Source organism: Erigeron canadensis, chromosome 6 (genome assembly GCF_010389155.1).
Source record: "Erigeron canadensis isolate Cc75 chromosome 6, C_canadensis_v1, whole genome shotgun sequence".
NCBI lineage: Eukaryota > Viridiplantae > Streptophyta > Magnoliopsida > Asterales > Asteraceae > Erigeron > Erigeron canadensis.
Window position 1 is genome coordinate 22921596 of NC_057766.1, and position 144179 is coordinate 23065774.

Below are 144179 nucleotides of genomic sequence, written 5' to 3' on the forward strand. Positions count from 1 at the left end.
TTTAAATACTCTACTTTCATACTTATTATCTTTTGAAATCTATATAATATATTAATCTGTTATAAAGTTATACTGTCGATTTTTTCTAATTTATAATTGCTTAATCATTAAAAAATCAATATCAACTTAGGTTTTGAGCTATATAATATTTTTAAAAACATGTAATAATTTACGGAACACAATAAATATAATGTCTCCCGGGAGCAACGTCCGGGTAACGTATCTCGTTAATAACTATTACTAAAGTGGTCTAATGTACCTTCTAATGTGTTCATACAAGGTCGCGTATTCCAAATTTTCAAGGTAACATATTCTGGACATGGTCAAAGAAAGAACTCAAAAGTGATCACGTTTGCACTCTAAATAGCCGCTTATATTAAAGTTAAAAGATTTATATTTTCAAGATAACCTGAAAGAACCTTTCTATTTACATGATTAATATCCAATGTGATGGTTTTGTGGCAGCATACGTTATGGAGTTTCTCGTGTAAGACGTTAATGGTCAAAGTAATATATTATAGATTATACGTCATCACTGTAAGTATATCGTGTCATGATGTCACTATTATATACGGGGTAATAACAATTAAGGTTTTAGATAAAATAAAACAAGTATTAAAGTAAAACAAATAAAACAATAGGTTTTCCTTCACTGAAAATCACCGTGCATCATGAAAATCATTGTGTATCAATTGTTTTGTGAATTTTCGTGTATCAATTTAACCATGATCCAAGGGTCAAGATCTTGTGCGTTTTACTTTAATATTTCTTTTACAATACTCAATCCCTAACAATTTAACCAAAGCCTGAAGCTAAAAAGAATATAATTTTAAGTTTCTTGTAAAATTGTTGAAATCAAACATGAAATAGAACAAGATAATAAAGAAATTATATTATCTAGGTTTATAGATACAAGGGTTTGTTTTTTCTAAATTGAAAGATTTTTTTTTTTTTCGAAATTTTTAGCTGGGGTATGACATTAAGAAAAACCGCACCGTATATTGGTGCGGTTTACAAATATTCTGAGAGAAAAACCTTAAGGTATGTCATTCTTTAAGATCGAACTCAAGATTTTGGGCTAAAACGAGAATGACTCTGACCCGCTGAATTCTTAATATATGCAATAATTACACAAACATTGTGTTTTTGAATAAAAGATTTCAAATAATACATTTGAATTGTGGATTTAGTATAATCATACTTTGCATTTAATACATAAAACTTAATGATAAATCCTCCTAATAATAAGATGAAGACACATGGAAAAATCAAAGGGGGGGGACCAGGGGTGATGTATGTAAGATAATAAATGAATTACACATGTCAAAATGTTGTGGTATTAAAAGGATTATTATGCTAAAGTTTTAGAAGTTATTAGTTAAAATTCTTTTTATAAAAAGAAAGTTTAAGTACAATATACTTAGCAAATCTTTTATTAAGGTTACATTGGCAAATCTTTATTTATAATGTCTTTCAAGATTCAATTTTTCCACTAGAATAAAAGTTAACCATCCAATATTAATGAGATACGGATGTCGATTTTTATAACACTCTTCTCTCTCTCTCTTTATATAACTAAGAGAGGATATATTTTTGCTTAGGATTTTTTATAAGTTGTCATTTTTTCATTAATTTCCTAATTTTAAGGTATCATCTGTTTATCCATATCATTTAAATTATTCATAATCATTAATCCTAATCATCATTATAATTATTAAAAATAACTTCTTCCGTTATTTGTTATTCACGTGAAGTCGGCTACATTATATCATAAACCTACACAATTAATATATAATAAGTTGCACAAATTTTGAATCAGTAAATTAGTATATAATAAGTCGGTTGCAAACCTATATCATCTTGAATCAAGTTAATGCTATCATATAAGTTCTCTTAAATCTGTCCTAATGATATATTAAATTTTAGTAATCATTTAAATTTAATTCTTTATATATAACTAAAAAAATTATGTATTTTTAGGTGTCATCTTTGCATATGATTTATAAATATTTACGTTTCATTAATCATGTTTTAACATATTTGATATATATCATATAATCATAAATTATAATCTTATTATTTGCATCAGTTGTAATCTAACTAATTATTTATATTATCATAAATCATGAATAAAAATGTATTTATCTGTTACCTTTAAATTACACTTTTAGTCAGCCTTACACAACGTGCGAGTTTAATCTAGTTTTTAGATATCTATTTAAAAGATTATATTTATTTAACTCTTAACCACTGGCTTAAACCCCGTGGCCAGGGGTATCTTCCAAATCCACTATGTGGGCCTCGAGGGTGAGTTTACCCAAGGTATCAAGTTCGAGTCTTAGGGTTCTCATCTCAAAGAAATTTTCCATGAGTAGGGGGTTGGAGATCCAGAAAATCTTTGATTAAAATTGTCTGCAACACGTCTGAATCGAAACTCACTTTATAAAAAAAAATAAAATTTATTTGACTCTTACTAGATAAAATCCAATAGAATAAAATCTAATGAATAAAAAAGAGCACATAATCTTTTTAATATGCTTAACCAAACTATATAGAACTTATATTATATTCGTTCCAGTTAATATTTTTTAAATTTTATAGGCAAAAATAGTGATTTTCATGACATGTTATAACAAGTATACACTCAAATAAATAACTAAGGAGACAATTGTAAGTTTGTAAAGCCTATGCCGATATTTCCATGACTTGTATAGTAATTTTCTCGATTTGATCAAATGGTATTTTCAAAAACTTTATAAAATCATGAAATATGATTCATATATTTTAATTTTCTCATGAGTCATATTTTTACATTCTTTAAAAGTGAAACAAAATTTTAATGTATCGTCAAATATCATATGTTTCCTGACGTGACATACAAATTTAATGTCGTGGTGTTATGATTAGCAATGCTGCACATTTCTATTTCTAAGCTCAAATATATTATTAACTATTTTTTTTTAACTTCCTTTAGTTTAAGGTCGTATGTTTCTTAAATGTAAACAAATTTTCCTTACCTACTCTCCTAAACTCTCTATGACATGATGATGATCTAAAAGTAATATAAAAAACCAATCATCCAAAGGAGACAAAATTCAAGGAATGACGATTCTTTATAAAACATTAAATCAAATATATATATATATATATATATATGGATAATGATAAATCAACCTAATTAATGTGCTTAAAGATAGACCTAATAGTGAGATGATGACATGTGGAAATCAGAGGGCAAGATTATGAAAGAGAATTAGTGGAGTCCACATGTCAAATTTTTTAGATTGATTTTTAAGCATATGAGGTAGGTTGATTAATCATTTTCCTATATATATAAATGAAATCTTTATGCCCTCACTTTATTTATTTAATTAATAATATATTCCCTCATTCATTCATCTAATTCATTTATTTATTATTTATTATACAAGTGATGTAACACCCTTTTTCTCTCTCTTTTTTCTTTACCTCTCTCAAGAGAAAAAACAAAACAAAAAATCAATCAAATCTTTTTTTCCTTGAGTGTTATTATAAGTAAACAAATAATAAATAAATTCACTTCGTTGAATATAGCAAACTCTCACTTTCTATTTTCTTGATTATTATTATTATTTTTTTTACTGTCACACTTCCTTTATCATTTTTTTACTTGAATAAATAACCTTCCTTTTATTATATAACTAACACAACAAAAGTCAAATCTTGATTTCCCTTTTTTCTCTTCTGTTAAATCATCTGAAAAAAAAAAAAACAAACACAAAAACAAACAACATAAAAAGTGTTTTGTGTTTCTGTGTGTGTGTGTGTGTCAGTCGGTGAGCTGATCATCATCATCATCATCAAAAACAACAACATAGTACAATAAATATGACTCTTGTTGAATCAAACAATAAAGATATTATTGATCAAACAAAAGATACTATGAATAATAATAATAATAATAATAATAATGATGACAAAAAAAATGGTGATCATAAAGAAGAAGAAGAAGAAGAAGAAGAAGAGGGGTTTAAAAAAGAAATGAGGGATTTGGCTGAAATGTTGTCAAAATTGAATCCAATGGCTGAAGAATTCATTCCACCTTCACTTTCCAATCATAATTATGTTAATAATAATAATCACTTGTTTCACGTGGCACCGCCGCCGTTGCTTTATCCGCCGCCGGCTGCCGGAGGTGGAGGTGGAGGTCCACCACCTTTTGGGTACTCCGATTTCATGCTTCAAAGTAATCAAACACAATTTTCTAATATTAATGGTGGTGGTGTTGGTCTCCCCTCTAGAAGGGTAACTTTTTTCTTTTCTTTTCTTGTGTTTTATATAATTCTATTTATGTTATATGTATATGTGTATCTATTGGTAGGGTGGACTTAGAATTTTCTTGTCGAATGCCGAATGGGTTCATAATCAAAATGATAGATAAAATATGGGGGTTCATATACAAAATTGTTAAAACCAACCGGGTTGGATCAAGTCGTCTGAGCCTTTGCCTCTGGAGACAGAGGTCAGTGGTTTGATCCTCATGCCCGGCAGGCCGGAGCTCCTATTTTTACCTTTAGTTGAAACTAGAAGCAGTATCTCTACGTTAGGTAGGGTAAGCCTCTCTAAATCCCAACCTCCCTATACACCGTCGAAGGAAGTATTGGGACCCATCATCCATGATAGACTGCATTGGGTGTCACTTATTTTATTTTTTTTGTATACAAGTTTATATTAAATTTAAGCTAAATTAGTTTAGGAGTTTAAATTTTATTTCTTTTTGTTAGTATTATCATTATTATGATATGTATATGTATATAGTGGTTCGATGTACGGATGTCCTCGTAAGAGTTATCAAGTTTGAACCTTTGTAAACATCTTGCGGGGTTTAGCATAAAGGGTTTGGAAACGGTCTTGGGATATCCCGATTAGGGCGTGTGTGTTTGAGTGAAAGACTTGACCTTCCTAGATAACCTTATTGGGGAAGACCTCCTATGTTTTGTATTATATGTCTATGTATGAGTATGTGTTTTTGGTGCTGATTTTTTGAGTATGTAAAATGATTATCGTTCGAAGAAGGGGAACTTTAATCAGGGGAAACGTAGGATGAATAACCGAACGAACATGGCTCAAAGAGAAGATGTCATTAGGAGAACTGTTCATGTGTCTGATATTGATCAGCAGGTCCGTTTTGTTTCACGTTTTTTAGTTTTTTCTTTTTCAAGTATGTGTGATCTTTTTTATTATAAATATATTGGATGGGGTGAATTTAGGTAACTGAAGAACAGCTGGCAGCACTCTTTATCAACTGTGGACAGGTGAATATGTTAATCAAATCATAATATTGTTCCATTTTGGTTTTTTGTTGGTTTACATTTTATTAACCCTTCATGATTATGATTGCTTTATTGATATTTTTAGGTTGTTGATTGTCGTATATGTGGTGACCCTAATTCTGTTCTTCGTTTTGCATTTATTGAGTTTACGGATGAGGGTATGTCGACATCACATTTGATGATTTATTAAGTTTTTGTAATTTGTTCTTGGTGTTACATTATGCTGGTTATATGATCTTGCAGAAGGTGCAAGGAATGCACTCAGCTTAGCTGGAACAATGCTTGGGTACTACCCTGTTAGGGTTCTTCCTTCAAAAACTGCAATCGCACCAGTAAATCCAACTTTTTTGCCACGCGTGAGTTTCTTTTATTTTTCTCAGTTTCTAAAATTGGAAACTTAATAAAAGTATGGCTGTGCTAACAAGATCATTTATTTGTGTTTAGTCTGAAGATGAAAGAGAAATGTGTGCAAGAACTATCTATTGTACTAATATTGATAAAAAGGTAGCCTAAACGCATTAATTAATGTTATTTAGTATGGGAGCATGTATGTGATTTTTGTTTTGTTTGATTCAGGTTACTCAGGCAGATGTAAAACTCTTCTTCGAGTCATTTTGTGGAGAGGTTTGTGGGTTATCCATATGTGATATCTGAAAGCAAAATTTGCTACTCTAGTTGTTAATGTTTATATGGTTGAACTTGTTATTTCATAGGTTTACCGCTTGAGGTTGCTAGGAGATTATCACCATTCAACTCGTATTGCATTTGTCGAGTTTGTGATGGTAATTTTTCTCTTATATTTTTGGCTGGTTTTGTTGCTTTAAATTATTGGTGCATTGCGTTATTATAACTAAAGTATCTTGCAACTTGAAAAGGAAACTTATCTTTATGTTCCAAAAGAGCTATGTAATCTATATAGTAAGATTTGTAGTGATAAATGCAAATTTTTGGTAGATTCATTATTCATATGTGCTATAATATATTAGTTAGATGGTTTGCTGAAGATATATAATTCATTTTTACCCTTAGGCTACCCATTGTAAAACACTTGTTTGAAGTGTCATCCGACACGTAATACTACATTCATATTCATCCATGTATGTTAATCGGACAACACTTGGGTAACTTGATGAAGTTTCATGACAAAATCTTATTTATGAAAATGAGAACTAGAATGGATAAGAAGTTGTAAATATGTAGCTTAACACAGTTGCCTGAAACATAATATGTTAATCTTGATGCATGTATGTTAATACATATAATACTCTGTAACACTTGGGTGACTTGCAGAAGTTTAATACCATGCTCTTATCTATGAAAATGGAAATTAGGATGGATAAGAAGTTGTAACATTTGACTTATCATGTAGTTTAGCACATGGCTTACTATTTTTATATGCTTGAACATTTACAATAGTAAGATATGCCTCATTTATGACCCAGATCCATCAAGTTATCCTGGAGGTGGGTCAATCCATCGTCAGCGTCCCACCTAGGTGTTTTTTGTCAACATCAAGTCTCTAGTTTCAAGGATTTTTCCATTTTTATGTTTTTAACGACGATAAACTGCAATACCCAGTTACACCTGGTGTTCCTGTACACATGTTTGTCCAAATCATTATTTATAACCGCCTTTACCCTTTTTATGACTGGTCACATTACGTGACACGGTGTTCAAGTCAACAAGTTTGTCCACGTCATTATTTGAGCCAGTTTCGACTATTTTTTTCACATAAATGGACCAATCAATGAAACTTGAGTAACTTAATGCATACATAAAATACTTTAGTGATCTAGGTGGAACATTGATGAAACTTGGTTGCTATATATTCGATGCCTCTTATTACATACAGTATATAGAATCGGGGTTTCCAAGTGGGGGCCATTTTATTCATTCAGGATTGCTTCAGAAGGATATTGTTGCATTTATTTTGGGATATAGGGAGTATGAGTAATATAATGACAGATGGCAGGCATTTACTATGTTTTACTCGTATATTGGAACCAGTAATAGTGAAGATACTGATACCGGTTCGTTAGTTTAGCCCCAGATGTATGAAGTTTCTAATGAAAAAGAATAATGTTTTGCTATTACTTGTCTTTCTAAGATTTTCTAAGCTGTGCCATAAATTATATGGTGCTGTCCATGTGTCAATTTGGAGCGCCACTCGTTAGAATGTATTAGTCGTCGGGGATATCGAATTAGGGCTAACAAAATTTGCTGAATTATTTAGATTTTCTAATTTGATGTTTGGGTAACCTACTTCCCTAATTATATTAGTAGTTTGGATCCCACTTAGCCACAGAGGATCACACACCTTCACTCTTCACTCTAATCCCATGATTATATGGCATGGTCACACACTCTTTACATCAAGTTTTGGATCCCACTTATCACACATTTCCACTCAAACCCACTATGTAATAAATAATTAAAAAATGAAGGGAACCCATCCTCACGCCCATCTTTGCCCACCACCGGACTTACATCATGTCTCGTGTCGTGACCTTCACGCTGTCTAAGGGGTGGTTTTCGCTGCTATTCTGCTTGTGGGGCTCACATCCTCTCTCAAGTTCCGTACTGGTGACGCTTAGATCCTTCATGTGGATATCTTTCTTTCTATATATAACCCATTACGTTAATTTCCTCTGACATGCCGTTGGGCGTTGGTAATAGATCAGGATCTTGTGACGGCTATACCACTACCTTTCTATTATATCTACACGTCACTTCGTACTTAAGTTAAATTCGAACTGCATTAATTTTCTTTCTACCACTTCAATTTTTTCTTTGTCTGAAACCAGCTAGTTTGCGACAAATATCTTTTATAAGCTGACTTCACCCCCTCTATCTACATTTTTTTATCCACATTATCATCTTCATTTTAATATCTTTTTCCTGCTATATGCATTTTAACAGTCACTAATTCTATAACTGTCATTCTACTTTTCATATAAGTTCTACCATGTCATCTAAATTGGCTTGTATTGAATATTGCAGGCAGAGAGTGCAATTTCAGCTTTGAACTGTAGTGGTGCGGTATTGGGATCATTGCCCATAAGGTGATTGTTGCTCTATTGTTTTCCCTTTGTCAAGGTCCGAGCTGTTTTTTGGACATAACTTGTGGATTATGATGTTGCAGGGTAAGCCCTTCTAAGACCCCAGTTCGTCCACGTGCACCCCGCCCTACCATGCACTAATCGAATACTAATCCATCTCCTCAGCAATATCTAAATATACACACAACCCTGTTATGTTTCTGGAGTTTGTTGAATGCATTCGAGGTCCTAGTACCTGTTTGAAATGTAGAGTTAGGATGGAAGTTTGAGGCTGAACTCTGAGTCTTCTTAGGTACTGGTTTGTCACTAAGAACTGAGACGGTTTCTATGTTTTCATTATGAAAAATTGTTATTTAACAAGTGAAATTTGCTACTGTTTGTGTTTCTTTGATCATGGTAATCTTAAAAGACATGAATCGCCAGTAACAAAGCTAAGATTAAAATTCATTAAATAGTAATTCCAACAGGTTTTATCAAGAAAATAGATACTCGAGTCAAAGGTGTAATCTGGTCAATATTTTGTTGCTCTGTGCTTGAAACATACAGAAATTCAATGATAACTATTTTTGAGCAAGCAAGTATTTTAGTTGACTAGATATATTAAGGAAGTATCAATATCTTGGGCTGGGTTTTGGTAGTTGGTACTGTTGTTTCAAAAAGCCTTTGTATAGTTGTACTTGCATCCTTTCACGAGTTTTTTCTTAACAATGTAAATTAGTATTTTACAAGTCTGACGATTGAATTTGAAATTAAATAAAACTTGAGATAAAAGTTGGAAGTAAAGAGTAAATTTTCATTAATTTATGCTTCTTTTTTATTTTTTTTATTTCTTGGATGAATGTATACTTACCAAATACGTACCAAATATCTAGATAAAAAAGTTGCTAAAAAACTATTATAGCGACAAAAGATCAAAATCATAAATTTCATTTTAAGTTCAATCATTAGAAGGAATCACATAATATGCATAGAAATAAAATAAAACAAAATTTTATTTTACTTTATAATTTACTTGTATCCTTAAATTTTCTTTCTCAAATTTAAATCTAACTTCTTTTTATATATTTTAATTTTAGTCACAAAAATAAAATAAAACTAGACTTCGTAATATGCAAATAATTAGGTTGAACTTACAGTGAAGATGATTTTTGATCTTTTGTTGTTATACTATATTCTTTTAACAAGGCATTTATTTAGATATTTGGCTTTAGTTTGAGAAAACAACCCGTCATTTATGTTTTATGTTACTCAAAAAGCATAATTTTGAAAATTAATTTTAAGAGTACAGAGGTTTATCCATGAAATGAAAAAGACGCATATTTTGGGAAACAGTAATAATAGTTATGTATAACAAATATGTCTAAAGTACCTATTCAATTTGTGACATACGGATTCACAATTTTTCTTTTTTCATCTTTATCATTAATTTTTCTTTCGACATACAAAATGCTTAAACAAATCGATTTAATGATCAAATACAGAAAAAGCCAACATAGATTTCCTACATGCCAATGAAACACATCCATGAGATTGATGAGAATCCAACAGGACATTGCAAAAAAATTACATATAACGGATCCATTGAGAATACAAAATGCTATCTAGTAGTAATAACCAACAACTAGAAACTACGGAGTAATAGACTAATAACCAAGAAACAGTTTAGATCCTAATGAAAAGAAGTAAAGAACCATCAAACTCAATTATTTACTGAAATCCATACAATTTGTAGTGTCACCATTTGTGAAAAACTAAATTGTTAGTTTACTGTCTTTTGAGCGGGTGAGACAAATATCTAGCATCAACATATTCAATCATCTTTGCAAGTGAACTCTTTTGATCAAATAATCTCATATCTCATGTATCGAAGTATATCTTTTGTTTTATCCAGCGATAGCTTGTTGATTCGGAGCCATTTAATGCTAACACATTTATAAAATGATGTAATATCGGGGATATGTAGTAGTATCATTAGTACTGATAAAATACATCAACAACCCATTTGCGGTTCGAAAAACCGATAATAGCTTAATGAATAAGCCTTGCCAATATTGAAGCTTTTTGACCTATAGTAAATATATTTTCATAAATGGACAATATTCTTATTCAATTTATGCTTGATTTTTCGAGATAATACAACACTAAGTTTGTGCTATATCCATCTTTTCATGAGATTCAATTATATTAATTTTGACATCCACTCATTAATTATTTATAAATTTCCCCCTTGGATGTCTAATTTGCAATTGATGATATTGCATGTAAATAATTGTGTCATACACATATTTTGTTTGGTCATTAAATGACACATAATAATCTCAATACCAATGTTGTTCATAAGAACCATTCATATATATATTGATCATCAGAAATATGATTCATGCTCCAAGCATTTTATATCTATGTGAAACTTTAAGCCATTTGCGGGCTCTAATGATAGCAAGAAGATACAAATAACTATTTGTATATCACAGTATATAAATCTACCAATAATATGATCAACCATGGGAGAAATATATTAATACTCCGCGAAAATTCATTGTAGCATCCATTGCGTCATATACATTAACATATCTGTGTCTCCGTTGGGGATATTTGTATTGGGATATATGCAATTCTCTCTAAATTGTATTTAGTTGGCTTTGTTATTGACTATGGAAGTGTACATGTCTGTTTCTTTTTCATACATTACACGTGTAAATCCACTATCAAATTTTAAGTGATTCTAAAATTAACTTTCAGTTATATCTCCCTTTTCTTCTTATCATCACCAACAACTAAACTACTTCATCTCTTCCAAAATATTACTTCTAGACAAAATTTAAGTAGGTCTTCAAAAAAACTATTTTATGAGGTATTATTAATCTGTCTTTTAATAATATCATTTTTTTTGTTTCAATATATTTGGTTATTAGCGAATCATACTAAAAGGATTAGTGACCAATCTTGTGGAAGATTTATACATATAGACATAGTCCAAATACGAATAAATCCTAATTTATATAATAGCAAAATAAATGGAAATTATAGCAAAATAACAGTATCAAGAAGTTGGTTACTTTTTTCATTTTTGATATCCTCACTAGTTGATCACGTACAGTATGACGTTTACGAAAAAAAAACAAATGACGTATGTGTTTGGTATCAAAAATGAAAAAAAATAATAACCAACTTCTTGATAATATTCTTAATTTCCTCACTTAAAGAGTATAAATGGAAATTTTGACAACTTCAAGCATTAGAAATGTAATTTTCTTTATTTTTTTTACTTATATTTTCATTTTCATTTTTGAATTTGAATGGCTGACCTACTAGACAAAAGAGTATACTTTAAATGAAAACGAGAGCAATCTTTTTATATGCTGGATTAATTACTAGTTTTAATTCATTATCAGAATATCAGATTTGTAAAACAAAAGCCGATATATCTACAAGATAGTGAGTACTGTTGTACTCTTTATATCTTTAAATATATAATTGTTGTTCATGTTGTTACTTCTGTTTATTACAAAATACTTGTTCTTTTGACAAAAACACATTAATATTTTATTTATTTATCTAGTAAACCTTTGATTAATTCCAATATTTTTAAACCCTTCTAAGTTAAGTGTGTGTTAAATATAAGTATAGAAATGAATTTTTTTTTTTAGGTAAAAGCTTCATTGATTATAGACTTATAGCTGGTAGTCAATTTATCCATTCATTTATTAATGGAACGCACGAAGTATCAAAAGATGTTCAACAAAAGAAACATTTTTAGGTTGCAAAACTTGTTGCAGCAACAAACAAATGCAATAGAACAATGCAATCAAAAAAATGTAGCTCAGATGGATCATATTTCACTGGTGTATAATTGCAATGATCGCAATGCGAAGTAGGTGACATATCGCCTGTGCAATCTTTGCAATCTGAGCAATCGAGTGTCTTTATAAGTAGATGACGATTATGCCTCTGATGTCGAAGAGTATGAGCCTTAACAAACTTGTTGCTATCCATCACAGGCTTCCATGCTTTTGACACCGATCGGCACCGAATCAACGATTTTGTATCTGGGATTCTTAGAATGATTTCCGTTTGGACTTCAAAAGGGATGTTTAAGTCTGACATTTTTTTGGTTCGGTGGTTTGGGGAGGAGCCGAGTTTGGGGTTCTTTTGTTGGATTATTTGTTCTTAAAAATAAGAAAATACATTGGATTGGGTTGGGGTGGGTGATTTTTTCTTTTTAACTAGTTATGTATCCGGCCGTTGTCCCGGGTTCCGGGAGACATGACATTGCTTTTAGAAATTTTACACAAGCGGGAGATACATTCGTTTGTTGCTTATTAAAACGTACGTCTGAAAAAAAATATGTCTTGTAAAAATCTTATCATTTACATGATTAGTTATTTGAATAGTTCGAGGGAATAAAATAAAAGAATATTAATCATATAGCAACTCTATAATTAATCGAAAAAAATGTGACAAAACAGAGAAAAAAAATAATGAAAACGCATTAGTATTATATTATTATATGTGAATTACAAAAAAAAATGAGAAGTACCATGTAAATCATTGTAGAAGTTAGGGACATCATACTAAATTTGTACAATAATTTGTAAGAAGGCAAAATATAGTTAAAAGTACAAGGTAAAAATAAAAAATGGAAAACAAACTCATTTTTTTTGTTAAACTAGGCGACCGATTGACAACATCAATTTGACACAAATACTATATACACTGACGCCCGATAGAGAAATGGACTTGATTTGCAGCAATTTTTGTAACTCTCGTTACATACTAAAATAACATCTACCGATCATCAACAACCGTTAGAGAAAAGGAACTAACTTTTTGTCAAAAAAAGGACCTGCTTTGTAGTCGTATTGTTACTCCTATTAAACATTCAAACAAAACTTAACGACTATTAGTGATTGTCAGAGTTTTCTAGAATTTAATAACGTTACGGACTATTATTGCAAAGAAAGTTAGCGACATTGATCATTTTTTTTCTGAAAAAGAAATAACGTTAAGGACTATTATGGAAAGAAAGTTAACGACAGGGACTATTTATGATGAAAAACATGTGCGCACAGAAATCGTGCGACTCTATTTATATTGTATAGAATATTTGAGTCATATTGTTTGAATCTGCCACTGGAAAAATGCGAGAAACTTTTTTTTTTAGAATTGAATCTACAATAAATGAAGAGGGTTCCTGATAAAACTGTTAATGGGTTCAGGTTAGCATGCCGAATATCTCTGACTCTAACCCACAAAAAATTTCAGGTCAAAAATTTAACCTTGAAGCACAACCGGTCAACACGAACCCAACCAACTAACCTGAAAAAAATCGGGTTGGCATGTTGATTTTAAGTCAAACAGGTCATATGGGTTGTGAGTTGGTGGGTTGGCGGGTAGATATCAGGTCAATTGGGGCATGGGTTCACGGTTTAGCGGTCAAATAGGTTGGTGTGTGGACCTATTAAATAAATTATATAAAACTTACAATATTTTCAGGTTAGCGGGTCAACCTGTTAACCCAAAAGGATCCGAATACAATCCAAATAAAATCAGGCTAGTGGGTTGGCGGATTAACAGATCAAGATTTCACAACCCAAACCTATTTTTTCGAGTTAGGTTAAAATTGAGTTTCGAGTTGGATTGATATTAACAACATTGGTTCTTAGTCACAGAGCTAAGAAAACTGTCAAAGATTTTTCCAAAACAAACTCAATTATACTATTTATCAATAAACTAAAACAGAATTAAAACATTTGTTAATCGATATGTGTCATATTATTTAGGTGACATGTGTAATTTTTAATCTAAATTAAATAATTAAATCCATATTTTTCATTACGATATCTATCCAATATGAATTAGAGTTATTATAGGATTGTTAGTTTATCATTAATCTATTTAAATTACCTTCGCATCATTGGGATTTTTAGTACTCCAACCCTGGGTTTTTTAGTCGGCCTTCCTTATAAATAATTGCATTCGAAACATTACAGGTGGTATGTTCCGTTTATTATTCAATTATGTGAAAATTTGATTTCTTATAAGTTATTATATTTATTCTTATTATGATTTTTATTCTGTAGGAACTAGCAATTTTTCAATTATGTGCATGTAGACTGTGGTTATATAATGGCATCAAACACTAAGCTATGTTCATATGTATTTGTTGTTTTTATGTATTCAAATCATATGTTATTTAGAAGAAATTTTATAGAGATTAGGTATTTTTTTAATCTAAATACACAATGCCAATTTCTAACTGTTTTGGGATAGAATATTAATACCAAAGCAATTAACCATATTATTTATGTTCACATAATCGGAATATGGAAATCACTTTCTTGCATATACCAAGCTTTAACTTTCCGATAAAAATATTAATTTTTTTTAAGGAAAATTACCTTATTAAGCATGAAATTTTATGTAAAAGGTATAGTTTTTATTCAATGTATTTTAGATTTTATACTCAATTCTTTAATATAAGAGAAATAGTAAAATAATATATATATATATATATATATAATCATGGACGGAGCTACTTTGGGGGCAGTGGGGTCAGCTACCCCCACTTCAATTTTGATACAATGTAATTTTTCAAAATTTAAATGACATGTTTATAATTTTTTTTTTCTAAAAATAAAAAAATTAAATAGTAGGATATACATACAAATGTTACATCCGTTGTTATAAGCCTATTCTTTGAAAGTCATAGGTCATTGAAGCATTAATGTTGAGATAAATCTCTCCATAGACAGAATAAAAAACTTGAATTGTTTTGATTTTTAATCGAAAGAATGAAAAAAGGTTAAAGAAAAAGTTTTCTTTGTTTGATTACGTAAATGTGTAGTACGTCGATTGTGAATAAAATATTTTCTTTCCAATTATTATATATATTTATTACGAACAACTAATTATAACAATGATACTATATAGTCATGTAGGAAAGATGTATACACAAACTAATTATTAAATATTAGATATATTTTTGACTTTTTGCATTATGATAGAATATGTTTAATTTCATTCAACAAGACCTCGTCCGACGCGTGCGGCCTTTTTTTCCAAAATAAACTTGCATTTTAAAATATGAGTGTTACACCCGGTGCGAGAACGAAATTCTTTTGAGAGTTTAATGTAACATTTGTGATTTTTGACTTAGCTGACTTGTAATTTAATGTAATCGAGAATGAACGAATTTGTTAACTTATATGGATTACCGAACGTTTTGTTGTATAGTAACGTAACGTGAAGTCAAATTGTGTTAACGGTCCCGTTTTAGCGTTTAAATGGTTAACGTTTAGCTATTTGTCGGAATTAGCGGAGCGGGAGCCCAATAATGGACTCCCTAGGCCAGCCCCCATCCTTTACACACACACACCCACCACATTCATTTCCCCCTTACCCTCTTTTCCTTCATCTCATTACTCTTCCTTTCTTTCTTTCAACCACCACCCAAATCCATCATAAATTCTCCATAAATTCCCTTAAATCTTGTGTTAGTAGTGGTAAATTAACACAATCAAGTAACCTTAATAGTAATAATAATCATCTTCCAAGAAAAATTAAGGATTTAAAGGTGTTCATCCAAGTCTTTGCCCTAAAACCGAATTTGGAAGATTTCGACTCTTTTGATAAGTTAAACTCATCTTAAATCTCCATTTTTATGTTTAGAACTTCATTACTAGTCATGTCTAAGAAACCCTTGGTCGAAATCGGGTTGAAACTTGAATTGGGTCAAATTAGGGTTTCATTAGGGTTGATTTGGGTCAAGAACGATTTGGACATGTAATTGTGTTATGGGTTTGGATTTGATTGATGAAACATGTTTAGTTATACTTAATGATGTTTATTTGAGCCTAAAAACAAGTCTTGAAACACCACAAGTCGATTTGGATGTCAAAAATTGGGTTTGGGTTCGTTCTTGTTGCTGTTCTGCTGCTGTTTGGCTTCAGATATTGGCCACTGCGACGCAGTGGAGTGGGATAGCCACCACTGCGGCGCAGTGGCATTCTCCTGATCATTTTTGGTGTTTTGGGTCTCACTGCGGCGCAGTGAAAACTTGCTGCCCGAACGATTTCTTTTGCCAACTTCAAACGCTTATAACTTTTGAACCGTAAGTCCGTTTTAGGCGTATGACCTATCGTTAGAATTGTATGAGAGTCTAGTTTCTTGTAGTAACATCCTTTTTATGAGAATCTATCACCATTATTCCCGAGTCCCTCGTTTCTCCAATCGTGTATTCATCGTCCGACCTTGGGGTGTCTTGGAATGGCCTAGGGTGACGTATATGGTAACGTAAGCTATAATGTGATGATGAAATGTTGTTATAATAGGGTTGTGACCGTTGTGCTCCCCGCTTAGTCACCTTCTACCAACGTTCAAGGTCAAGGTGAGTTTCGTAGCCCCTACGTTTACGTTATTTGGGGTGGAAAGTGTACTCGTTTGTTAAATGCTTGTTAGTGGATATGATTGATTATGATATTGAACGAGATGATGATTACTTACTTGTTTTGCTTGTTCACGTGATTGCATGTGTTATGATTACGCATTGTTCATCATGTAAGTCGTGCCGGTTTATTACGCATTATTTATTATGTAAGTCGTGCCAGGAACGTATTTTTAAGCATTGTTTATCATGTAAGTCGTGCCGGTTACTACGCATTATTCATTATGTAAGTCGTGTCAGGAAATGTATTTTATGCATTGTTTATCATGTAAGTCGTGCCGGTTATCAATATTATAAAACGTTGACTTGTGTTGATTTGTGTGGACATGATTAGGTATACTAATCCTCGTGTAACGTTAACAGTTGCTATCCCGACACATTTGATCTCTTTATCTAAACCTACGAACTCACCAACTTTATGTTGACACGTTTTAGTACACTTTTTAGGTGATTAGGTAATTGGAAGACGTGTCGGTTGATGATTGATGGTTTGCATGCTAGGATTGGACTTGGACTTACTCTGGATTTGTGATTCATTATCCCCCGCTTATGGGTTATGCTTAGGATCATATGCCATCTTTTGTACTCTCTTTTGTAAACGTTTGATGACCGTGCTCCTTATGCATTTTTGAATGGTCATGGACTTGTATTTGATTAAATTGTATGGATTACCAATCCTTTTAATGCATCTAGATTTGTCTCTACTTAATTTTCATGTCATGCTGTGCTTTTCTTGTGATATCCCATTATTCCGCCTTGTTGGGGTGCTACATTTAAGGTTTTTTACATTCTTAAATACGACTCTTATAAGTATGATAAATAACTTTTAAAATTGCCCCTTCACAAAAAATTTTCTGGCTCCGTCACTATATATAATATTCTAAATAATAATCTTCACCTATTACACACCGCTCATGAGTTTTTTTCTATTCGGAGTCGTAAAGCAAAATTGGCCGGAAATGAATTTTGAGAAGTTTGGTGGTGGTTTCGTGGTCTAATTCGAAGAAACGAGTGAGATATCGACATTCCAAGTTTTCTGGCGAATTTTCCGGCCACTCAGCCGGAGAAGATGAAGTTTTCCGATAACAGAAAAGTAATTTTCATTTTTCGTCCCTGAACTTGTAATTTTTTGCACTTTCAGTCCCTCACATGTTTTGCACGTGACCTACTTAATGGCTGAAACTTAACGACGTTTGGTGAGGGACGGTTATTGAAAAAATTGGCCAACTTTAGAGTCAAAATTGTAATTTTTAAACTTTAGGGATGAAAAGTGAAAAATGTGCCAACTTCAGGGACAAAAAGTGTAATTTACTCTAAAATTTATATTATATTTGAACTAAATTTGGAAAGAAATATTTTTTCTTTAGAATATATTACATTTACGAGATATGATTAATGTTCTGTTTTTTTTTTTTTACTTAATAAATAAAATTTAATTGATTTAGTCAAACTTTATGTTTTTTCTGAGTTAATAAATAAAAATAACCGTCAAATATCTAATTTTTAATAATAAATAAAACATTTAATTATAGAAACACTTAATACATTCAATATTTAATTAGTAAAAAAAACAAGCCCTAACTTATTTACTGTATTAAGTGAGTTGGATTTATAGTTTTATTTTTCGACACAATTATATTGTGTTTTTTAATCCATCCCCAACCTTTGTTAACCTTTTTTACCTTTAAAACACACACCCTAACAACCGTGTTTTTACAAACACAAAAATAAATACTCGTTTTTAGAATCACCTCGTTTTTACAAATATACATACGAGTAATTTGCATCCTTATTTCTTCGGTAAAACATTCCTTTTACAAATAATAATTACACCGACCTTATATTCACTAATCAGACCATATATATATTTACCGCCGAAAATTTACCGTCTGCGAAATACATTGATCATCTTGCTCAAGAATTATCAAGATCGCCACCACCATGGAGGATTTAACCCACATTGCAGATTCCAGTATTGTGATCAAGAAAAAGAAAACTAAAGGTCGTCAAAAAATCGACCCTACTAAGAAAATCGTAAACCCCAGCAGTCTTCAAGTCGCATTCTCTAAACGACGAACCGGGTTGTTCAAGAAAGCCGCCGAATTGTGTGTTTTGACCGGCGCCCAGATTGCGATTCTGACCCAATCTCCCGGTGGCAGAATCTTTTCATTCGGTCACCCCAATGTTGATGTTGTCATTGACCGTTTTCTTGATATTAAAGACAGCAACTTTAAATATGAAGAAGAAATCAAGAACCCTAAAGAGACGAGTAATTTAATGTGGTTCGATGAGCCGATTGATGGTATGAACCTTGAAGAGTTGGAAGAGTATCTGCATTCTTTGGTTGAGTTGAAGAACAACGTCGACAGAAGGGCTGATGAACTTATGATGATCAACACAAATCCAAGAATCTTGGGCCCGGATTTCGTTCATTTTGGGTTGAATAACGGTTTTCCAATGATGAGTGTTCACTGATTCTTTTGATGTCCCCAGAAATTCAGAAAATTTATCTTCTAGTTAGGTAAAATATTGAGTTGTTAGTATTGATGTTCATAAAAATTTTGTTAGTATGTAACAGGAATGCTATCTCATATATATGACTGACTGATTGGTGTTTATATCTTTTGAATATAATTGAATTTTGATTAATATGATTGATTGGTGTTTTTATGCTTTGAATATAATTGGATTAGATTAATATATTAATTGATTGGTATGTTATGAACTTGTAGTATCCAGTATGTGGTCCATTGTTGCCATAATTAGTTTTTTTCAGTACTGAAGTTTAAACACGCACAAAAGATTTGAACTACTAGTAAACCCAACGCAGCCCGACCCGTTTGACCTCTGCCAAAAGATATACTCGTATGTTTTTAACCGAATTTTATTTGATATCAAAGCCCGCTTTGTTTGAAGATTGAGATGATCTTTGTAACCATCTGCGTAAATATTTGTCTGAGATAATATATTCTAGGACTCGAGTCTTTTTAGGTTTGCTGAATGACATATGTTTGCAATATTGACCCAATTAGGTACTTACTATGAACAGATTAGTTGAGGTTGTGGTTTAGTTAAAACGGGCCAAATACCGAATAGGTATATGAGGAACGGGTCAATTGGTTCAAACTTCAAAGAGGTTGAAAGTCACTAAAATTTTTAATAAGACAACCACTTATGCTGATTTGTTTGATAATTAAGACTATTACCAAAGAAAGATGTTTTTGTATTCATAACCTATTTCTAAAGACAGAAAAAAAAAATCCACAAGATACTTGTAAGAAAATTGTCATAAGGAACCTGCGCCAAACCAACCTGAGCCTGTCCGGCTCAACTTTGACTCTAAAATATCAAACTTCATCACTAAATATGTTTGACCAGTTATCTGACTCACAGGCATTTGCAGGTTTACATATGATCAATACTCGATAGTTTACCTATTAAGAATAAACAGAACAACTTTATATGTAACCTGATTCTTCCAACAGGCGGGTTATCTGGGAACATCCTTGTTAAACAGGTCCTTAATTAAGATACAAAATGATAAATGGGATCTGTCGTATGAGTTCACATGAAACTTATTTAACTATATACCAAGAACAACCCATGCATATATATGTTAACAATTTTGACCCAATTACCAATGAACGGATCAAGTTAGGTGTAGTTTAACTGAAACGGGCCATATACAAAAAAGGTAAAGAGAGACAGGTCAATTGGTTTGATGCCAATAAAACCCTGCTTTTGTTTAATATCTATGAAGATTTTCTACTAAAAAGAAGTGTTCTTGTATGCAGTACCTATTTTCAAAGGCAATAAAAACTGTTTAAAAATCTACTTTTAAGAAAACTGTCATAGTGAACAAGAAGCTGTTAGTGGGACAACCCAACTTAAGCCTGCCAGGTTCAACTTGTATTCCAAAATAGCTGGCTTCAAACCGAACTCTTTTTGACCCACTATCTAACTCGCTCGCACTTTCATGTATAAGTAGTACTAACAGTCGTCGACATCAAAGAAAATTCCAAGTTACATGTAACCTAATTCTAAAATTTTAAAAAATGGCAAACCCTATGTGGGCGACAAAGCTTATCAGTGACAAGTTATGAGAACTAAGATGTTACCAAAAATCTTACAAATAAAATGTAGCTCAGATGGATCAGATTCAAATGATGTAGGATGGACATCTGCAATTTAAACCCAGACCAAAGCATAGAAGATCGAAGAGAAAAAAACATGATGGTGTAGCGTATCTTTGTCCAACGTCAAGTGCCGGGTTCGGTTAATTCCATACCGAACTAAGCTTTGATGCTAGTTTTGCACTTCTATAGTCGTCTCTGAGTTGAACGAACCTAAAATTTGGATATATAGATATGAGATTAAACTTTGACTGAACAGATTCGGATAAAACCAGCCCAACACATTTGCCCATTTGGATAAATATAAAGAAATAGTTGTTACCTTTGGGCATCTTTACGGATGCTTGGTGTGCCTTCAATCAGACTTGACAAGCTTTCAGGGGCAACAATGAAGATATTGGCCATACTGATTATGAAGATTTATTACATGTTATATTAGTGACTTAAGAAAACTGTGATATAGACCATATGCAAAAAAAAGTGTAACTTACATGCTTAATGATTCAAGTTTCTCGTCAACTGTAGGAGTGTTGAAGTTTCGTAGGAAATCCCCATATTCGGTGATGTCACGTTTTAGCTTCAGTCCTCCACTGCGTAAAAAGAAAGTAAAGATCGATGATCAGGACCATAGATGAGTGAGGAGAAGATGCAAGTTAAAATGATAAAAAGATAGCCGGATCTTCGTTATAAGCTATGATGCTACCTGGCATTATAAGAGAATTTCAACCAGTGATTAGTCAGAGCTTTGTGCAAGCGATTTCCCTGATATTGACACATATATCTACATTATTGGATAGCAAAGAATGTCCAAAGGAATTAACTGTGGTATTATCACATGTAAGAAATGACTTAAGCTGCATCAACAACACAATTTCAGAGAAGATAAGGAAAATGATATTCATACCAATTCAGTTAGGAAAGATTGTTTGTTTAGACCTTCGAGTGCGGTGAATGCTGACTCAAGCACGCGGGAGAGATATGCTACAACTCTGGCAAATATAAGAATAAAAACAGGCCTTCCTTTACAAGGATTTTATCCCATCAAAGTAAACAACTTTTGTAGAATTAACACACTGCACTAACCTTGTACATGCAACTGTAGGCCGAGGATCTGCAAGGAGACTATCATCTGGTGACTTATAGTCGGCCGCCTTTTGCTCAGCTGAAAGCAACCTCTCTACCTGCAGAATGCAAGGAAATCATTTCAGAGGCAGAGAATAGTAGAGATAAGAATCTAACTGCATACAAATTATCATACATAATCGAATATTCAGACCTCAGCAATAACTATCTCAATGCACTGGTGGAGTCCTCTACATGCAGAATTTTCTGAACTGGACATAGCTGTTGCCATTTCCTCGCAGGAAGCAGCATGCGCACCATCCACGGGTAACAGAAGCCTTGAAACAGTATTAACAAAGTACTGACACAGAAAATAACAATTGATTATATTTTCAATTATGAAGCTTATGAATTGTCACATTAGTAATAAGAAATCCAAGTGTATGAGCGGATGCAACTCGACATACTTGCTGAATTATAGCCACACTGCTTCCGCAGCCTTGTAGGGCAATCATGAAAGATCTAAAATTGCTTTCACCAGCAGCACCTGCAGCTTCTGCCTACATGTCGAATATGGTTTGTCATAACGATCTGATCCAAAACAGTGCTCGCCTTTATTTTAATGAAGCTAATTGTAAGATAGAGCGACATAGTGTGTATGACTAAGGTATGAATAGAGAAGAATTACAGCAGAAGCAGCACCGGAAGCCATTTTTCGACCTAGCACAAACCTCTCCCTCTGAGAAGCGGCTTCCCTTAGGCCATCTCTGGATTTTTCAAGCCCTTCTGTTGTATATTGCCTGACCTGAATCATGAAAATGATAAACAACCATCTAGTGACATGATACAATGATGCATAAAGTGGCTACTTATTCACAACTTACTTGGTCTAGAAGACAAGTAAACACAGCTTTGGCATTGGCTGCAAGAATAGCAGGCTGTATAAATACAAAGAAACAGTTAGATGTGCTAAAATCCGCAAATTGTGTCATCTTTATTCACATGTGTCTACTTCTCTCATTATGTCATGCCATGTAATTTAATAATTTCCGAGAAGTCCAAAAGAGATTGATGATAACTGTAACATGCATGGTCTGCATCGATCAATTATGAATTACCTGAGGTGAAAACAATTTGCATCTTGATATTGCTTCTTCATTCCAATTCACAAACTCTGTTACCACTGTAACAGATATTAAAGCCCCTTTGGATGATAGCTGGCCCTCGGCATGCAGTTCCTCTATCTGTACGGCAAAATTCCATGATGTAATGGTGTAAAGAGACAAAGAAAGATCAATAAAAATATAGACAGACTGAGATAATCATTGTTAAAAACCTTTGCTTTGTAGAGTTGTCTCAAAGAGGCTCGTTCACACTCGAGGTATATATCTTTGTGCTCAAGAAACAGGGCTTCTGTTAGGCCTGTACCAACAGTAGCAGATATTTCAGGACAAGATACCCGGACTACCAGTTGCAAGTTATTAAAATAATGTCTTATTTAATGAATTCACATTATTGTCTGCTTTGATATGTACAGCTACTGATACTCACTCCTTTTGTAAGATCACTAAAAGTAAGGTTTACATTAGATTCTGTAATTTATAAGCATTGAAGGCACTTTTCTTGAACAATGATTATTATGTAATTTAGAGAATGCGGCATGAATCTAAGGACTGGCACACAACAAATAGACTGCTCATTGCTAAACCACATGTCAGAAACCATTGATATCGGAGACTGATCATTGTGCAACTCAATTCAGATAATGGATCATTGGGCTTGTTTAAGTTTGAGCTAAGAGTCTATTTTATAAAACTAAAGATAATTGATCAAGCCACAAGATTTCCATCCAGATTTGATTGACAGCACCGCCTCAATGGTTCACAAGGTAAATCTGATTCTATTATCGAACAGTGCTTATTTTTCATCTAACACAAATTGTTTATCATGTAAAGCCTGATATTAGGTGATGAGTGTGTTTAAGCAAAGGTTGTACCTTCAACATCCAAGTCCCCACATCCCACACTGCGGAGATCTCTGGCAAGTTCCTGCGTTCTTTCATATCCCACAGCTAGCTTTCTAAGATACTGAAAACAGATAAAAAAAAAGTTGTAGAAGCAAATTTGATCATTTGGGCCTGAGTATTAATCCACTCTAGAAAGGTGAACATGACCGGACACTGTACTTACTAGCAATAAGCCACCTTGTTTCATCATTGGTGGATTTACTATGGATGGTTTTACTAATAGCTTCTCTAGAAGATTAGGAACTCGGTCCTCCATTACTCTCTGTCACGGCAACAACATGAGGTAAACTGCATATATAATACCCTTCACAGACATCTACAAGGAGAATTTATGGGTTTACTTTAAACATACCTGAACCAATATTGACATGACATCGTTGGGACAAGGGAATACAACCCTGATGGTGGCAGATTCTTTTCGAACAGTGTCTGTAAGGTATTCATAAAACATTTAGTTTCTATATATCAGGCATGCATCCCATTTTATCTTAAGCAATTGCCTTTCCATAAATTTGAAAACTTTCATACCTGTTATTTGTTTGTACAGTTCTGATAGTGCAAGATTGACATTAACTGGATCAGGTGTAGAATCCTGGTCGCCAAGAACCAACCTAGAGTCTTCGTTCATGACCTCTAAATCAAACATCGGCCGTAAACCCACATAATGTTGCATGGCACTGGTACCTCTGTTAAACTGGGCACACACACATATGTTAAGCCAAACTATTCTATTGGATACAAGTACCCGAGTTCTCTTTAAAGTTGTGTGTGATGATCACATCATATATATACTACCTGAGGGTCTGTGACGGATACATCGAATTAAGAATATATAAGATCGTTATCAAGTAAAAGTAACTGCAAACTGGACAAACATACAAAGTGCAGAATATATATGTACCTGTGAAAGGATTTTTGCACACTCTGCCATATTATTCAATTCTCTTCTCTGAGATGCAGAATCAAATCTAGACAACAACTTGTTCTCCAATTCTACATAGATGTTAGCCACAAACATTTCTCTTGTTAGTAATGCAAATAAATAAACTAATTCAATTCACGACCTCCGCTTTACCAAAATAAGTGCACTTATTTTCCCGGACATTTTTCTTTTTAAAAAAAAAATGTGACCTTCTAGATTATGTTCCTAAGATTTCACCATTTAGTATTCATGTAGATAGATTGATACAGTAGAATTGGTCTGGAAACTTTTGAGTGCAGCGGACGTTGAAACTTCAGTTGATCTTTTTTTCTACAGAACAGCAAAGCAGTCTGGAGCAAAACATATGGCCTCAACACGCCACCAATTCTTTTTATCCTTGCCGACAGAGAAAACAAAGAAGAGAAGTTTGGAACTTATTAACAACATACCATTGCAGTAGTCTTGCAGGTTGGTAACCGCAACCTCCAATCCTTTACTAGCACTTACATTTCCTGGAACAGAATGCATTGTTGCACCATGTCTTCCAATATCTTCCTCTATAAGGGAACCTAAAATGGGCAGAAATTATAACATTCAACTTCCCAAAGACTTTACTCGATAAACGATTAAAGGTTTAAAAAATAAAATAAAGGGTTCTTAAGACATATGTGAAGGACATTATCATACGCAATTTTTGTGCAATTGATGCAGCCTCGGCTACACGCTTGTCATCTGAAAACAGCGAGGAAAGTTGCATCAGGTCGCCTGGATTACTGTTGAATTCCATGAGGTACTGCAGGAACAAAACAAATATGTGAATTAGAACTTTGCAATGAAAGGACAATCAATATCAGTTGCTTCAACTAAAAATACCTTTATGAGCTCCATGGTCTGGCTAGCAGTCTCCCGCTGTGAATCTGCACTCTGGTCATAAACAACACAGAGTTTAAGTACATTTAGGAAGTCAAAAAGTTATTGACCAAAAGTATTAATCGCAGGCACTTGTGAAACTCCACCTGCAAATGATCCCCGATCTTAGCAGCTGTCTGTCCAACGCTGGAGATACGTGTATCCAATCTTGCAAAACTTTTAAATATTCCGTCTACACCCTTTTCTATCTGATAGTTGAGATATAATTCACATCTTAATATATAAATAAGATCAGAAAACGGCAGAAAATTCTATGAGTATGTTGAAACCCATATCAGACAACTACTGAATGTGTCGATAGTACATTGAAAAACTCGAGGAGTTACAGTGATCGGATCTCTAAAGTCTAAAACCTCCAAATTCCACAGAGTTATTGGATACTAGTAAATATGTTAACCTTTATTAGTATTACAATAATTCTAGGATATAAAATGAATGATTTACCTCAACAAGTGTCTTCTTATGTTTTGAGTCTTGTGAAATAACATCCTTTTTAAGTGTTTGTAGTCTTCCGTCAATCTTTTATAGATAATTGCATATCGGCGCGTAGATAAAAATCATCAGTAAAGAAGAAAAAGGTAATTAACATAGATTCAAGTCAGTAGTTATAATCTGAGATATCTACCTGTTTCCGCAGTTGAAGTAACTGGGTACAAGAATCCTTAAAGATTAAGACTAAAGTGTCTACTTGAGGAAATAAGGGACTTGATAGCCCGTGTGCAGACTTCCCGCTAGGCAAATCATTAGTTGTATTATTATTAACAACCCCGTCGGTATCTTCTTCTTCTATAAAAGATGGCAACAGCCCATTTACAGTATTTGCAAATAAAGCATCGTATGAGAAGTCCCCCTTAATCAATCAAAATACAACATTAATTAACTAGAATTAGAATCATCGTTATCATATATTTTTAGTGAAAAATATATATGCAGAACGTACACCAAAGGCGGGCAACCTATGAAATTATAATATCTGTACCTTGAAGTTTTCGATATCTAAATCAAGTAATTCAGAGCTTGATTTCGGCCCCCCATCACTGTTGCTTTCATCTTGAGCACTCTCTGTCATCTAAACACCAGAAATCAAGTTATATTTGCCATTAATTTGATCATCGGCCCTTTTGTAACTAACTTAATTGCAAGAAACCATACAAGTTACTAAAAGGTGATGTCATCTCAAATTACTTGATATTCAACACCGATCGAAAGTACAACACCGGCCGGGTTGTAATATAAATGAAGCATATATATTATTTTGATTTGCATATATTCGAAACTAAAATGTCCAATATTTATCACACTAAATGTAACTATTATAAATGTAACTACTATGTACATTTTGTTCTTCCCGGCCCGCATTCATCATCAAATTTGTCCTATATATATATAATCTGCCAAATCTCATTACCTATAAAAAATGCTGATACTGATACCGTTGTGTTTAAATATATAGTTGCTTGATGATCAGTTTTATTTATTAATTAGAGTTATTGGTACAAAGATATATAAAAAAAATATGTAAATCTAACGGATGGCAAATTAAGTAATATAGATATAGATTGATGTATGATTATAACCTGGATCGATCAATCTCAGGGCATGCACCAGATATATATGATGATGGTACTGTTCTTACAAAAGTCCTTGTAATTTTCATGCATTGTTTCCTAACATTGTATGTATTTTTTAGTATTTTACAAAAAGACGAGGGTCAAATAGAAATTAAATAAAACTTGAGATAAAAATTGCAAGCAAAATGAGTGTATGATTTACTAAAGTAGATGATAAAAATACCTGATGAGAAATCAATGCTTAAATTTAATTTGATCGGGGAACTCCCAAGTTGACAGGGTATGGGAACGGATATGGGAATGTCACTTTATTCTCCCACAGGATGAGAAATCATAAATCTTCAATCCCCATACTCGAATCTGAAAACACTTATATATGTTCATTAGTATCACTTAAGGTTTTTTCTATATACTAGAATCATTTAAGTTTTATTTAATACTTTTTATGTGCTATCTTTACTTATCACTATTAGTTTATACATAAAAAGAGAAGACCGAACTACACTTTCGCCTAGTTATTTTCTACTATGATGAATTTATGTTTATTCAAAAAAATTTCCCTGATACCCAATGGGGACGGACTTGAGAATGTAATTTAATTCCCTGATTGGGATGGAGATTATAATTGGAAAATGGATATGGAGATAGAAGATTGAGATCACGACAATACCATTAGCTTGCATTTAACACGTGGCATTAAAGTGAATACTTTATACAATCAAATACCAATTTGGAAAGACATTTTCATTACATGTATATATTGTTTTTTGTTTTTCTTGTTGTAAAAATAAGAATTATATTTCTACGTAAGATAACTAGCAAATGTGTTATGTTGATGCAAATGTAGTGAGGTTGATCCTAGACTTGTGGTGTTTTAAAACTGCAACTGGTGTAGCTATAAACTATTATGTCTTGACCATGAAGATTTGCTGACCTTAATTAAGATTTAGGATATGCTAGCAGCCTATAACCTGTTTCAAACCAACTAAATGACTTGAAACCAACATGTCAATGGGTAAACATACTACATACGAGGTTTTTCTTGCTCAGGCTACCTAGCTTTGTATCCCATTAGGGTTTCCAAATGGTTTCCCCAGCCATTCCAATATGTTTACCTAATAAGTTTGAACCTGCGACCATTTGTAAGAACATCATGACACCTTACCACTAGCCACCTTGGTGATAGTTTGTCGGCATACCAATCTAACCTGTATGACACACTTGTTAACAGTTGAATTTGAGTTTATAGAATGAAGTTCTCCACCATGTTTGGTAGAGCTTGAATCGATAATGCTTTAATGAGCATAGCTTTTATACATACACACACACACACACACACATAATTACATAATGTGTGTCTCACATATATATCTTTGAGCTATTTGAGCTTCTAAATCTAACTAGAGAATAGAATTGATGAATACAGAAGATGATATATTATCTGTCTCACAAGACAGATGATGGTGCAAGATGTGTTTGATCATGAAAGAAAGCAGACCGTCGCATTTGTTGTATTGCTCTTTCATGTTACGCATAACAAAGTAAAACGAGTAGCTAGAAATCAAATCAAATAATTATATAAAATCGGGTTAACTGTCTAACAAGTTAACAATGAGGTCAGGTAAACCTTACAACAAAATTTAAGCGAATTTCATCACATTACCCTTAATACATAAGTATAAAGCAGTGATCAACTCTTGTATCTGATACTTCGGCTAATGGTACTGATTCCAGTACTTTCCCCACCATAGGGACCGGCAGGCAGTGTATGTTTACGTACCTGTCCATTCCTAGAAACTTCTTTTTTCTTGTGTTTCAACTGCACAATAAGTAATGCAGGTTCAGAAGACATTATCACCACTAGAAGAATACTTTACAAAAACCAAGTTTTGAAGCAGGCATAATGCTTTCCTTGTCAACAACTTAAGGAAAGAGAAACCAGAAGACCACAAAAATAAGAGGGCTCAATTAGGCCCGTTTCCATATACTGGGTGGATTCAGGTTATGGTTTATGTATAATGGGTAAACTATTATGAGTAAAAGTAAACAAAAAATATAAAAACAAATAGACCAAACATGCTGACACCCAATGCATATTTTTACAGATTAAACTAAATTATTTTTTACATGTAGTTAGACCATTGCTAGAATACTCTAATGGTTGTAATCGTTTTCAACAAACTAGTTATTTATAGACAGAAAGTGTTTCCTGTCAGCCCAACCCAAGCAAAAAAAAAACCTATTTTTACAATTTAAACGGCTGGCCTGTTTTAGACACCCCTTTATAAGAGTTTGTCACCAATGCAATGTACCTTGTAGTTCTTTCTTGGATTCTTTTTATCCTTGTTGCGCTGGCGGGTCAATCCACGATTCTTATCCATCTGTCGGAGGTCCAAAAGCAATTAAGTAGTTAGAAGATTTAGAATAATTATAAGCACAGTTATGCACACAACCGAGTAAATACCGTATGCAAACCAATAAAAATCACGAAAGCCATTACCTCATAATTTATGTGACGTTTCCCATCAACAGTTTCTGGTGCAGCAACAACGGAAGGAGCAGTTCTACAAAACCAAAAACCCTATTATACCTGGGTACTTTGACAATTCCACAAAAAAGTGACTTTCATTATATTTGACTCTCCAAAAGGCTGATATATTAACAATCTGCACCAGGCCATGCCACACAGCCTTGTGCCCATCAGTAAAATTTGGCTCTCTAAGTCATGAAGATAATAAGAATATAAGTTACCTAGAGTATTTCCGTGCTTTAGCAGCTAACTTGGCGTCACGTTTTATTTTTGTCTCTTTCAAAAGGTCATTATCTGAGGCTATTTCACTATCTTCATTCGTGTCACTAGTTCCATCACCCCCAATGGTGCCAGTCTCATTCTCTTGAAAATCATCATCAGACTGGATTCCAGCAGTTGCCAGAACACGCATTTCATGTTTTCTTCGCCTTTCTCCAATGTCATCTCGCTTGGGTAAATCATCATCTCCAGATATAACCTTCAATGCAATCAATTAACTTAGGCATAATGAAATAGCAATAACAGTTAAACTAGAAAGCAGTTTGTATTCCTTACCCTCGGTTTCTTCTTCTGCGTTACAAGCTGAGATAATTTATTTGAAGATTTATTTTGGCTTCCTTCGACATCGAAAGCATCATCATCGAAATCATCCCGTGCCTCTAGCTTTCTGCTCAATTAACAATACCACCAAGAATTAAATTGATAGCTTAAAGAGATATGTTGAAACAAAAAAAGTCAGATATAGATACCCGTTGAATAGTTTTGCAGTCCTCTTAACCCCATTGGTTTTTGAGGCTTCCAAGTTAAAGACACCTTTCTGCTTCAGTTTCTCCTCGAGGGCAGCTCTTAGTTTCAACATTTCCACACTTTGCACACCTAGTTGCTCATTTTGACGCTTACGTTTACCTCTATTATCTTGTTCCATAGTTAAATTCGCTTTTGAGATCTTCGGTTCCACGTGAGGCTAGGTAGGGAAAATTTCAAAATCTTTAGAAAACAAACTAATAACATGTTTAAGCCGTATTGAAACTTGCAGATGGTATCAAGAAACTAACTTCTTTTTGTGTATCTGCATCCTCGATATTTTTAATTACAGAAACAGATTCAATAGCTGCTATCTCCTTGGGAGATACCACCATTGATGTAGGAGATTCTTTTTTAAGAAATTCGTCAACTTCAGACCATAGATTCTCATCAAGCGGTTTCATCTATCAATAGATAACACTTCAGATGTTCAGGCTAGCAACTTTACTATAATTGTAAATAGAGCTTCTGAGAGCATTAAGTTAACTAAGAAAATGGTGATTAGGTACACTAACCTTGTCTAACAAGTTTTTAATCTCAACAAGGCGACCAAGAACCGGGTGATCATGAACTGCATGACCTTCTGACTTGAGAAGAAGGTGAAAGGTAATAGCTTGACAATATGCCAGTAAAAGTTGTTTCTTCAGCTCCATATATTGTATGCCACTTTTATTTAAGTTCTTCTCTTCTTTAAGCTACACAAGATATTTACAATTCAATTTCTTCAAACATGGAAAACCATATCATCGCAAGCTAAGTTGAAGAAAGAGACAAACTAAGAGTCTAAATATCAATTAAAAAAATCTTAACAGAGAATGTTTAACATTTAAATTTACATACAGAATAGAAATAGGTTTTCGTTTCTTAATTCTGGCTTTTGAGCTACAGTACTAAGTGCCCTAAGGTTTATAAGTCCTACCATAGTAGACTCTTATTCCTATACAATCTCCATTAATATAGTCCCACTTTCACGGCAAAATACATGGTTCGGGATTTGGAACACTACTTTCTGGTCTTAGCAAGTTCTGTATAAGAGTGCATGCACTGTTTGATAATCCCAAATTAATACAACCGACGGTTATTATAAATTAAGCCGATTTCACTCGCTTTTCTATGATGATAGTCAGTAATAGCCGATGATCTGCACAGGGCTATGCCAGTGATCAAAGGCCAAAAAGGAAGTCAACTAACTCAATGATAATGAACACCAAATTTGATAAATATATAATTTTAATCAATTTTTGGGATAGCATAGACCCAGGCAGTGGTATAAGGCTAAACAAGGCCTAGTCCAGAAACTCTAAATTATCTGGGAAGTGGAAACTGGTAACTATTTGGACCTATAGAAGCCTTGAGCGTATAAACTTTCAGGCACCTCTAGTTCTCCAAAATCTGATTCCGATCTATTCTCTCACTATAAAATAAATAACTGGAACGCCTCATAAAACTCCAATCAATCCAACAGTTGGATTCCAACTATGATCATATAACGGCTACTGAAATAAAAATGAGAATAGAGTAGAACACAAATCACCTTAAGCGCCAAACCGCTAAGATGATACATTTCCTTTCCATTTGAGAGTAGTTGACATAAACTTTAGTTTCAATTTATTGTATTTAAGTAATACTTGATCATGTGACATGTAATATTATCAACAAAGTTATGGATGCACTCATGTTATTTTGTATTTCTGTTGCATTCATTGGCTGGAGGTGATATACCCACAATTTAGTTAACTTAATTAAAAGTTTAAAATTCCTTTTGTTAATAACGGTTAATATTTATAAATCATACACTAAATTTATCAAATCATGGTATGGTGTTATTGAAAAAGTCATAGAACAAAGAATTCATAGTAGTTCTACATTTTCGATTGTTTTCTTGTAACCAGTCTTAAGTACACTTCTTACTACAGAAGTGACTTTCACATGTACTGAACCAAAAGCTTGTGATCGCTAAGGGATTTAATACTAAGATGCATGCACAACAACAGGGTTAACCTGCTAACTGCTGTCATGGCAGTGTAGTTGGTGGGAATTAAATCATTCACCTAAAAAAAACGAATTTTCAATTTAGACGCGACCTCATTCCCAAAAGGCAATATGATTATGGAGCTTTTTACATTGTCAAAAGTCAAAACACAATAAACCTAAACAAAAAACTTTTACAAAGAGTGCTTATTAGCTTTTTAAAGGGTAAAAACTAGGTTTTTCCAAACACACCTTGAACGTGTCTTTCTGCAAAAGCTAACAAGCCTATAAGCTACCTTTGAATAAGCTACCCCAACACCCCTTTAGTAATAACATTGATGGTAAGGCCTAAATAACCATGGTTATTATTAAGAACAATACCTTAATTGCCTATAAAGTTTTCATTAGAGTTAAAGCATTGACACTGATCTTATTAGCTTATCACCATCATGAAACTTTATACTAGCACTAAATTGTTTTTGAAATAATATATGGCTAAGCTAATCATTGAGCATCTTATTTTTACTTTGAATTTTTTTTATCTTTTCATTAATTTGATGTTCCCTAACTCTCTCGATCTGAATTATGATCTAACTATATCTATATAGTTGTGATCCCCATTAATTAGTGAGTATTTCCATAGACAAATTTTGCGTCGAGGAGTAATAAAAATGTCCATACCAACTATCTAATATCATTGTTCCAAAGACAACAAGCTACAAGAACCACTTAAAGTTTAAACATACCTTGCTTAATACTGGATCAACTTTAGTCTCAAGCTGTTCAACTGATTCATTTAGCTCTGACAACAAACCAACTAATTCTGGAGCTGAACTGTATTATAACCAACAAAATTTCAGAACAACATTCATTAAATAAAAATATGAAAAACCATTGATACTAAACTGACTTTAATCAAAAGTACTCACTTGTATACAATGTCCATTTGCTCTTCTTTTGACAAAGCGCTTGGATCCTTCCTAACTACCTCGTAACCAGTGTCAGGTTCATCTTGGACATCATTTCCCTCATTAGCTTTTGATCGGGGCTTTCTCTTCTTACTCAAATTCTGATTACATGACCATTCGTTACAACTTTTTAGAGATAAGATAAGACGAGTTATTAATAGATACCTCCAGAGTAGGTTCATCATCAGTATCACTATCATCATCATCAAGACCATGGTCGGCATTTGAATACTTCTTCATTTTTTCATTTTGGAGTCTCAAAACCTCCTCCTCTTCCTCGTCCTCACTTGATTCCCCCTTTTCAAAATGTAAAGATAACATAACTTTAAGTGGTTAATATACTTGCTGTAACACTATCTGACATTATCAATGATGTTTACCGAAACTCTTCAAAGCATTTCAAAAGCATTTTTGTAGTACCTTATTGTTATCATAATAATTGCTTTTGGCCCTCCCCCACGCAACTGTTTTCTCTTCTTCTTCGGCATCATCTTGTGTTTCATCCGCAGCTCCACCAATCTTGGCCTTTAGACTTTTTTGCTGCTTCGCGACTATGGAAGTGAGCAACAACATGCTAGTTAAGTATATGATAAAAAGAAACACAGTTACTTGAATCAATTAAGAGCCACTATAACGTTTCATATTAGCTAACCAAAAATGTTTGCATAAATACAAAACATAAACAGCATGATTTACCAAAATATAGATACATTTATTGCATGATACCACTGGGTTAAGTATACGAAAAGCCAGATACGTGTACAACACACTAAACAGGATGCAAACTGACTGAATACAAAATAGAGAAACCTATACACCAAAACTACATTAATACTCGAGAAGCTCTTTGAAGTCTCAAGTCTCAAGTCTCACATATTCATAGAACTGATTGGGGCGAAGCTCTTAGGAACAAAATATGTACAGCAGTCACTCCTAGCAAAGACTTTCTTAAATTCCTTATATTGCCGTTTGTTTAAGTGATTGGCAAAATAGAAAGTCTAAAAAAGCATATGGTTTAAGAATGGAGCTAGTAAAAGTATCATGAAAAGTAACAAATAAACGATGATTGTGCAGCTAGAAATTAAATCATTTTTCTTAACCAACTGGGTTGAATCAAGTGGTTGGATCCTTTGCCTCAGGTTCGATCCTCATGCCCAGTAAGGCTGGAGGTCCCTTTCGAACCTGAAAACAGTTTCTCTACCTTAGGTAGGGAAAGATTGTCTACATGTCAACCTCCCCCATACACCGTCAAAGACGGTATTGGGACCCAAAACCCATAGAAGATGGCATTGGGTGTTACTTACTCTTTTTCTAGGGGGAAATAAAATCATTCTTATCATTCATGTATTTCATGATATTCTCTTCCTTTTGTTCAATATACCATATAATTATCACTCGCTAGTCCAATTCTATTCGACACAAACAAAGAAACTAGAAGAACCACAGAACAATGAAATCTGAAATCAAGAAACAGATCTTACTTTTCGCAGCAAATCCGGTATCGTCCTCAAAGTCATCTTCATCCTCGTCACTATCACTACCATTCTACAAGCAGCAACATCATAAAATTAAATTAAATTCAGTCCTAACTCCACACAACTATATAACAGCGTTCTCTTATAAGAACAATAGCTATACATATAAACCTAAAAAAAATCTTCACTGCAGAGCTGTTTCAACCTCAACCCGGCAAAACCATTTTCCTATGCAGTCTGTTTCAGTCCGAACCCATTTCAACGTGTGATCCAACATGACCCAACTCGCCCATTTTACAGTCTCTAACCTTAACATTCCTTAACATTATAAAAAAAAGACACATTTCAACCCATTACCCACCCAGACCCAGCTCACCCATTTTACAGCCAAAAAAGCACCAATTTAAACAAGTTACCCAGCCCGACCCAACTCTTCCATTTTACTGCCTATCACCTACACTGTATTCTCGAGTTTTTTTTTAAAGGATAAGAAAGGAAAAGATTGGATAAGGAAAGAAAAGAAAAAACTTATATATCAAAAAATTCATTCTCGAGTCACATGAAAAACTAAGGAAAATAAAAGAAAATACAAAGTTAATAGTGTTCTTGAGTTAGAAAGAAAAGACAAGAAAGAGAAAAAAGTTATAACTTTACAATTATGTCCCTTTTCTCATAAAGTTGTTATTAGTTAATAAAGGGTAAACTGATAATTATGCACATAACTTAAAAGTTTTCCATCCAAATCCTCCCAAAAATGGGAGGAAAGTTTTTACATCAAAATCACCTTTGTTTTCTTTTCTTCCTCTTTCTTTTCTTTAAAAAAAAACTCAAGAATGCAAAATAGAGAAACTTTCTAATCCTTTCTTTTCTTATCCTTTAAAAAAAAAATAACCCGTTTCAACCCGTTACCCAAACTCGACCCAAGTATCCTAATTTACCACTTCTAACCTAAACTTTATTTAAATATAAGAAAAACCTCGATATCGAAAACGTGTTGATCATTATCTTGATCAGAATCAGCAGCATCATTATCTAAGTCCAATGGCACTATATCTCTCTGCTTATGAACTGAAAATAAACAAAATCATCAATATATACTTCAATATATATATACTATATATATAAAGATGGAAATACTTACAGACATCAATTTCGTCATCCATATCAGAATCATCAAAAACATATTCTGGTTTTTGTGGGGTTTTCTTGTTGCTCTTTCGAGGCATAATTTTATTATTATTATTATAATTATTACACAATAGAATTAGAAAGATTGATTGTTATTAAAAAGAGATAATTTGGTGAAGGAAGGGCGGCCGAGCAGAAAGATTGTGTTTTGAGGGTTTTACTTCACAGACAGACAAAAGGGTTCAACTCAAAAACCCAGGCCAACAGGGTTTATTACTTGTCTTTGACTTGTACATAAATTGCCCCTTAGCAATTTGTTGTTTTCTTTTTTGTCCTTGTAGTTTTTAATTATAGTAAATAAAATATATTTTCACATACACATCCACGTATTTTGGAAGCATAATTGTAGTCTCGTAGTTTATTAGGATTTAGGGCTCTCCTAATAGTGGTGTTTTTACCATGTTCTCATCAAACGTTGGGGGCGGTATTCTCATCAAGTTCTGAAAGTGGTGTTTTCATGAGAACTTGAAAAACAATAGGAAAAGTGGGTAGTGTGCAAGGTAAAAAAAATTTTTATGTTTAAAATAGATGGTAAATGAAAATGCGGTGAGAACTTATATAGGCTGTTTGGTTCACAGAATATTTTTGAAGTAATTGGAACCTGTTAAAGCAGTTGGAATTTGAAGAAAATTAGAATCTGAAAGTTTTAAAATATATCATGTGTTTGGTTGATGGAATTCATCAGAATCTAGTTAAAGGAACTTGATTGTAAACTATAAGAAATGACAAAATTACCCACTATTAATCTTTTATACAGAGTAATTCATTTTCATTTTCATAACAACAAATATCATGCATCATCTTCTATTTTAATGACAGGGTCATCGCCCTTGACACAGACGGGTTTGGTTGACTTTTTGTCTGGCCGTGTGGTGATTGAGGTTGCACAATATAAACATGTCAAATATGAGGCTAAGTGTACGGATATTGAATATGGGTTTCTCCCCTTCAATTCTCATTCTCTTCCTTTGGGGAACTCGAGAAGGATGTGGTGACCTTACTAAAGCGAATCCGAAGGTTCTCTGTAACTCAAGACATTGGTGCACGTGCTGCTACTCATATATTTAATAGGATTAGTTTTGTTATTGCTAGAGGGGTGGGGGTCAGATAGTATCTCGGCTTCCCATTAGTTTCTTGTAAATCCTACAATTTCTAATGAAAATGATTTTTATAAAATAATAATAACAATTTTTATTGATGTTTTAGAGGTTCTCAATATAACCTTTCATATAGAAGTATAAAAGTATAAATATCGATGATTAAAATTGTATTTGAAAATTTCTATAGGAGGTTTTGACATTTTAGAGGTTCTCAATATAACTTTTCACTATAATAGAATTTTTTAGTGTTGCAATATGAGTATAAACGGATTGGCTAAAGACTAAATGAGAGCAAAAAACATGTCACTTGATTCATGAATGAGATCCATCATTATTTAGTGATGCTTGTTAATAAAAGGAAATGTCATTGTGAATTGAAGGCATAGCGTATCATTTTAGCTCTAGAACAACCCATGTGGGTGGATGGTATGTAAATGTCATAGTAAAAATATACATTCCAATTTTCTATACAATGTACGTTTTTTTTCCATTCTCAGATGACAAGTTGTACAAGAGGTTGTTCTTTCGACAACTGATCCAATGCTAGACATCATCTATGCTTATTCCGTTTTTTAGCGAGAAGTCTTAGTATGGTTGTTCGTTATCTTTTCTTATCTTTAATTTAATTTGTTTTGGTAAAAGCGCAAGTGTTACCCGGATAAATATGTACGTTGTTTGTTTTTTTAAATACTATTAGAAATCAAATAACATTCTAAAGTTTGATATGTATATATCATTGAAATGAAAAAGAAAATACATTGTGTTTGTAATTTATATTTATGTACATTCATGAAAGTGCGATTACATCTTTTTTTTCGAACAGTTAGTCGATATTCGACATCAGGAAACACCTCACCATATAATGGTAAAGCCCTGCACGTACTCTAGATTACGAGATGCAGACATAAGCCGTTATAGGTGATTCAGGAAAAAAACCCACAAACTTGTCACTCTTAAGAGTCGAACCCAAGACCTGTGGGAAAAACCAGGGATACATCTGCCAGTTGAGCTAGCTTCATTTGCGCGATTACATCTTTTGGTCCAACTCCTTTTATAATATCCAGTTGAGTCAGCTTAGAAAGTTTTTATTTCCCTTAAAGTGTCATGGTGAAAGTCTCTTAGAAATTTAATTTTCAGAACTTAAGGGACTGTTTTTTTCAATTTTGAAAACCTTGGTTTAATTGCCGTCTAGGCCGTTAATGTGCTTGACTTTATATGCTTGTGATTATCATTCTGGTTGCCACATTCGTTCAGTTTCAAACGTTCTCAAACAACAATACACAGAAGATTCTAAATCTCTAGATAGCATCCGGTTGAATAATTTGGGTATACCGTTAAATTTATTCAATCTAAAAGTGATGTCTTTCAGAGATTATGAGCATCCGGTTATTGTTTGTTCAGAAAACATGGTTAGAGTGAAATTTATTCCGATAGTTTTGGATTAGCATCATGTTGCTTCTATATGTTAGTTTATTTAGATTCTCATGTTCATTTACGTTCTTAAATAATACCTTACTTGATATAATTAAGAGAATAAAAAGTAAAGAATTCAAATTTTCTGGATGTTCATAATATTCATATGTATATAACAAAAAAGTAAATGAACAAGCAAAAACAAACCAGCACTCGTCGATGATCGATGAAATACTAGCTTAGGATAAGTATTTATTTTCGATTATCTTGATTTCCTAATTGATTCCAATATTTTCACTACAAAATTTTGATGTAAAGGTCCTGTACTCTTGATTCAAAATTTCCAAGGTCGGTTTGAAAACAAATGAATTGCTGGTCGTAGAATATTATTCTCATTATTAGTAGAGAAGCTTCAAACTTATGATCATCTATGTATTCTCATTGGATCATTATAATTATCTTTTTGGTTTTGTTTGGCGCTATATACAGTATTTAATTATATATATTTTTGTCTCTTTCAAACCTATTTATTTCTTTCTATTGACCAACTGTACCCTTTAAATTTATGTTAGAAAAACTTGTTTTGTAACTTTATTTGCTAAAAAAATATGAGACAACGTGTTAACGTGATTCCTATATGTCTCTATTTACCCTTTTTTATATATATGAAAGTATGAAACCCCCAAGCTAATAAATACATGACCCATAACCTAACATCCCTCTTTTTCTTACATTTACTATTAAACGCGTTAAAAATTTACTTTCTGTAACATTTTGAACATATATACTAAATCTCATACTTCCCTTTTGTTCATTTGCCAAGCAGAACTAAAAAAAACTTGTCACAATGAAATCATCAAAATTTCTTCATCTCTTACTTATGTTGTTGTTGTTGATCGAGTTACGTGCAGACGACGACGACCTTCCCGGCACGTGGGAACTACTAGTAGCCAATGCCGGGATAGCCTCCATGCACACGGTGGTCACACGTTTCAACACCGTAGTCCTTCTTGATCGGACCGATCTTGGTCCAAACGAGGAGAGGTACCAAAAATACCATTGCCTAAAAAACGCACAAAATGTGCTACATAATGATAGAAGACCCGACTGCTATGCCTACTCCGCTATTTACAACTATAGTAACAATGTTTTACAACCTTTGACGATCTTAACCGACACTTGGTGCTCGTCGGGACAAGTTCTACCCGACGGCACGCTTCTCCAAACGGGCGGTGACAATGACGGGATAAAAAAAATACGTATGTTCACTCCATGTGAAAGTACAAGGTTTTGTGATTGGCAACAGCTTGAAAATATTGAGTTAGTAGAAGGTAGATGGTATTCTACCAATCAAATATTACCCAATGGGTCAGTGATCATTGTTGGTGGTCGCGGCGCTTTTAGCGTCGAGCTTTTTCCTCCTAAACAAGGTGGCGGTGTCGTAAATTTCCTCTTTCTTGCAGAAACAAAAGACGCCCAAATGGACAATCTTTATCCGTACGTTCATCTTCTCCCAAACGGTCACTTATTCGTGTTTGCAAACAAGAAGTCTGTGTTATATGACTATACAAATAACATGGTATTGAGAAATTACCCGGATTTGGAAGGCGGGCCACGTAACTACCCTTCTGCAGGGTCGTCTGTGATGCTCGCCTTAGAAGGGGATTATGACTCCGCCACAGTGCTAATATGTGGCGGAGCACAATATGGAGCGTTCAACGAGCTGAACATATCTGCTCCAGCTCAAAGTAGTTGTGGCCGCATTGAGGCCACAACCACAGACCCGGTTTGGGAAATGGAGTACATGCCTTTTGGTCGGATTATGGGCGATATGGTGATGTTACCAACAGGTGATGTGTTGATTATAAATGGTGCACAAGCCGGTAGTCAAGGGTTTGGACAGGCGTCCAAACCCTGTTTGAATCCGGTTTTGTACAAACCAGATGAGCTAAGGGGTTTGCGTTTTAGAACGCAAACCCCTGCATCAACTCCTAGAATGTATCATTCCACGGCTAATTTGCTTCCCGACGGAAGAGTTTTGGTCGCGGGAAGCAACTCACATAATTACTACACCTTTAGTGGTGAGTTTCCAACAGAACTAAAAATAGAAGCTTTTTCTCCAGACTATCTGTCTACATGGAATGAGATTACAAGGCCAAATATAATTGAAATAGCAGAAAAGGTAAATTATGGAGGTGGTGTTGATATAGTAGTGGCAACGGGGGAGATTCCGTTGGTTGAGTTTCTCGAGGTGAATATTGCGAGTGCACCTTTTGCTACACATTCGTTCTCTCAGGGACAGAGGCTGGTAAAGCTGGAGGTGTTAGGTGTTGCGCCAGTCAGATTAGGTGTGGTCAGAGTGGCGTGTTTGGCACCTCCAGACGGACGGGTTGCACCACCGGGGTATTATATGGTGTTTGTCGTAAAGATGGGTGTACCAAGTGTCGCGAAATGGGTGCAGTTGCTTTGACAGTAGTAGTACTATAACTTACTCGTATAAATTTAAAGGTCGAAAACAAATTCACTTATTGTTTATTTATTTCAGTTAAAACATTGGATTGCTTTCAAATTAAAAGCTTTCTTTTATAGTAATTGACATAATTACATTGTTTGTAGATCAAGTGACCGATATATATCAGTATTTTTCAGTTTTATGTTTGTTAGAGTTGAAAATTCAATCAAGGTTAACAATTGTATAAATTAATTAATTCAATCAGTTTTATGTTTTTATTGTAATTGACATAATTACATTCTTTTTCTTTCTATTTGTAGGCAATAAAAAATTATTATGATGATATGAGTAATGGTAAATTACAAGTATCCAAATGATATTTACAGATTATATATGGGTTCTTTTTTTCACTTGGTGATATACATAGGCTGAGATAATATGTAGGTAAGAAAATATATACATATAATGAACTAGGGATGAGCATGTATACCGAAATCTCAAAACCGAACCGATACCGTACCGGTACCGGTACCGGTACCAAATAACCGTTCCGATAGGTATTCGGTACGGTACTCGGTATTGAGTATTTAGCTTAATCGGGTTCAGGATTAATCGGTACGGTACCGGTACGAAACCGAGAAACCGAATTCCTGTACCGAATAAGAGTTTTATAATAAAAGGGGAATATGGATCGACCATGCAAACTTGCAAAGAGATCTGTATCTCATCATATCAATAAAAAAAATGTCATTTTTTTGCTACGTAGTTTGTTGCAACCATTTTCTCCAACATCGTTTGTTCTTTTGTTCACCATCTCATGATTTATCATGTTTCATTTGTTGCATAAAACCTCCTTTTATTTTGTATAATCTTTTAATATATTATAAAATATATATGTACAAGCTTTGTAGTACAGCTTATCTCTTGCTGTTAAACTATTTATGCATTCTTAAAGTGTTGAAGGTAAAAGGACCCATTACTTCTACTGAAACTTCGGTACTTAATCGGTCCCTTCCCAAAATACCGATCCCGGTCCCGGTACCGGTATCCATATAATCGGTACGGTATTCGGTTCTCGCTTTGAGTCTTTTTCGGTATCGGGATTAATCGGGACGGTACCAGTTCGGTACGGTTCCTGTACCGAGCTCATCCCTATAATGAACATTAAAGATAAATGCTAGCAAATTGGGTATGAGATGAAAAGCTGGAATCTTGATAACCCAAATGAGAATTGACTCATATTATAGTACTATGGCCAACAGAGGAAATTTTTTTTGAAACGGGTATATTTTGAGGGTGTTTTGTCAAACGAGTTTTCGAAAAAAAAATCATAAAACCAGTTAATCCGGTATTTGAAATACCGGATTCAAAAAGCAACGTTGAATCCGGTATTTCAAATACCGGATTCGGACCATGTGTCAGTGTGATGTGACAGGAGCTACAGTGGTGAAATACCGGATCCTTTTTTGGAGCTGACTTTTATCATCTTTTTGGACCATGCTATTTATTGTCACATCAAGTCTGTACCATGGTTCTGTACCAGGACCCTATGGACCTATCTCTACTAATTTCCTAAGGTAAATGCTAGGTTCTCAAAAATGAATAGAATAATGTATGTGATTTTCATATACTAAATCAAGCTATATATGGTTTCAGGCACGTAGGTAGGCTCCTGTCACATCACACTGACACATGGTCTGAATCCGGATTCAAAGTTGCTTTTTTGAATCCAGTATTTCAGATACCGGATTCGAGGTCGAAAAGTGAATCCGGTATTTCCAAAACCAGATTCACTGGTTTTGTAATTTTTTTTTTTTAAAAACTTGTTTGACAAAACACCCTTGAAATATGCCCGTTTTAAAAAAAATTTCCAACATGAGAGAATGCATGTATCCTGTAACTAGACTATTGGAACCAAGAAATGAATTTGGATTATATTATATAGGCCTTACATGGCAAAATGATGGAATGAGACCCTTGATTAAAATTTAAAGGCTAAGATTCAATAATTATCATTGAATCTTGGCCCTTGATTTTTATCCAAGAGTCAAGATCCTCCCAACTTAACTAGTCAAGTTGGAGGAACTTGAGGGAATCTTATCGGTCATGAAGTGCATACATGAAGTACGAAGAGGTGGCAAAATGGGTGGGTAAGGTAAGGTAATAGGTCAGAACGGATCACTTTTAAAACCGGGTGAAAATGATATGAAATGGGTATGTATGAGTACTATCTCCAGAGTTTGAGAAATTGACAAGTCAGGACTCAGGATGGGTAATGGGTTAGATACTTGTCAAATCTTATTTGGTTTAAAATGAGCAAACATTTGAAAAGGGTTGCAAAGTTTAAAAAAAAGCATTGTAAGTTCAATTGAATTTAGATCATTTAACGGAATATATTAAAACGGATTTTTAACATTAAAGGTAAAACAATTAGTAACATACTCATTGTGTTAATTAGGCCACAAACTATACGCTAAATATGCCGCCTATGGTTACAGTTATCCAGTGTTGTCGATGAGATATAAACAGTGTTTTGTTTACCTAAAGAAAAAATAACCACTTCTATAGAGGACCAAGGTTGCATCGAGACGGGTATGGCGAAGGGGTACGGGGACGATACGGGTACGGGAAATGGCAAAAAAAAAAGATACGGAGACGGCAAGGATACGACAATAAAAAAAATATATTAAAGAAAACTCAAAATAGATAGATATTGATGTAAAGTGTATGATATTAATTGAGATTTTTTAGTTGTCTATATACATATATACGTCCCAATCCACAGGTCGGTTAGAGGTTTTTTATGAGCCGGTTCTAATTTGAAGGGTATAGAAACACTAAACCCTAAATAGGCTAGGAAACGTCCCCAAATTCCCCCGAAACGTCCGCAAAACCCTTCCCCAGCCGTCCCCCAAATCTGAAACGTCCCCATGCCGAATCCTAGCCGTCCCCGTCCCCCAAACGTCCCCGGGACGGGTACCCTGACCAATCAGGCATCCCCGTGCATCATAGAAGAGGACCCCCGCCCAATAAAAGTTATCAGCTCTACATTTTAATGTATGATTGTTAACCATTAAGTATTGAACACTTAGAAGCTGAGGAGGACTAGTCCTAATCAGCGCCACATCAGCAAAAAGTCATCCAATGACTAATCCCCCTTAATACAACCATTTGGGCCAACCTTTTATTTAATTCTACACTTTATTCAACTTTACACTTTCTATCCCCCAATATTTAACAAAAACTAAATAAAACACACAATTCATTAAAATTAAAACATAAAAACAAACATTCCTAAATAAAATCGAAAATAAAATAAAATAATTTTTTTTCCTAAATACTTAAAAATAAAAACAACATTAAGAAATACTAAAAAACATGAATTTCAACTGCAAAGCTCATGGGAGACGCCATATATGCTCCGTAAGATCATTATGAAAAGCGTGATGCAAATGTTGGTACGTTGGTTAACCGTCATCCTCTCCTGGAAAGTACGTTGAGTTATAGAAGGTGGTTGGAACATACCGTCCTTCTCAAGTGAGCTTATGGCGTATCCCGAGTCATCAACTATCATGTTATGCAATATAACACATGCATACATGGTTCGACAAATCCGGTTAAGGCTTCTAGCTCCAGCCGGTTGGCTTAGAATATGCCATTGATTTTGAAGACATCCAAATGTACGCTCAACATTCTTTCTTGCACTTTCTTGATACTTTTTAAGCGAGGTTTAAAGTCAAAATGGGTCATTCGAGTAAAAGACAAACACATATGACCCATATGGCCCATCTATACAATTAATGAACCTAGTTTGGCCCAATAAGGCCAAATGATTAGACATATATACAACTTGCCCTGTTAGGCCGAAACGAATGAGTGAGAAAACATATTGGGCTTATTAGGCCCACATGAGATGAGAAGTGAGGTTTAAACCCCAATTGGTGCATTCGAGTGAAAGACAAACACATACGACCCATATGGCCCATTTATACAATTAATGAACCTATTTTTGCCAATAGCCCAAATGATTAGACATACATACTTGCCTATTATGTCCAAACGAATAATTGAGAAACATATTAGGCTTGTTAGGCCCCCATAAGATAAGAAGTGAAGTATAAAGCCCAATTGGGCCACTAGAGTGAAAGACAAACACATGTGACCCATATGGCCCGTTTATACAACTATTGAACCTATTTTGGCCCAAATGATTAGACATGTATATTGCCCTGTTAGGCTCAAACGAATGATTGAGAAACATATTGGGCTTATTAGGCCCACATGAGATAAGAAATGAGGTTTAAGCCCAATCGGGCCATTTGAGTAAAAGACAAACACATACGACCCATATGGCACATTTTATACAATTGATGAACCTATTTTGGCCCAAATAGGACGAAATGATTAGACATATATACATACTTGACTGTTAGGCCAAAACGAATGATTGAGAAACATATTGGGCTTGTTAGGCTCACATGAGATAACAAGCGATAGATTATTTATATAGTATATACACTAAACAAAATGATATATTATTTGAATTTCTCACAAATTAACATAGATTACTCTTGAAATATAATAATCCATGGGAAATCTGTAGAAAACCTTCCCATGGATTTCTCACGTATAAACCAAAACATTTTTTTCAAAAAACTTCATGGATTTCCCATGGATTTCCTTCAAGTTTATGAATCTGTGGGTAATATATGGTAAATATTTCTCACAATTTACCCACGAATAACACATCACCATTTTTCAAGGTATTTATTACGGATTATCCACGAAATTGATTAATCTGTATGTAATCCGTGGGAAGTGTTTCCCACGGTTAAGATTTGTCTGTGCCCACGAAATATACAGAATATTTCCTATGGATTTCCCACATATTCCCGCGGGTACATGTTTTGTAGGAAATCCATGGGAAATTGTTATTTATTTTTTTTAGATTTCTCACGGTTTTTCCACAAAAATAATTTCGTAGGTATTCCGTGGGAAATCTATGCTAAAAATATGAAGATTTTTTACTCTTTAATTTTAACCTCAAATGGTGGTAATTTGTGGGAAATTTTCCCACGGATTTTTCGTCATTGGAAAATCCGTGGGTATATCCAGATTTTCCAGTAGTGTACGACTTTACAAACGTTGATTACTCCGGATAAATGTCACCGACGAGGTAGTAGCCTTTTCTGTAGTGTGTTCCGTTAACCGTAAACGAAGTATCCGGAGCACGATCCTCGATGATTTCCCTAAATATAACAAAGTTAGAACACACGCAATGTTTTTAGAGGCAACACAAAATGGATGTGAAATTTAAAATACCTAAACAAAGGCGAATTATTTAGCACATTTATGTCTTTATTCAATCCTGTTTGTGCCAAAATACGCATGCTAAAATCCATAAATCGTATGAGGCAACCGCTTCAAGCATGATTGTTGGATGGTCGTAATCACCACACGTGTATTGCCCTTGCCATGCCTTAGGACAATTTTTCCAAGGCCAATACATACAATCGATGCTCCCAAGCATCCTCGGGAAACCATGAAGCTCTTCGTGCTTAGCACACAATTGTTGTATATCTTCTGGTGTTGGTTTGCGCAAGTATTCATCTTTGTAGAGCTGAAACACACATTTGCAATAGTGGTATAGGAATACTCTACTTGTTTCCTCTCCAATCTGAAGATACTCGTCAAGCGAGTCAGGGTTGTATCCATACGCCAATTGACGTATGGCGATCGTACTAAAACCAACCCGGTTTCGCCCATCAACAAGCTTGTCTTGCATTCTTCTAAAATAGTAGTATATAAAAGATTTCGGAACATAAATAGCCGTTTAGGGACCAAAAGTGTCAAAAGTTGAAACTTGAATTTAAATATACTAGCCATTTGGGGACCAAAGGTGTCAAAAACACAAACTTGTAATATATCCGTTGGATTTTAAAAAAAAAAACTACGAACATTCGTGCGTGGAGGGACGAAAGACCACAGGAGGAGTGGGGGACGAGTCCAACACCGTGGTGTTGACTCGTTCCCAAGCGAGGGACGAACACATGGACGAGTACGTAAGACAACCTCTTACTATCTATTTGATTGATAAATACAAAGACATTTGTTGGAATTACATATACGAAACCCCCTTATAATTAATAGAGATCCATCAATTATTATCTTTTTGCATATATGCATTTATTTCAAAAACTAATCGGATCAAAAGTCGATGGGTTAACCCGTTTTTCCCGGCCAGTGGAGTTCATATCATCGAAAAATAAAGGGAACAAAAAAACTTCTTGTTTCAAGGATTTGAACCAATGCACGCAAGAAGGAAAATTCGCGTCGAAACATTATCATTTTTAACAAGCTTTTATCAATTTAGATAATTATGAAATATAATTATTAATTTTTAATTAAGAAACATAATAATAAACTTTTTAATTTATTGGAACACTTTTAATGTATTAACTATATATATATATATATATATATATATATATTTACACAACTGTTTGGTTTGAAATTGACATTTTTAAGAACCATGTAACGCTGTGTATTATAGGCGTTCTATCTTAATTTTCTTTTATTTATATAAGAGATTATATTTTAGATGTGAGAAATGATATATCTTTTTAAAACTTAGCCTAATAATCCTCCTAACAATCTTAAAACATGATAAGTGTTATCTTTTAATTTTATCACTTGTCACTACTTTATAATTAGGAAAATTATCAAGCTATTTAGTTGGGAATGATATTACTACAACATTAATTAGTCATCTACAACAAAATGTATAAATTTTATTGTACAGTATACAACTGTATAATGCAGGTATTGTTGTAGATAATTAAATATTATCTTAGTTAAGAGGATCAAATATTTTTCATTTTTGACATACTAGTATCAAATTTTGATCGGTACCCCCAAAGTAATCCGACTACTATTTTCAAACTCGAACATATTGACCCGAACCCGACCCATTATTTTTGCCACCTCTCTGAATGGAAAATAGAGAAGAAAGAAAAAGGCAAAAGGAGAGACAATAAACCCTAAAACGGATCAATCTTCCCCCATTTCACATTTCCAATCAATTTTCCTTCTGTTTTCAAGCAAATCAAAATCATGACGACAATTTGTAGGCGCCTTCTTCTTGTTAACAACGGATCATCATCATCATCATCAGCAGCATCTTCTCTGATTATATCAAAGTTTCAGACCAGATCCAAGCACACTATCCCCCGTAAGTCTATTGTCTTCTTAACAATATATATATATATATATAAAATGCTGTTAATTATTATCATTTTGTGTAAATATATTCTATCCCCTGCCACATTGAATTTATAAAGATATATATATATATATATGTATATATTGTTACAATATCATTGTGTTTTACTCCAGTGATAGATAAAAAATTAGTTATGTTGGCTGGACAGGTGCTCCTAAAACTGTTATCAGTTCGGAGAGGCCACTTAGACAATTTGTCTCTGGGAAGAGGAGGTGTGCTGGAAGAAATTCGGCAGGTCGTATAACGATTTTCCACCGAGGGGGTGGAGCGAAACGATCACAACGAACAGTTGACCTCAAACGCAACACTTCGTCTGTCGGTGTTGTTGAAAGGATAGAGTATGACCCGAATCGTACTGCCAGAATTGCTGTTGTTCGATGGGATGAGGTTGACCGCCATAAAAGAGTCAATATCGTGGGTGAGACTTCTCTGCCCCGGAAGGTGTTGCCTGCTATGGATATTAAAGGTCAAGGTCGGTTTGCGTTCAGTTCTTTACCTGGGATGCCGGAAGATAGAAAGACGGTTTCTTCTGTGCCTAAAAGGGATTATGTAGTGGTTGGTCTTCCTAAAGGTGTAATGCACGGGTCAAAAAGCCCGTTTAGTAGTGAAGCGGTAACCCAAATGGCGAATGTGAAGGACGTTTTCTTGTCTGCGTTTTCGTCTTCAAAAGGTAAGGGAAATAATGTACCCTATTCTTTTGTTAGCTCTTTGGGTTTGCCGAGAATGGCTATAGCGGGTGCAAAGCCTGATTTTTTCGTTCCAAGGATGAAAAACGTTGCTGAAGAAAATGAAAGTTTGTCTTCTGATGAGATTAAGAAATGGGACAAAGATAGCATCGTTTGGGACCATAAGATGAAACGAAAAGCGGCAGTTACTTGGCAGAGTTTAAGGCACCAAGAGATGTTGGGACTTGCTGGAGTAGCTGGTCAAACCGAGTCAAAGTTGAAGATGAAAGCAAAGGAAAAAGAAAAAAGAGATGGGAAGTTTAATGTAGACCGTGCTCGTGTAACTTATATATTAGCCACACAACAAATGGAACCGGGCAGATTGGTGATGAATTGTGATTCATCTAGCAATGAGTTATTGCGTAGACGCTGATAGTGAAGATGGCCGGCCGGCTTCTTAGATTCAAGCTGGTGACTCTTGCTTTTATTGTTTTGTAGCTCTTTTTTTAGTACTGTATTTTTCTTTAGTTTCTGAAAAACTCCTGGGTGTTCTGTTCTCGGGTATAATGCACAACATGATGTAATCTGTTGACAAAAACTTTGTTGAATTATAAACTTCAGCGCTTTTACTTACATAATGCTCAACAGTGATGATCCATTTATAGTTAAATGTGTTGAAACCCGTTAAATTACTGATGGTCTATCACACTGTTATGTTTCTATCATATTGTTTTTAATTCGTCCCAAGTTGTATGGTATTTCATCCAGATAAGTAGATTCGTTTATGATGGTTTTGTATCCTTAATTCCTATATACATACAACGGGTCTGAATCTCCTGATGAAGATATAATGGCAAATACCGCAATGGCAAAGATAGTAACAGCCAAGCTAATGAAGGTGATTCTCTTGACAAGGTAATATACTGCTCTTAACTAACTCTCATTCCGTCATTCAGGTAATATACCCATCTACATGATATATATTTTCTGTATGTTAACTTGCTTCTTTGTGATAGTGTGTGTTTGTATATGTGTACTTAAGGCTCGTCATTCTTGTCACTGATGTTATTTCAAAAATTACTCTACATAAAGTCGTTGTGCTCCATTGATTACATGATGTTTTGTTTGACTTGTAGTTTAGTTTATTCATGTGAGGTATTTGATATGATCCCACATCAGCCAAGTATGGGATTGGTTGGTGGTTTATAAGCCTAGGTGTCCCCTCCTCTTTTGAGCTAGCTTTTGGTAGTGAGCTCTACACCTAGCTTATGACATGATACGAGCCTATTATGGGATGGGTTTGTATCAATTGGTATCAGAGCTAGCCCTACCTTTCGAGGTTCTAACGCTCGGAGTGGTGGCCTATGGAGTGGTGGCTTGGACCCAAGGAGAAGGGTGCCAACCGTGACCAACGAGGACGTTGGCTCTTCAAAGGGTGGGGTATTGATATGATCCCACATGGGCCAAGTATGGGATTGGTTGGTGGTTTATAAGCCTAGGTGTCCCCTCCTCCTTTGAGCTAGCTTTTGGGAGTGAGTTCTACACCTAGCTTATAACATGATACGAGCCTATTATGGGATGGGTTCGTATTAGTATTTTACAAATATCTTGTAGATATCGCACTACAAATAGTATAAGACCGCCCGGAACTTGCTACAAATAGAAATGCACTTGGGGATTTGGCTAGGAAGCCCGATGTCTTTGTTTATATAATTGACATTACATTGTTTGTAGAGATCAAGTGATATATCAGTATCTTCAGTTTTATGTTTGAGTTGAAAAGCATTCAATCAAGTTGAACAATTATATAAATTAAAGCTTTTCTTTTTCTTTCTGTAACATTGTGATGATACTAGTCATGGTAAATTATAAGTATTCAAGTGATATTTACAGATTATTATATGTGCTTATGTGGATTACTTTTTTCACTTATGTGGATTACTTCTTTCACTTGTTGCTATATATGACTTCCAGGCTGAGAAATTATATATGTAAGAAATATATATACATATAATGGACATAGAAGATAAATGTAGCAACTTGGGTCTGAGATGAGATGCTGGAATCTGGATAACAATTGAGAATTGGGCTAGTGAGAACGGATTAGATACTTGTGAAATCTGATTTGGTTAAAATTGGGCAACATTTGAAAAGGGCTGAACTAATAAAAAAAAAAGCATTGTAGGTTCCATATAGTTTAGATCATTTAACGGACTTTTAACATGAAAGGTAAAAAAATTAGTAAAGTGTCTCGATTGTGTTGATTAGACCACATAGTTACCTAATCTTGTCTTCCACGAGATATGGAGGAAGAAATGTGAAATGTACATGGTCTTATTCTTACCCAAAGGTAGAAATTTTGTTTCCAAAGAACCTCCGGCCATTATGCTGTCGTAAGTATTGGACAATTACAAAACGAAACTGTACCATTATGTATGAGTGAAAACAACCCGCGTGCTAACTTTTCAAACACTCCATATTCAGGCCTTCTGTTTTGTCTAAATGAATGCCCATAACTAGACAATGTTCCTTACAAAAAGATGGTAAGTTGTACACTCTATCTTCGACTTCATTCAATATTGTCTCTTGATACAACTATGAAACCATCAAGCTACTACTGGAAAACGCCGGTATTGCTTCCATGCACACAGCTGTTACACGTTTCAACACCGTCATCCTTCTTGGCCAACACTATTCTAGCCTATTCGACCTTGATACCAAAAAAGTACGAACCTTGACAGTTGTTCACGACACATGGTGTTCATCTGCACAATTTCTCCCCAACGGGACACTTCTTCATACTGGTGGCAGCTTTGATGGTTACAAGAAAATACGCATGTTTACCCCGTGTGAAACCACCTTGTCTTGTGATTGGGAAGAGCTTGAATACATTGAATTAGCACAAGGTAGATGGTATGCAACTAATCAAATACTACCCAACGGATCGGTGATCATGGTTGGTGGTAACGCCACTTTTAGCGTTGAATTATTTCCTCCAACAAAGGGTATTCGGGCTGTGAACTTTCCATTTCTTGCTGAAACAAATGATGTGCAGATGGACAATCTTTATCCATACGTTCATCTTCTCCCAAACGGTCACTTATTTGTGTTTGCAAACAATAATTGTGTATTATATGACTATACGAAAAACATTGTATTGAAAAGATACCCGGAATTAGAAGGCGGCCCACGTAACTATCCTTCTGCAGGTTCGTCTGTGATGCTGACGTTAACAAGAGATTATTCCTCTGCCACAATTGTTGTTTGTGGTGGAGCACAATATGGGGCATTTAGTGAGCGGAACACAAGTGCCCCTGCTCGTAGTAGTTGTGGTCGGATTGTTGCAACTAAAAAAAACCCGGTCTGGGAAATGGAAAATATGCCATTTGGTCGGATTATGGGTGATATGGTGATGCTTCCCACTGGTGATGTTTTGATTATAAGTGGAGCACAAGTTGGCACCCAAGGGTTTGATATGGCATCCAAACCCTGTTTAAATCCGGTTTTGTACAAACCAAATGAACCAGTAGGTTCACGTTTTATAACGCAAACCCCTGGTTCAGTGCCTAGAATGTATCATTCACGTTTTAGTTGCAGGAAGTAACCCACATTATTACTATAACTTTAGTGGTGAATTCCCAACACAACTAAAGATTGAAGCTTTTTCACCCGAATATTTGTCACCTGATAAAGAGATCATGAGACCGAAAATCATTGAGCTGCCTGTAAAGATTCACTATGGAGGTGGTTTCAACATAGTAGTAGCAGGGGAGATTCCCGTAAGGGGTTTTCCAGAGGTAAATATTATGAGTGCACCATTTGCTACACATTCTTTCTCACAGGGACAGAGGCTGGTCAAGCTTGCAGTTCTAAGTGTAGCAGCAAATAGGCCCGGGACAATCAGATTCGCGTGTATGGCACCACTGGACAGTAACGTAGCACCCCCGGGTTATTATATGGCGTTTGTGTTAGAGAAGGGCGTAATGGATGCAGCTGCTATAACATATGGCAACTTCTTTTCTGTAAATGTGAAAGTTGAATAGAGTTTCAGACTTATGTTTATTGCAGTTATTAATAATGGTATTCAAGTTGGCTAATTGAATTCAAGCAGTGTAATTGCTTTTGCAATTAGCATTCCGTTGTATGTAGAAAGCAACAGAATTAAGAAACGTTTAATGCTAAGTTTCGGTTGTATTTATATCCAGTTACAGTGTTTATACCAATTTGATGCCAGTCAGGATTGGTACTTACCAAGATAGTCGCAATGTATATGGTTCGTTTTTTAACAAGAAAACGATGCCTCTTGGTGTCACAAGTTCAGTTGGGAAAGTTAAGCACAGGTCAGTTTTGTTTGGGTTTTGGTTTCTTAGTTCCACTCTGTTTGAGCTCATAATGGGTTTATTCTTCAGTAAAGGCTTCTAAAGTTCCAGGTTTGGGGTGTCTTTAACTTCCACATATGTTTCTGCGGGTTTTGTTTCCATGTTCCTATATTCAATTTGAGTATTCCCACATTCAGATCATGAAGATAAACGTGCCCCAAGAAAGGATAACATAAAATGTGAGAAGATGAGGAGGTGGAAGACTTTGACTCACACAAGGTTTCGGGTTCAAAACTTCAAATCCGTGCGTTGTTCTTGAATCACTAATTCGGGGAAAACTAACTACTAACAAGCAGGTAAAAAAAGAATAACATAAACCAATCACATATGGACTATGTCTTTCAAAAGTCAACACACAAAAAAACACAGTAGATCACACATGAACTATTGATTTCAAAAGTCAACGCACAGGAAACACAAATGATCACCAAATTTAGACATCTAGATCTGCAAATCCAAAACAGAACATGCATGCATAATACATATGTTAAACAACATTAATCAAGATACAAAACAATCTACCACTTAAACTTGCCAAAATGATCACTATTATAACTCTTTGGAGCAGAATTCATTTGATACTCATCCTCATCATCTTCATAACTATTACCAACTTTTCTGACATCTCCTTCTGTTGGAGTCTTGACATATTCATATTCAGTTACATCATTGTATTCAGACTTTCCTCTTTCACCAGCAAAATCTCCAACCGAAAGCGGTCTATGATCATTGTCTTGACTCGTATCACGGATACTGTTTTCATAATACGAATGGCCTTTGTTTGGGGCCACATCTGTGAGGCCTGGTGCTGTTGTTATATCGACCGGAGGTTCAATAGTTTTCGGATCATGGGGTTGGGTTTCAGACCTTGAAACGAATCGGTCTCCAATGACAGCTGAGAATGAGTGTGCGTCGGATTCTTGGTGATAGTAATCAGCATCGTCTGTGATGAAAGAATCGGCTTTTGGGCGTGTTGGTGAAGGGGGTGAATATGAATCCATTGGTTCAAAAGTGTGGAAAACTCAAGGAGAGAGGTCTATTTATATGAAAGGGAATATATCCTCCTAATGGTCTTTAAAGTCTTTGCCCATCACTTACTCATCAGTCATCACCAATGATGTCTTTGGCACACCATCTCATGGGTGATCGTGATGAAGATATATGGATTTTTTTTATATACTTTATGTATGTGTGTGTATATACATGTATATTAATTAAAAAAATTGAAGTAATGAAGAAAGTGACGAGGTCCATTGGGAGTGTGCCCGTTATGTGTCGATAGAGATAGTGAGTGAAGTGATGCGGTAACTTATGAGCCCCGTTCGGAGTGCTTAAAATAGTATGTTGTGCACAAAATTTAAAATAGTACCTTGTGGCATGAATATGAAAGATGAAGTTTGAACCCTTTTCTAAAATTTTAAAAATGCCTCTCTGTACAACAATTTATAGAAATTTAATTACACTTATTCGAAAAAAAAAGAAACTTCATTACAAAGAGAAAATATATGGTAAAAACTTACATAATATATAACTCCATTGTATGTTACGTGCTATTTTCGTAAAATGAATGAATGACCCGATTAACGAGCCTTCGACAAAATCATATATACAAAAAGAGGATATATCTCGTATGTAAAGAAACAAAAGACTAGGAAAGCAAATACAGCAACCGATATTGGTGCACCTAGTGACTTGTTCTGGTATAACATAAAGAAGCTAATAACAAAAGTTAACATCATGGCCACCAAAGCATAGGAAAGTGTTTCGAGGCATCCCATCAACTTGGTAGGCAACTTCACCACCAAGTCGCGTTCAGCAAACGAGTAGTAAGGATGGATATGACGTAAAGAAGTGATGTTGAAGCGAACATCAAAGATAGTGCATCTGATGTGATAAAAGTTGTAAAAAGACTTCTGTTAATAAAGATAGGAGTACCGGTATCCTGATGGAATCCGCCAGGAACTGTGAAAGGTACTGCAAATGCTACAGTGGCTATAAGTGTTGAGACCACCATTAATTGGGCGGCTACTTCTTTCATCCATTTCTCACCTTTGGTTACTAGATCTTTGTGATTCTTTGTGAATACTTCACGGGGTGTTAGACCCGATGCATTCTTCTTTACTCGTAAAGAATAAGGGAGAATTGTCTCTACTTCCTAAGCAGGAACGAACACGCAGATTACATGATTATCATCAAGTTAAAATATAAAAAACTAGATCTACCATTTCAAAATCAACAAGGCAACTGATTTATATTAGTTACAACCTAGGTTTAGACGAGCCACCATCATTACCTGTTAGTTTATATTAGGATTGTCATCGTTGACATTTAATGACCTAAAAGATCACACACTAAGATTCATGAGTCGTAAACTTCATTCTCGAGACATATAATTACCTTGAACCACAATAGCTCTTGTTGCATTTGCATAACTACTCCACGCACGTCCTGAAGTTGGTTACTCTTTGCTCTCTCCCCGGCTAAATGCAAAGTGTTATTCCCATTTTCATCTTCAAGATGTATTACTGAATCCTTAATTGAGCCTATTTCATTTAACAAATCAAAGATACCCTTGCGACGATCTGAAACAGCTACATGAAATATACTTTGGTTATTATCATTAACCTTCCTTATTAGATCTGGATATCGACGAATGAGCTCAACTATAAATGTCTTGTTGCCATTCTTTGCAGCAACAAATAGCATTTGAGAAGAGTATTTTGGCTTTTGATCTTTCATAGTTGTTGATTTTTCATCTTCTTTCGTTTGGGTTGTACTAGCTGTTGGGTTTGTAGGGTCAGCAGGTCCTCTAAGTATGTCACTTATCTCATCCTTGTGCAATTTTAAAATACTGCTCGATAAGATTTTTAACAGCTTCAGCGCCGAATGAGCTACAGTATGTGGCTCTGTCGCATAAATAACTGCAAGAATAACATATAGCAAACAGGCAATGATTTTGGAAACTTCAAGATGCCATAATGATAACATATATTAGATAGAGTGTGTTAACAACTGAAAAAGGGAGAAGAGATATTTACCTAAATTGAGTATACTCCTGACCCGGTCTAGTAGTGTGACGTCTGCAAAATACTTGAACATCACTTGATAAAAGGATAGTTATGCAAAAAACAATAATAAATAAATCGATGAAGCATGATTATTTCATGAGGAACCAATGCAGGGGGGAAACTCCAGAGAAAAGACTGACTAAGCAAAATAAGGAATACAAGGAGTGAATTTAGTGCAGGTCAGAAAGCTTAAAAGAAGTCAAACACTGCCAGAGGTGGAAAAAATGTACATGTTGGGTAACGGGTCAAAACGAGTGAATTTAGTTAATGTCAGAAAGAGGCAGCTGAAGTCAAGCTGGGCCGACTGACGAACACTTTCGACCTGTATTTGTGAATTTCAAGAAATTTTAGAGAGTCTATGCTCTAACTTTCGTATAAAAGGAGTTAAGAGATTTTTTTCATCTAGAACCCTTAGCCGGCATTTGGGTAGTCCTTTGGAAATACTATGGTTATGGGTTTATCAGAGAGAGAAGAAAATGGGTTTATAAACCCCTATTTGGGTTTTATCAAGCATAGTCAAGGGTAACACTCAACCCAAACACACCCTTAATTAGAACGACTTCACCCTGTTTCCGTTTTAGTTACATCAGTTAAATTCAGCTCATTTGAGTTAGTAGTAGATATAAAATATAACCCATATCCAACCATTTTTATGTAATTGGGTAGAAACTGTCACCTCTAAGCCCCATCATTTATCATATCTAAAGATACCTGCCCTATGTTACAATCTCAATGCTCAAAAAAAAGAATGTGATTGGATTGTTTCTTCTAACCATAATTTTAAAGGCTTCACAATGCACCTTTCAAACTCCAAAGATAAAAAAAATATGTGCAAGACATGCATAGTAGACAAGTAAGGATCATTACTTGGGTGTGTGATTCTCCAGATACTGCTATATTGTTCTCTTCCAAAGGCATCAGGCTTTCTAGCCAAAACCCCGGGTGCATTTCCATTTGTAGCAAGTTCTGGGTAGTCTTCTACTATTCGTAGTGCGATATCTACAAGATTTTTTTAAATCACTTCACGTGGGTAAATTTTACTACAAGTACAACAACAAAGTAATATATTACTATAAACCACTAGCCAAGTAATGACAAACAATAAAAGTCAGGACTTTTGGGCAGATTCCAGTATCCGACCCATCTCTTTCTGCCGATTCCCCGGGTTGTCGGAATCTCTGGTTCAATCAAGACCAGGAGTCCCATTCATTCGTTTATGGGAGCGACTCTCTGTTCCCATTCTCCACCGGGTCATCAAGTGATTAGCCAACTCAATCCATTTTTCCATCCGATGATCTTCACCCTAGGACTGACTCTATTCGACCTGCCTTGATTGCCTAGCTAATGCTACCGTCGCAAGCAACCTTTACTAACGCTATAGTTGCAGCAAAGCAAGCTCTAGAGGGGTTTTAATGGTCCCATTTCATTTTCATGTATGGAACTTCTGATACCTGCAACAGAGTAAAAGCTGCGGTAATGCTTGCTCTCCTGGTCAATAGGCTATTCAAACCAATCCCCTAAGCTGTTACTACAAGAGCTACAAATCTGATCCTAGAATAGAAGCTCAACCAGTTTCCGGTACTCTTTCATCAGCTGTGGGATGCTTAGACGGTACTAGTGCTTGAGTAAGCGGTGCTCCCTTTCTGTTTGCAATTACCGCTGCAAAATAGTCATCCCTAAAGTTGTTTTCAAATTCAAATAGGTTGTAGAATAGGTTGTTCTCGAATAAGCTCTTTGAAAGATAACTGAATGCATTTAGTCCTTTGGGGATGGGTCTGCGCGCAGGTAGCATTTTTGAGGAAGTGAAGACGAATAGTCGAGTTGCCTGCTTGACTGCTTTCATCTCCTGATGTCAGAAAAGGTGTTCTATCGCATTCGTTTAGCTGCAAGGGCAAGGGAACCGTCAGGTTGTAGTGGTTGAAGTAGAGCCAAACAGCGATGGACTAAGCGAGTCAAATAACGCTGGTGCGAACCATGTTGGATGACGGGTGAGGGTGATAAAATAAATAAGTCCTGCTTTGCTGCCCTGCGTTAAGCAAAGTGAGTTGACTTCGTTTCAGGCCATGTTATTCAGTCTCATGGAACTAAACTCTTAGATGCAGCATGCAACCGCCTCCATCCATCGGCACACCCGCGCCAGATACACGCTTAGCCGCATTGTTCATCTTGAAAGGGAGTCGCGAGGTGCTGTCATGTCAAGCCCTATATATACTGGAAAAGAAATAAAATGAAAGCGGGAGGAATGAATCTTGGATCAAGTGGGCAACCCTTCCTTCTACTTCGGACCCCTTATTCCAGTTTCGAAAGATCCGGAAGAGAACCCGCAAGGGGGCTCACACCCACTTTCGAGAGCTAGACCAGACTTCCTTATCTGGCTTCCATTCTACTAAGGACAGCTGGCTCAGACACTGGCTTTGAGTTCGGACTTCCTTCTTTCTATGACCAGATCAGGAGCTGCATGATCCGATGAGCTATCAGCTGAGAGACTGGCTTCTTGGTTGTTAGTAACGACTCATACAGAGCAGCTTACCTTGCTATGGTGAGTTATAGAATCAATTGAGCGAAGCTACCTACTTAGCTGATCTAGTTAGAGGACTTCTTTAAAGAAGGGCTTTAATCCACAGAATTTAGTTTCCATTATAATGGTGAAAATACTAATGGTGAGATTGATTACAGGAGCTAGTTTTAAAAGAATCAATCAATCAAGCTTGGACCCGTGCAATTTATAGGCCTCCCTCAAAAGAACCAGTCCAGCAACCCGACCGGTAGGACAAGAAGAGCATCCCTGGGAGAAAGACAGCTTATTAGAGCATTGGCAGTCGATGAATTCGTCTATCAGACAATCTATCCTTAGCCTAAAGGCCCGTTAAATTAAGGGTGGTGCAGTGTGACCGGAGCAGTTGTAGAGTTTATAAATGGGATTTGAGGCGACATCCGAGTATGAGGAGATCGCACTGGATATGGCTACTCTTTACGGCAAAGGGAGCATTGCCCATAAGATAAGGCAGCCTTGGACTTCCTATTATTACTTCTAAGTGAAAGGTAGCCAGCAACAATAAAGGCATTCAGACTCATTACCTTTCTTAGCTCTCATTGAGACTCCCTTTTAGAAAGAGAAATGAACAAGAACTTCACTCATCCGGAAACGTGATTCTATGTCCTGTAAGCATCAGACTAGATCAAAAACCTGCCCTTTCTCCTCTCGACGAGTGTCATCTCCTTTCCATGTACGCTGGTTGGCTAGTGTTATGAAATAGAGAAGTCAAAGTAGAGCAAGTCCCACCTACCAGGTTAGCGGAGAGTGACTCACCTACCAGGTTACCTGATCTTATGAAGGAAGGTGCGCATGAAAGTCTTTACGGAAGACCATCAAATTACTGATTAGGAAGGTATTTAAGGAATGAACTTCTATTACAGGGATTCTTTTTATTAAGACCTTTCGGATAGATAGCCCTATTGAATGAAGGTTGAACACCAACCCGCCTGGAAAGCTAAGAGTCGGCAAAGACCTAGCTGTTGAGGAACGAAAGAAGTTGCTTTCTAGGAGAAAGAGTACGAGGAAGTCAAGTCACAGGCAAGCAACCAACAGGCTAAGAGCTATCTCCCAACCTCTCCCTTATTGACAAAATGAGAGGGATTTCTGGCAATTAGCATATAAGAATTCCTGCCGTAGAAGATCGCATTTCTGACTTGAGCACCGTCTTTAGGCATTTCAGTTCTCAGGATCTTACGAAGAAAGGCTAAAGATCGTACTGAACACAACCCTATGATATGAGTTCAGGCGAGCCAGGAAAGCACCCTGAACTCATAGGGTGAAGGCGAGGAAGCTTGAAAAAGGGGCTCCTAAACAAGAGTTTTGACTAGGTAGATTTACCCTTCTACGCCGTTTTAGGTGAGTTCGGACTCAATCATTGACCGGAGATTGGGACAGAGCGGATGGCAACTAGCTGACTTCTTCCTGCCTCTCTTTCTTTGCTGCAATAGATGAGATTGACATTGGCCTAGTTCCAATCCTTTTAGAAAAGCCCTGTTTTTGTCCATTCGGTCTTTCCATTCCTGAATCCATTCTCAATCCCGACATTTGACCTCGGCCTACTAAAGTAAAAGGCTCTTTCTATTCCGAGTTGGCCTGCACCTTTACTCTGACAAATCTCCTTAAGAATAACCAACCATGGCATTGGACGAGAGAACGTCAAGAGGCCTTTGAGGACTTAAAGGGAGCCGGATCTGGTGCCGGCCTTGCCGTCATGTTCACTGCTACTGACATATGAGAAATCGCTAGTCATCCGTTTTATCTCATTCAAGCCTTGTATGTATGTCCTGGATTTCCCTACCAGGATGAAATGACTGGACAAAAAAGGGTTATTCACTGATTATTCACCGAAGAAAGGAGAGATTGGCTTCATGCCTATTCCCAAGAAGGCCATCAATGAAACTCTTCTTTCATAGCTTGGCGAATTGCTTTCCTTTCCATGCTACTTCTTTCTTTTCCACTTCATGACTAGGAATTATAGGTCGGCATTTTTTTCATTCCATCAAGAAAGGCACCTCTGGACGTCTGCTTCAGCTTCAAGCCCTTCTAGGGTAGGGATAGGGACCATGGATCAAGGTTTCTGGTTCCCCTTCGATTTTCAACTTCGCAGTCTGGTTGAACAGCCTCCCAACGAGAGTGAGTCCAGTCCATCTTCCTTCCCTGGATATGTTGTGTCCTCTACATTCGCTTCGTCCTCCGCTTTTGACTCCTCTACTGCGCAAAGATTTTGATCCCCGTTTAGTGAGTCGTGAAAGCGCCTACCTTATGTTTAGACGTATTGGTTTCAGTGAAAAGCCAAATAGAGAGTTTTGCATGTGCCTGCTTTAGTAAGAGTAAGGAAAAAGCTTGAAAAGCGTACTTGCTTTAACAACGGAAAGAGGTTCCTTCAGTGGTTCAACTTTAGGTCTCGTTTCAGCTGCTTTTCATGATTGTGGTCTTTGATTGGGCACGGGCGTTCCTGTCCTTACTTAGAGGTCAAGTTGCCACCTGTCTATCGAAGGGGAATTTCCCAGCCTATCTCGTGTTACCGAAAGAAGGAAGAAGAATCTAATGATTTCCTTAATTCTGTGAGAAAGAAAAACCAGTTTGTTAAGAGCTGGCGCAGAGAAGCAATCAACAGAATGGGTCCCTGTTGTTCACAAGTGAAGGCACTAAACGGATCAAGATCTCGTAAATTCATTGTCTTGATTCAAATCAGAAAGAACTTCTTTCGCTATTGAAACCATGCCTGAGCTGTCAGCTTATTAGCATCCCCCTTCTGCGTTAGGAATTGTCCGAAAAGGTTCGATTGAATCCCATGCTTTCATGGTCCCTATCTCTGCCCCGGCACTGGCCGACACGCAGGTCTATTCCGCGCTTTCCTAGGTGCGCATCTCCATCTTCTAAAAGTAGGGGTGGTTGCCATAGATAGATTGGGTCATTCGTAACCAGAGCAATAACCGATGCTACAGCATAAACTAAAGCTATACGTGGCGGCCCCTAAAGGCGTAACTGACAGCAACTGTTTTATCTGCCCATCCGAGTCATCCCGGACTCCAAAAAAGCAGAGGTGAGGTCCGGAGAGTGGGACGGATCTACCTAGCCAAGGTGCCAATGTCAAGTGGTTATCCGAAGTGTTGGAATATGCTCTACCTACGGTACCTAACTAGTCTTTCTTTTCGGTAAGTAAGAATACATTGACGGATGGGAGGAACCCCTGAAGTAAACATAAATGAAGGGGCATACCCCAACCCAGGCAACCAAACAAAGAACTCAAGACACTCCCCGAGCTCTAAAATAAAGAAACTAACCTATGGAAAAAATTATTGAAATTAGATTACGATTACAAAGGCTAAAAAGAATCCAAGTTTCTACATAATCAAAAAGAGCCTAAAGATTAACCGAAACTAAGCACATACTAAGCCCAATAAGACACATTGGCCTAGATATACATGAGGCCAACTGAAAAACAGGTATACACATCAAATAAACTAGGATGAAACATAGGATTCGGTGGATGATTCGGCATCCTTTATTAATTGCGTATATAATAGTAGCCCTTCCTAAATAGTTTTTGAGTAGGCTAGGAAAGAAAGAAGAAATGATAGAGCGAAATGGGTTGGTTGCCCAAATATCTGATCTGATCATGGGGGATAGCACAAGGGCTTAAGGCATTGGTTTGCTAAATCGACATACAAGAAGATTGATTGCATCATGCATGGGTTCGAATCCCATTTCTTCCGGTCTTTTCCTACTGAACACTTTCCTGCTCAAGATAGGGTACTAGAAAGGGATCATACGAAGGCTATGTTCTTTTTTTAGATCTAGCCTGAATGACTCCTAAACTAAAGGTTTTCATTATATCTAAAGTGTGCAGTGAGGGATCTTTATATTATAGGTAGCCAGTCTTTACTCACTCGACCCAAGAAATGCCCAAAAAGTCCCATGCCTTTCTTGGTCGGACCAAGCCAACTGGCGATTTCCGACAAGTCTTTCCTAATTTTTAGAGCAAGAAGCGGAACTACAAGAAAGCTTTCTTTATCTTTATGGATAACCAATTCATTTTCAAATATAGTTGGGAGACTTTACCCAAGAAATGGGTAAAAAAATGGAAAGATCGGAACATGGGAATAGCTCTGATACCAATACGGACTGCCCATTTCAATTGTTGTGCTTTCTTAAATTGCATACCTATACAAGGGTTCAAGTTTCGATGGATATTTGCGGAGTTGATCATCCCTCTCGAAAACGAAGATTTGAAGTGGTCTATAATTTACTGAGTACTCGGTATAACTCACACATTCGTGTACAAACCAGTGCAGACGAAGTAACACGAATATCCCCGGTAGTCAGTCCATTTCCATCAGCCGGCCGGTGGGAGCGAGAAGTTTGGGATATGTTTGGTGTTTCTTTCATCAATCATCCAGATCTACGCCGTATATCAACAGATTATGGTTTCGAGGGTCATCCATTACGAAAAGACCTTCCTCTGAGTGGATATGTGGAAGTACGCTATGATGATCCAGAGAAACGTGTGGTTTCTGAACCCATTGAGATGACCCAAGAATTTCGCTATTTCGATTCTGCTAGTCCTTGGGAACAGCGTAGCGATGGATAATTCAGAATCAGAATAGGTCCAGGGGACAAATCAATAGGAAATGTAATTTGCTTCGTAAGAATAAGAATTCACTTCTATGAAAGACTTTCACGGGAATTGTCTTGGTCGTCGGATATCATTGAGAAATAAATAGAAAGAAGTGTTATCGCCTGCAATTATTCCCAGTATGGAATGAGTAAAGAATCAAGCTACAAGTCTCGATCTATACGAAAGGCACTGGTTTTTTCTTTCTTTCGATTTCATTGATAGCAGAATATCCTGACTCTATAGGGGCGTTAGCGCTTTACTAATAGAAAGAATAAAAAAGGGGCCTGAAAAACGTAATAGGCTGTGCTGCTACTCTAGGCTCGCTTCTTCAAGCTCCGCCCCTTATTGAAAACGAAACTAACGAGCAATCAAACAAACTAAAGCGCTAACGTTATATTACTTAGTAAAGCAACCTTTCGCGTTAGGCGCTCACTTTTTTTTGTCTGGGTGGAAGCTGGCGACGGGGCTTGCTTAACCGGATACACAGAATTGGGATCTCTGTCACATTCAAATCTTTTTATCAGGAAAGCCTCGCTTATTCAATTCAAAGGGCTGATTATTTAGAACCCTTTTTGCTCATAAGATAAGTAAGAAAGCGTTGGTGGGATCGGCGGGATGATGATGAGTATATAAATCAATAAAGAAGAAATGGCAAGATAAATTGAATATCGATGGAGGTGCATTGCCGATGTGGAAAACAAGGATTCTCTACAATGACACTGTAGACCAATTGAAAGGGATGTAGCGCAGCTTGGTAGTGCCTTTGTTTTGGGTCAAAAATATCACGGGTTCCAATCCTGTCATCCCTACCTATTCTTCTTCTCTGGGCAGTCACAAGGGATCCATTGAGATCGATTCGGACATACATCATTTTCATTCTATGAGACTATATGCATGTTTAGTATTGGGGGTACAAAAAGAATCCTTTTCTTTTTAGTCGTATCTACTGTGATAAGAAAGCGTTCTTAGTTCAGTTCGGTAGAACGTGGGTCTCCAAAACCTGATGTCGTAGGTTCAAATCCTACAGAGCGTGATTTTGTTCTTGTTAGGTCTAATTAGAATTCAATAACTTCACTCACTTGAACAGCAACCTGAATTGAACCTCCTGCGGATAAAAAAAAGGAGGAAGTCAATAAAAAAAAGATGTTAATGAATCAAAGGTCCAACTGATCGCCGCGTCTGTATTGTAAATATGCAGTTACAAACAATCCAGCCAAAAAGTAATAGGAATTAGACCTAACACGATTCCAAATAGAAAAACTTCAAGCATTTCGATTTATTTGAAAGGGGAAAAATATAGGGTTCCAAACCTAAAGAAACATCCGAATCGCCCAAGAATCCAATGGAACTAGATGCCAGAAGTGTCTCGACAGGTAAGGTATGAAAACTTCCCTTGGTGAAAGAACTTTCTATACATATCTAAATGGGCATATCACACTGGATGACTAGGAACGAAGGAAGGATAAAAGAGTGGTGTAAGGAAAGCGAAAGACACACGACAGAAAGGTACATAGTTGCTTTACCGATAGCGAGAGAATTAAGAAAAGCTACAGCGCTGGAAGAGCGTAGGGAGAGGATGAAGGCTTAGTTAGAACTTCTGAGGTACGATAGCTAGAAAACTCCTGCGCTTGCTATTCCAATAGGAATGGAGAATGACATCGGGACGAGCCGCATCCAATTAAGATTTAGATGTTTGAATATTAGCTCTGTAACTCAATTCTCTTATGCCTGCTTTACCTCAAATTCCCTTTCTTTAGAATGATACCTTTGTCTATTGAATCCTCTGTCCTATCTTTCCTGTTTCAGATCCAAAGCTTGTACTTGTGAACTGTTGCTGAGTCTGGTTTAGGTATAATCATGAGGGTTGCTAAACTGTGTTTTTTAAGGCCTGGTCATAGAATTAGTTTGATAGACTGTGTTCATGGATGCTATGTAAAAACAAAGGTTTGGAATAACAACCTGCGCTCAATTGGTTAAGTTCTTTCGTTAGGTTCATGAGGAGTTAGAGGCGGACATGTTCCCATGCAGTATGTAAATCACAAATAAGTTGTTGGGGCTCTTTGAATAAAAGTTGTTGCTCTTGTTGGTATACAGGCCGGCTAATAGAATAGTATGGGAAATCTGGAAAAGAGGAGTAGACAATCTGGGATGTACAGGCCCGGCCCGACGCACGAAGCAGGAGGAAATCGGTACCCCGCGAGTCTGTCAAAGAGCTTGGGTAAGCATTCAAAGCAAAAGCAGTCTCCTTTCACTCCCACTTTCAGACAATGAATTCACTACCCTCCTCCCCATGGGTCGCTCACTCCTATGAATAGATATTCGTTGTGTATGTATTTATATAGAATAAAATTGAAAAGAAAGGAGAAGCTACTGGCGAAAAACACGCTGAAGCCTTATGTGTCAGTAACACTATCTCACGCGGGATCTTTCTTAGGAGGAAGTTTGTAAAAGATTGGTAGCTACTTTCAGGTGTAAAACCGTAGTGGTTTCAAGGGAAATGCATGAGAACGGCAAAATTAATATATTACTATAAACCACTAGCAAGACACCAGAGGTCAAGATACAACATCTAGAAATACAACAAAGTACAAATAGGTTTACTTGACTATGCTATGCTATGCTATGAAACCGTAAACCAAAAACTAAGCATCAACATTTGGCGTCGCATTTTCTCGAAAGAGAAGTAGACAAAGATCGCCACATAGAAACGTACATAAAAGAAAATTCTAAATAATATGGGAATGTAAACATGCAGAAACATAAGTCTGTTAACAGAATAAACCAAATGAAGGTAGAGATTAGACAAATAACCGAGGACTATAAATCTTGGTTTTCTTTCTTCATCTTTCAGCAGGGTAAAGGTTACAACATATTTTCAACATAAATAGAAGGCAAAACAACATGTGGCAACTTGAACAACTTAACTATAGGCTCGCCATCCGTAAGTGCACAAAATGTTGCTACTAAAAACATCCCAAAAAATATCACTTTACACTAAAAATCCCATATAATCCTGTCAATAAAATTTAAGATTGTACTAACATTTAAACAACAATTGTAATAAACAACAATTGTAATGATGCTACTATTACCATCTAGCCAGAACTAACTGGAGATGGGTGAAAAATTATCAAGCCTGAGTGCCGGCCATGGCCTTCATCTGAATGTGATTCGTATCAGTAGTGACACCAGTTGATGTTGGTAAAGCTTCATAAGAACCAAATCTCCTTATCCCAACAACTTTACCAGTCACAGCATAGACCACGATTAGGATAAGGAGCACAAAAAAGACATAAACCACAAACATGAGATCTAAAATGGCGATAGCCCTCAACTTAGAATCTTCAAGATCACACTTAGTTGATCCCTCAACACCACGCACAACATCTAGCAGCTTATGGCAACCATCGGGTACAAAAGCATCAACATAAAGAGACAAACCCGTCTGAAGAGACCAGAGTCCCTGAAGACAGATTGAGGCCCCAAGACCAACATCAGCTACAAACAGCCTCGGATTGCAGGCTAGTATAATACATAATACAGCAGATAAAGCTGAAACTGTGGCAGAGACGGAATCACATTTTGCCTCGAGGTCAGACGTTTGTAAGGAAGCTGCAGAAGAAGAAATCATGTATTGAAGAAAGAATATAGCGGATGCCGTCCCAAAGAAGAGATCAGGTGGGAACGGGAGGAGATTGGTGGTTTCAGAGATAAGGTGGGACACTGCAAGGATAAGAAAAAGGATAACGACACCTGCAGATTGAAGGGATGTGAAGTAGTGGACAGGGGTTCGGCCTTTTACTAGGGGGTCAGAGTCGAAAGAGATTGCGGTTTGGTGGATGAAGGCAATAAGTAGACATGTGATGATAAGGTAGAGTTGAAGGTGTTTGGTGAATTGTTGATTATTAAATGTGAATGGATGGTAGGGTTTCGCAATGTAATCTCGAGGGGACCTAAGGTGGTTCCTGGTTGTGCAGATGAGGTGGTATAGCCCTAATGATACCAATGCTGAGGAAGTGAATAAATGATACAGCAAACCCGACATTTTTTATGAACTATTAATCACCCTTTTTTCTTTAAAACTAGAATATGTAACAGAGGCACAAACTGAAATAACATCCACCTTTCAATAAGTCGAGCCTGCAAGTAAGAAAGTTTAATTAGTTCATTAATTCTACACTGAAGACCCCAAAATCAACTCTACAGCGTTGCTATGTAAAACATATATAAGTCTTATATCGGTATTATAACCATCACAATCATGGCTTAATCCTACAAAGAAATCAAGTATGGCCCTAAATGAATTATAATAATGATTAATGACAAGGTAATGACTACATTATCACAATCAAAAGAGACGTTTCTATCATCCAAAATCGACCAAGCTTAAGATTTTTTGTTTTAAGATGGAAAAATAACAAATGTAAGTTGGTGCAGAAATCAGATATAATCATAAAAAGTCTTTCAAAATTCGAATAACCAACAAGCAGCATGATGTAAACTATAATTGACAGCATCTAAACTATAGCGTACATCGGTACTTCTTGCATACAACAACTGACATTAAACTAACTTCACAACGCCTAATGTCACGGATACACGACTTGGATACACGATCTCAATACTACTACTAGTACTATCACTACATATTAACAAAAAACAATATGTACAATTTTTCATGAATCGGATAATCAACGAGCATCGATAGGCCTAAAATTGCGTCTAAAGTGTTGACAACATCATGAGGGACCAAGTCAAAGTGATCAAAACAGATGATCAAATATAACATAGGCACCAGATCGTTGGGCGATATCAATTATTAACAAATATGGTCACAGACAAACAAAGGAACATTATACATAGATCCGATGTTACAATAATAATCACATAAATAAATTATTACAAATTACAATAATTATAATAACAATATTAATAAGCATATGATTTTAAAAAATGGAAATAACAAAAAAGAATGGGGGTAAGATTTGGTACCTGATCGAGAATCTGGTTGGGTTGAATTGGTACGCAGCAGCTGGTGTGAATACTGAATATGTATTTTTTTTGTGATATAAACAAGGAAGGAAATGATGGGGTTTTTTTATTATTTATTATTTCTTTTAGGTTTTCGGGAAACCAAAAAAATTTGAATTTAGGGAGCGAGTGAAGTGGGTGGACTGGTGGAGTGGTTGGGTAGGGTATTCTTGGTTCCGAGTTCGGACCAAGGTTCAGGGCAGGTTGTTGTCTGAACTGGGTCTCTAGCTTCTTCTTTTTTTTACCGTAAATTTGGGTTCAGTAACATGTTTTTTTATATACTCGACTCCAATTTCATAGGAAACTCATTATGATAAAATCATTGTCTTTATTCCTAAGAACATTTTCCACACGTCAGGATTTGAACCCAAGATTTTTAATCTTAGACTCCAACTTATACTAATCGATCCATTAATGATTGGCAACTGGGTCAATATCTAGCTAACAAAGTCATGGACTACCGGTTCTAAATGCCAACATGTTGTATACTCGAGAGTTGATCAATTAATATTTATACATCTTCACTACCTTATAAAATTTATAGTCGTGTGTTTAAAAGTCTAGGAAAAAAAAACATGAGAAATCATCTAATTGTCTTTATATATTTAATTTACAAGTTTTATATTTTTTAAAATATCTATACTGTCACTTTTATATCAATTACCACTACCAATGGTCATTACCCCATCAACAGATCAACAATATACCTTTGCATTTAGGCATCCCCAGTAGCATTAAACTATCAATGACTTTTTATTATTTCCACACTACTAGTTTATAATATTAAATTGAAAATATTAGATAAAGTCATATTAATATAATATATTTATAAGTTGGTGTGAGTGCACTTGAGAAAAAGTCTTTCATCAAATAGGTTGAGGATTCTCAACCTTTTAAAGTTATTTTTCCCAATGGTAAAAAGCTTTATAATGACTTATTAGTATAAAAAAACCTTTTACTCAACCTACCGTTGTGGATATTCACCCTTCTACTGTTTTAATTACTCAAATGTCAGATTGTCAAAATACTAATATACTCACCCCAACACAATGGGCTCCAATATCGTGACTATTGAATTGGAATCCAATTGGGCTTCGACCTTCTGTACAAGGGGAATTAGGATTTGGGCTTTCAGGTTTTGCATGAACTTTGATAAAAAAAAAAACTTAGGGCTCGGAATGAAAATGGGAAAGGCAAATATAATGCTATGAAATGCAATGGGTATTTCATTACCTTTGATGTTGCTTGGTTGTGTTGGTTTATTTTACCAACATATATATTGTATAAAAGTTAATTTAATAAGTATACAAATTATTATTAATTTTAAAAAGTCTTCTACTTATATCTATATATTTTTTGGTATATCAACATTAATTAAGTATAGTATTATTAAAATTAAAACAATGCGTAAATTAATATTACATATATTATTAATATATATATATTTAAACAATGTGTATAATGTAGACTATAATTGCATGATCGAGAATAATGGGACATGGAGGAGGCGCATAAATGACAATAATGGTATTTGTTTTTTTGTTTTTTTTATGAAACATGGGTAATGATAGTTATTACCCACAATTTAGTATAATGACTCATTGCCTAATTTTAGTATTCATTAACCACCTTTTCTTAAACCAAGCATAATTATTCATTATGTTAGTTATTCCTTACCCCTAAATACCCCCAACCAAGCACCTCCTTATTGTTTTCATGTACTATTGAACATGTTCCAAATTACATTGTACTACATAATCCTCAAACACGATTGTGTTTTAATGTATTACCTACCAACATTTGTTATTCTCTTGTTTCATTACTAAGTCTTCTTATGGAATTTCATTCTATAATCATAAACTTAAGCTAAAATATATATCCTTCAACTCAGCAGTTTTGGATAATAGAAGTTTACTCCTTTGAGGGAGTAGTAGGGGTCCCCCCCCCCCCACCCCCCACAAAATCAGGTATTTAAAATAGGCATTTCTAATTCGAGTGAGCTCTTTAGCGCATACCCGGTTAAAATAACGTATGCTAGACCTCTCGCTGTCGAATCGCGACATGAAGTTTCCAACAAAATTTACTTAAAAAAAAAGAAGTTTATTCCTTCATAACGGGCATATAAAACCTTACGTTTGATAACTTTAATTAGTTAATAATGAGATAAACCTTGAAGAGGACCCACTTAACTACTAGACAACAAATTAAATTTTGATTGAACATTCTCTAAGGGTGATGATAACCGATCCATACACTCATTACTCACTTTCAACTTATCACCTTATGCCACCTCAAATCTATCTCTTACTCACCACTCACTCAAATTTTGTTAGCATTGTCACTACTCATCCACTCACTACAATTTTATTTTTATTTCTAAAACTAAAATTCCATTAAACATAAAAAAACGTTACATAATTCATTAAAACCATAAAATACCTTACATAATACCAAAAAAAACATAAAATACCTTACATAATACCAAAAATAAACATAAAAAAAAACTTACACAATACTAAGAAAAAACATAAAACAAACCGTACATAGTAAGAACTATAAAAAAAAATTATATATTTTGGTTGTTGTTTCCCATTTTAAGAAGTATAGAAAGTGTGTTAATTGTGTGTTTACTGTGTAGTATGTTTGTGTGTAGTATATTTATAAAAAAACAAAAGGGTAGCTTTGAACGGTCAAAGTAACCGTTCGCTCGTAGATTGATGGACCACTCACTTCCCTCATCGCGTCGTCCCACCACTCAAAACGCTCCATCACGCGTGTTCCAGTGTCGACGGCGGTATTTAGGGGTGTTGAAAATAACCAAACCCAAATAACCCGACCCAACCCGAATGGGTTTGGGTTATTCAGTTTACGGGTCGTCATTTGGGTTAACCCGAATAACCTAAAACTTAATCAGTTTGGGTTACGGGTGAAAATTCAATAATTTGGGTCAACCCAAATAACCCGAATAAGATGTTTTTTTCTTTTATATATACATATATATAACACATCAAATATGTTTAAAGTATATATTCTTGAATATTAACGATAAAACAACTATCTTTTCATTCAAGAATTCAAAAACGCAAAATTATATGTGTTTCAATCGTTTTGGATATAAAAGTTTGTTAATCTAAATAAATATCAATATTATTTAAGTTTTTGAAGTAGAAATTACATTGTTGCAATGTTGCATAACTAACAAATTTTTTTAAGTTGCACGTAAATTCATCAATCACGTTTATTTGGGTCACCCAAAACCCGAACCCGAATAACCTAAACCCATATAACCCAAAGCTTATTTAGTTTGGGTCACGGGTTGATTTATAATTTTTCAAAACCCGAATAACCCGATCCAAATAATCTGAAACCCAAATAACCCGACCCATCAACACCCCTAACGGTATTCATGCGAGTGGTCGTACACTGCCTTCTCCACGCCTTAGTGCCAACACTCTCATGTGTGCATATGATGTCACATTAAGATTAAGTGATTGTGGGTTAATAACGACCGTCATTTATTTAATTTTGTGGTTATCAAAAAGAAATTGACTCAACAACTATTATTATTAGATGGTAAACAGTATCTATTAGATGTACTGGTTATAATGGGCCTTTTTCTACAGAATTTGGATGCCCATACAAGTAAAAACTTGGGTCTTATAATTTAGATGTACTAGTTGTAATGGGCCTTTTAGATCTTATATAATTAAAAAGTTTTCTTACATTGAATGGCAGAAAGTTTTGCACATTCTTTTCATTCTCATCCTCACTAAAAAGTGACATGTCGGTTTCGAAAAGTTGGATTTATTTTTCTTGTTTTTGTGCGGTCTTTAAACGTTCAGTTCATTTACAGACTTGTGTTTATGACCTATGTTTAGCGATATGTTAATGACCTCTTTTCCATGATCCGGAGTAATAATAACATTCACGTTAGCTTAAACATTACGTTGATGAAACGCTTAGTTGGATAAAAATGACCATTTGTATTTGTCTTTGTCGCAATTAAAACCCATTTATTGCCTTGCTATTCTCAGTTTAATTGCCGATCATTTCTTCAAATTCACTACAAAAGAAACGTGTTGATGGTCTTGAAATTATGTTGGCTAAACTAGCTAGAGACTTGAATTTTTTTGATGTGACTCTTCCATTTGGTCCTTGTTATGTAAAATAATTTAGTGTGCCATGGAGACTTAAAATAAGTGTTACTATACCAAAAAAAAATAATGATGTAATACTTTTTAACTATATCAAATAAAATATACATATTTAAAACTTAAATTGATAATATGGTTCTTATAATATATATACTTTATTTGTTGTAGATTTAGTTACTATATATTAGAGACAAATATGTGTATAATCGTATATGCTATGTAGATAATGGACTTGTAAATAACTTTTAAATAAATCAATCTCTTGAGTTTTTGAATACATAAAAGTTACTAATGCAAACAAGCATGAATAATGAGACCACTCATTCTAAGTCTCTAATTATTTCATCCAATCAAAACCTAACATACATCTAAAATTCGTAAGATCTCTACCCAACAAATAAATTCTAAAACTCGATGTACTCAATAACATCAAGCCTTCATAGAGATCGAACAAAAAAAATCTTCTACTACAAATCCTCAAATCTTTTTATATACACAACATATATATATAACTCTAACAATCACAAGCATATATATATAGTTGCACCCCAAAATGCATACTCAAAACTAATTCGACGACGTAATAGATAAAGTCGTGGCAGAGGACGTTCGTGGTGAGGACGATGTAGTTGTCTGCCTTAGCACGACGGTAGGCAATATATTAGTTTTCCGCCTTTCAGTTTCTTTAATAATTTCTGTCGCGAAAAATTGTATCTTGTCCAAATTAGTATCATTATATTTTTTCCCTTGAAACAACACCGATTCCACATTTCTTTGTTTCAACATCTCTTCGGCCATCTTCGACTTATCTACTTCATTTCCATAACTATGATTCTCGCTTTTTACATAACGTTCGTTCGCTTGGATACGAGCATAGTTACTAGTTCGACTTTGCCCAAATGCCATTGATACGGCTTGATCAACCTATAAACATCATACATTAATCATCATTAGAATAATAATCTTTGTCTGGTACAAAGGGTAAATTAGTCTTTTACTCACTTCGAATATATCATCTATATTTTGTAGCTTTTAAATACTATAGCGACCATAATAAGTTAATACTAGTAACCCCCACCGACGGTATCAACAATAGTTGTCTTGGTCCCATTTGAGTGGTTGCAATAATAGTGTATCACCTAAAATCTATTAAATTCTAAAGCAATAATATCTGATTTTATTTACTCGTCCTGTCGTCCAAACTTATTTACTTCTTTGTAGTAGAGATATTAATAATTCTTACAAAAAATTTCACTTGCAACGATGCTTTTTACATCTCAATATTATAAGGTGAGTATCTATTTTTATCTTCTTTTTTTTCTTATATACATTTAAGTATATAAACAGTTGTAAATTGTAACTTATGGACCTTAGTTAAAGACTAAAATGGAAAAACAGACAATAATATAGAAACAGAGCTAAAAAAAAAAGGTAATGTAGACAATAATCTTACCGTATCCGAAACTGTATCACCAAAGATCTTAACGTACGTAGATCGCGACGGCGTTTGATTCCCGGCAACGCCGCAAAACGGTTCTCCATTGCCTAAAGACACAACAAGCAAGTCCTCAAGCCCGTTACAAAACGGGAATTCTTGCTTATTGTTAAGAATGTGAGTAATTGCCATAGCCGTTGGATTATTCATCGCCAGCTCACCACTAATCGCGGAAATTTTTGTCCTCTTATCCACCGACAGCGTGGCAAAGGGCCCATTAACCGCCGTGGTGGCAGCACACACATCCCTCATCTTAAAATCACAACCATCCATTTCAACCGCGTCAGCACGCGAAAAAACAAAGGGCCCACCAGTAGTAAAATCATAACATGGTATCAGAACAGGTTTTACAGTATCTTTTAAAGACAAATCCCCAAATATTTTGTGAAAAACTTTCCCATTTTTCGCAGAAGATCCTAAAAGCCTTTTAAAAACCCCTTGTTTTGAAAATTTAGAAAGTTTGTGTCCATTTTCTGACACAAACTTTACCGCGTCATTCGCGGTAAACAAGGGTTCACCATCTTTTCCTTTAGTAAACAACAAAGCAGCCAGGACACCCCCGATGCCCGAACCGGATACAACATCAAAGAAATCCGAAATGCGGGCATCAGGGATTCCAGACTTGAGACGTAGAGACGTCTCAAGGTATAGAATCGATTTAGCAGCTAATAAACCGTCCGTAGCGCCACTGCCATCAATCGAAAGAACACGAACTCTCCCGGTAACATGTCTTCCGGGTGTCATTTCTTTAGTTGGAGTAGAATTTGAAGAAACATTGTTTCCAAACAAGAATTTGTTTTCAAGAATTGAGAAAATATCAGAAGTGAGTTGGTCCATTTTTAAGAATTATGAGTTTGTGTGAGATTATTATTAATATATATTGGAGTGAATGAGAAGTGTTGTGGTGGAGAGGTTATATATATAGAGAGAGTATGGTACGGTAATGGGGTGTTCGTGCGTGTGTATGTGGTATATTAATTTGTATAATTTATAAATGTATATTTTTAAGTATAGAAAGAGACAAAAGAATGTACATTTGTGAATGTGGTGATTAAGAATAAGTTTTGTAAAATAAGGGCGGGTGGAAATTGATGAATCGGTTACCCGCCGGTGTGGTTTGAATAGTAGTAGGACAATATATGGTCTTTTACTTTCTGTTCTTATAAAGAAAAAGGCAACATGATCTTTAAATTATATTAATATATTTCAATTCAAGATTCTATGGTAATTCATAAAGTGTAGCTATGAGTTTAAATATAAGAGTTTTGGTTTTTGAAACCATTAAGTGTTAGCACATAATCATCGATATGAAAGAATTGAAATTATAAGTGGCTAAGTTTATATTTGATTCAAGATAGGTTTTATCGTTTTGAGCCTTTGGGCGCCGAGAATTCTCAAAACCGGTGATTTTGGTGGACTTTGGTTACCTGGTGATGTCTGTCATTTGCGGACCAGCCGTCGAGCATTAAATCATTAATGTTAAATTATGTTAATATTTTATATATTAAGTCAAATCATATTGTATAGTTATGAGTTATATATGAGTTGAATGCCAATGAATTTTAGCCCAATTGGTATACATAAATTAAACGATGAATTTATAACAGAGGTCTCAAGTTCAAATTTGACTCAAAATGAGTTTTACCATTAGAGACTTTTAGTGACGAGTTTTTTTCTTTCTTTCAAACTAGTGGTTTTGATGAGTTTTGCTTCTCAACGTTGTATGTCGTTTGTGGCCATTGGTAGCCGAACATTAATTTTTGTTGGACATTAAACAAAAAATGAGTTGAAAAAGAATAACTTTTTTCTAAATGAATTTGGTTTTTAAAAGAAAAAATTAATCCCGATAATTTTTTATTTTTTTTGAACAATAAAATAATTTTATTAATAAGGAACTTCGGCAGGATGCCGAAATAAACAAGTATTACATCAAGTAACTAGGACTACTACGCCATAATGACCATAACAACTTGACTTTTTTGCAACGAGATGATACCCATAAAAACGACAAAAAAACAATCCCGATAATTTAATAAACTCATTGAGGACTCTTAAAACCCATACCAAATGTGCACATCGACTTCTTCAAACGATGGCTTAGAAGTTTACACTTTTTATGTTATTTTCCAAGCAAATTTTGATTAGCTTAAAGAAAGTTCTTAAAGTTACAATGCTTCCAGGTTTAAGTGGCTATCTATACTTCTATACTACTATATAAAAATTAAACTCATATGTTGAAAAGTTAAGATTTTTAGGACATGTAAAATTAACATTTTACCCTTAATGAATTAAGTTACACAATCATTTCATTATCTTCTAAAAGATATCAACTACTCTTTTGAATCAAATATCATTATATCAAATACTCACACCACTTGACCGCATCTGCCCCCATCAACGATCGTCGGTGCCGTCACCATCCGTCGATACCACCACATCAGAGTCACTGTTATCGTTGTTGCATTGTGCGGGTACCATGCTCGTTACAGTAGATAGTTAATGATCAAAGATTGGTCTTTCTTTTTTGTAAAATTTTTCACAAATCTACTCGATATCGAACATAACTAATTAACTTTTCTGATACGAGACCCCATCCAAGTAGTAGGGGCCGACAAACACCTCCATACACCATCTCAGTGCCACCAGTTATGGTGATCGAAAACTTATCGCCGGATGCCTAGTGTACTAGAGTCAAAAATTGAACTTAAGACCACAAAGTACCCTAGTCCATCATTCTTTGTATCATTTGATCTAAGACCAAAGACTTTTTTTTTTTTTAACAGCATATATTTTATTATATTACAAATATAAAAAAACAATTCAACCAAACATATAAAACTATTCGTTACATGAAAAGGAGAAGGTTTCTAATCCACTCGTCCCATGGGATCTTACGACTTTTGTTCATGTTCTAGTCTCTAATTACTTACTATATAAAAATAATAATCATCGTAATGATGAAGAAAATTAGACTAATTAATCTTCCGTCCTTTCAAAATTTAAAGCAAACATGTTTATGAAAACTTAAATTGGTGGCGAAATATGGAGTAATTGGCAAGGAAATTCGCTAATTAAGTTTTTAAAATGGTATGGATTATCACTATATATAACCATACGAGACTTTAAGCTAAGTTATGCTTCCACTAAAACGCCATATGAGGGACTCAAATTAAAGGTGGCGCATAATCATTTTTAACTAAACATAATTATTATGGATTAAGTTTTATGTTTAATCACCAAAAAAGCAGTGATGTGTCATATTTTATACCATTTCCCACGTGACTTTAGGACCAATTATTCGTTATATTTATAGTTTTATATCCAACTTTCGATGCTTTGAAGGTGTGTTAAGTGTTTTCAGGTTGGAAATTGATTAGAATAATGAATTGGTTGAATTCGATGATATATGGAAGAAATGGGAGGAAGATTCGGTTGAAATCGAGCGAAAGACGAAGGAAACGAATCTTGGAGTTTGTAACTCCCGTTACTGGAGTAATGGCCATTACAAAGAAAAATCATGAAACTCCTGTAACTTGCAGTTACTCCACTAACGGCAGTTAGTTTTTCAAAGGAGTGTAATGGCAGTTACTGGAGTAACGGCAGTTACAAGGGAAGTTCAAAGGTAACGGCCATTACTCCACTAACAGCCGTTACACGCGAATTTTGTATATATAGATGATTAGGGTTCTGCTTTGAGGGACGAATTTGGCATAAAAGTTCTTTAGTTTTCTCATAATTCTAGGCTTTTGGAGCAAACAAGTTGTTAGGGTTTTACATCTTTTCAGCTTTGGATTATAATCATCATTGCTACCGGATTATCTTCAATCATTTGGTATAATATGATTTCTTCTCTATTCGTTTGTTCTTGTGTTTTTAATATGAGTAGCTAAATCCTTAGCACCCGCTTGGGTAGTAAGCATGTCATGGGGTCGAATTAATATTGCTTGTAAGTGTTGGACAAGGTTTATATGTTTAATCGAAGATCCACATTTATTTGGATTTAAATATTGTTTTCAACTTTTATATTAGTTGATTGATAATTGTAATTAGAAGTTCGGGAGAAATCTATGTCATTGTCAATTGATTTATGAAATGGTTAATCGGTCTATATTTAACCTAAAATCGTTGGAGTTCGGGAGAAATCAACGATAAAGATTTTAAACAATTAAATTCATTTTGAGTGTATAAACGCTTATGATAGAGGGATCTGATTAGGCGAATAAGCAGTTCGGGAGAAAGCTTTCAAAAGATTAAATCATAAAATCAACTCAGGTATTTAATGCTTAACTGTTTAGAGTAGAAATTAAGTGCGGGAGCAATAATTATGTTTTGAGCAGTTAAAGTTTCAAGTATAACGGGAGTTCATCTTGTCTACCTTTTGAGTTGTTCAACAAATGCAAGTAATATTTACACCCGATGATTGGCATGTGAGCTGATCCAAGTAGGTGTTCCTTTTAAATCTTTGCTAAGATTCAACAACAAATATTCTCTTGCGATTAATCCTACGGGATTACTGACTTTTCTTAATAACTCTTGCAAAGTGTCAATTCGACCACAAAACCCCCCTTTTAATCTGAATCACTTTATTGTAACAATTGCTTATTAAGTCCTTGTGTTCAACCTCGGTTTACCAAGTCAACTATACTGCATATGAACGGCTCCACTGCCCGCAAGTGTGTAGTAGTAAGTAGCTAGGTATTTCGTGTTTATAAATTTAAGACTAGAAAATACACATCACAGCTTATCAAAGTATGATTTACTAAATTGCTATTAGATCATAGCACATCATGGAGAAGTAAACAACAAAATATATAGAAGCAATCAAACGATTGTTGTTATTATCATCTTGATATCACTAAAACGAATTATAGTCCCTTTATGAGTATTTGGCTTGGGTATACTCAGGTTCAAGTCTGAAAGGGCAGGGTCTATCCCTATTAATCGTCGTGTCTTCGGGGGATTAGTAGGGGTCCGGGGTCCCCGGACTCCCCCCTCCACCATCGGGTATTTAAATTAGACATTTTTACTTTGAGAAAGCTCTCTGACGCATACCCGGTTAAGACAATATATGTTAAACTCTCCGCTATCGAATTGCGATACGAATTTTCAAGCGAAATTCGCCTTTTAAAAAAAAAAACTAAAACGAATTTATAAATTAAAGAAAATATACCATGCATGCATCAACAGGGACAAAAGAAATAAATATAGGGCATATCTATGGGGTGTTTGGTATTGTGATTCTAAAACGAAAGCTGCATTTTGAAAAAGCATGTAGCTACATGCTTCTCCACAACTGCGTTTTCATAGCCAATAATCACTTTTTCATACAAAGACTTTTTTAGATTATTTGCGTTTTACAAACGTAATAATCAGATAATCACTTTATAACGCAATCTCAAACACCCTCCTAGTTATCTACATTTTAATTACATACAAAGTAAAGTAAAGTAACTCCCAATGCCGTCTTCCACGGGTTTTGGGTCCCAATACCGTCTTCGACGGTGTATGGGGGAGGTTGATATGTAGACAGCCTTACCCCTACCAAAGGTAGAGAGGCTGCTTCCAGGTTCTACCATAGGTAGAAAAGGACCTCCAGCCTTACGGGGCATAAGGATCGAACCCATGACCTCTGTTTCCAGCACTGATCCAACCCAGTTACATACGCCCAGTTACATACGTCCCATGGAAAAGGCTATTAATATAAGGTCATATATTTTTAACCCAAAATATTCACATATGTTTTAATAGTGTGCATTACATTTATATGTGGCTTCCGTATTTTTGACCCGAAAAAGAAAATAAACTGCAATTAATCTTGCTTTATGTTTAAGTATCATTAAAGATAGATACCAAATTAAATTGGAGTTAAATACATGTCAAATCTAAAATGTAGCCTACTATGCAAATAATCGGCCAATAGGTATCTAATAGTAAACATGTATCATAAACATACTAGCATAGTATTCGTGCATTGCGGTAGATACAATTGACACCACGTCATGATGGTTACCGTCAACAGTAGTATGTGTTGTGTTTTTTTTGGAAAAAACAATACTATGTGTTTTGTGCGTGTTTTTGTGGGTGTTTTCGTTTCTAAGTGGTGGGTTGTGTGTGCTCATAGGGTAACAAATAAGGAGAGTATAAGTGTAATTTCGACATGTGTAACTTTCAAAATTTAAGATAGAGAGTGCAATCTACCAATATATATATAACAAGGTCCTAAATTTTTTTATAGAGAAACAATGACCGTTAGATGAGTTCAAACTTTTGATTATAACCCTTAGATCTAAATAATAGTACCATTACTAAATCTAATATTAAGTAAACACAACATTAGTCCATCTACTTTAGATAATTTACACTTTTTTGTTTTCCATAATTAATTTATACTTTACACCATTAATATTCAATCACTAATATTTAATAAACACAATATTAGTCCTTGTATTTTAAATAATTAAAAAAGTAAGTAAGTAAGTAACTCCCAACGCCGTCTTCCACGGGTTTTGGGTCCTAATACCGTCTTCGACAGTGTATGGGGGAGGTTGATATGTAGACAGCCTTACCCCTACCAAAGATAGAGAGGCTGCTTCCAGGTTCTACCATAGGTAGAAAAGGACCTCCAGCCTTGCTGGGCATGAGGATCGAACCAATGACCTTTGTTTCCAGAGGCATGAGCTCCAACCCAGTTGGTTATATATACCTAAGAAGCCATAAATCGATCGATCCGTGTAATGTGTAAACATAATGAATTAATATATATATATATATATATATATTCATGCATGTATGAGTTCATATTGTAACTGTATTATTAGGTTATCAAATCATTTATAATTATATTATACAAGGTTGCAGAAGTCGTTAATCGTTCCCAGGGCGGCCGATAAGCGAGTTGGGATTACTCGGGTGCATACGGTGAGTACTCGGGGGTCAAAGTGGCCAAGTCGGAGAGTACTCGGAGTAATCGGTCGACTCGACACCCTACCTTGTAGCGGGTACTCGGAGATTACTCGGATCGACTCGGTGAGTTTTTACAACAGTGATATTATATACATTAAAGTCTTTTAGATTATCTGATTATTATTTAACTAATATGGTTTTATTTTAATTTATTAATAAAAGAAAAAGCATGCCATTCACTATATATACTAGATACTAGATTAAACTCGTACGTTGTGCGGGATAATTGAGAACATAAATATAAAAACAATAATTGATAGTTATATTATTATTAATAGTTTTAGTAATATAAAGAACTGTTAGATTGTGACCGATAAAAACAATAAAATTATAGTTTATGAAATATGATATACGCCAAGTATATATAAAAGCAAGACTAATGAAATATAAATATTTATAAATCATAAAAGTCTTTCTCATGATATATAATTATTAAATCTAATATAATAAATACTTTTAAAAAAATAAACATAATATGATAAACAATCTTTATTGATAGAAAATAGTTATCATTGAATTAATAAAAAAAAGTAGTATAATGTATATAATCGTTGTACCTATATAGAAAATTGAAAATTAAATATTAATGATTAGGATTATGATTAATGATTATGATCAAATTTGATGGTAAAGATCATACATGACAACGTAGATATATCAATTTAAATGAAAAAATGGCACCTCATTAAAAATCCAATGTGACAAAAAACTAAAAATGTCACCTATGAAAATATCATCTCTTAGTTATATAGAGATCTTGAATACTTGATATATATAATTATAGAAACACATAATGAGTTTGAATTTTTAATTACAACCCTTAAATATTTATGTTAACTTAGTTAAATTTCATACGCATATTTAAATTTGAATGCAATAACAATTACCTTTTATATTTTGACAAAGTATTACAAGAAAAAAGAAGAAAAAATTGAATGCAAGAACAATTACCTTTTATATTTTGACAAAATATTACAAGAAAAAAGAAAAAAAAAGAGTGATAAAATACGGAAAAATACTATAACAAAACACATAAATATGGAAGTTAGATTATCTAATTTATTATTGGAAGTTAGATTATTCGAACAAAACACATAAAATAAATATGTTATTTTGTTAAAGAAAATGCTAAACAAATCCCTTAGAACTTTATTTAACGTGCATAAAAGATTGTACATTTTCATATTAAACGCTCATCTCCTGAATTTTATGATAGATGTACAACTAATTAATGCACCTTAACGAAAGTCCTTAGGGCTTTGTTTAGCAAAACCCGTTAAGGAAAATGCTAAACAAAGCCTATTTATAATTGCGTATTTGATTTTATATAAATAAGAAGATAATATGTTTTTTAAAATTTCATTTAAATCACATGGTAGATCGATATGAAACCTTTGATCCCGTGTGCCGAATTGATACCTACGAAACCTCAATGCTGAGTTTTTTTGCATCGATGATTAGCTAACATTATCAGTCTTATTCATGGGAAGAATTGAACATGCATCCCTTAAGATAACAGACTCTCAATGATGTCATGGTGGCCAACCCACCTAAATGAGTTGGTTTGAAATTTAATCATTATAGTAAATGAAGTTTTTCTGTTTATATTTACTTTTATATCGTCATTATACAAATATATAACAACCATATTATAAAACCGACTACACTAAAGGAAATTTTGAATATTACTATCTTCACCAGTATTAGATGTATTTAACATTACATTGTCATTATACAAAAATTTATATATCTTACTAACCATTTTTGATGCAAATAAAATTTTAAATAACAATACAATTGTATTTTAACATATCTTATCTATAATTAATAATTGTGTTATTCTTAAAACTTATTATATCTATCTCGCGTATTTATATTGTCTCTCTTAATATGCGGGAAAATATAAATTTACTATTATATATACAAAAATACGATTTTCTTAAATAATTATTAACCAATTGAAATGTTTTATTTCACTCAATCAACATTTGCATATGTTGTTGATCCTATCAAATTGAAAACCTTATTACTTGACACTTTTTAATAAGTTATTTATTATATGTTTTTCTTAATAAATCTAGATGTTGAAATTTAGGGTCTCTTATAAGATTATATATATTATGAATTTTCAAATCTTGATTATTGTATTATAATTTGCTAGATTTTAGTTTCCTAAATATTTTAGTTTTTTAAGTTTGTTACATAAACCTAATATATGTTTCAAATACTATTAATATTACTAACAAAATTCAACCATGATTTTCAGAAAATACTTTGAAAAATTCTAAAAAATTAACTATAAGTACATAATTTGAAACTCTCAGTATATTGATGTAAAATTAACTTTAAAAATTTTAAATGGTTAACTATAAACTCAAAATGTAAACTTTCAAAAGGTGAGCTATTGGCAAGGTCTTAAACCTTAGGGAAATACATCAAGGTATAAATCACACTTCCGACATTTGTAGGAGTGATTAAGAGGGTTTTTGAAATTACTGGGTTTCATCCCAAATATGCGTGGTTCAAATGCTAACTACTTTTGTTTTGTTACATTTTCTTTATGTGTGTATTTATATAAACATTAAACTACGTAAAAATTGTAAAAAATGACTAATATAGTTACACTAATTAAAAAGAAGTCAAATCCATATAGAGCTCTTATTTATATTCCGCTAAACAAATCCGTTTATATTGGATTTCAAACTATCACTTGATACAATAATTTGAAGTTTTATATTTGTTTATAGAAACATAAAATCATGAAATTTTTTTTTTCTATATAAAGACATACATTAACTTTGATCGTAAATGCGATAGTTTTCAATGAAAATTTGCTTATATGCATATTAACTCATTACAGCAAGATAGTAATTAATTTACATATTTGGCATCATGATACTAATTAATCTATTTTCAACATCTTTTATTTATGGTTGTCAATGTATGATATTGTGAAACTTGTCACTAATTAAATATGTTATCTCGCGTATTACGCGAGACAATAATCTAGTTTTTTTTAAAAAGAGTATAGATATATAAAGAGTTAATATTGAATATAGTATCATTTAATATGGTAAAAAATATTCTTTCGTTTAAAATTTTTCAACCATTTTTCAATCAATAAATTAAGTAATTAAAAATATTCATATGTAAGTTATAAATCTTGATATATTATTGTTCTTTACTAATTAGTTTAATATCTTTTATAGCTTAAAATAAGAATGTTTATAATATCTTTATGATAATAATAATAATAATAAATATAATATAAGATTTTTAGTTATCTTATCTATATCATCTATGTATTAATTAATTAGAATTTTTAATTATTTATCATAACTATAAAATAAAAATAATAAATTTAAATAAAATGTCATATATCGATCAAATAAATCTAAAATTTTGGTTTAATTTATTAGTCGATAAGATATATATATATATATACATATATATTCACTTCTTTTTTTTTAACAACTGATTTTCGAATAAAAACAAACCCCTCACCATTAAATGAAGAGGTCCTAACTTGACAATGGATAATCGATTGTCTAAACCGGATCCGATTACGAGCCGAACAACGATGTCAAAAGGAAAACCCCATTAGGCTCCTCCAACAACTCGGGATTAATAGAGTATAAATTTATGCTTAGCAAGATTTGAATCTCCACCTCATAAACCATTAATCATTGTTTTTTCTTTCCTTATTCTCCTAACTTAAAACTTTTAAATTTTAGGTCAAAAATCAATCTAAAACTTTTCATTTTTTAGAGTTAACCTACACCATTAATTTTACCAAAAAATCGATTCAATTCATTTATCATTTTTGAATATATTTTTCCAATCTTTAAAAAAATACCATTTGTTTTCGCATATGCTTACGGACTCACAAAAGCTCATCGTTATTAATTCTTAAAAACATGCTAGTATATATTTATTTATATTGTTTATATATATATTTAATTAAAAATGGAAAGTAATATTCGTATCATAGAGTTAAAAATGTGATAAATTTATTAATTCTTAAAAACATGCTAGTATATATTTATTTATATTGTTTATATATATTGTTTATATATACATTTTATTAAAAATGTGATAAATTTATTAAATATTGTGATACACTTATCATTTCACAATATAAATAGAATGAAAGGGAATAATAAATAAAAGTAGCCCCACTAAACGTGGTGAGGGCTGTCAATATGGTACAATTAGAAGTACACACTAGAATTGCGAATGTATACTACTCGAAAGATGAACGGCAGCATTTGACCAAAGTCAAAACTTGCTTTCTAGGCAGCTTCTACACGGATCACCGACGCAATATATGCTTTTCGAAATCTCTTTGTCGGAAGGGCCCTTCACCCGGAAACATTTAAATCTTCACCAACTACTCAAAATAATTAGGTCTATGTACTTATCTCCTAATCCCATTCTTAAATGTATTTGAGTTTTGATGGGGTTTTGAGTTTGAGGGTGGAAAATGAGTAAGATAATAATTAATGATGCTTGGTTAAGAAAAAAAATAGATAATCAATACTATAAGTAGGTAATGACTCATTACAGAATAACTTGAGGGGAATGACTATCAATACCCCACTTCTTCTCTCACATCCCATTATTATTATTATTAATTATTATAATATAATATATTTTATAATGATAGTATTCCTTATCCATTACCTTTCTCTTACCCTTTCCCCTTTTTGAACTAAGCACCCCCTAAATCATGATATGACAGGAATGAATATATTAGTTTTCTCAATCAACATGGGTTTTTTTCTGAAATTGCATTTGAAGGCATATTGCTGGAATCAAATTTAACGTTAAGAAAAAAAAATAAGGACTTATCTCTAACTTACGTTATATTTTTCTTCACTATAAATCACTGAAATATTAATCATATTATACTACATTTACACATATAATAATAACTTGGTAGCCATACAATTTGTCGTCATCAAACCCCGAACTTATGTAGTTAACTAATGAAGTATGGCTTTTTTTTATTTTTTATTTTTATCAGAATATGAAGTATGGCTTGTAACTTTTGATTGGAATTTTATGTAAGATATGTTTAAGCATGAGTTAAAACATGAGATAACATTTTTTTTTTACTTATTATCTGTATCAATTTTTATAAAACTAAATATTTTAAAAGCTATATAGCGATACTACAAATAATGATACATTTATTTACTATGAAATTTGAATATGTAACTTTTTTTTTTTACCAACCTAAACTGGTAAACTAATAAGCAACATTCACATAGTATAATTCTTAGTTTTATTGCTTTAGTAATTTTCTATTTAAAAATGTTTTAGTATCATAACTAAAAACGCAAAATACAATTCATATGGGTATAGAGTATTTATCTAGGGGAGGTGATAAATTTAACTTAAGTTTTGATTCATTTATCATTTTATCAAAATATAACAAATCGATATATTGTTTATGTGTAATTGTGATATTTATATTTAAATAAAAATTTGTTATAACCAACATCTAGCGGTTAAAAAAGTTAGAATATCTTTATCTCCTCTCTTATAGTTGCGATATATTGGTATGTGGTATCCGACATATTATGCATTCCTGCAAGTTTCCCCATATCTAGTTTTATCGTTTACACACACTAATTTAATTGTCATGAGCTGTGACGAATACAAAAATAATATATGCGATCCACATATAATATACTTGTCGGACATTTTTAATCATATAATAATATACTTGCAAAACGACAAATTAGTTGTGGTGTACTGTTTAATTATAAAAACGTAGACCATGTTTAATCATTTAATCTTAACTACTACTCGCACTATTACGATTATTATATATACATGTCATACCAAATTATAGAATTAAGCTATAATATAATATGTGGGTTTGTTTAAAGTTACGATGTGAGGAATCGTAATTTTCCATTATTTAAAGCCTTTCTATACACCTTTCAACGTGCGTCCAAATATTAATGTTTTCAAATTTGGATTGATAGAATTAATTTATAATAATATGATTTGTGGTTTTGTCTGAAGTTATGATGTTAGGAATAGTAATTTTCCATTATATAAACCATTTAGAGACACTTTTCAACATGCATCCAAATATCAAATGTTTTAAATTTTGGATTCATAGAATAGAGACCGATCTCATTCATTTAGCGGCCGGATAATATCGGTTTCATTAATTTAATATTATTATTGATATTAATACTACTAATGTTAATATATCAAGAATCAATAGATAATAATGTAAAACAGAATAAAATGTACTTTGGCTATGGTTGAGTTAGTCTGAAGAATCACCAACTATTAGTGTACTAGACTAGATAATTTATTATCAATGATTATTAATCTATTTTTTTATAAAAAAAATTTCAACCATCAATCAGATTTTATTACGAGTAATAGCTAAGCAAACATGATGCAAACATACAGAACAACCTCCATGGGACTAACGAAAAACAACAATTAAAAGATCGAAGAAATTACAATAGTAGAGAGGAAATTACAAACAGCAATTATAAGCTCTGCTGCAGTGCTACATTGCCCAAAAAAAAAAAACCTCTTTTAGCTTTAATCTCCCTAATAGATTTCAGATTTATGTAAAGAGCAATCCACACCATTTAACACGAGGTCATTATGGGCTCGCCAAATGCACCAAAACTGAGTCGGACACAAAACTGAGAGCAATGCGATATTCCTTCTTCCTAGAGCGGTGTAAATAGGAACCCAGTCGAGGGCAACCTGTGCTGCTAGGATGCCAACCTTTCGAGGAATGCAATTGTTCCATTTAAATACAAATTTGGGGGTTGAATATCTTGTTGGAACCACGTTAGTGTGACTGTCACTGATCATCTATCATTCCTGATATGATAATTGATGATAACTGAAATCCCTATGTCTAGTAAATATATAATGGGTTTATTTACTCTTATAGACGTAGTATAGGGTTTCCCATTAGGTGATTGTAAACTAAGAGGACTAATGGTGCACACATAAAACACCAAAAGGGTTAAATGTGTAAATAATCTCCTTATAAATAGAGAGTCATTAACCCTAAGTTAAGGTTAATCCCAACACATATAAAACCCAAAATTTGGTGTGTGTATTCCTCTCAAATTCGTGCATCATGTTTCAGCCGAATTACTCATCCCATTATTACTCAATCATCTTGTTATGGGAACCCGAAATCAATAGCAATTATGCTTTATGCTCTTACAGGTTTCACAGGACGATTGGGGATGTTTTATCACTCGAATCGAATCATGTTTATTCCAACATGTGGTATCAGAACCTCGTTACGAACTATCATTCATGATTTGGTTCAAATTCGACGTTTTTCGCAAAATCAAAAACTGCAGATTATGAACTTCGTGCTGATGTCACACGAACTTCATGTTGACGTCATCATGGACTAAAGCCTATTTCACGCTGACGTCATCCTCGCGCTAACGTCATCTTCGTGCTAACATCATCACGCACTTTTGCTCATCTTCGCGCTTACGTCATCACGAATTCACGCTTACGTCATCGTGAACTCGTGCTTATGTCACCACGAACTTCAGCTTAATTTCATACACGACTTACCGAAAACCCGTGCTTACGTCATCACGAGTTTATGACTTCATTGTGCTGACATCATCACGAACTTATGACATCTTCGTGCTTATGTGTTCATGACTTACTGATATCTTCGTGTCTATGTCATCACGACTTATTGATGTCTTCGTGTTTACATTATCACGAATTATTACTTATGTTCATGTTATAGTAAAGATGATCTTAGCTGATGAATGTGTTCGTGCTTACTATTTTACCCTATAACTTTGTGGCTGAATTTGTCTCTAATTTTTCAAAAATAATTTTTTCTAAGACATTTTTGCCATAGGACTTTGTCTCTAACTTTGTGCCCCTTGGACCCCGCCAGAGGCTGCCGCCCCTTGGACCCCGCTTCCAGGGGAGCTGCCCCCGGAACCCCGTAATGTGTGGGGGCTTCGTACTAATGTACATGGTTTCATCATTTGTGCCCAAAGGTCAAATGTGATTTTCATGGTGCTATCGTTCTTTTCTTTTTGCATAATGAACACTAAGTATATTGATTCTGCCCAAAGGTGATTTAATATATTTTGTATGCTTAAAGGAACATTTTCATGCATAATATACATGATTCTTGATTTTGTGCCCAAAGGTCAAAAGATAAACGTTGTGTTGCATGACCCTAATGCTCATTTGTACTTAGATATTAGTTACGTCTGCCCAAAGGTGATGTAAATTCTAAGTAGAGCCTTATGTTAACTTATTGTTTTGGTGTTTACAATAGGTTTACTTATCATTAGCTTCATTAGTATAATGGTCTTAGTCTCATTACTTTTAGGAACATTACTTTAGCATCTTACGTATTTTAGGCATTACTTTTGTTCCATTATGTTTAGAGACATTACTTAGTCTTCCCTAGTTATCTAATTATGTCATTATGAGGAACATTATTATTAGGCCTACTCATTTTAGGCATTACTCTAGTTCCATTACTATTAGACATTAGTTGGTTTGCCTTAGATAGCTAATTATGTCACTATAATCTTATTGCCCTTAGTTTTGGGCATTACTTTAATAATCTTCTATTGCTTGTATCATAAATTAATATCCTCTTTATTTCCACTGTAGTACCTAACTTAGGCATTAAACCACTTATTTGTGCAAACTTTTCTTTATGAAAGGATTAGTTACCTCTAACTCTGAAGATGCTAGACCTTGACTATGTCATTCGCCATAATGAACCCACTGCTATTATTGCTAACTTTTCTGCAGCTCAGAAAGCGAATTTTAAGAAATTGGGATAAGGTGAATCGCTTGTCACTAATGATGGTCAGGAGCTTCATCAATTAAATTATCTGAGGGAATGTATAAAGCGTATGCAAGTAACTTAAGAACAAAGAAAATAGCAGTGTTTGTGAACACATAATGAATATGACTGACATGACTCATAGGTTTAAGAGTCCTAAAATTGAAAGTCTTTGATAATTTTCTTGTGCATTTTTTTTAATGACCCAATTGCATGCTCATTTTGACACCTTCAAAATTAACTTTAGTGCTATGAAGGATAAATGGTCGATGAGTGAACTAAATGCAATGTGTGTGCAAGAAAATGTTCGTCTTAAGTTGGGCCAACCTAAAGTGTTCACCTTACTATCACTGCTAATTCCATTAAGAGGAAAGATATGACGATAATAATACTGCAAATAAAGTTCAAAAGGCTAATCATGGTGTTGTTGCTTTTAGCTTTACGTCCTTGACTAGCAATTCTAACTGCAAATTCTCATTGTGCCTAGATTGCCTTAATTTCAAAGAACTGCTAGCTAAGAAAGGTAACTTATTTTATGTAATATTTGATTCTTTTATGTTTAATGTATCTTCTAATGCATGTGTGAGTGATTCTAGTTCTATGGTTCATGTGATTAACTCAACATAAGCATTCCACAAAATTTAGAAGCTATCAAATGACCAAAGAAAGCTTAGAATTGGAAGGGTTGATCTCTTATATGTCGAAACCATGGAGACTTATGATTTACATATAAACACTTGAAAGTGTATTAGACTAGTGGATACCTTATGTGTACCGAGAATTTCTCGGAACCTTGTATCTATTTCTCTAGTTTAAGACCTTGAAAGTTATGTAATAATTCATGGTTACGACGAGATTGCCAATACTCATAATAATGAATTTCTTGGTCATAGTTTCTTTGATGAATTGTTGTGTAAGTTAGAATCAGATCATAATTTCTCACAGTTTTTGTTGTCTCCTAATATTGATGACATAACTAAAACAAAGACAAAATCACCTAAAAAATTAGAGAATTCCTCCATAATGTGGCATAAACATCTTGGCCACATATCACGAGTTTGCATGATACGACTCATAAAGGATGGGATATTACATTCTTTTGACTTTTGTGATTTTGAAACATGTATTTAATGGCTTAAGGGATTAAGAAAAGAGCCACTAGAAGTTCCAGCTTGTTGTAAATAATTCACTCTGATGTTAGTAGCCCCTATCCCGCAACCATCTCAGAACATACATCACTTATTACATTCATTAACGATTATTCATGTTATATGCACCTATATCTGATCTCAACCCTTAGAGACTTTTATTGATCTTAAAATTTTGGTTTTAAACCAACTTGATCATAAAATAAAAGTTGTGAAAATAGATAGAGGAGGTGAGTATTAAGGTTGACATACTGATATTGTTCAAGCTCCTGGTCCTTTACATAACTTTTGAAAGGAACATGGCATAATAAACCAATACACCATGCAAGTTCTCCTCAACGAAATCATGTTGCTAAAAGAAGAAATAGAACCTTAATGGACATGGTGAAAAGTATGTTTGTCAACACTAACTTACCTACTTTCCTTTGGATTGAGGCTTTACGCACAGATGTTCATATACTCAATAAGAGTTCCATTAGAATCTAAACTTAAGACTCATGGACAGACATGAAACTGAGTCTAAAGTATATAAACGTATGAGGCTGTACTGCCAAAGCATAACTCTATAACCCTAACTTAAAGAAACTGGATCCTAAATCCCTTACTTGTTTCTCTATTGGTTATTAGTCATACTGTCTTTCCTACACTACTAGCATTATTGACACGTAGCATGTCACATTTCTTGAGAACTAAGAGATCAGTGGGAGCACGACAAATCATAATTTAAGATTTGCAGGAAGTACAAGAAGCGGGGGGAACCATTCGTCAGTTATTATTACTCCTCCGATAACTCCTCTTGTACCCAACGTTGCTCCTAATATCACTGATCCACTTTCTCCTAATCAAAATCAAAAACCTAATCCTCCTAATCAGGATACTACTAATGTTAAAGCATCTTATTATTACTGCTAAAACATCTTCCTTACTGAACCTGAAAATCAACTCAGGAGATTATCTAGGTCACACAAGACCATAACTTTGATGATTTCATAACTAAAGTTGTGGACATTGGAAAGCTTAATGATCATACCTCTTATTAAGAAGCCATTAATAATGATCATGCCACTTAGTGGAATGAAGCCATAATTTGAGAGCTTAATTCCAGATAGCATAATGACGTTTGGGACTTGGTTGAATTTCCTGAAGAATCCAAACCTGTAAGTTGTAAATGGATCTTCAAAACCAAATTAGACCCGAAGGTGTAACAACCCTACTTTCTAAATATTATATACGTGCTAGTTAGGTTGTCTATGTTCCCGCAAACCATAGTATACTTGAAGCTAGTAGATGATGCCCCTAAACTCGTAATCTAAAGCTATTATTAGTGTTAAGTTCAATTTAATAAAAAGCCATTGAACAAAAATTTTTAGTTGATAATCAATTAATTTATAAATAATAATATAAGTCTCACAAGTTGAGATAACAATTAAAAATCCTTATAAATGTCCAACAAATTGTACCATCAACCCAACTAAATAATATTTGGTCAAAAAAATGTCATGAACAACTTAAAAATATTTATAACTCATAAAGCATATAAAAGTGTTTAAAAATCTATAAGTGTATATATATGCTTAAAATAAATACAAGAATGCAACCAATGGACTATGTAACTAGATAAAAACACAAAAATATAAATATATATATATATATACATATATATATACACGACACATATGTATATACATACTAACACAAATTGTTTTTCTTCAAACCACAAATAAGTAGTAAATATTAAGCATGCATGGACATATACATATAATCTACACTTATACATAAAATACACCTACAACAAATTAATCCACTTAAAAATTTAAACTCCAAAACCCTTCCATTTCCCTCACCTTGGCCGTCCCTCCCCCACTCCCCATACAACTTCTCCAATCAAAATTCATCCTTCCTTATACTCCCCATACAATTAACACTCAAACACTTATTCTTCCAACACACACACACACACCCATTTCTCTCTCAAAAACAACTTTCTCTCTTCTCTCTTGATTTCGGCAGAAAAAAAAGGGGCAAGAACAAGCCAAAAATCCAACTTAAACTCATACTAATAATAAGGGTATAGATTAGCTTGTTAAAGGGTTATATTAAGCTACATATTAAGGGTTGTTTCAAGGTTAGAACAAGGGTTTTTGGAGCAAGAAAGGCCACAAAAAATCTGCCCTTTTTGTATCTCCAAAAAGTGTTCTTCAAGGGTATAATACTTCATCTCTATACTAGTTTAATCTTGTTCTTGTTTTTATTAAAAAGGTTTTATCAAAAGTTCATGTTTTTCTTATGTTTTCTTTTGAATATACACTTGATGAGGGCAAAGTTGATAGGATCTTTCTTTCCATGCTCATGCATGTTGAATCCATGAAGAAAGATCCAAGGATTCAACTAGTTTAAAGACCCAAAAGTGTAGATATATATTATATAGCTTTTGATATGGTTTTCTTGTGAAAGATGGTCATATTAATACATATTATGAAGTTATATTTTCTGGAAAATTTTTATAAAAATATGTATTTGATGTTATATTGTTAGATCCATAAAAGTTTGTATCAAAAAGTGTTGATGTGTGTTGATAGTTTGTAAAGTAACTTTTTATATAAAAGATGAACATATTTTATATAATATTTGTACATATATTTCTGGAATATTTCATAAAAATATGTTTTCATGTTGATGGATTTGAGATGGATAAAGATTTATGTTAAAAAGTATTGATTTAAGTGCATACATGTTAGATTTAAGAAGGTTGGATTGTTATTTGGATTATGAGATGGTTAGAGACTTGTATTAACTGGAAAATATGTTAATCTTAGTGAATATAATCTGTAAAACTTTATAAAAATATCAAGTATACAAGTTTGAATCAAAACAAGGCAAAATATGCTTGAAATCGCAAACCGAAAACATGCAAAAATGCATTTTGAGCACACACATGCACCATAATATTTTGAGCATGAAATTATGATGAACCTACTGGAAATATTTCATATCAAAGGTATAAAATGCAAGTCACTTGATGTATGGCAAAAATTAGCTCAAAAATCACCTTTTCGGGTCAATAAATCACTAACCGAAAGCACAAAATTACACATATCACACCACCACCACTATCACGACTTGAACCACCAAAATATGATGAACTTACTGTAATATTTGAGTTAAGAATGAAAATCCATTTTGAAGTACATTTATAGCTTAAGAAATGAGGCTAAAATCACTATTTCGGTAAACGATTTTTAATTTTAAAGTCTTCAATTTAATCAAGACACAAGAGTGGTTAAATTGATATGAATTTTCATTGATTTGAGTTGCCAAAAAGGCCGGGAATTTTCGGACTAAAGCTCTTGTGTTGATTTGTAAGAATTTCTATGATTTAATGAATTAAAATGATAATTAAAAGGTATATAAATTAATTAATAAATTATATAAACCATGAATCTGATCAAAACTACTTAACCAATGATAAAAGTGACCAAAACATACTGGGGAAAAATAATTACAAGCAAGGGAACAAGAACTATACAATTTAAAAATAAATTATTAAGTAAAAGTCACTAATTAACCTTTATTATTAAATAAATAGACTTAATGCACAAATAAATATAAAAATCATAATATTACAAATAAAAAGGCTTAGAAATCAGTAAATAATCCATCTATAATTATCTATGAATTTTAGAGATAATTTAAGGACTTAAAGATAATTATAAGGAATTATTTAATTAATAAATCAATAAAATAAATAAATAATTAATTACATAATATTAAATTAAATAAATAATTATAAATCAGTAAAATATATCAACATTAATATTATAAGAACACAAATGTCAAATATGGTTATTAAACAAAGTATGCAATGGAATATATATATAAAACAAAGTTAAACTACCGAAATTTCAAAAACCGAACAAAATCGTATAAATGGCCTTCACTACCAAATGTCTGCAAACCAAGTGAGGTGAACAACATAATGTACTTGAATTCCATAATTAAACAACAACCAAAGATGGGCAAGTCTACTAGCATACATCTCATTATCTAGTTTACTAGTCATGCAACCCACACTTACGTTGTGTATATTTTAAATACCATGGTTTAGGCTTGCTTGAGGGACGACACCACTAGACGTACTTCACACATTTGATCAGCCTCTTTTCATACTCCAATCAAGTGAGTCATAGCCCCCTTTCAAACTATTTTATGTGTTTAACTATCGGGGTGAAAAGCATGATATATAAATGAAAATTGCTTTTATATACGTATATATATGAAATGATTTTTGATAATATGATTATGAAATGAAATTGTTTTGTATGTTCAATGTGATAAATGTTTTATGATGAGCTTGAGTTCTGTCAACCCGTTTTCTTTCGGTCCACTACTATTTACTCCGAAAGTAGAGGCATGTAGTTAGAGAGTTGCGCAACTAGGTTTCGTCCACCCACCCATAAGTGTAACGGTGGAAGGTTGGTTGCCTTCGTGACAACCTTCACTTCCAGTCCGACCATAGTGGTGCTCTAGCTACCTTAAATTTGAATGGTCGTCTCCATGGCACGACCCTATTATTATTAATACGGCACTTGATTGACAGCTTGTGCTATGAAATGAATTATATATATTGTTGGACTTGATAAAATGGTAGTAGTAGTGGCTCAAGCATTTACTCATCAAAGTTTACTTGAATTATGCCCATGTGGCTAAATGATATTGATATTAATATGTTGGTTATTATAAGTTGAGCATACGCTTTAGAGTTGATTATTTGAAAGAATACTTGCAAATTTTAGGACTCATGATCCTTGAATATGGTTGGTATATATATATATATGTGTTGTTAGTTAAAACCTATGAACTCACTCAACTCTCGTAGTTGACACTTTTTCTTCATGCTTTTCAGGTTTAGAGCAGTAAGTTAGCTTCATGGACCTCCTCTTGGATGTTGTGTGTTTGTTATATGGTTGGACAAGTAACGCAAACATTTGATCTTTTAATTATGAATTTGGTTAAGTAATGGATTTAGACGTCATCTTGAACTTGTAATCTTTTGGATTTGAATGTCATTTGAAAACTTATGTTGATGTTTTATATTTAAATCTTTTGTACCATGTCGTTCTGTGGCATCTCGTGTTTCCGCCTTAGTCGGGGTGTTACAGAATGGGAATGTCAAACGCTATAAGGCCATAACTAGTTGCGAAGGGTTTTACTCAAAAGGAAGGAATCGATTATCAAGAGACCTTATCTCATGTCTCATAAAGATTCCTTAAGGATCATCATGGCATTCGTATCTCATTATGGTTAAGAGTTACATTATTAGGATGTCAAGACAACTTTCCTAAATGCAAACTTGCATTAAGAAGGATACATGTGAACCTGAAGTTCCATAAAGTAAATAGCACATGATCTGCAAGTTGAATAAGTCCATATACAGGTTGAAGCAAGCATCACTAAAATGGTACGTTAAGTTTAATGAAGTCATAAGAGGACAAGACTTCCTAAGAAAATCAAGTGGATTAATGCACCTACCTCAAGATCAGTGGGAGTAAATTTACAATCCTTGTTTTGCACGTAGATGATATACTTGCAAATAACAACTTGGATATGTTGCATGAGTCGAAGCGTTTACTTTTTGCAGAATGTCGACATAAAAGATCTCGGTGATGCCTTCAATGTCACAGGTATCGAAATACATCGGGATATGTGTAATGATGTTCTAGTTCTTTCTCAAAAGACTTATATTGAACACATCTTAGAACGCCATAACATGCAGCACTACACACCCACTATAGATCTATTAGTATAAGGAAACGTATGTGATTGTTTCCAAAGTCTAAACATTGAGATTACAGAAAGGGCAAATGAGGGTGATACCTTACTCGTAAGTAGTTGGGAGCATTATGTACGCTCAGGTCCATACTCGTTCAGATATCACTTACATTACCGGTATGCTTGGGAGTTAACTATTTAATCCTATAATAGCACACTGAAAAGCGGGTAAAAAGTTCTACGATATCTACAAAGGACCAAAGACTACAGATTAACTTATAGAAGAGGTGATAACTTAGAAGTAGTGGGATGTTCTAATTCCAATAAGAAATCTACTTCTGAATGTATGATTACCTGGCAAACCTATCTTTTGACGGAGTCATAAATAGAAACTAACTACAACCTCTACCATGATGGCTGAACGTTCATAATTCCATGTCATGGGATGTTAAAGAACCTGGTTAGTGGACTCGAAAGTCGTCAACTTTATTATTAGACCATTGAAGTTTTACTGTGATAACTCAGCTACTGTAATTTTTGAACAGTAACAGTTCAACTGGCGCTGAGATGTATCTCAATACAAAGTATCTGTTTTACGTGAACGGATTGAGGAAAATGTTCATTGTATTGAGTGCATAAGTACACATAAATATGCTAATGGATCCAATGGCCGAAGGTCTTCCTCCTAAAATCTGCATAGGACACGTGTCGAAGATGAAGCTTACTAAAAGACCCATTATGATAGCATGTTGTACTTATTGGTCATTATTATAATGTTAATGAAAAATTTCCTCCTTATTCAGATTTTGTTTGTCTATTAGTTACACTTCGAGCTCATAACAGTGTAAAGACATTATATAACAAAATTTGTCTTAGTCAATTGATCATTTCTTATTAGTTTTAAATTTGAGTTATAGTTTGACTAGTGGGGGTCCTGAGTTGATGTTCTTCTCTACGACTGTACTTATTGGCTATGATTTCGGTTTAAAACAAAATGAGTATTATTCCGGAACTTATTTGAATACTCATAGATAAATGATCGCTTGGTCAAGTGGGAGAATGTTGGAACCACGTTAGTGTGACCGTTACTGATCATCTATCAATCCTGATATGATAATTGACGGTAACTGAAATCCCTATGTCTAGTAAATATATAATAGCTTATTTACTCTTAGAGACGTAGTATAGGGTTTCCCATTAGGTGATTGTAAACTAAGAGGACTAATGGTGCACACATTAAATACCAAAGGGGTTGAATGTGTAAATAATCTCCTTATAAATAGAGAGTCATTAACCCTAAGTTAAGGTTAATCTCAACACATATAGAACCCTAAATTTCGTTAGGGTTTTACTCAATAGCAATTATGCTTTATGCTCTTACCGGTTCCACAGGACGATTGGGGATGTTTTATCACTGGAATCGAATTATATTTATTCCAACATATCCGTGGTTAGACGAGTGATGTTTGATGCCGGAAACAGGAAAATCCTTTGATCTATTAAGAGTTTGTTCCCACATGTCCAACTCATGGGAAAGATGAGGCGGAAGGGACATGGACGTGAACTGTTGCACTTGACTATATTCTTCCTTAACCGGTTATATCTTCGTTAACAAAGCCTAAGACTACCAATTGACCCCTGAACAACCTGATCAGTAAGGGTACCACCCACATGGTTTGGGTTATATGGGTCACCTTATTTGACTTTTGGTAGGCTATTCACGAAACCAAATGTTTTAATGATTTGGTTTTGGTATATGGATTATTTAGGAATGCGTGTAATTTAAAAATAAGAGTAATAACGTTAAAAAAAAAAAAAAAAGATAAATTGTTAAATAAAAGCTTTTAATTTGCTTAAATTTAATTTTGATTATGTAATATTGAAAGGAAGGTTAGCTTAACTTTTTAGTTAATCATAATCCTTTATTTGATTTAACTAGGTTATTGATGTAAAAGAGAGTATTATATTAACTTTAGAAGTTAAGGGATAAATATTGATCTTTTAAAGGTTATTTTCAATAGACGATATGTTTTAGTTAAGGTTTGTAGTTAGTCTAAGGACATTTTAGGTAGATTAACGTTATAAGTTGAGAGGATCTCTATTACCTTATAAAGCAAATGTGAAATTTTATTTTTCATAGTTTTCATAAACTTTAACTATTTTCTTTCTCATCAATTGATAAACCAATAAGGTATGATCAAGTGGTTAAATCATTGTCTGTAAAGACAAAGATCAAGGACTCTATCCTTTTGCCTTGTAAAAGTATAAAACAGAATGCCTATTTCTAACTTAAATATAATGTGAAAGTAGCCTCAAGGTAATGGTAAGACCGTCTAATTTAAACATCACCTAAACAACGTCATGGTATTGGGTCCTTAGGACGGCATTAATATTACCTACTTTAATATAATATATATATGGTGACAATCAAATGAGAATAAATGAGTACAATTAAAAACTATTTTGATGCATGGGAAAGTGATGTAACAATGAGATAGTAGCAATTAGATAGTGATGTCTTCTTTTTATTTAGAAAAGGAATATTATAAACAAAGAAATTTGTGTCTGCCTTTATTTTCTTTAGAATGAATAATATTGTTAATATATAAAAAAGGTAGATATGTCATTTCAAGAATTTTGTCAAAACATTCCGTAATACATTTTGCCAATCAAACATGTTGATTGAATTTAATTTCATTCCATCAAATTCCATTTCATTGAAAAACATTCCACAAATCAAACACGTCATTATTCTTATGTATGTTCACAGCTTTCATCTATATATAAATACTACTTTTGAAAATTTTGGGTTAAAAAGGCATATTCCACATCAATAACACGGGCTCTAGCTACGAAACAATGAAACATTCCTTTGAAGTTTCGATGAATGGCCTGTAATTTACAACATGTTCTATATGTTATATGTCATAAAAAGAAAATTTATCTTAAAGTAAATAATTGAACCATACTAGTAATCAGCCACATGACGTAAGACTGCGATATAACTCGTCTTGGATTGGACGTGAACTCGAAACTTATGGTGTTAAATCCATCTTTTCATTTCTCCATATGTATCAATTAGTTATAAAGCGCACTGGCTAACTGTACTAAAATGGTGATAAAATGAATAAGTTTTTAAGATTATTACTTATGAATTATGAATGTAACTAAATATAATAAAATGTATATGTTATGTAAAGATCTCATAAAATGTCTATGTAATGTAATGAACTTTTAAATTTTGGTTATTGGATGTTCCCGGTTATATGTCGCAACCATATAATCTGTCACATATAAGTTCTTGATTAGTCAGATACATGATACATCCAATAATCAAGATTTTGAAAGTTCATTAAATGACATAGACATTTTACAAGATCTTTACATAACATAAATATTTAGTCATAATTATTACATTTGTAAGTAATAATCCCTAACCCTAAGTTCCACGAAATCTTCTCGCAATAACTTAATTAATATTTTCTGATTTATTATCTATATTTATGCTATATTATAAAGCAAATTATCCCTGTTTAAATTTTAAGTTTCAACATTTAATTTCTTAAAATGTCCTCTTATCAATTCTATATTTACCTAAAATAACTATAATACACTTTCTCTCTCTTTAAATCTCAATCAATCATTTTTTTCTCCCTCCTTCATAAATCATTTATTCCTTCAATTAATTCAAAATCTTTTATCTCAAAAACCGTACATCAGTAAATTATAAAAATTATTTAGGTGTTCTTAAAATTTCATGCTCTTTCATTAGAGATGTCATTCGATATACTTTTAACGAATTTTTAAATCCGAGGTCGGAACTCGTACGGTTAAGGTGGCTATCACACTCTATGACCTATTACACTTTATGACCTATCACCCCACCATCTCACCGCCTCAACGCATGAGTCTTTACTCTCGTCCAATCTAATATGTATGTTCATTGGGTATAAACTCCAATCTAATATGTATGTTCATTGGGTATAAACCTTTTACTTAAATAAGAATAGATATTTAATGAGACAATGAACACACATAAGATATGCCTTCTATTACGTACACGTGTGTATTATACTGGTACGACGAATTTATGATCGATTTTAATGTATGAGCTGTTTGAAGCAGGCAATGACTTTTCCATTTTTCTCTATTTTGTTTTCTAGTGTCACGACTTTGGGGTACTTAGTAATCCCAATTCCCAAATTTGATCATAATCTTGTTACTTAATTATGTGTTGATTGTGATTAATGTGTTCATGATTTTCCTCATGAATCATGTTTGTTTCATGTATTTGTTAAGATAAGTACTCTACTAATTAAAGTCCTAAACTACAACGAGGCATGGTAATTAAACATGTTAAAAGTTGTACAAATGATCATTCCAAAGTTTGAAACCTTTTTATGTGTACAAGTATTTTGATTAAGAAAGACCCCGAATTTAAAGCTTTTTTGATAATTTATCACCTCCAATTGTAATAATTAAATCATTAAAAAGGCTATAAATTCAGGGCATTTTCTAATCAGTTGCACTTATTCATTAGTGTTATACATATAATCCTGGTTGGGTCCTTCACCTGATAAGTACGTGCTCCAGTGCACGGTAATTAGCTAATCAATTTGGTGGGAAACTTAACCAATTAAACAAGATTTACTAGTATCAAATTAAATATGACTAGTTACTTAGAAAAAAAAAATTATGACTAGCTAGCTAGTTAGTTTATTATTAATAATATAAATTTTAAAATTTCGTAGATTTAAAACATTGATAAGTGATAACTAATTTTTATAAACTAAAGTCACAATTTATATTTTTAATTGATTTTTATATAAATTATTCAAATACCCCCGACTTTCCTAGTAGAATTACCAATTCACTATGTATTTGTCAGCCAGTTGGACACACTTTAATTGGCTATTGTTAAAAAAATAAGAAAAAACCGAAAATCTGGTTAAACTTATATGTCTTGGGTTTGATTTTTCAAAGTGACAATTCTACGGGCAGTGGCAGAACTTGAACGTTTTCTTTAGGGGGTCAAAAACATTTGATAGTTGAAGTTTATTACGTAGTATATATCTTGCACACTAAGCTTTATATGTACGAACTTGATTTGATTCATGAGTAAACGTACAAGATCATGTAATATATCTAATTTATAATTATTAAAAAGTTTTTGAAAATTGAATTTGAAAATAAAGTAATATGTTTTTATACTTAAAAAGTTTAACTAAAAAATTGATTGTAATTTTCATGTATTCATTTTTCTAGGTTTATTATTATTATTATTATTATTATTATTATTATTATTATTATTATTATTATTATTATTATTATTATTATTATTATTATATATGCTGTTGATAAAGTTTTGTAAGTAGCATAAGAGATAGAAAATGAAACAAACTGATATAATAAGTAGGAAAATGAAAAGGAAGAAAGACAGTCTTAAAAAAATGTGGGAAAACAGGGGGAAAAAAATTAGTAAAGTAAGTAAGTAACGTCCAATGCCGTCTTCTACGGGTTTTGGGTCTCAATACCTCGATAGTGTATGGGGGAGGTTAAGATGTAAACAGTCTTACTCCTACCACGACGGTGTAGAGAGACTACTTCCATGTTTTATCTAAAGATAGAAAAGGACCTCCGGCCTTGCAAAAGATGAGGATAGAATCCATAACCCCTGTCTCCAGAGACAATTGTGTTAACTACTTGATCCAACATTGCTGCTTGAAAAAAAAACTAGTAATGGAAGGAATTGGGGATTGAATCCACGCTTACCAACAACTAAAAGTTTTAAAAGAATCCCAAAAATCAACCAGACCAAATCGCACTTTGATTGTTGTTTCTATATAACAATATATATACTATAAAGACTTGGAGGGGCCATGACCCCTCCCTACCCCATATAAGTTCCGTCTTTGCATATGAGATTATTTACCTTAGAATTCCCAACAATTATCACATCTGGTTTGGGTTGTTTGAAGTCTAATAGGCTCTATGTTAAAAACAATAATGAAAGAAGATCATTATACATTTGTAAATCAATTAATTAATTTTTGGGCCATGCTAAGAATATAGTTCTTTTTGAATAGAAAACCACAATAACTACAAGTGTTAATTTGGCAAATCAATTTAAAATTTTCCAGCTATATATTCTCTTCATTCCTCGTCATCTTTAATCAAGATTTGGACTAATGAGAACCGAGTTTACGCAAAATAGAAACCACCCACTAAAACATAAATTTGTAGCTCATACGTAGCCATCATGAAGGAAAAGCTAATTAGAAACAAGGGTGATGGAGTACTCTAACGACCTGATTGTACACTATTAAATTAAGACACTTCAATAATTTTGCTTAATTTGATTGAGATTCCAAGCTACCTAATGATTGATTGATACAGTAGTTGCATAATTCACATTATCCATTTCGACTCTATGAATTGAAAATAAATTGGAGCAATTATGGGAACTAATATAATTATATGGGTAAACTTTATATAGCGACCATTGAATATAAGTAGTATTAAGTATAACTTGATTAGTTCGTGAATGAATTTGTGTATATCTAGTTATCAAATTTTAATTTAAAAATTTTCATGACTCTTTCGATTCAAATGACTTTCAATTTACTATGATTTCTCGAATGTTAGCTATCAATTATTAACTCATTGTTCTAAATAAAGAGTTTAATGAACATGCATAAAATAATTTTACATTTATTAGAAATTTTAGAATGTAATTTGTATATTTAATATATATAAATTTTTTATGTAGGTTACTGAAGCTGGTTAAAAAAAAAAAAATCGAAAATAGACAGAAGATTTAGTGCATGATTGAAACAAAAAGTATGGGTACGTACGTGCGGGTAAGGTTATCCAATGAGTGAGCGTCGGCGATAGATATTGACAAATGATGATTCATTATTTCCAGCACATATACAAGGGAGGGTTGACTCAATAATTTTGCACAGATGCGTTTTCTGGTTGGTAACTCGTCTACGTCTTTCCATTCTTTGTTTGACATCGGCATTTGTGTTTATAAACGCTTATGTACTACTACTATTTTTGTTTAATCTTTTTACATATCATTATAAATAAATATATATATATTTATATATATATATAATGACTTCACAAAACTCATAAGAAATTTATCAAAATGAAATTGCTTACCAATGCACTATAGTATTTTGACTGTTCTTCAATAAGTTAGTTATAACTTACGAGTAGGAAATTCTTGCGCGTTGTTGGGGATATATTCAGAGTATTACAATTTATTTTCATGTAACAATATTGATGTTTTTTCCGATTGTTCGTAATGTCGTGACTACAACAAATAATTTTATTTTTTACACTCGACGGTCGTCATTAAGAAATTAAGGTGCATCCCAAGTGGTGGGTTGAGAGTTGCGTAAAAGTATATTGAATTTGACCAGAATTAGTGATCACTAGTAATTGTGTCAATATATCATTGTGACTGGTTAAAGTTCAACAAGGCTGATAGCAAAAGTATACGGATAATAATTTTGGGTTCAACTTTAAGGCAGCAAGAAGTTAAAGGCAAAGGGTACAAAAGTACTACTATGGTATTAACTAATAAATCATATCATTGATATGAATATTTTCTAACATATAAAACACGCAGTTTCAAATGTAACCTATCCGTTGTTTTTATTTTTCAAATAAAAGTGGCAGCTGGAATAAAGTAATACTTTAGTTAAATGTTCATTAAGAATGCTTTTAATAAAAGAATTGCCTTTTGTATGCTTCAAGGAAATTGGATTACAATTTATTCCATAACTTGATCGTTGACCTCCTTACGAACCTCTTTTTTTTTTTCTTTGAGCGGCAAAAATACCTTAAAGTTGACCTCATTATGATGATCGAGTTTCCTTAAAAAAATTTTATTTGAAAAAAACTTCTGGCCGATATTCGTTCTAACCAACAAATCGGCAAAGTCAAATGAAAAGAGAAAGCTGTCAAACGAAACTAGGCAGAATTAGACATACAATTACAATAAAATAACTAATCAACCCAGCATGATTAAGAAAGTATAATCTATTACGGAACTATGGTAAAGCTCACAAAATGTTCAAGCATGTATATTTTGGTGTGTGTGACTTGAATATATTCTGTTGATTGTGTGTGGATCAAAATTATATATATATAGTTGGTAGATCATAGAGAAAAAAATAATCTCTATTTTTAATCTAGGTCATTCAAAATAAATACAAGGTATAATCCTAACCATTGAAATTCAAAGTCAAACTATAAACATCATATATATGGTAACATTTCAATTATATTAAATATATACTTTTCAGCCATTAAAACTTCTAATTTAGAATTTTCGTTTATAAATATCCTAGCATGGTAACTTTTCAATCATTAAAGCTGCCGATTTAAAATTTTTATAACTAACTGGCTATTAAAAATTTGCATGTTAAATAACTAAAGCTCGGGAATTCGGGATAGTTGATATTTTCATGGGAAGATGGGTACAAAAATAGAATTCATGTGAAATAATGTCATTTTGCAAATGGATTAAGACAGATTTATCAAGTTTACAATAGAGAATCTATATGTTTTACATTTAGATTCTTATCATTTTATTTATTTTATTGTTAATAGATGAATGTCCGCGTGATGCGGAAGTAATGGTGGTAGCAACGAAGGTGTGACGATATCGGCGACGATATGCGGCGGTAACGGTGGTGGCGGCGGCGGCGTGGTGGTGAATGTATATTAATTGTTGTAAGAGGGGTTAATATGGTTCTTTAAGGGTTGTAAGATTTTATGTTGTAATTTATTTCATTAAGGGTATTATAGGTAAATAGGTGAAGATGTTTAATGTAGTGAATTAAGAAGAGAGATAATATGGTCATTTCAAAATCTTATTTACTTAAAGGGGCGATGATAGTTTGCTTTACAGTGGCGACGACGTCGACGAGTGATGGGAGCGATGATAGTGATAGTAGTAATGGTGTGATGGTAGATATAAAAGTAATGGATGTTAAAGAATGCATGTATATATATATATATATATATTATATTATATTGTTGGTAGAGCATAAAGAAAAAATAATCTTTATTTTTAAACTAGGCCATTCAAAATATATACAAGGTATAATCCTAGCCATTGAAATTCAAAGTTACTATAATTAGTAAATTACCATAAACATGGTTGTTCTATATATGGCATGGTTTTATTTATAGCAATACAATTGAGAAAAAAAAAGACACAAAGGTAGTTTGAGGTGAAATGGCGATGATGGTTAGCGGATTAATTTTAAGTAAAATAGGTTGTGGGTTGTCGGATAGGCCGACCTATTAAGTTTTTTTTTATAATTTAAAATAATTTTGGGTTGGTGGGTTGAACTATTAACCTAAAAGGTCACTCGAGGCGCCCAAAAAAATCAAATTAGCACCGGGTCGAGATTTCATAACCCTAACCAAGTTTTTCCGTGTCAATTATTGAAACAATTTCGCGTAAGTTGAAGTATTGAAAGCCACATATATCAAATCGATTTTATATATGTTATACTAAAAGATGTACAAGATTCGTTATCTTAACACTGTCCGATTTTATAAAAAAAACTTCATTTTGATATATACTATAACACGTACCGTATAAGTTTACTTGGTAACCCGGTCACCGACCGGGTATTAATCTAGTTAGAAGATGATCTAGAAAAAACAAAGTGTTACTATTAGATTTATAGAAACGAATAATTAAAATGATACCACAGTTTACATATTCTGAAGGATCCGGGTAGCTAGCTTCATAAATCATAATATACATCAGTGAAAAACTACTATGTTTTGCAATTTATGAAGGGAAAATGATGGGTATAGCAGGCTATATCCAAGTTTGTGTATTACACACAAAAAAATGTCTCTTGATTTTACATTTTGATTCTTAAACTTATATATGTATAAAAAATGCCCCTTAATTTTTTGTATGACTGTACCCATCGCTGTACGTATGATATGCCCATTTATGAACTTATGTTGATAATAATTGATTTGAAGTTCATAATAATTGGTAGACATTGTATTATATAATTATGTCAATTTAGCAATATATGCAAAAAGCTATGTCACAACTTATAAGCAAAAAAGTAAGTAGGTTTCTATACTTATCATGTGTCATTTGTAATAATGTTATTTAATTATGAATGATATGCCAAATTGCACTTTATTTTTGGGCTTTTTATCTGAAAAGTACCTCAACTTGTCACTTTTTACTTTATTGAAGTCTAAACAAAATTCCGTCCTATTGTGAGGAAAAAAATCGGCTAAACCAACTATATTGGACTTTTACCGGCTAAGTAATATTTGTATCCAGTTTATGTATATTTTAATAGTCCACGTGAGTCTACGTGTATGAATAATTTCCACCTGTATTATTTAAATAAAAAGATATATATATATATACCCCACACACTCTCTCTCTCTCTTATCTTTCTTCCTCACCCCGTCTCCTCCCCCCCCCCCCTTTTCTTTCAATAAAACCCTAAAAATCCTCCATGTCATATTCTGCAAGGTTTCATCTAAGACGTAACAACCGAAGTGTAGCTTTGCGCGATGACAAGTCACTATGTTATTGTGGCTTTCGAATAAACCCTAGAACTTCATGGACGAGGAAAAACCCTGGAAGACAATTTCTATCTTGCCCAATAGTTGTAAGTATACAATAAAGTTTCGATTTTACTTGTTTATGTTGTTGTAATTGTTGTTAATTATTATCAGGATACTACAAGAAAGTGTAGGTTTTATCAATTTTTGGATGAAGAAATACCTAGTGACTATTACAAAGATCTACTTTATGATATTCACCATGATTTGGAAGCTTATAAAGTGGAATCCGAATCTGATCAGACCTATGAAGAAGGATTGAAGGCGAAAGAGGATTTGAAATTGACAACTGGAAAACTGCAAGTGTATGAGAGGATGTTTGTAGGCTTGTTTTTGGTTGTCATTATTTTGTTAGTGATTTTAGCTATTGTGGTGTATTAATGTACCATTATCAATGAAATGATGGTGTATTACTAGTACTCTTTTATAACTCCAGAATGTGGTAACACCTTTATCAATGAAGTTAGCATTTTCAAGTTCTTATACTACAAGTTATTATACTGCTAGTTTGATTTGAAGAGACAAAATACACAAACACTTTAACTAAAACATCAGACATAATATTAGTTCATTACATGCATACATACATGTTTATCCAAGCAAACGTATTTTACACAAAAGAGCTAATGGACCACATGTTCCTGCCATACATTGTTTCTGCAATACATTACAAGTTCACTACATGCATAATTGTTTTCATGACAAAAGATAAATCCACCCACACATTACAAACACATTATGGCATGAATATTGGATCTTCTACAGTGGCTCCCTTTCCTCCAATTTTCATTCCAAGCCTCTTGAGAACAACTCTTTGACTTGGGATCCTTCTTTTCACTTCAACTAACCTTGCACTCCTCCTTTCTGGGGTAGCAGTTGTCTTCCTTTTTGGTGTTGTGTTCCTTGTTGATGTTCCTTCTTCATTAGCAGTTGTCTTCCTTTTTGGTGTTGTGTTCCTTGTTGATGTTCCTTCTTCATTATCAGTTGTCTTCCTTTTTGGTGTTGCCTCTAGAGTTGCATCTTTGTTCTTCTTTGGTGTTGTGATTCTGACAAGTTCTTTCCCAATTGGCTCTGTTGCATGTTCCCTTTGACTTTTATCTTGATTTTGATTTGTCAAAGCTTGTTTCTGCTTCAACAACTCTGTAGCACTTGGGATTGGCACATCTTTTGGCCAAATTGGGACAGGGATCCCATCACCACCACCTATGTATTGTTCTCCAGTTTTGAGGTCAACACATATGCCTGCACCCCACCAACTAGGGTGTTTCCTTGGACCTATATAATACGTAATATACTTTCATTATGGGGTGTTCTAAATGATAATCCTATGTTCTATAGAATAATGAGTAAATAAGGGATTTACTATCTAATAAAGGGATGTACTAACTAATAAAGGTATGTCCTAAGTTATAGAGAACAGGATACAAGGAAAATACCTTTCACACCTAGGAATTTAGGATTCCTGAACCCCACACTAGAAACACTAATGGCAACTCCAGATTTTGTTGCTGCACTGCAAGATCCTATCACAAAATTGTCATCATCAATCTTCTTTTTTGGACTAATGACTTTGTCCACATACACAGCTTTTTTGGTCCACCCATGCTGCACATTTGGATTAGTCCCTGTCTCACCCACTTTTTGTTTTTTCTTCAATTGACCATCAGGAGGTGATGGGGCACCTTCATTTGGGCCTGGTTCACCTTCAAATGGTCCAGCATGTTCATATTCAGGTGGTCCAGCATATTCATATGCAGATGGTCCACCATGTTGAGATTCAAAGGGTCCATCATGTTGAGATTGAGAGGGTCCATCATGTTGAGATTGTCTTGGTCCACCTTGAGACTGTGGTTGGCTACTTTGACCCACATTCTTGGGTGGCCTTCCCATTTTCTTTTTCTGTTTAGGGGGCCTTTCAACTGGATAATTCTTGCATCCTTTTTTATTATGACCAGGTTGTAGACACCTCTGGCATGTCATTGTAACACCATGCTTGGTCACTTTTGTCCTACTACCCTTCTGAATCACATGGCTCTCATGTTGTGCCCTTATTCTCTTCTTCTTGGGTCTACCAGGCATGACCCTCTGTTTGGGAGGTAGAGGGTTGTTATATGGAGTAGGTTTCCAAGTTGTAATTCCACCAACTGCATGCATGTGATACCCATATGTTTCTTGGTAAAATGTTTTCCTAAACCATATAGGAACATAATCCTCTACATTCTTTGCCAGTTTAAGTATGACAGACACTGCATGAGGGCATGGCAATCCAGTTAGCTCCCACAGCCTGCAACTACATGTCCTCCTTGCTTCATTCACTTTGAATCCTTCATTAGCCTGTCTTACCTCCCATTCATCCATACCACAATGATATGCCTTCCAGTATCTGCATAAGTAATTAGTTATTGTAATATACACTTTTGTTACTCATTTAATACATAATGTAAATAATAAACAAGACAATACCTATGTTGATCTTTGCACCACTCTATTCTCTTGATTATTGATGGGCATATATCAGTTATCCATGTCTCACACAACCTTGTCAGTGTGTTCATCCTTTCTAATACAATTGTCCTGATTGCTTCTAACATGGTAATTATAGGTTTATGTCTTACCAATGCAATCACATAATTAAAACACTCTAAAAATCCATTTTCTAAAGATTCACAACCCCTATGAAGTACAAAGAAAGCTCTTGACCATGGTTTTGGGTCTTTGTCAACCAAGAACTGATGTGCAACAGGATTAGCATCTTGTATCTTCTTCATGATCCTATAAAATAGTTGTAGGTATGAAGCTTTACATGATGCCTAGAAAAGCCATTGCAGATATGCACCAGTGTAATACTTCCTAAAGTTGTCATATATATGCCTTGCACATTGCCTGTGCTCAGCATTTGGCAATACATCCTTAACTGCTTGTATAAGACCCTATAAATATTTACATTACCTAATTAAGACATGTTGCAATATAATTATATAATAGTGTATAAGACCCTTTAAATAAATAGCAAACTTACCTTGTGTTGATCTGATATGAGAGTTATACCAAATCCAGCTCCAAGGTCAAGATCTTCAGCCAAAAGGTCCAAAAACCAGCTCCAATTGTCTTTATTTTCCACACCAACAACAGCCCATGCTATAGGATATATATGGTTGTTACCATCTTTCCCTATGGCACTCAATAACTCACCTTGATTAGGTTTCTTTAGAAAACACCCATCAAGTGCAATCACCTTTCTACACCCATGCAACCATCCTTTCTTCAAAGCATTAAAACAGATGTACATTCTATCAAAATAGACCTTGTCATCAGGATCCCTTGTTACACCAATCTTCACAGTTGAACCAGGGTTGGATTCCAACAATTCTTGTGCATATGATCTAAGCATGGCATAATGTTCCTCCATTGACTTCTCATACTCATGTAGTGCATAAGTCTTGGCCAACCTAGTCTGATTGGGAGAAACCAGACACTTATATTTCTTCATAACCATGCCAGATATAGCAACCAACTTAATTTCAGGATTGGCTCTTATTTTGTCCCCAAAAATTTTCCCAATCCACTTATAGTTCACAAGTGACCCAAACCTAAAATTTCTCACACATGTATGCTCATCCTTCAATGATCTGATCTGGAATGAATCTTCAATACTCATTTTTTGTGTATAACATTTCCATGGACATTTTGGTTCTTCACCTCTTTTGACAGTAGGATACCTACGTTGCTTCCTTTGTTTTCCCCTATTTAGGTTCTTTGAGTGGTTGTGGTGGTCTCTGTCCACACCTGGCAACAAATTTCTTCTGTGTTGACTTCTCAAACCAGATATTGAACCCATTTGCAATTGCATAAAATGTCATCATCTCCCTAAGTTGTTGATGGTTGACATATCTTTCTCCAATGATGGGTTTTTTCTGTCTCCAATGTATGGTATGGTTATGAACTAGCCACTTGTCAAGGGTCTCAATTTTTTTGAAAACATCATCATCTGCCCCTTTCAATTTTTTAACTAACTCTTGCATGAACTCCTCATGTTCAGCCACAACTTCTGGAATCTCTGCATTTGTATTTACTCCTAGTTTAGGTTGTCTATTAGGCTTCGGTTTCTTCTTAGCAGCAACTCTCATCAACCTAAACTCCCTTAATTCATCTTCCCCTTCAGAAAGATAGTCAACAGATACAGCATCATCACTATCACTTTCACTAGACTCATTTAGCTCATATTCCTCATCATTAGTAGAATACTGATCATCACCCAATTTGTCATCACCAACCTTGGGTTCACCATCCACTTTGGGTTCACCTGCTTATACTTCTTCCCCTTCTGACTTATTAATGTACTCGGCAGTGTTACTACTACTACCACTAGAAACAACATGTGTTGCATCCTCTACAATTTCATTAGGTAAAGTAGGTTGACTTGGTTCACCAAGGTTAGTATGTGGTTGACTAGGTTGAGTTTGAGGTGGTTGACTCTGAGATATCAAGTAATCCTCTACCCTAATGAAATTAATATAGCAAACCTTTTGAGGTGGTTCGTCCTTTATCAAATATAGTGGTGAGATCTTAAATCTTCGATTCCTTTATCTGTGTTTGTGGTAGCTAAACCCTTTTATCAAACATAGTGGTGGGTTGGAGTGTTTCCTTTATACTTGATTCCGGTGGCTTGACCTTTACGAATCTTGGTGGTTGATTTTTTTATCTATCCTTTTATTTCATTGTCTTGTTTTTGTTGGTTTTGTTTCATAAAATCAGAAAATACCAAAAATAGTAATTTGAGTTGTTGTAAAATTTCATTGTGCTTAGTTTTCTCTAGATTAATTCTAAAGGTAAATGAAGATTTTGGATAAGAAATAGAGGTTTGCTATATTAATTTCATTCAACAACATAATCTCCTTTACAATGAGAAATGAGTCTCTATTTATAACCACTAATGCTATTTTCTAGAAATAAAGAAATACAATAATAAAAGAAATAAAAGGTTGTCACAAATAACAAGGACCACCACTACTATAGACAACCAATAGTAAAAGGGCATGTGCAGCTTCTAGAATTATTCTCTTAGAAATGGTCCCCACAATTGGCACATGCAACCCTTAAGGAATGCGTAACATACAGGTGTCCATTCTTATCCATAACTCCTTGAAATATTCTTAAATGCACTCATGAAGACTACGTATGAGGAATCCTTTTATTGGACCAGAATCAAAGTGAAATGATGACAGAAACACATAAGTGAAACTAATGACATTATTCTGATGCAACTGGAGACTGGCAACTGGAGAAGTGACCTGGAGAAGCTTTAATGGAGAATTAATCTGGAGAAGTAATCTGGAGGATCTTCAATGGAGAAGTGATCTGGAGAAACTTCACTGGAGAAGTGATATGGAGAAACTTCACTAGAGAAGTGATTTGGAGAAACTTCACTAGATAAGTGATCTGGACAAACTTCACTGGAGAAGTGATCTGGACAAACTTCACTAGAGAAGTGATCTGGAGAATCTTTACTGGAGAAGTAATCTGGAGGATCTTTACTGGAGAAGTGATCTGGAGGATCTTTATTGGAGAAGTAATCTGGAGGATCTTTACAAGAGAAGTAATCTGGTGAATGCAACTGGAGAAAGCAACTGGAGGGTTTTACTGGTGAATTTTAAGACCAGCAACTTTTGTCTTGGTTGCAAAACTTCAATACTTGACTTAGTATCAAAATCAATATATACCAGTATTATATTGCCAATAAAGGATATCCAAGTGTTATTTGTTGTTTGCTGAACTTCATTTAACAAATACACGAACCAAGTTTTTATGTGGAAATGGCACGGGGTCATTTCCGCATCACTAACACTAGACGGATACCCACGCGATGCGACGGTGATGGTGGTAGCAACGAAGGTGTGGCGGCGGCAGCAGTGGTGGCAGCAATGTGCGGAGGTGATGGTGGTGGTGGCATGATGGTAAATGTAAATTAATTAAGTAAAGAAGAGGGGTAATAGGGTCATTTCAAAATCCTAATTATAATTTGCTTTATAGATTAATATAGATACTATAACTGACTAATTGGTTGTAGTATGTGTATACAAAACTGTACTATTTTGTTTAAAATGTAACGAAACATTGTTCTTTAATACTTAGGAAAGGAAATAGCACACATTCTGAAATCAAGCTACACTATCATTTTGAATAAAATTGATTTGCATTTGTAGAAGATAATGTTTACCAAAAGTTTTTCAATAGTTTTGAAGAGCTTTAACTTTTAATTTTGAACAAAAACTCATATTGTGTTAAAAGTTTTATTTACATGCAACTAGCTTTAACTTTTATTAGAAAGAAAAAAGAAAAAGCTCCAAAATGAAACGCTACTTGAAGTAGTGTTTCAGGAGCTTTAGCTTTTCGATAAAGCTTTTAATATTAAAAGTTACACAAATAAGCTACAACTACTTTTGGCAAACATACCCTAGGACCCGTTTTGTTGAAGAAAATATTTTCTAGTTTTTTATTTTTAATATTTCTAAAAAAATGAAAGTGTTTTTATTTTCTACAAAACAAATAAAAACTTCGAAAACATGCTTAAATTAGAATACTGGAAAACATGTTAGAGATTTGAGAGGAGTGGAGGTAGGAAATGAAAAATGGAAAACAAGAAAAAAATGTTTTCAAATTTTTTATTGAAAAGTGGAAAACATTGGTTTTTGTTTTTTCTTGTAAAACATTTTTAGAAAACTATTAGAACGTATTGTCGTTGTCTGTTTTTCATCTATTCTTGGAAAACAAAAAAATGAAAAACAATGAGTGTTTTCCGCAACTAAATGCACCTGATAAAAATTTCGTTATTAACTTTGAATGTTACTATCTTTGCTCTCCTACAAGCAGACTATCATCTTTTGGATCTTGTTCAACATTTGATATATACATTTCATATGGTTTATAACTACCCCCTCTTAATCTGTGTTTATTTAAGAAAATCTCAACTTGTTGTGCACTTATTTTGCCAACCAAAAGTATATGCCCATATTACATCATTGAAGAGATCCAATTTTCTCTACTCTTATTGGCAAAAACGATATATCGAAATAAACAAATCAATTTGTCTTGATAGAAATCCTTACAAAATTAATGCATAACTGTTAGCATTCCTTAAAAAGTTGAATGAACATGATGTATCATAACCTGTTGTAAACTTATAAGATTGGTTGGTGGAGTTTGGCACAGAGTGAATATTAACCGAGAACAAGAAGCTAACTTCATAGTGAATATTTTCCGGCTAGTTCTCAAAATCAGTTATTTTGAGTCATACAACAAAGATGTTGATCGATTGATGGTTGATATAACAAAGATGCAAACTAGCTGCAGTTAGTGGCAGATCCACGAATCTGAGTTACCGGACTAAAAATCTGTTATGGCACTTAACATTTTACTCTAAAAATAGTTCATAACTTCACATATTTATAAAAGTAAACCACCGACGGAAAGAAAGAAGTAGTAATGTGGGAGCTAGGGAATGTAAAAATCTAGTATTCTTGCTCGATATTTGGGCTGCAAAAACAAAAGTGGGACATGGGCTTTCTTGCAAGAGTGTGGGCCTATTTTATTTGGAAAAATAAAATAAGTTTACACCAGTGGTCCAAATTTGATAAGGGTCCAATGTCCCAGCCTCTCTCAAGGCTTCGATTGATAGAAATGAAATGAAACAAAACATAAATGTATTAAATGCAAATTCGAGACTTAAGATAATAGCTGGTTTGTACGTAGAGTTGGTAATGGCTGTATTTGTAAGTAAAAGAGAAAAAAATGTATGAGTGAAATGAAAAGCGTATAAACTAAAAGTGAATGTTATTATCGTTTTAATAAAAGACCATAAATAAAAATGTGAAGTTTAAGGGAAAAAAAAAAATCTCAAATTAAAATAAAAAAAATGAATGCTAGTTATAGATTTAATAATTGAAACTAAATTTAAATTGAAAAAATATATAAGGAGAAGAATTTATATAAAACTAAGAAAAATATTTTTTCTAAATTAATAATAAAGATAAATAGATAATGTCATACATTTTAAAGCTTAATTTTCAACTTTAGAATCTGAATTATATTTCACTTTCTTTAATATAAACATTCTCTCGTTTAATAAAAAATTTATTTCTTGGTATAGGAAAAGGAATTTCCATTCCGCATGTCACTTGATTCGTCAAAACATAAAAAAATTATTCATCAAATTTCATTCAAGTTATAATATTTTTAAAAATTTTATTCATTCTGAAAACATTATCTATAAAACTTTATAAAGGTATTGACTTTAAGAATTTAAGCAATTTATTCATTCTCATAATACTTATATCGTATTTTACACCTCCTCAACTATTTACCGAAAATACCTTTTATCAAAAGTTTATACCCACAAAACACACAACCAACCCAAAAAAAAAAATCGGCCGATCTAAATCAGATTCATTTCCCTCAACCCCTATTGCGACCCCTCTCTCTCGCCGGATTCATCATCATCATCAACTAAATCACACCGCCGCCGGATTCTTTCCGCCACAACCAAAGGTTGATTTTGTTTTTTTCTTACTCGACCATCACCGGATTCTTTCCGCCGGATTCACAAGGGTTTTTTATTTAATGGGTTGATTTTGTTTTTTCTTTTTGCAGATTTGTGATAGAGTTGGGTTTTTTTATTTAATGGGTTGATTGTCAATTCATCACCATCAACAACTAAATCACAACCCCTCTCTCTCTCTCTCTCGCCGGCACAACCACCGCAAGTTGAGGGATTGGGAAGGAAGATGAAGGGATTTAGCAGCAGTGTTCTGTCACTACAGGTATTTCATCTTTTTCTTATACTGTAAAGATTTCAATCGAGTTCCTTAATATTTTATTTGTTGTTTTTTTTATTTGTTCATCAATCTGTATCCTTTTTTTTTAACTTAAGTTGGTATGTGGTTTAAGTTTCCTGCGTTATTCAGTTTCTTTTTTTTTGTGTGGAATTAGGTGTTAAATTATGCGTTCAACGTAAGGTTTTGGCTACTTCGGGTTATCACAATTTATATGAATGGTACAGATCAGTGGAAAGTGAGCACTTTCCTGACCCTGTGGGTCTTCGGACAGTATAGAGCAATGGACTTTTGACTTTTACCCTTCATGTATCAAGTATCTCATGTCCGCTTTTGATGTTCCCGAGGTTCGTTTTTTTATAATTTTGGTACCATTTTGTTTTTTCAGCCGTGTAAAATTGATTTTTTTGTGTGCAATAATCAGGTATTGCTGTGCCACGGAGCAATATATGCAAAAATGGGATGATTTCACTCTCACCAGGGGTTGCAGCCATATTATACATGTGTTTAAATATTTCTGGATTTCTTAGTGTCCCTTGTATTTGAAAGCTAGCTACTTGTATGTTTGTATCAATTGGCTTCACTTGCACTTTGATGAAGTGTTATTGCGTATTACGAATCATTCACATGGTTACACATCAAGGAGGCTGGTGAGCTGGAAATCTACACTCTGGCAGTTGACAAGGTATATCTTTCTATACCCATAAAAAGCCACCATAAAAAGCTAGATCCCGAGTGGGAAAATGAGGTGAAATAGCCGCAACCGGTAAGCCACCATAAAAAGCTTCCGAGCAAGTGGAGGGCAAATGTTGTTCATCAGGATCCTCAAAATATATGATCATTGATCATTTTGTCATTTAACCAACAGACATTTTGCAAGTAGCAGCGGTAAATAACGTCTCATTGACAATTTAGCTTAAAGTAGTTTGGAAAATTATTGAGCTAGAGATTTAGAAATGGAAGATGTGTAGTCAGACTCTCAGAGAAAGGAAAAAGGGTATACTTCTTTAATTTACGAGACAATGTCCGTTACTTATTTGAGAAAAGTTGGTTTTATATGAATATTGGGTATTCTAATCAAAGAGTAAATTGCAAATATTGTTGACATGGGTATGCTCAACGTATGGATATAGTCCAAACAAAGGTTACAACTGATTAAAAAAAAATGAGTCGATTATCAGGTTTAGCAATTTCAGTTCCAGCATGAAGGTTGATACGTTATCCATCGTAGGATCTTGCTTAATTGATTTTCCGCTTATATGTTTTTGGTAATCGCAACATGAGAAGTCTTAACAATGATATCTACTGCAACACGCGGGTACTATGCTAGTTAAAGCGTTTTTACTTCGTGAGTAAAAGACATTGTGAAATATAACTCCATTAAGTCATTTTGAAGCAAACAACCGAATATTAAATATAGAAGGTAGACTTGGGGCAAGGGGGGCACTGTCCCACTCTAATTTTAGTGCAATGTAATTTTTTAAAATTTAAACGGTTATGTTGTAACTTTTTTTTCTCTAAAAGTAAGAAACAATAAGTAGAAAATAAATACAAATGTTACCTTCGTTGCCACTAGCTTATTCTTTGAAAGTCATTAGTTATCGAAGCATTAACTTTGAGATAGATATCTCAATTGGGAGAATAAAAAACTTGAGTTCATAGTTATCAAACTCATATGAGTCACGAGTCGAGTCAAAACAAAGGGAAAACGAGACGACTCGATAGGATGACTCGCTTTACTCTAGACTCGTAACATGACTCGTATTTTGTGGTGCGAGTTGGTCTGAGTCACGAGTCACAAAATAATTTTTTTTATTTTTCTATTTTTTAAATTTATTTTTATAATAACTCTATTATATATTTTTAAATTTGATTTGATTATAATAGAATCTTCTATTTTTAGCTTAATACATTAATACATTACAATATGTCTTCAATAAATACTTGCACATATTTATAAAAATACCATATTTTCAAATATCTTGACTCTTACGATTCGAGTCATGTTTCAAGTCACGAGTCAAAAAATCAGATTTCGAGTCGAGTCGAGATTTACGAGTTGTCAACTATGCTTGAGTTGTTTTGAATTTAATAGAAAGATTGAAGAAAAGTTTAAGAAAAAGGTTTATATGTTTGGGTATGTATATGTGTAGTACATTAATAATGTAGGTGTTTGTGGAAAAAATGTTTTTATAATCAAATTATTATATATATTTATCACAAACTAATTATAATAATCATTATAGTTATGTAGAAAAGATATATATACAAACTAATTATTTCCTAAAAAGTATATTTTTTGGGTTTCTTGCATTACGATTGAATACGTTTTCATTTAGTATACAAGACTTTTGACGACACATGTGACCTTTATTTATTTTAAAAAACTAGTATTTTTAAATATATGCATTACATCCGGTTGTGGGGAACAAATTCTTTTGAGGGCCCATTTTCTATTCTCAAGCTAGGACCCATTTTTTTTTACAATCTCGAATACGACTCGACGAACAACTTTTAAAATTACCCCTCGCAAAAAAAAAAACCTGGCTCTGTCTTTGAATATAGGGTTTTATTAAACGTAGATTGTAATTAATATGTATTAAATATTTATACACTTATCATAAAAATCAAGAGATGTAATTTTAATTCGAATAGTATAATTTTGTTTATTCATGGTAACTACAACATTAAATATGCAATTTGCATTTTCCTTTAAATATACATTCAATAAATCTTGCTTAAGCTTGTACGAGTAAAATATAATAGGTCATGATATTAGTACCATAAGTTTTTATTCATTTACCCTTATATGAATCGTCTAACATGTACGGTGTAGTGTAATGCTAATCACATTTATGAATCATCAACATGTACAGTGTAGTGTAATGCTAATCACATTTATGAATCGTCAATATGTACGGTATAGTGTAATGCTAATACAGTGCGATATTATAATAAAAAATAGGAAAATGATAAATATTCCTAAAGACTAGCCTAAAAATTCTCCTAAGACTTTAAGAATGTGACATGTGTTATCCACTAATTCTCTTTTTTAATATTGTCCCCCTGATTTTCACATATCATTATCTAATAATTAGAAGGATTTTTTGGTTATTTTATTAAAAAGATTAATATTTTTCTAAAAAATAATGGTGCTAATGTCATTTCTCAAACTTAATGGGATAAATTATTAGTTTAGACTTTAGAGCTTTTCAAAAACAATTAAGAAAAATTATTGATAGTTTAGAGGTAATGACATAGGAAGAAGAGCTAATTCAAAAAGTCACACTAAAAAAGTCTTCCCTCCATTCACATTTGGCCAGACAGTCAATTATAGTATATGTTCTTTTCATCTTATTTAATGCTTTAAATTCTTTTCTTTTTTTGACCTTCCCTGTTTTGAATCAATCATTCATTCCCATATCCATTCCCATTTACCCATTACATTGTATTTCAATATATTAAATCATTATCAACAACTACAACAAAAATACAAGAAAACACTTTGGATTCTATCAAATTATTATTCAGCTCAAAGTCTTCACAAATGAGTAGTAGTGATTCTTTTCAATTCTTGTGGGCTCTTTTTGTTAATATTAAAGGTACCTTTTTTTTACTGTTTTTTTGCTTTCTGGACCTTTAAATTACTGTTTGTTTGTAGTGTTATTATATTTATAGATATAGGATAACAAAGTGTGAAATTTCTGTAAAAATGTGGTCATAGTTTTTGTGGGTTTTTGTTTTTGATTGACATTTTTGTCCTTGATAGGCTCCTGCTCACATGTTTCTACTTATTACATTATATTATTAATATTAATATTTATTTATTTATATTTATTTTTTAATATATAAGCTGTTACTAAATGAATGAATGATGTTACAAAAATGGGGTTTTGATATTCAGATGTAAGGAGGGAAAATGAAAAAGAAAGACTGGATAGATAGATACAGAAATAGATACAGAAAAATGATGATGAAATGTTTTCACTCTGGAAACCAAATGAGAAGGAAGGAAATGAATGCTTCATCAGAATCATTAGCAACTAGGGACTTTTCCGCTAGCGGCTATTCGTCTAGACCCGGTGACCCTGATCCCAAGTTAGATAATAGTAACATAGAAGAAGCTGAATCGTCTCTTCGTGAGAGCGGTTTTCTCAACTATGAGGTTAGTTACATTCAGTTAGCTTTATATGGTTTTTGCATAATGTCATTTGGATAACATGTTGTTTAGTTTGGTTACTGTTATGTTGTGAGTGTTTGGATATGTTTTGAAATTACCTAGATACTTTAGACCTAAACCGATATACTTTTTTTGTAACGTATAGGAAGCAAGAGCGTTATTAGGTCGATTAGAATATCAAAAAGGAAACATAGAGGCTGCACTTCATGTTTTTGAAGGCATTGACATACCTGCAGTTATTCCAAAAATGAAAAACACGCTTTCTAGTAGATCTGATGAACAGAACGCCAGACGCCATTCTCAAAGTGAAATCTCACCAGAGATGTCAGTTAACGCTGTTAGTTTACTTTTTGAGGCTATTTTTCTTAAATCAAAGTCACTGCAGGCCTTGGGACGTTTTAAAGAAGCTGCTGAATCGTGCAGAATAATACTGGAAACAGTTGAGTCTGCTTTACCGGGTGGATTTGTTAATTTTTCTTCATATTATAAACTTCAAGAAATTGTCAATAAATCGGTTGAGTTGTTACCTGAGCTCTGGAAACTGGCTTTTGAACCACAATTAACCATTTTGGCATATAGGCGAGCACTTCTGTACGAATGGAATCTCGATAGTAAGACACGAAGAACTATTGAAAAAGAGTTTGCTATATTTCTTTTATATAGTGGTTGTGATGCAAACCCTCCAAATCTTCGGTCGCAAATGGAAAGTTCATATGTACCGAAAAACAATATAGAAGAAGCCATTCTTTTGCTACTGATTCTTTTAAGAAAGACTGTAACTGGGATAATCGAGTGGGACCCGTCAATCTATTATCATCTTTCGTTTGCACTATCTGTTGCATTTGACCTAACATCACTTGCTAATCAAATTGAAGAATTGCCTCCTGGAATCATTGAGCGAAAAGAAAGGTACAACACTCTGGCATTATGTTACTATGGTGAAGGCGAAGAAATCGTGTCTCTGAATCTCTTAAGAAATTTGTTTAATAATAAAGAGAATCACCATGATCTTACTTTTGAAATGTTACTAGCTTCCAAGATTTGTGGAGGGCAACCTGATTTCACGGAAGAAGGAATAGCATATCTTCTCAAACTAACAAAAAATTTTGAAGGGAAATGTGACCAGATGATTAGTGTTGCAAATCTCTTACTTGGTCTCTCGCTTTCTACACAATCAAGAAAGGCTAATTTGGATTCTGAGAGGATATCAATGCAGACGGAAGCTCTAAATGCATTTGAAACCGCCCACAAGATGATGAAACAAGACGTTGATGTTGTGTATAATCTTAGCCTTGAATATGCAGAACAGAGAAAGTTGGATATTGCTCTTTATTATGCAAAGAAGCTTGTGAAGATTGAAGCTGGAGCTAGTGTAAAAGGATGGATTCTTTTAGCGCGTATTCTATCAGCTCAAAAACAATATTTTGAAGCTGAAAACATCATTGATTGTGCTATAGATGAAACAGGGCAGTGGGATCATGGAGATCTTTTAAGAACAAAGGCTAAATTGCAGATTGCACAAGGTAACTTGAAAAGTGGTATTGAGACGTATACTCGCCTTCTTGCAGTTATTCAAGTTAGAAGCAAGAGTTTTAGTACCTACAAAAACCTGTCAAAGGTAGTAAATCTTTTTTTCTTGTTTCATTTGGAATAATTTGGTTGCTTAATTTAAGGATACCTTATTCAAACATTTACTTTTTTGCTTTCTTTCGAATGGTAGAAGAGGAGCAACAACAAAGAAAGAGGGTTAGAACTGGAAATATGGCATGATCTTGCAAATGTGTACACTAGTTTGTCACAATGGCGTGATGCCGACGTCTGCTTGTTGAAATCTAAGGCCATTGATCCGCATTCTGCTTCTAGATGGCATGCCACAGGTACCCATTTGTATTAATTTGGGACAAATTTGGTCGCTTTATTTTGTACAAGATATTCAAAAATGCTTTGAATTTCCTAGGCTTACTGCATCAGGCTAAAGGCGAAAAGGAAGAAGCGTTAACTTTATTTGAGAAGGCATTAGATGTCGATCCAAACCACATTCCAAGCCTAATATCGACTGCCATTGTTCTTAGAGAATTAGGTGATCAATCATTGCCAGTTGCTAAAAGTTTCATAACCGATGCACTAAAACTTGAAAGGACAAACCCTTCTGCATGGTTCAATCTTGGTCTGGTGTACAAGGGGGAGTATGGTTCATCATCCCTAGAAGCCGCTGAATGTTTTGAGGCCGCAATTATGCTTAAAGAATCTGAACCTATTGAACCTTTCAGATGAAACTCAACGCTCAAATATCAACGGCCACCAATATGACCTTTTGGTTTTGCTATTGTGCAAGATAGTTGTTTTGGTATGTAACATAATAGGTATAGCAAGAATATGACAACATATATTCTATTACTAATTTCTATATATGTATATCATGTCCTTGATTAACCAACTTCGATTTTATATAATGATTGCAGCTAAACATGTGTTTGGATGTTCGTTAGAAAGTAATTAAGTGATTTGAATAATAAAAAACATATTATCAGCTGGAATAGCATGAACAAACTGAATTCAGTACTTGGGCGTAGTTTTGTTCTAACTTGTAAGTTTTAACAAATAAAAGATAATTAGTTATTTAATTAAGTGTTCGATGTGTTTTAATTAGTTTAAGGCGCCTGGTATTCCGACCAAACTTTTAGTAATCCGACCAGACTATTTGCAGCGATATTTTAGTAATCCGACCAGACTATTTGCAGCGACTGTCGCTGTAAATAGTTATGAACAGTAAGTCATACAAAAAGTCGTTGCAAATAATCATCTTACATAGTCAAGTTGTTTTAAATTTATTTTGAGTGTTGTGTTTGTCCTCGCGTGGCTTGAGTGTGTCAGTGAAGAAACATCACGTTTCCTTTAATTTAAAGTAAGTCGTACAAACATGTAATACTTTTTGAGTTGTCTAATTTTGAATTTTGTCTTACTTGAGAATTGATTTGTCTTTTTATTTGTTATTCAAGTAAATTGATATTGTCCATTGTGTTGTGTTGTCAGGGTCATCACTTGTGGTGTTGTCAGGTTTTTTACTGTACATCATTATTCAAGTAAATCTAGAAGAAGAGCTTTTTTTATATCAAAATTGGGCCCCACAAAAATATTTGCAGAGACTTATTTTTAGTGGAAGATGACGTGACAATATTTTTTGCAGTGACTGTCGCTGCAAAAAGTGTTGTCGAGATACCAAAAAATAAAGGTCGCAATACAGGGTGCGTTTAATTATTTTAGAAAAAACTACATAATTGAGTAAAAGACATTTTTGTTTGGAAGATAGGTCTTGCAATAAATTAAGGCAATGGGATGTTGTTGGCAACACTAAGTGGCCCCTGCTATATGATCTTCTTAACAAAGCAAGGTTTCATGATTTAAAGTTTTTTAAAAAAAAGTCTCCCCTTTTGTTCAAAAAAATCCTGTGGACGTTATACCCAAACAAACAACAATATTATGAAATATGAATCAAAAATTAAATATCTTACTTTAAAATATTTGTATGCAATCTCCCACACTGTACATCAAATCTTTCTTCTATGTATTCAACCTCCCAAAAATCTTCATCCCAACACAAGGGATGCATCGAATAAGTTTGAACATCCTTATTTCGTTGTCGAGAATTTCGAAGATTCAGATCAAACATTCAGAGTATGTTCTTACAATTTATGGTATTCTTAATTTAGGGGAGGCTGGGTATTTTAAGGTTTTTTTTTATTTTACTTTTTGGGGGTTTTTTTTTTACATATTTTTATATTTTTCCATCATGATCCAATTTGATTTTCACAATGTGTTTCACTTTTGGCCAGAAGGAATGTTGCAGAATGAACCTTTGTCAACAAATACTGAAAAATCAGGTATCTCCACCTTTCAATGTTTTGTTTATATTCTTTTACGGGGGTGTTTGGATGTGTCTTTTGTAAAATAGTCTGTTATGCTGAAAAAGAAAAATCAGATAACTAGCCTTAATGTGACAGGATGTAGGAAAGTAGTGTGTCAAATTGTCGTTGTGCTTCTGTTGTTTGAAGTTGTAATGCTGATAATCAATAGATGATTAATTGAGTGTTTGATTAAAGAAGAAATCAACAAATAGCCAAGGACATGAAAATGAAGTTAAAAGCATGTCATGATGGTAAGTTTTACATGTACAGGGTCATGAAAATGAAGTTAAAAGCATGTAATCTTTATTAAGTTTTGTGGTAAACATCTGGTTCACTGCTTGCAACATGTAGCCGAGATAAATGTGTGTAGATATGGGAATTTTTTTCTTAGCGAATGAGTATGATTGTGTTTTTGTGCTGCAAGGACATACACAAGATGTTAAAATGGTCGAGTGGCATCCAACTATTGATATTCGAACGATGTTTGGCACAAAGCATTTCTTTATAAAAAAAATAGGTATATTATTAATAATTACTGTCAAGATTGATTACATATATGTGTGTGTGGTGGGGGGGGGGGGGGGGGGGGGGTGTATGTGTATACACTATTTATAGGCAAAATGTTTGTTTATAACATGTTCCATAACATGGTTTCCTCTTAATGTTGTTTTTAGATGATGACATTGTAGTTCAAAAAGATTTAACTGGAGTGTGGAATATTGAGATCGATGGAAAGGTGAATGGGGATGTTAAGACCTGTTTTGGATCATTTCATCGTTCTGCTCAATATTTGAACATTTCACATCCGTTGGGATAAGTTTAATCGAAAGACCTGTGCATGTGCTTTTGGCATAAATATAATTTGACCGTGATGCTTGGAGGCGTGAAACTTAATAAGCTAATACCATGATTGGCAGAACTTGGTATGTTTTCCTTCCTTCTAATTAGAACTCGATACTTGCTTAGTATTGCTTGGCTATAAAGATAAAAAGAGAGTCGTATATTTTCAAAAATGGTTCCTAATATAAAATCTTACTAATTCATTGTTAGAACGAAAACCGACTTTATGGTAATTTGGCACTCTCCCAACTGGACTAATTATTTTCTACTCGAGAAAAACATTATTGGACAAGAAATTGCATGTTCTTGGTCTTGGGTACAACCTAATTATGAAACAAGGCCTATGTTCACTTTTTAGGACAAATGGTCACCTGCTATCAGGTTGCTATCAAGAAACCGCTCAAGGTGGTAAGAATTCTAAGTGTTTCAATCAACAAAGCTACATCACAACCGTTGTTAGAAAACATTGGCTTCTGATGCCCTTGAAACGGGTGTATTGAGACCAAAATGTTTCTACTGTATGATATCATATAATACAATCTGAAAGCTACTGTAGATATGCACGATAGGTTTATTCTATGATTTAAACTTTATGTTTATCGTCAATGTTGTTTGTGCACTTAAACATGACGTTCCCTCGTGCAGTGGATGCCTTATGTCTTTGCTTTGTTACTCATTTTTTGTGCTATTAATACAATGCTTGCTTGGTATAGTAATGGAAAATGGTCGGTTGATGTACTCAAGGTCACAATGCGCCGCCAATGAGCAGCATGGAGCAGCTTTTCTTGGCTGTTCATAATGCAATTTCTCAAGCTAAGGAGATTGTACATTATATTATTCTTAAGTAGGACCTTAACGACTAAAACAGAGGATCAAATGCGGTAACGAAGCCTTCCATTTTGTTGCCATGTTTATATGTCATGAATATTGTACGAGTTTCACACTTTCGATTGATGCAGTTTTCACTTATTTCTAACAACACAAAAAGAGGCTATTAGCTTTAGCGCAAATTTAATGTTAGTTATAGATTACACAAATTTAACATGCGTTTGCTTGATACATGTATGCATTTCAATAAACGTCCACCCTATAGCACTCCACGTGAAAGCTGGAATTTCATAAAAGTATCAAAGGTTTTTAGATGGTGGCTATAGATTGTTAAAATTTCACATGAGCTTTCAGATACATTTATTTGAAATCAATGTCTTCAAATCTTGATAGTTTAAGTTACTTTTTCTTGCATTATTTACTTATCATTACAATATCTATTAGCATCTTAGTTGCGTTATTATCCATTTGCTCCTTGAAGAGAAGTTTTTGTTCATATCAAATAATAATTGCGTCTTTTATTACAGCAACAATAACGTCACCAATATGAGCATATCGATAATTGCTAGCTCCTATGATTCGAATACACATCAATTGACGAAAAAGTTATTTAATCACAATAACTGCCTCAAGTACTATTTTTACCCAAGGCTTTGCTACGTCGGGTCTTTTAAAAGTCTCAACAACACCAATCACATAACTATTTATTTTTGAAATGCAAAATTTTTATTAAAAGTCTCGAGTTGAACCCAGATTAATTAGTTAGTTTGTTTATAATTTGAAGAAATTTTTCCTCACGTATATGGACGCATGTGAAAGATTTGGCTGAAGTGCAACATCTCTCGGATAAGTGGGATGATATGCTAGCGTGGCTCACGTCAAAAGCGAAGTCCAAAATAGCTCAGAATGTGATTGGAAGACTGCTTATTGCTGTCACCAAGTGCGGTTCCTTATAGGGACCAGGCTCCCGCCGTTTTTTCGCTAGTGTTAATATACTCGTATTTCGTTTGAAAAATTTTATATATCTTAAGTCGGCCCTAGGGAATATTTTTTAAAAAACTTTTGATATGTTTAATGAATTTAATAGTCCAATAAAATTTACCTTTTTAATTTTTATACCCTATAATTCACTTAGTCCATTAATAATTTTATGTTTTAGGCCTTGTCTTTGTCCCTTTTTTCGAGTTTCAACAACTAAGGTGAATCTAAACAATTAGAGAAATAGTGGTTTGATTGTTTACTTGACGAGATGACCTTTTTATGTAACAAACATCAAGTAGACATGTCGAATATGAAAGCTCCATATACATCTACTTGATACCTACCTCATAAAAAATATCTTCATGTCACATTTGAACATTACTCCCGAGTAGATTTGTTTACAGCCACATTGGATATACAAATGCATGAGTTGGATAGTAGATTTGTTCAAAGAGCTTAAAGATTGTAACGTTGACTTGTAACTCTAGTATCTAGTACACACCTTTTGTCTTGGTATTTTCATAAGTAGTTGTAGTTTTTTGTTTGTTAGAAACTATATATTGGTAATTTGAATGGAAACTTAGATTGTGTTATTTTTGTTTGACCCGACCCGAATTAGTTATTACATGACCCTAATATAATAATCGGAACATCAAGCTAAATTTTTTGACTCTCACCGCTAAAACTTTCCAGATCCGCCATTGACTGTCACAAATTATCTTATATGATTGGAGAGAAAAAATAAAATGTTTACTAAAAAGACAGGACCCGATGACCAAATTGTGGATGTGATAACCACTATTGTTTGGCTGAAACTAGTTTACTTGAAGTTCAAGACTACCGCTCAAGTTGATCGTTTATTACAAGCTTGGAAGTTGCCATGAGGCTTTGTAATTTATCAGGACAATCGAAACTGAGTTCTAATAATTGTTCTCACTACAAATGTTTAGTATTATCGCTTATTAAAAGTTTGTTGGCTATGTACTATCTGTCGTATATATGAACTAGTATGTATTTAGCCGCATCACTTATATACTTAATGTTTGTTGTCATATAAAATTCTTCGCGATATCCTTCATTATTATGTTTGTCATATAATAAAGAAAGAAAGGGAATTAAAAGAAGACAGAGAAAGGGGTCGAACGGAGGAAAATGTCGAAGGGGTTTAACGGAGGCTAGATGATGGTTGACCGGTCAAAGGATTATATGTGAACCTTATCCTCCTATAGAGGGCTGCCATTGATGTTTTGGATTATAAAGGACAAAACGTGATCGTTTTGATAAACCACAGGGACTATTTGTGTCGTTTACTTTGATAATAATAATAATAATAATAAGCTGACTTGCAGATCACCCTAAACTACTACTCCACTCAGTCTTCTTTTCTCGTCCACTTTTTCTCTACAAATCACCCGATACAAGCAGAGGATTATCTCGCGTGCTTCTATTACGTACGGTATGTGAATGAAACTTTGTTTGTTATTATTTTCCTTGGTTCCTTTTTTTACAAATCTGTGCATATTTTGTTGATATTTGAGCTAATGATGATATATAATCATATGTAATTGTGGGTTTTTTATATGCTTCAAACATGAGTCTTTATGGTACTCCAATATATGGTTCAATCATCATAATGTTAATATCATTGGGGGTGGATTATTTGGGGGTTTTCTCGGAAGCCGGGATACCTAGGCATTCGTGTAGTTTAGGCGCAGGAGTAGGATAGTTTGTCGTTCTAGGAAAAAAAATAAAAAAATATTAAGGTTATAGGTAATGTTAGGTTTCCAATAAGAAATGTGAGCCGAAAAGGTAGATTCCCTGCTTGTAGGGCCAGGATAATGGGGTATCTAAATCAAAACTAGCTATAGTTACATATATATGTTTGTATGTATATATATATATATATAAATGGCTTAAGAGTTTATAGATATTGATGTGATATTATACAGCAGCGACTTGTTAAAAGACCCTAAACTGTATCTCTAATTCCTTTGTCATCGGTTGGTACTCTTGTCTTAACCAAACAAATTTCTGTGAATTACCAATTCATGCCTTCAAGATTCCGGTGGTAGAGGTTGTGGGTTTTGTTGTTTATATCTGTGTTTATTTTGTAGTACTTTTTTAGCCCCCAAGAAAATTAAAGGTTCTGTTTTTTTGTTATTGTTATTTAGATTAGAATATTGGATATTTGGATAATTAATATCTGCACTTTGTTACACTTTTGCATTGTTTCTAAATTCTTGAAATCAAAATCTGCCGACATCATAGTAGTATTTGATGGGCCGGCCACTGTTTGTTTGTAGATGTCAAGAAGGTATGATAGCCGTACAACGATATTTTCTCCTGAAGGCCGTCTCTATCAGGTCGAATATGCAATGGAGGCCATTGGAAACGCAGGGTCTGCCATTGGGATCCTCTCAAAAGACGGAGTAGTCTTGGTTGGCGAGAAAAAAGTCACTTCAAAGCTCCTCCAAACCTCAACCTCAACTGAGAAAATGTACAAAATTGACGATCACGTAGCTGCTGCTGTAGCTGGTATCATGTCAGATGCCAACATTCTCATCAACACAGCCCGTGTACAAGCTCAGCGCTACACTTTCTCATACCAAGAACCAATGCCCGTTGAGCAACTCGTTCAGTCCCTCTGTGACACTAAACAAGGCTACACCCAATTTGGTGGTCTCCGTCCCTTCGGGGTCTCGTTTTTATTTGCTGGGTGGGATAAGAACTATGGGTTCCAGCTCTACATGAGTGACCCGAGTGGCAATTACGGCGGCTGGAAGGCAGCTGCTATTGGTGCAAACAATCAAGCAGCCCAGTCGATGCTAAAACAGGACTACAAGGATGATATCAGTAGAGAAGAGGCTGTGCAATTGGCACTTAAGGTTCTTAGCAAGACAATGGACAGTACAAGTCTAACTTCTGATAAACTTGAACTGGCTGAAGTTTTTTTGTCATCCACGGGGAAAGTTAAGTACCAGGTTTGCACACCCGATGCTCTGAGTAAGATGTTGGTCAAATATGGTGTTACCCAGCCTGCTGCAGAAGCCTAGTTGATTCGTAATATGGCTTGACTCGATTTTAGTTTGTTGGTAATAGACTTGCTTGTTTTGGATAATGTTTTTAATTTGTATGGTTGAATCTTGATTTTGTTACTCTGGTGGCAAAAATATACATTGTTAAGTTCTTGTTTAGACTTGCTTGTTTTGGATACTATTTTTAGTTAGGCTGGTGTCTATAGCATATTGTTAAGTTCTTGTTTCTATGTGAAAAACTTTCAGCTTTCAAGGCCTTGCGTCTGCAAGCTAGATTGGAAATTCGTTTGGCAATAGCTTAACGAGTATGGAATCGTTTAAGTATTACTGTTAAATTATTTATTCTCTTCAGTTATTGAAACTTTGACTCAATGTCATCCATGGTTCCGACGATGGATGGGCATGGGCTTAGCACCAGTCCAGTGCTACCAGGCGGGCTGTATTCGAGCAAAGAAGTGGTAATCTCTTATGCTGTTTACAGTATTGATTGATTATAGTTTTTGGTACAATGTAATAGAAAAATGAATATGTTTTATTGGATCTAGAAGAAGATAGCATAATAAGGATATGTGGTGAGAAACTACAATAGAAAATAATCAGGTACCAAAATTTTTATCTTATTTTGCTTGATTATCTGACTAATTACGTTTGATTACTTGTATGTGAAGAAAAATTAGTTGATATTGTTCTTGGATGTGATACTCTTGAACCTGGTGAGTTTGCATCATTTTCATGTTGGCTCACGAAATTAAACACTTGATTCATTGCTCATTATATAATTTGGCAGCTTTGTTATTGATGTTCTTGTCTGATTTTTTGCAATTTGTGGTGTTTGTTTTTATCAATCCTGTTAGGCGGTTATGAAGCAAGTTCTGCAAGAGAAATCGAGACGTTTGAAAATGGCATGCATTCTTTTTCAACAATGCCATAACTTGCCAACATGATTATCTCTCTATATGATGCCATGAGCTCATGAAAGAGACACCATTTTTGACATCGGGACTAGTGAAAATGAATGTTAAGAGGATAGAAGAATAGGTATTAAAGCAGCAGAAACCGTGGTTCGATCTGTCGGTGGAATTTTTAGTTTTGAAGGATCTAAGGATGCTGAATGCAGCAGTAATTCTTATAAAATCAAGTGATGAGTCTGATGATGACTATGAGGATATTGAATCATTGACAAATATGGTGAATACAAACCTCTTTTAGAAAAGACACATGTTGAAAGAAAAACACAAGTATTAAACTCTAAAAGGTTCAAAGCCACCCCGGGCACATAAGGATCCGTCACCAGACACAACTGACTTGCAATTAGTTAAAAAGATTGCTGAACTGAAAATGAACAGGCGAGCTAGGGTAGAAAGAATGAAACTTTTGCAGGGAAGGAAAGGAGCTAAATTTTCACCACCAGCAGCATCATCGAACATCAGCCTCTTTGCTATGGCCATTACAATTATCTTTTTCATTGTCATAATTTTTCAAGGTAACACGCTGAGGCTTGATTTGTGATGCATGTCATATGATGATATAATGTGTTTTATTTGATCAAATATTACTTCTGTAGTAATTAGGTTAGCAGCAGGATTGACAATGTTAAACTATAGTTGTAACTTGATAAAATACAATGCAAGTTTGCAAGAAAAACATCAGAGTGTCTGGCTTTTGGGGTTTCAAGCTAATCTTAACCCTCTCTATTCTGCACAACCAGATTTTCCCTATCTTTACCCGTTGTCGCTACCTCTGTACTTGTTATCAATATTGATGGTATCAAGATGTCGAACTATCAAAAACCAAATTTTGTAAACCATGTATAGTCTGTTGTTACAACTTTCATGAGACAAGGGATAGTAGTTACTAAATACTAGTTTCTGATATTATTTAGGCTATGTTGTATATTCCTTTAGTTTACCAATAAATGTTGTAGCCTATCCCGGCCTAGAAGATAATTTGTTTTGTCAGTCGTATATTCATTACTCTATGCATTAGTAATAGTAGACGAGAACCATGGATTGAGAACTTTGGATGCCCTAAAAGATTTGGGCCGCAAAACTTTTTTCCTTTATGGTTTTTAATAAAGTCATGCTATTAGATAACAACCATAAACCTGTTAATCTGCTATACCTTCTGTTTGATATGTTTCCGAAATGTTCTTTGTGATACATGTTCTCTGGAAACTGTTTAATTTGTGCCCCCGTCTTACCAGTCCAATCGCATATGCTCACCATCAAAACTATATAGTACTTCTCTTGGTGATCATGTTCTTCAACTTAGTAAGCACATGCATCAAGTCATCAAGTCATCAATGCTCTTAGCTCTTACTAAATTGTGAAATACATCCGTGTTCATATGCATTCAAGTCACCCATGACATTGCTTTGCAGGTTTTAGTTCAGGTCAAAGTTCAAATTTGAGTTTTGATGATTCTCCAAAGTCATCAGGACTTCAGGAGCGCGCCGTCTGGTGACCTGATTGCCAACTTGGAAATAACCTCTCGGTAAGCAATGGTGCTCAACAGATTGCCAACTTTCCCAGGTATGTTTTCCTCTTATGCAATATTTCTTCATCTTATACTACTACAGATGCCAAAGTTGATTACAAGATAAAATGAGTGATTAAATTTATTAAGCCTCATAATAGCTTGTAGACGTTAAAAAATGTTGAAAAAATAATAAGGGTGAGAATCCGGTGTCAAGGACAAATAGTGGAATGTAATATGTAACACACCATAACCATTAAAAAATGTTGAAAAAATAATAAGGGTGAGAATCCGGTGTCAAGGACAAATAGTGGAATGTAATATGTTGTTCCAAAAAAAAAAAAATATATGTAACACACCATAACCATCCTACCTTTCATTATCAGATATCATCCATTCTTGGTAAAGGGTCAAATGGGTAACTTTCTAAATCTAAATGGGCAAACCCGATCCGTTTTGGGCTTATTTTTAAAGGGACCATAATTGGTTTTTGTAATATAACGTTAGTAGTTATTTATATAAACTTTTGCTTATATTTTTTAATCCACTAGGGGCTATTAGCGGTGTACAAAAAAACCTGGTTGGAACCTGAACCCGAAACTGGTCAACAACCGGGTTTGACCCAAACCGGTTCGGGTTTGACCCAACCCGGCGGTTACAAACTGGTTTGGGTTTTCGGGTTTTATTTTCGGTTAGAATCCGGGATGAGTTCGGGTCGGGTTCGGTTTTTGGTCAAAAAAACCGAGTCAAACCCGGTCAATAACCGGTCAAAGTTTGACCCCAAACCGGTTTCAAACCGGGTCGGGTTGGGTCAAACCCGGTTTTGGTTCCGTTGACCGAAAAACCGGTTCGGGTTCGGTTTCGGGTCGGGTTGGGTAGAAACCGGTTTTTGTTCACCTCTAGGGGCTATAGGCTGCTTCTTTTTTTTTTCCTTTCTTGATTTGGCTTAGGTACTTAAATCATCAAAGGCATTGTATATAACTGAAAAGGTTCTTTTATGATTGAATTTGGTAGCGTAAGAATGAAGATTATGAATTGATGGCTTTGAATGTAAGGCAGGAATCATCAACCAACCTCATCATGAAATCAACCAGAAACCGTTACTACAAACAAAACCCTTTTCACTAAATTTGGTTTATTTTCATAACACCCGAATATGTTTATCTTAACAAGTCAGAAATACCTTATACACAAACTAACTCCAATATTATACTACATACCCTTTTCAAACTTAAAGTAAGATGTTGCTCACAAAACAGGGGATATAAAAAGAAAAGATGCATTCATTAAATCTTTGAATTACTAAATATTGTTACTCCATTCTAATTCTAATTTAAAGTATTCGTCATTATTAAAAAAGTGCAAATATGACGTAGATGTTGGCTAGCTATGAATTTAGATCTTTTCAAAAAGAAAGTAAAATAGAAATGAACTTACGTCACATTATCATTTATAAAAACGATCCATCAAACTTAATGCTAATAAAAATTAACTCTCATCTAAATAAAAATGAGTTTTGGTGACGTTAACATTAGTAGAATCCATGTTATTCATGTGATTTTCTATCAAAATTAACAGTAATAAAAGTTGAATCTCATTTAAGATGTGTTCTTGTTCAAAGCCTCATAAAAAAAATAGTTAGATCGATTTATAATAAATGAGGGAGATTTTCATATATGTCTTATTTTAAAGACATAATTACATATATGTCTAAAGTATGCTTTAAAAGCATTATATTTATGTATTAAAAATTTGCACCTAAGGCATATTTGTAATTATGTCTTTAAAATGGGATATATATGAAAATTTTCCTATAAATGGTAATATAATCAAAAATTATTTATATTTAACTCATTTACCCCCTTTAAAAATTTTAATACAAAAAATTGTCTAAAGTACAAATCACTAAAGTTTTATCTTTAAAACTTAACTTTTTACTTATAAAAAGTGCTTGAGACGAAAGGTAACAAAATGATCAAAATTGCTTGATAAATTCTAATACAATCAATGAACCAAGACTTTAAAATCTGTACTTGATCAATAGATCATTACTTAGAAGTTTCCATTTTCATGAACCACTTTTTCTATTTTCATTAACAACTTTCGGCCTAGCAATGCTTTATTTACATATACATAAATGAGCAAATATAACGTACCATAATTTTTTGTGTTCCAGCAACTCTTAACAACTTTCGGCCTAGCAATCTTTATATATCATATCATCATCATAATATACACACTAGTTTTATAACTTAAATATATGAAAAACACATATACAAACACGGAGTCCTTAACATGTAATATTGTTTCTCTAAAATATATCAAAAGAATTCGTAGTATTAATGCTCATACAATAAGAAAAGTCGTATGTATTTCAATATTAACATATAGTAAACACCTCTGGTAATGTTCTTAAATTCGTTTTGCAAGATAAGATTAAGATCAACAATCATATCGAATACGTCTCAGTTGTTAGATGTGACTTGCGAGGCCAAACTTTAAAGACACAAAATTAATCAAGCAAAAGTTTCCTCAATATTTCACACATTCAAAGTCTACATGTAAAAAGCATACTTCAATACTTTATGGTTTCAAACATACTATATACGTACATATACAATACAATACATTTGTGTGGGTGTATATATGTATATAATACTATATATTTGCGGGTGTCGTGAGTATGAACCATTTCGTAATAATTTTGACATCTTATAATTAGTTAGCTAGTACCCACTTTTTCCATGTCCAAATCTTTATCTCATTGGTAACATTAAGCAACTAAATACACACACACTTCGTGTATATACATATATATTGTCATATTAGTTATTATACTATTATTATATGTAATTATGTATATATATCACTCGCATGGGTAGTTTCATTTGAATCAAACACACACACATGAACAAGAATGTCTCTTATTTTGTATAAACCCACCTGCAGCCTCTTACCACTTGTTACTTTTATAATTCTTATTAACCATGTTTACATCGGATATTCGTCTCTAAACGACCCCTTAACCCCTAGCCGAACCCATGATCACGAATTCCATGTACGAAAGCTTCGACAATTCAAGCAATCCCTTGCTCAAACGAAACATGTAAGTTATTTCAATTCTTAATCCTGGATTCTGTTATGTCATACAGAAAATATGGATTCTGTTATAGGAGACGATTCCGCTAAAAAACAAATAAACTTGTTTTTGTTTTTTACTTTGAAAGTCAAATTTACAATGTCTATTAAGAGCATTTTTAGTATAATTTTGCATTAATATTATGTCAAAAGAAGAGAGAAATAACTTAACCTTTGCGCGCGCTAAAAGTATCCCCCAAAGTTTTTAGATCTCTAAATGTATGCAAGAATCTTGTAAAAATGGGAAATTATTAAAATGCAGCTGTCGAGAGCCCGTATGTATAGTGTGAGCTCGTATGGCGCTGACCCGACAGGGAAAACCGATAGCACGGATGCAATTTTGAATGCTATTGCGGATGTTGTGGAAGAAGAACGTAACGGGATATTGATGGAGGGGATTGGCAACCATGGTGGGGTACAAATAAATCTTGAAGGTGGCATTTACATGATTAGCCGGCCGGTGAAGTTTCCTGTGGCCGGAGTTGGTAACATTGTGGTAAGTAGTTGATTCTAAACTTGTAATCGAGAATTCCAAATAAAAAACTTGGACTAAATTGGACATGTTCTCACTGTTTTTTGACAATTATATGTCAAATAGTCAAAAATGAGAAATTTTGAAAGATTAGATTATTTCCCATTAAAAAAAACTTTTAAGAACTATTTGTCCCTGCTATATGTAGAATTCATACATTTGAACCGCCTATTAATATTTAGAAGTAATATTCAGACATAAACCTGTTTCAAAAAACCGGCGGGGCCTAAATTGTTTCCAATTAAATTTGTTTATAGGTTTATACATGTTTTTAACTGTTCCAAATTTCAATCAATGGTTATGTGACCAGATATCAGGTGGAACACTAAGAGCATCTGATAACTTTACAACAAATGGTTATCTCATAGATTTATCAACATCTTCATCTTCAACAAAATCAAATTACAACTACGAGTACATAACACTTCGAGATATAATGTTGGATTGCAATTATCGTGGGGGAGGGATTCGAGCAGTAAACTCTCTAAGAACAGGCATTGACAATTGCTACATCACACATTTTACCACAACCGGCATTATGGTAAAAGGTGGGCATGAGACCTATATTCGTAATTCCTTCCTTGGCCAACATATCACCGCGGGTGGTGATGCTCACGAAAGAAATTTCACTGGCACAGCCATTAATTTAGCCGGAAATGACAATGCAGTCACTGACGTTGTCATTTTCTCGGCCTCTATTGGAATCATGATATCTGGCCAAGCCAATGTTATCACCGGGGTACATTGCTATAATAAGGCCACAGGTTTTGGTGGTACTGGAATATATCTTAAGTTACCGAGTCTAACACAAACTAGAATTGTCAACTCTTATTTTGATTATACCGGTATTGTCTCTGAAGACCCAGTGCAACTTCATATTTCCGGTTGTTTCTTCCTTGGAGATGCGTTTATCGTCTTGAAGTCAATTCGTGGCATTGTTAATGGAATAAACATAGTAGACAATATGTTTTCGGGATCAAATCGTGGGATCGATATAGTTCAACTAGATCAAAGGAATGGAGCTTTCAACAATATCGATCAAGTTGTTGTTAATAATAATAACGTAAATGGGATGAATTTGAAGGCAACTATGGCTAAAGGTTCCACACAAGGTAAAAGTAACTCATGGACAGTAGATTTTAACAAAATACTTTTATTTCCAAGACACATAAAATTTGTGCAATATTCATTGATGACAAGTGAAAGTAATGTGTTTCCAAACTATGTTTTACGAAATATTTCAAACAATAAGGTATTTATCGAATCAAATGTTGTAGTTGAAGCTAGAATTTCTGTAACAGTGGATCAAGGATTGTCAAAGTTAAGCTAGATTAGTTAAGAGATTATATATGTCCCAAATTATAATTAAAGGGGTATATGCAAATGATCATAGACTTTATTCTTTGTAACTTTCAGTTCATACTATATATACATTTATTATTGATTCAAACAAATACTATTGAAAACTGTAAAGGTGTTCAATATTATTCATGGATATATGTTTAGTCTCTCATATGTATTACTTGTCAAAAAGTTTGACTTAATTTATTCAATGTTGTATGATTTATTGTTGAACTACTTCTATCAATAAAAATATGGGAGTGATAAATGTACAACAAGATTTTGCCATCTACAACAATGCATGTTTTATACAATTGTACACTGTGCAGTATAATATGTACGTTTGTTGTAGATGACAAAAAATTGATGTAGATTTATCATTTCCCATAAAAATAAACAAAATACTTTACAGCATTTTCATGTTATGATAGTTTTTTCAAAAATAATACTCGTATAAATCATTTGAACTTTTACCTAATCCTTAGTTTCAAGAATATTTAATAATGAAAAGCAAATTGTGTGATCCTTGGATGTTTTGGATTTCTTAGGTTACTGGGTAGGTTCATATTAGATTCACGCCATTATACTGTAGTTTTATTTTATGGTATTACTTAAATTTTTACAATGCAAAATCTCTTAATTATTCCTTACCATTTAAAACTAATAGAGATTTTTCTTAAAATTTTCAATTTTCTTAATTAAAAATGTTACATTTGAATCAAGTTAACCCAAACAATGCGCACTCTGTTTCAACCAAACTTGGGTACAATCGCCTTGTCTTCTCTAACTATATATGTTCAAACACGAGTATTAACCAAACTTGTTGGTGAATCTTTTTTTATTTAGCTGCTGTAGACATAGCAACACTACTATTGATATCATGATTTGGTTTTGGTTGTCGTGTGTGTTCGATGTTAGTGCATCAGTAATTCAGTATAACATCTCATCTTATGTATCCTTAAGAAATTGCGGACAAGATATTTCCCAAATATAGCTGATTAAGGGCAGATATTGTCATTTGGGTTGTGAGCTGTACACCAACTTTTTAACTTTTTTTTAGTGGTATATTATCGCATGTCTCAAGTTATTATATAATCTAACACTAAAAAATTCTTTCATGATATACGGTTAAAAACTAAGAAAATGTTAAAATAAAGTCATTATTAGGGCTTCACTTTACGTGCATAAAAAAATTGTACATTTTCATATTAAAAGCTCACCCTTAAATTTTATAGTAAGTGTACAACTATTTAATGAACCTTAACGAAATCTCTTGAGCCTTTGTTTAGTAAAACCCTAAAAACTAAAATGGTGTATGTAGGGATGTGCACGGTTTGGTCTAAACCGGCTAAACCGTTTAAAATGAAGTTATTGGACGGATTGGTCGGTTTAAAATCAAAAACTTAAACCGTTGGTTTACCTTTTTAATAAACCGCTCTTATGGTTTGGTTCGTGGTTTTAGACTTTTATCAAACAGGTTTAACCAAACCGAACCATTTAATTATATCAATGATATATTTATTATTATCATTATTAGTATTATATATATATGTGTGTGTATATTAATATTCAATATTATAAATTATAAATAACAAATTATTAGTTGGTATAAAGGTGAACATATTTAAATTCTAAATTTAAAATTTTCAAAGATATGATTCTTAAATTACCAAGCTAATTAATATTATATGATTTATATTTTTTTAAAATACTTTGTGTTTCATTTTAAGTATAAGTGAAACTTTTGCAATTTAGTATTATTAAAAGATTTTATATATGAATGTCAAAAGTATGATAACCGTTTACCGGACCAAATCAAACCGGTTAATTGGTTTTCGTCGGTTTGGTTTGACATAACAATTTAGACGGATTGGTTTGAAAAAATATTAAACAGTTTACATTGGTTTGGTTGAGATTTTTAACAAAAACCGACCAAACCAGATCACGCACATTTCTAGGTGTATGTTTATCATAGGGAAGTATTTCACGGTTGATACTTTGCTTCCGTTAATTATTTTTTTCTTTTCTTTTTGAATCTGTACTTATCATCTATTGGGCCATCTAGACTGGGCTTTAAATTATATATAGGTGTGATGGATCAAATCATCATCAAATAGTCTAGTTGCAACTTGCAAATAGGATTATTTTACACAAAGGTCTCAACTCACAAGTGAAAGGGAAGTGACATTGGTACCAAAACAATCAATGAATTTATTATATATATGCTTTCTTTTTTTTCTTTTTTTTTAAAGTAAGTTTCGATTCAAACGTGTTGGAGATAATTTTAACCAGAGATTTTCAGGACCTTCACCCCCTCCTCATGGAAAATTCCTTTGAGATGAGAACCCCAAGACTCGAACTTGAGACCTTGGGTAAACTCACCCCCGGGGCCCACATAGTGATTTAGAAGATACCTCTGGCCATTGAAGTATGCTTTACTGACTTACACATGAAGTTATAAAAATTATACAGTGCGGTAAACTAATCATTATTTGTGGTACTAATATTATTTCTCCAAGTTAAAGTCTAACCTTATTTGGAGGTGACTACATATATTTAACTTCTACCTATGGTCATATTCTGTGATATGAGTTTCTCATCGAGGGATTTAACTTGGTAATATATTCGACGAGGGAACTCTTTGGCGCTGACTCAGTTAAACATTGTATACTAGACCCCTCGAGATTCGCTAAGTAATTTACTCATTTCAAAAAATACTTAGCATTAGTTAGCAAGTTTCGACGAGGGAACTCTTTTCGTTTCTCTAGTTTACCAAGTGAAAATATATTAAAATAGGTCCACGTCCATCTTAACATGTTTAATCAACAGGAAATTATATATACGCAACAATCTTTAACAATTAGCGACAAATACAAATAACATACCACATTTTCCTAATAGGAATTGATAGAGATACTACCCACAGTGATGAATTTACGATTTTTATGCAATACGTAAAATTTATTCATTGAGGTAAATATATCAAAACATGTGGTTTACCATTCTAAATAGTTTGTTCTTCTTATATTAACTTTCAAGCATACTTTTCGAATTAAGTTCGTATATGCTTTACGTGCACACCATTTGTAGTTTATTTACAATTAAAATATGCATATGATGACAATTTCTCTAAATTTTTTCTAGGCTGTAATTTTTTTTTTTTCTGTACCAGACTTCATCACAAATTAACACCCATTTAGAAAAGGAATTGATAATGATATCACATATAAGTGCAATCTATGCTTATATAATATGTTATGAATTTTGTACAGATAAATTTATCAAAATATGTTGTCATGGTCATGGACATCACTTGGCATGTTAAAAAGGCTCATTGAGTCTAGGATAGAACACCCAAACAATTTGCAAAACCTATAAATGACCAACTTTATCAATTTTTGACAATGACTTTTTAGTTGGTGCATATAATCTTTTGGGAAAGGAACATTGCATGTTCATTGGAAAATAGTGGAGAATCCTGGCTACACCAAGAAAGCTAGACTAATCTAAAAAAGACAAGAAAATTAAAACTATGTATGAAAGCATAAACTAACCATTCTTTCTTGTACATTTATATGTTATTTTCGATCATTGATTCAGAAATTTCTTAGAACACAATTGAGCTATAATTGGCTAAAAGACACTCCAATCAGTAATCTTTATTCTAAGAATGTTATATTCCACCCAACTAGACTAAAATGCATTTGAGAACAACAGAGATCAAGAGTTCTAATTAAGGGTTCTTTTGAAAGTAGTCTTTCTATTTTAAAGTAAAGGTATCTGACGTACATCTTTCATACCTCATAAAAGACGGGTTTTGATACGGTTGAATTATAACACCTACACAAATTTGTCAAAAACATTAAACATCTGCAGAAAAAAATAGTGTCTTTTCAAAGGGGAAGTGATCTTTTTCTCTTTAACAGATGGATCAAGTGATACAAAACACTAGCCGTACAACAACAACAAAAAAAACCAAAGTTATATGATGCATTCATTTATTATAAAGTAAAAGCAAAAGCAAAAGAAAAAATAAAACTAAACTAAAAAACCAAACAAATAAATGTTAGCATGCCAATATAAATATATACATAGACATGCCCAACTCTCTGCTTCACAACCTCTTATTCATTCTATCATCTTCTACAAACTCACTCTCCCCAAAACCCAACCTTGATCTTACTCTGGTTCGAGACTCGAACCCGATCTAGTCATTGGCTCAAAGCAGACTAAGTTCGAGACTCGAACCATTTTTAAAAAATGAGACCTTTTTGTTTACTATTTACATTGTTTTTAGCATTACAAAAAGTAAAATCTTTTCCAAGGCAACCAAAGCTTCATGACTTCAAAACAAAACTTCACCGACATTTCATGATTTCATCTTCTTCTACTGATGATGTAAAGGTACTTCACATATTTTTAATGCACAATGTACATACCTTATAATTTATTTAGTGTGCCATATAAAATTAAGTAGTAATTTCTAAATGTTTTTTGGATAGAGTTTGGGTCGGGTGTTTTACCCAACTGGATATGGAGCAGACCCAAGTGGTGTCCAGGATAGTACGGCGGCTATAATGGCGGCAATAACAGATGCTGCCGGAATTCAAAATGGGCAGCAGTTGTTGGCCGGAGTCAACGACTTGGGTGGTGCAACTGTTGACTTACAAGGTGGCAGCTTTAAGATTTCTAAGCCAATTGCTATTCCTCCAAATTCAGGCAATCTTGTGGTAATTTACTATGCGGAATATAAGACTGTCCGACACCTAAGCTTAGGTGTGGAACTCTTCACATACTAATATTTTATTATTTATTGTTTAATGAATAAATGTTTAGCCCCGTGATTTTTATATTTTAAAACATTAATATGAAAGTATCCAATGTCTAAGCTTAGGTACCTAACAGCCTTATATTCTCGTCCCTTTGCTATATGTACCATCTCTCTTCTTTTACTTTTTTTAATTTGTCATTTACTTTTTGTCTAATTCTGTAAATACGGAGTTATATTATTTACATGTCACATGTACAAAAGCTCTTCCGTTGAAAATATGACACTTGTTAAATTAAAGTGCATATATATACACATTATCGTGTATGGAGTTTCAATCAAATACATTCAAATAAACTTACATTATATTCATCAATACATAAAACAATATGTATTTTTTTTTTAATTTGACAAATCAATATGATGTTAAGTACTTAATAATGATAATTAGTGTTAATTTTATGCCATATAATGCATCAATATAAAATGTTTGAGTGTTCTTATTATTTTTATTGTAAAAGTGTTCTCATTAAAATATAACTCGCCAGATATAAATTATAAGTATGTATATAACTTTATAGCTCATCTCCTCTATCACAATATGATTTCAAAATGAAATCATATTAGACTTATACTGAACTGAAAACGGTCTATAAATAATAACCGATTATTATGCAAGATTTTTTATTCGAAGATAATAGATTTTTTTTAAAAATAATTAAAGTTTATCATTAAAAAGAAAAAAAATATCTTTTTTTCGAACATTCAGTCGAGATGACATCAGGAAAAACTTACCGTATAATGGTGAAACTTTGTATGTACCTAGTCAACGAGATGTTAATCATGAGTTGTTATAAGTACTCGGAAGGAAAAACCCAAAACTTGTCATCTTTAGAATCGAACTTAAAACCTTTAATAAAACCAAGGATGCCTTTAACCATCTAAGTTGCTCATCATTAACGGCTAGTTTAACAATTAAATTCATTGGAATTTATTTTATTAGATGAAAATAATAAATATATAAATTAAATGACCATGTGTGAAACCTTTATGATTTCCATGTTTCCGGTGTCATTAGGTTAAAAGTGTATCCATTTTGAGTCAGCTTCATTAATATTTTTACTACTTACCCAATTGATTATATTAAGGTGTTAACATTAAATTATGTCAGCAGTATATTTGAAGGTATTATACATTTGTATGTCATTCGTTTTTGACTATTGAAATGAGAGACATATAAATATAATAAATATAAATAATATAATATATAATACTCACATAGTCACAGTATGACGATTACGGCAAATGATAGTAATTGATATAAAGATACTCGATGTAAAAGGGACGGTAGATATATTTTTAAAAAAATGACTGATTT

The 144179-nt window shown here is 33.7% G+C and overlaps 13 protein-coding genes, 1 long non-coding RNA gene, 1 other non-coding gene and 2 pseudogenes across 17 annotated transcripts in view; 12 read left to right on the forward strand and 5 right to left on the reverse strand.

Annotated features, from left to right (window-relative positions):
* The first annotated feature begins 3777 nt into the window (after window positions 1-3777).
* LOC122603142 (polyadenylate-binding protein-interacting protein 11-like) lies at window positions 3778-8737 on the forward strand. Its single transcript, XM_043775764.1, has 10 exons — window positions 3778-4284; window positions 5053-5160; window positions 5250-5294; window positions 5398-5470; window positions 5556-5668; window positions 5757-5816; window positions 5889-5936; window positions 6026-6094; window positions 8313-8374; window positions 8455-8737. Exons 1-10 carry the CDS (start codon window positions 3868-3870, stop codon window positions 8510-8512), a joined length of 1053 nt encoding a protein of 350 aa, XP_043631699.1. The 5' UTR covers window positions 3778-3867; the 3' UTR covers window positions 8513-8737.
* Window positions 8738-18650: 9913 nt separating this feature from the next.
* Window positions 18651-19361, forward strand: LOC122606227 (agamous-like MADS-box protein AGL62). The gene has a single exon (XM_043779190.1). It carries the CDS (start codon window positions 18759-18761, stop codon window positions 19290-19292), a length of 534 nt encoding a protein of 177 aa, XP_043635125.1. The 5' UTR covers window positions 18651-18758; the 3' UTR covers window positions 19293-19361.
* Window positions 19362-21082: 1721 nt separating this feature from the next.
* LOC122604481 (exocyst complex component SEC10a-like) lies at window positions 21083-26959 on the reverse strand. Its single transcript, XM_043777375.1, has 24 exons — window positions 26870-26959; window positions 26516-26740; window positions 26335-26409; window positions 25977-26078; window positions 25834-25884; window positions 25648-25753; window positions 25410-25529; window positions 24940-25031; window positions 24567-24732; window positions 24391-24467; window positions 24202-24300; window positions 24009-24099; window positions 23349-23434; window positions 23131-23256; window positions 22897-22950; window positions 22701-22817; window positions 22480-22572; window positions 22227-22373; window positions 22034-22131; window positions 21855-21939; window positions 21654-21712; window positions 21442-21540; window positions 21273-21356; window positions 21083-21163 (listed from the first exon to the last, which is right to left on the reverse strand). The coding sequence occupies exons 1-24, from the start codon at window positions 26957-26959 to the stop codon at window positions 21094-21096; spliced, it is 2412 nt and encodes an 803-aa protein (XP_043633310.1). The 3' UTR covers window positions 21083-21093.
* A 2057-nt stretch (window positions 26960-29016) lies between these two features.
* Window positions 29017-36559, reverse strand: LOC122603799 (something about silencing protein 10). Its single transcript, XM_043776605.1, has 15 exons — window positions 36351-36559; window positions 36186-36277; window positions 35216-35279; window positions 34155-34285; window positions 33900-34031; window positions 33696-33835; window positions 33513-33600; window positions 31311-31490; window positions 31047-31199; window positions 30741-30955; window positions 30547-30658; window positions 30213-30469; window positions 29962-30025; window positions 29774-29842; window positions 29017-29280 (listed from the first exon to the last, which is right to left on the reverse strand). Exons 1-15 carry the CDS (start codon window positions 36433-36435, stop codon window positions 29152-29154), a joined length of 1911 nt encoding a protein of 636 aa, XP_043632540.1. The 5' UTR covers window positions 36436-36559; the 3' UTR covers window positions 29017-29151.
* Window positions 36560-39757: 3198 nt separating this feature from the next.
* Window positions 39758-41419, forward strand: LOC122604482 (aldehyde oxidase GLOX-like). Its single transcript, XM_043777376.1, has one exon. The coding sequence runs from the start codon at window positions 39758-39760 to the stop codon at window positions 41378-41380; it is 1623 nt and encodes a 540-aa protein (XP_043633311.1). The 3' UTR covers window positions 41381-41419.
* Window positions 41420-48348: 6929 nt separating this feature from the next.
* Window positions 48349-49973, forward strand: LOC122603763 (60S ribosomal protein L2, mitochondrial). The gene is made up of 2 exons (XM_043776559.1): window positions 48349-48593; window positions 48793-49973. The coding sequence occupies exons 1-2, from the start codon at window positions 48476-48478 to the stop codon at window positions 49740-49742; spliced, it is 1068 nt and encodes a 355-aa protein (XP_043632494.1). The 5' UTR covers window positions 48349-48475; the 3' UTR covers window positions 49743-49973.
* A 186-nt stretch (window positions 49974-50159) lies between these two features.
* Window positions 50160-53460, forward strand: LOC122604483 (annotated as a pseudogene).
* Window positions 53461-55181: 1721 nt separating this feature from the next.
* LOC122606190 (ankyrin repeat-containing protein NPR4-like) lies at window positions 55182-56578 on the reverse strand. The gene is made up of 2 exons (XM_043779151.1): window positions 56086-56578; window positions 55182-55843 (listed from the first exon to the last, which is right to left on the reverse strand). Exons 1-2 carry the CDS (start codon window positions 56425-56427, stop codon window positions 55484-55486), a joined length of 702 nt encoding a protein of 233 aa, XP_043635086.1. The 5' UTR covers window positions 56428-56578; the 3' UTR covers window positions 55182-55483.
* A 6254-nt stretch (window positions 56579-62832) lies between these two features.
* On the forward strand, window positions 62833-64113 carry LOC122605986 (annotated as a pseudogene).
* Window positions 64114-64872: 759 nt separating this feature from the next.
* On the forward strand, window positions 64873-64946 carry TRNAW-CCA. Its single transcript has one exon. It is a non-coding gene; the product is annotated as a tRNA-Trp (tRNA).
* Window positions 64947-66711: 1765 nt separating this feature from the next.
* Window positions 66712-69117, reverse strand: LOC122605090. The gene is made up of 2 exons (XM_043777967.1): window positions 68906-69117; window positions 66712-68053 (listed from the first exon to the last, which is right to left on the reverse strand). Exon 2 carries the CDS (start codon window positions 67956-67958, stop codon window positions 67044-67046), a length of 915 nt encoding a protein of 304 aa, XP_043633902.1. The 5' UTR covers window positions 67959-68053; window positions 68906-69117; the 3' UTR covers window positions 66712-67043.
* A 4213-nt stretch (window positions 69118-73330) lies between these two features.
* LOC122603581 (patatin-like protein 7) lies at window positions 73331-75491 on the reverse strand. The gene is made up of 2 exons (XM_043776319.1): window positions 74552-75491; window positions 73331-74022 (listed from the first exon to the last, which is right to left on the reverse strand). Exons 1-2 carry the CDS (start codon window positions 75428-75430, stop codon window positions 73666-73668), a joined length of 1236 nt encoding a protein of 411 aa, XP_043632254.1. The 5' UTR covers window positions 75431-75491; the 3' UTR covers window positions 73331-73665.
* A 44729-nt stretch (window positions 75492-120220) lies between these two features.
* On the forward strand, window positions 120221-123425 carry LOC122603752 (protein NPGR2-like). Its single transcript, XM_043776546.1, has 5 exons — window positions 120221-120380; window positions 120683-120943; window positions 121104-122576; window positions 122679-122835; window positions 122916-123425. The coding sequence occupies exons 2-5, from the start codon at window positions 120698-120700 to the stop codon at window positions 123230-123232; spliced, it is 2193 nt and encodes a 730-aa protein (XP_043632481.1). The 5' UTR covers window positions 120221-120380; window positions 120683-120697; the 3' UTR covers window positions 123233-123425.
* An 890-nt stretch (window positions 123426-124315) lies between these two features.
* LOC122605557 lies at window positions 124316-126672 on the forward strand. Of its 3 annotated transcripts, none has more exons than XR_006324638.1 (5): window positions 124316-124633; window positions 124792-124839; window positions 125134-125380; window positions 125538-125786; window positions 126417-126672. It is a non-coding gene; the product is annotated as an uncharacterized LOC122605557 (long non-coding RNA). The 3 variants fall into 3 exon arrangements; XR_006324640.1 differs by having other exon boundaries at window positions 124322-124633; window positions 124795-124839; window positions 125288-125380; XR_006324639.1 differs by having other exon boundaries at window positions 124323-124633; window positions 125288-125380.
* A 2172-nt stretch (window positions 126673-128844) lies between these two features.
* LOC122603907 (proteasome subunit alpha type-4) lies at window positions 128845-130706 on the forward strand. The gene is made up of 2 exons (XM_043776758.1): window positions 128845-128968; window positions 129816-130706. Exon 2 carries the CDS (start codon window positions 129816-129818, stop codon window positions 130563-130565), a length of 750 nt encoding a protein of 249 aa, XP_043632693.1. The 5' UTR covers window positions 128845-128968; the 3' UTR covers window positions 130566-130706.
* A 5194-nt stretch (window positions 130707-135900) lies between these two features.
* On the forward strand, window positions 135901-138142 carry LOC122605843 (polygalacturonase QRT3). The gene is made up of 3 exons (XM_043778800.1): window positions 135901-136128; window positions 136423-136656; window positions 137003-138142. The coding sequence occupies exons 1-3, from the start codon at window positions 135940-135942 to the stop codon at window positions 138020-138022; spliced, it is 1443 nt and encodes a 480-aa protein (XP_043634735.1). The 5' UTR covers window positions 135901-135939; the 3' UTR covers window positions 138023-138142.
* Window positions 138143-142140: 3998 nt separating this feature from the next.
* Window positions 142141-144179, forward strand: part of LOC122605491 (polygalacturonase QRT3) — an 8497-nt gene continuing 6458 nt past the window's right edge. The window contains exons 1-2 of the mRNA XM_043778445.1: window positions 142141-142437; window positions 142536-142763. Coding sequence (XP_043634380.1) covers window positions 142294-142437; window positions 142536-142763 — 372 coding nt within the window. The 5' untranslated portion in view covers window positions 142141-142293. The remainder of the gene's footprint in view (window positions 142438-142535; window positions 142764-144179) is intronic.

Excerpts from the sequence above, each read along its gene's own strand:
- LOC122606190 (XM_043779151.1), bottom strand. The coding sequence starts at position 56,427 with ATGAAAGATCAAAAGCCAAAATACTCTTCTCAAATGCTATTTGTTGCT. Across the intron at positions 55,844-56,085 it reads AAGAGCTATTGTGGTTCAAG|GAAGTAGAGACAATTCTCCC; the intron begins GTAATTATATGT and ends GTTCCTGCTTAG.
- LOC122603763 (XM_043776559.1), top strand. The coding sequence starts at position 48,476 with ATGACGACAATTTGTAGGCGCCTTCTTCTTGTTAACAACGGATCATCA. Across the intron at positions 48,594-48,792 it reads ATCCAAGCACACTATCCCCC|GTGCTCCTAAAACTGTTATC; the intron begins GTAAGTCTATTG and ends TTGGCTGGACAG.
- LOC122603799 (XM_043776605.1), bottom strand. The coding sequence starts at position 36,435 with ATGCCTCGAAAGAGCAACAAGAAAACCCCACAAAAACCAGAATATGTT. Across the intron at positions 36,278-36,350 it reads GGATGACGAAATTGATGTCT|TTCATAAGCAGAGAGATATA; the intron begins GTAAGTATTTCC and ends GTTTATTTTCAG. Across the intron at positions 29,843-29,961 it reads AACGTCACATAAATTATGAG|ATGGATAAGAATCGTGGATT; the intron begins GTAATGGCTTTC and ends GACCTCCGACAG.
- LOC122603752 (XM_043776546.1), top strand. The coding sequence starts at position 120,698 with ATGAAAAAGAAAGACTGGATAGATAGATACAGAAATAGATACAGAAAA. Across the intron at positions 122,577-122,678 it reads CCTACAAAAACCTGTCAAAG|AAGAGGAGCAACAACAAAGA; the intron begins GTAGTAAATCTT and ends TTCGAATGGTAG. Across the intron at positions 122,836-122,915 it reads TTCTAGATGGCATGCCACAG|GCTTACTGCATCAGGCTAAA; the intron begins GTACCCATTTGT and ends TGAATTTCCTAG.
- LOC122604481 (XM_043777375.1), bottom strand. The coding sequence starts at position 26,959 with ATGACAGAGAGTGCTCAAGATGAAAGCAACAGTGATGGGGGGCCGAAA. Across the intron at positions 25,885-25,976 it reads AGATCGGGGATCATTTGCAG|AGTGCAGATTCACAGCGGGA; the intron begins GTGGAGTTTCAC and ends GTTTATGACCAG. Across the intron at positions 21,713-21,854 it reads AATCTTTCCTAACTGAATTG|GGAAATCGCTTGCACAAAGC; the intron begins GTATGAATATCA and ends TGTCAATATCAG.
- LOC122603907 (XM_043776758.1), top strand. The coding sequence starts at position 129,816 with ATGTCAAGAAGGTATGATAGCCGTACAACGATATTTTCTCCTGAAGGC.
- LOC122604482 (XM_043777376.1), top strand. The coding sequence starts at position 39,758 with ATGAAATCATCAAAATTTCTTCATCTCTTACTTATGTTGTTGTTGTTG.
- LOC122606227 (XM_043779190.1), top strand. The coding sequence starts at position 18,759 with ATGGAGGATTTAACCCACATTGCAGATTCCAGTATTGTGATCAAGAAA.
- LOC122605843 (XM_043778800.1), top strand. The coding sequence starts at position 135,940 with ATGTCTCTTATTTTGTATAAACCCACCTGCAGCCTCTTACCACTTGTT. Across the intron at positions 136,129-136,422 it reads CCCTTGCTCAAACGAAACAT|CTGTCGAGAGCCCGTATGTA; the intron begins GTAAGTTATTTC and ends ATTAAAATGCAG. Across the intron at positions 136,657-137,002 it reads CCGGAGTTGGTAACATTGTG|ATATCAGGTGGAACACTAAG; the intron begins GTAAGTAGTTGA and ends TTATGTGACCAG.
- LOC122603142 (XM_043775764.1), top strand. The coding sequence starts at position 3,868 with ATGACTCTTGTTGAATCAAACAATAAAGATATTATTGATCAAACAAAA. Across the intron at positions 4,285-5,052 it reads TTGGTCTCCCCTCTAGAAGG|AAGGGGAACTTTAATCAGGG; the intron begins GTAACTTTTTTC and ends TATCGTTCGAAG. Across the intron at positions 5,161-5,249 it reads TGTCTGATATTGATCAGCAG|GTAACTGAAGAACAGCTGGC; the intron begins GTCCGTTTTGTT and ends GGGTGAATTTAG.
- LOC122603581 (XM_043776319.1), bottom strand. The coding sequence starts at position 75,430 with ATGGACCAACTCACTTCTGATATTTTCTCAATTCTTGAAAACAAATTC. Across the intron at positions 74,023-74,551 it reads GTGATACAGTTTCGGATACG|GTTGATCAAGCCGTATCAAT; the intron begins GTAAGATTATTG and ends TGATGTTTATAG.
- LOC122605090 (XM_043777967.1), bottom strand. The coding sequence starts at position 67,958 with ATGTCGGGTTTGCTGTATCATTTATTCACTTCCTCAGCATTGGTATCA.